This window comes from Equus asinus, chromosome 22 (assembly GCF_041296235.1).
Source record: "Equus asinus isolate D_3611 breed Donkey chromosome 22, EquAss-T2T_v2, whole genome shotgun sequence".
Lineage (NCBI taxonomy): Eukaryota > Metazoa > Chordata > Mammalia > Perissodactyla > Equidae > Equus > Equus asinus.
In genome coordinates this window covers 51049025-51166784 of record NC_091811.1, presented here as the reverse complement: position 1 = coordinate 51166784, position 117760 = coordinate 51049025, and the positions used below count along the sequence as shown (strand labels likewise).

At 53.1% G+C, this 117760-nt stretch overlaps 7 protein-coding genes across 25 annotated transcripts; 6 read left to right on the top strand and 1 right to left on the bottom strand.

Moving 5' to 3' along the window:
* Positions 1-1818: 1818 nt before the first annotated feature.
* LMBR1L (limb development membrane protein 1 like) lies at positions 1819-13307 on the top strand. Of its 8 annotated transcripts, none has more exons than XM_044756024.2 (17): positions 1819-2068; positions 4660-4744; positions 5823-5856; positions 6902-7041; positions 7136-7239; positions 7931-8057; positions 8586-8654; positions 8792-8856; positions 9204-9276; positions 9368-9451; positions 9548-9624; positions 10188-10265; positions 10414-10487; positions 10720-10810; positions 10910-10976; positions 12356-12517; positions 12718-13307. In XM_044756024.2, the coding sequence occupies exons 1-17, from the start codon at positions 1997-1999 to the stop codon at positions 12783-12785; spliced, it is 1470 nt and encodes a 489-aa protein (XP_044611959.1). In that variant the 5' UTR covers positions 1819-1996; the 3' UTR covers positions 12786-13307. The 8 variants fall into 8 exon arrangements, with proteins under 8 accessions (XP_044611959.1, XP_070350314.1, XP_044611958.1 ...); XM_070494213.1 differs by having other exon boundaries at positions 8807-8856; positions 12718-13306; XM_044756023.2 differs by having other exon boundaries at positions 8807-8856; positions 9530-9624; positions 12718-13306.
* A 1764-nt stretch (positions 13308-15071) lies between these two features.
* DHH (desert hedgehog signaling molecule) lies at positions 15072-19933 on the top strand. Its single transcript, XM_014850015.3, has 3 exons — positions 15072-15646; positions 18329-18590; positions 18872-19933. Exons 1-3 carry the CDS (start codon positions 15344-15346, stop codon positions 19495-19497), a joined length of 1191 nt encoding a protein of 396 aa, XP_014705501.1. The 5' UTR covers positions 15072-15343; the 3' UTR covers positions 19498-19933.
* A 12367-nt stretch (positions 19934-32300) lies between these two features.
* RHEBL1 (RHEB like 1) lies at positions 32301-35524 on the top strand. 2 transcript variants are annotated; one of them, XM_014850130.3, is made up of 8 exons: positions 32301-32594; positions 33191-33262; positions 33610-33677; positions 33952-34034; positions 34123-34179; positions 34383-34430; positions 34770-34851; positions 35010-35524. In XM_014850130.3, exons 1-8 carry the CDS (start codon positions 32543-32545, stop codon positions 35097-35099), a joined length of 552 nt encoding a protein of 183 aa, XP_014705616.1. In that variant the 5' UTR covers positions 32301-32542; the 3' UTR covers positions 35100-35524. The 2 variants fall into 2 exon arrangements, with proteins under 2 accessions (XP_014705616.1, XP_014705614.1); XM_014850128.3 differs by lacking the exon at positions 32301-32594 and adding an exon at positions 32680-32786.
* A 663-nt stretch (positions 35525-36187) lies between these two features.
* Positions 36188-78437, top strand: KMT2D (lysine methyltransferase 2D). 9 transcript variants are annotated; one of them, XM_044756001.2, is made up of 56 exons: positions 36188-39903; positions 44129-44214; positions 44474-44600; positions 44767-44990; positions 45108-45217; positions 45392-45554; positions 45874-46039; positions 46140-46254; positions 46374-46531; positions 46736-46881; positions 47020-48585; positions 48680-49785; positions 50238-50348; positions 50701-50811; positions 51437-51541; positions 52290-52471; positions 52905-53069; positions 53165-53274; positions 53370-53417; positions 54083-54304; positions 54534-54653; positions 54741-54854; positions 55070-55200; positions 55285-55432; positions 55633-55698; positions 55877-55987; positions 56187-56363; positions 56430-56514; positions 56755-56996; positions 57099-57172; positions 57382-57432; positions 57557-59368; positions 59474-59656; positions 59734-59870; positions 60101-61980; positions 63380-63503; positions 63629-63713; positions 63819-63897; positions 63996-64228; positions 64329-67139; positions 67278-67418; positions 67542-67709; positions 67868-68027; positions 68691-68766; positions 68936-69111; positions 69211-69341; positions 70020-70152; positions 70231-70358; positions 70496-71636; positions 72509-72645; positions 72737-72867; positions 73364-73411; positions 74548-74833; positions 75076-75149; positions 75278-75386; positions 75547-78437. In XM_044756001.2, exons 2-56 carry the CDS (start codon positions 44166-44168, stop codon positions 75637-75639), a joined length of 16779 nt encoding a protein of 5592 aa, XP_044611936.2. In that variant the 5' UTR covers positions 36188-39903; positions 44129-44165; the 3' UTR covers positions 75640-78437. The 9 variants fall into 9 exon arrangements, with proteins under 9 accessions (XP_044611936.2, XP_044611937.2, XP_044611944.2 ...); XM_044756002.2 differs by having other exon boundaries at positions 50238-50351; positions 54741-54845; XM_044756009.2 differs by having other exon boundaries at positions 50238-50351; positions 56187-56324; positions 56776-56996.
* A 133-nt stretch (positions 78438-78570) lies between these two features.
* PRKAG1 (protein kinase AMP-activated non-catalytic subunit gamma 1) lies at positions 78571-90759 on the top strand. Of its 3 annotated transcripts, XM_014850018.3 has the most exons (13): positions 78602-78688; positions 82517-82565; positions 83396-83533; positions 87602-87711; positions 87911-87992; positions 88092-88150; positions 88272-88317; positions 88418-88472; positions 88896-89022; positions 89128-89293; positions 89452-89489; positions 89758-89904; positions 90044-90759. In XM_014850018.3, exons 4-13 carry the CDS (start codon positions 87640-87642, stop codon positions 90146-90148), a joined length of 897 nt encoding a protein of 298 aa, XP_014705504.1. In that variant the 5' UTR covers positions 78602-78688; positions 82517-82565; positions 83396-83533; positions 87602-87639; the 3' UTR covers positions 90149-90759. The 3 variants fall into 3 exon arrangements, with proteins under 3 accessions (XP_014705502.1, XP_044611949.1, XP_014705504.1); XM_014850016.3 differs by lacking the exon at positions 83396-83533 and having other exon boundaries at positions 78571-78688; XM_044756014.2 differs by lacking the exon at positions 83396-83533 and having other exon boundaries at positions 78599-78688; positions 87559-87711.
* Positions 90760-93978: 3219 nt separating this feature from the next.
* On the top strand, positions 93979-98075 carry DDN (dendrin). The gene is made up of 2 exons (XM_014850020.3): positions 93979-94200; positions 94591-98075. The coding sequence occupies exons 1-2, from the start codon at positions 93992-93994 to the stop codon at positions 96497-96499; spliced, it is 2118 nt and encodes a 705-aa protein (XP_014705506.2). The 5' UTR covers positions 93979-93991; the 3' UTR covers positions 96500-98075.
* Positions 98076-107385: 9310 nt separating this feature from the next.
* Positions 107386-112020, bottom strand: WNT1 (Wnt family member 1). The gene is made up of 4 exons (XM_014850131.3): positions 111330-112020; positions 110321-110574; positions 109321-109586; positions 107386-108801 (listed from the first exon to the last, which is right to left on the bottom strand). The coding sequence occupies exons 1-4, from the start codon at positions 111431-111433 to the stop codon at positions 108313-108315; spliced, it is 1113 nt and encodes a 370-aa protein (XP_014705617.3). The 5' UTR covers positions 111434-112020; the 3' UTR covers positions 107386-108312.
* Positions 112021-117760: the final 5740 nt, after the last annotated feature.

Here is a 117760-nt window from a genome sequence, read left to right as displayed (position 1 = left end):
TTGAGGGGTTCTGAGCAGGGACAAGATCCAATTTGTGTTTTAATAAGATCATTAAAGCACATAGGTTTGAAACAAAGATCGGAGAAGAAGAGTTAAGCACCAGGGTCACTTCTCCCTGACAAGCTGTAAGCTCCTCCAGGGCAGGGCCTTGATCCATTCATGTTAATTCCTCAAACACACTCGATAGGCCCAAGCCACTTCCCTGCGCTCTCTTTCCCTTCCTTGCAGCAGAGCCAAAGACCCAGCCAGCTATCTTCTCTTCTTTGTAACTGTCTCTACATACTCTCCCCATTAGAGTTCTGTTCACTCCACGCCTGGTTGCTAAGTGAGAAATCAGCTCTTCAGGTTCTCTCATTATATGTTGCTATCACCAAAGACAGGTGTATATATGTATATATACATATATACATATACATAATGTATAAATACAAGTATATGTTTTTATTTCCTAAGGTTCTACTGCAAATTGCTGGGGAAACAGAAAAGAGTTAAAATAACTTGCCCCAAGAAGTTGTAAGGGTACAGAATTCAGTTGTTAATTCTGGCCTGTGATTCTTGCTCAGATAGTAACTGGATGTAGTTTAGGCCTTTCTTCATTTTAAATTTTACTTTTCCCTTTTCTCCCCAAAGCCCCCTGGTACATAGATGTGTATATATATATATATATATATATATATATATGTATGCCTTTTTTTTCTAGTCGTGGGTCCTTGTAGTTGTGGCATGTGGGATGCCACCTCAGCATGGCTTGATGAGCAGTGCCATGTCCGCACCAGGATCCGAACCAGCGAAACACTGGGCTGCCAAAGGGGAGCGCAGGCACTTAACCACTTGGCCACTGGGCCGGTCCAGTTGAGGCCTTTAGAATTGGGCTCTTATTCTTCAGTGGGGCTTTGCAAAACTCAGCCCTTCTTTTGAGTTTCTCTGTACTGGTCCCTCCAATTTAAAGGAAGGATTCAGCTTCACTAAGGTGGGGCTCCCCAAACAGTACATATACATACCAAGGTCACAGGAAGGTAACTTGCTTCCCTTAATTGTGTGACCTTGGGCATGTGACAACTTCTCACCATTTTCTAATCTCTAAAAGGCTAATCAGAACACCTTCCCTGAAGGGTTATTGCGATGTTAAAATGAGATAAAGTCTATAAAGTGAGTGGCAAATAGTAGGTGGTCAGCTTGTTACCAGGTCTTACTTAATATCAGCCCTGATATTGGTTCCCCTACCGTGAACCCAGCATATATGAGTTAAAGCTAAAGGCATACATTCCCACTTCCCTGGTTCTTTAATTTTAACCCATACATAAAACACTTTCAGAAAATGCTGCTTCGGGCCTGGGGTTACTGGGCAGCGGTACCGTTCAGAACCCCCATGGTGCTCTCGCATCCTCCCTGCCTGCCCTAGTCCAAGTGGCTAATTTAACCACCGTCAAACTAAAATCTTAGTCGCTACTAAAACGCACGAGTCGTCGCTCCTCTACTGCTGGAGGTGAGGGAGACAGTTGCTTAGTTTTAGAAAGAGTACCGGTAGGCCCCAAAGATCCCGCCTCCTTCCACAAGGCGAGCCTATCAGCGCTCTTCTAGCGATGAGCGGCAGCTCTCTAGGAGCCAATGAGTCCAGCTCTCTGGAAGGAACCCGCCCATCCCTTGTGCCGTCACTCGGTCTCTGGCAAGATAGACCCAGGGCCCGCGCTTCCTCGCTGCGAGCCTGGCGGCGGGTGTTTGGATTGAAACAGGACTGAGGCCCGACCTTAAAGGGGCGGGAGCAGGGGGGGGGGGGTGGGGCTGGGTCCTTTAAAACAAGGCGCGCTGGTGCCTGCCCCTTTAAGGGCGGAGCGTCCGACGACTGAATCTGAGCCCCATATTACCCCGAGTTTCCGTCGCAGGCGGCGAGGAGAAGATCCTTGGCCGGGTCCGGGTGCTTGGCGGCGGCGGCTTCTTCCCCGCTCGTCCTCCCCGGGCCCGGAGACACCCCCGCCTCAGTCATGCTGAGCAGAGTATGGAAGCAGCTGACTACGAAGTGCTATCCGTGCGTGAGCAGCTGTTCCACGAGAGGGTCCGCGAGTGCATTGTGAGTGCGGGACCCGGGCAGGAAGGGTAGGACCTTGGGGGGAGAAGCCCCGGCGTCGCGAGAGAGGGAGAAGTTCGGGTCGGAGTGCGACCGCCTGGGCTCAGAGCGCCGTCAGACCCTGCTCGGACCAGGGGCGAGCGAAGAGGGGGCCCGGCCCGACAGAAGGACTGGTGCCCCGGCGGGCGAACCCCTAGACCGGATCAGCTGGGTAGCTGCGCGATAAACAAAGCCGGTCGGTTTCCGTTCCTCCCCTCCACACGCCCCTCCCCCCGCCCTCCCCCCGGTCCCCCACCCCGCCGGTGTTCTGGGCGTGAGTCCTCGTGTGTCTGAGAGTCTGGTGAGCCTGCCGATCTTAGTCGGATAGCCCCAGAGGGCTGGGTTTGATTGGTGGGGGGCTTTATTCGCATTTACCCCGCAAGCCCAACTGATGCTTGATGAAGGGGAGATAACGGGGAACTTTGGTGGGTCTTCCACTTTGGAAGAAAGGACTCTTGCTGGGGTGGATTCTACTGTGTAAGGATGCAGAACTAAGGTTTCCCCTTCTACTCCCCTTTCCCCCTCCCACTTCCCTCTCCCATTGGTGTTTGTTAGAAACTGAGGTTCCTAGCTTCCCAGCCATTCAGGGATTTCCTCAGTGAGCTGTTCCCCCCGTGCTCCAGAGGGCACCTGGCTGCCTTCCTGACTCCCTCACTGCCCCTAGAGCAACACTTAACCTGCCACACAGCAATGGACTCCTCACTCCTGGGCCGGGGACACCCGGTGGAGCCTAGGGAGTTACATCTTCCTCAAGCCTGCTTTGAACTCTCAACTCTCATCTTTCTCCTCTGTCTCCTCCCCCCGAGCTCCCCAGGGTAACCCTAACCTGCAAATACTAAATGGAAAGGAAAAGAGAAAGATTTGGAAAAATAGAAGTATTAATGAAGGGGGACCCACTGATGGGGTCATCCATTTTTCTCAGGCTCTAGTCAGCCCTGGGCAGCCTCAGACTGGAGGAGGAGTAAAGTGAACGTGACATAACTAGGTCTGCCCTCGTCTGTGAGGACTGAAAAGAGGGAGCATAGCAGTCCATGTGTAGAACTCCAGATGTGCTCTCAGGAAGCCTGCCTTGTGTGTTCCTTACTGGATAATCCCATGTGGTGGGGTTGGGCATATGGTGGCGGCATGCCCATGCCTTGAGACAGTGTAGGGCCCGAGGCCCACATTCCTAGAGAACAGGGAGGGATGAGACCTTGGACAGAGAAGCAGCCTCCTGGATGTCTCCCCCATCCTTTAGTCCCGTTAGCTGAGGACATCAGTGCTGGCCAAGGGCAGCCTGAAGACTTCTGGTGCCTCCCCCACCTGGCTCCCATCCCCCGCTCTAGAGAATGACTTAGCCTCTGCTGGAACTGCGTGGAACTCCAGCCTGACCTTTTGAGCCCTCCTGCTTTCCTGACTATTACGCAAGCCCAGGGCAGAGCACTAGGCTGTGAAAATCCTGCAGTTACAATCTCAGTAGCTCATTCTACTCTGCTTCCCTAATGTCAAAAGCTACGACTTTGTCCTGGACCCATTGCTTTCTGGGGTATCTATAACTTCTTCCTTCCGTGTATAGATAGCTGCGTGCAGATTCCCTGTTTGGTCGGCTCCTCTTGGAGACTGGAGGGCCCATGAGACTGATCCTGCCTTCTTGGCCTACTTCAAACGCAATAACATCTCTTCTCAGGACTCTCTGGCCCTGGTTGTGGAGCCTAGCTGACTGGTGGCTCCTCCCCTAAGCAATAGTAGCTTACTTGGGGTAGGTAGGGATGAATGCATGTACAGAGGAACCTGGCCAAGTCCCACTGTAACTGTGGACTAGAGGTCCAATCACTCAAGGGCACCGGACAGGCCCTGAGAGGCCTGACCCTGGAATTGGAAGTCACTTGAGGTAGGGACCAGGGATTGACAGCTTTTAAAGGGGCTTATGCTGGCTCTAGAAATTTGTAGCTATTGGGCCCCAACTAAGGCTTACTCTTAGGGGCAGAGGATTAAATGAGGCTCTGATTTGGCCCAGAGTGGACCTGATCTTTCAGGGTCCCTGAATAAAGACAGGCTAGAAGTTCTGACTTGGCATAGAAATGTGATTCCTACTGATTCTCTCCTGGAGCTTGAGGCAAGGTGGCATTGGGGGCAGGGGAGTGGAGGGAGGGGGAGTGGAGTGCCGGGACCATGCAGACATCCTCCTCTTCCCCTCAAATCTGTTTTCCTTTCCAACAATGTGCCAAGAGTGAATTCCCTCTGGTTCCGTGGCGCATTTCAGGTGTGTATGTGTCTCTAGGCGTTTTCTCTGACCATTTACTACCCAGGGTTTGACTGAAGCCATTTTCTCCCAGGAAAAGCCCCTTAGATTTGGACAGGGTGCTGTTTCCTCAGGTGCACAGGACAGCCCCTGTCTGGTGCTTCTTAGAGGCCCCTGAGGCCCTGACCAGAAGGAGGTACTAGGGAGAAAGATGGAACCCCTGGAAGTGTGGAGCCTTGTTCTGGGGAAACGACCCCGTGGAATTAGAGGCCCCCGGGGCTATGGAATGTGCTGGGGATTAGAGCTTCTCATCCCAGCTCACACTCTGCCACAGATCTCAACACTTCTGTTTGCGACACTCTACATCCTCTGCCACATCGCCCTGACCCGCTTCAAGAAGCCCACTGAGTTCACCACAGGTACCTGTGCCTTGCCTCCCTCCTGCCTTCCCTTTGCCAGCGTTCCCGTTGCCATGGGGCCAGCCTCAGGAGAATGGGCCTGTGGTGCCTTCTGGGAAAGGAGAGGTGGCTGTTCTGGAGACTTTGCCTCTTCCTCCCAACCTGCAGAGGCAGGGACAAGGTGGTCTAGTGGAAAGTCTAGAAGGAAGTATCTAATAAATGGAACTAATAAAGCCTCTGGGCAAGTCATGTAACTTTTCTGACCCTCAGTTTCATCCTCTATGAATGGGCCTAATAGTCTCTGCTTAGTCCATTATCACTGTGTGGACCGAAGGAGATGGTTAATGTGAAAACCCTCTGTGAACCTAAAGTACGCAACTGCAGGGTGCATATTATCACAGGCACAAGCTCTGCCATCTCCTCTCCTACTGCTACACACCCAGGACCAGTGACCTCCCTGACCACTGGGCCCTAGGGCCTGGTGCTAGTGGCCTTTCTCTTTATAGAGGGCCTAGTGTGCTCAGACTGGAGCTGTCCTTCCTGTAGGCATTGTGTGGTTGGGGGGAAGGGGGCAGGGGGCGGACACACTTGCCCCAGTTCCTGGCCCCAGCCTGTACAGATCATCTTGTCCTGGCTCTAGCCTTTCTTCCCCTCCAGATGGTTTCATAAGCCCCCACCCAAGAATCCTCAGTGTGATTCCCCTGGGGATTTTCTCTCTCCCCCCCAACCCTCATTTCCCTTCACTACACCTAGCCACTGATGTAACCAACCTCACAAACCAGTTGTTTCTTGTAATTTCAGCTTATAAAGAGGAAGCTGTAATGGGAGAGATCATGGGGAGGGAGGGAAGTGGGGAATTTCTGGCTTATACTCTTCCCACCTGGGACCACTGACCTTTAAGCTGCCACATTGGCCAGAGAACAGGTTGTGGGGTTCATCGTGTGAGCTCTCCAAGAGCCTCCTGTCCAGCTCTGCCTCTGTGGCCAGGCTCTTCTTTCAGGGGACAGGAAGGGGGTTAGGAGGGCACACTGCAACACAGATGGCTCCCAGAGCTGCCCGCTGATGTCCTGCCTCTTCCCCATGCCTCTTTCTCTTGTAGTGGATGATGAAGATGCCACAGTCAACAAGATTGTGTAAGTGTCACTGCCTGAGCAGCTGGTACCAGTAGCCTTTAGAAGCTGGGATCTAGTGAGGCCCATGGAACTGAAGGGAGAGTGGGGTTTTCACACAGTGAAGAGAGAGTTTCTGCTCCCACCTGATTTCTGGTTTCTTCCGGCTTTACCTCACCCTGGGGACATTTGGAGAAGCTGCTGTTCCTGTCTCCCTGGTTAGGCCAGGAGCTTCTGGGAGCCTCACAGTCCTGTTGGCTGGGGCCTGAGTCACCGGAAATGGCTCCAGCTTGGCTTCACTTCCCAGTGGCTATTGGGGAGGGAGTGGGGCGGGATGCAGACGGATGGAAACAGAGCAGGGGATGGGGAAGGTGGAACCCCCGAGGGTGAGGCATGCTTGATTCTGACAGGATGACCCTTGCTCCAGGCTGCTATTATTCACTAGCACGTATAGAGAAAAACATAGAGATGACCTTTCTGGGTCAACAGATTAGAAGAAGGCAACCCTTCCCCCTTGATGGACCACCTAGATCAAAATGTCCCTTCTTGTCAGCTGTTGCAGCCCAGGACACAGGCCTTGGCTATGAAGCTGGATTTCTGCTCCTTTTCCCCACTTTGTCGTAGTGCCTTCATGCAGGGCATAGCCACATGGGGTGACCCTGTTCTTATCCGGGCTGAAGAAGGCAGGCTCAGAAATCCACATCCCTGAGCAGAGAAGAGAAGCCAGGCCCCATAGCTTGGCTTCATGCCCGGCATACCCTACAGGCATGTGCAGGAAGATCACATTCCTGGGGACAGTCTGGGCAAATGACATGGCAGGTGACCAGGTTCCTGTGAATGCCTGAGGTGTGCCCATCCCATGTGCCCAGGCTTCCCTGGAGGTAAGGGCTAGGGCAGGGGGTGGGGCAGTGAGTAGAGCCCCAACTGGACCGCTCTTTCCCTGGATCTGTCACTGCTACAGCTGGTTCCAGGAGAAGCCACAGGTGCCTATAGGGACGAATGGGGCTTCTTGGGCATAGAGTAGTGAGTATCTGACCTAAGCAAGGGCACTGTCGCCTCCTCTGCCCAGGCTCGAACTGTGCACCTTTACCCTGGCGGTTGCCCTGGGTGCTGTCCTGCTCCTGCCATTCTCCATCATCAGCAATGAGGTGCTGCTCTCTCTGCCTCGAAACTACTACATCCAGTGGCTCAACGGCTCCCTCATCCATGGTGCGTGGCTCCTGGTTGCAGCTTGGGGTGGGGATAGGGAGCAGGTAGGTCAGTCCCCTTACTGACCACCTCTGCTTTTTCTTTTTTGCTCTAGGCCTCTGGAACCTTGTTTTTCTCTTTTCTAACTTATCCCTCATCTTCCTCATGCCCTTTGCATACTTCTTCACTGAGTCTGAAGGCTTTGCTGGCTCCAGAAAGGTGAGTGGGAGATGTGTCAATTGATCCAGGCGGGAACCAGATTTCTACTCAAATGCTTCACCTGAAGAGATTTCAATGAACAGACTATTTGCAGAGGTATAGTCAGAATTAAGGGGACCAACAAGGAGTTTGAGGTGCTAGCAACAGCAAGAAGTCATTACCACATCTAAGCCCATGGGAGTGAAGGGAAGAAATCATTTCTGGAACCCACTGATAGTTGAAGCTGGGGAGGTGCAGCCACCAAGCAGAGGAGCTGTTGTCTTAGTGTTGCAGCCACTGCCGAAACCAAGGTGCCAAAGGTGGGAGGACACACAGAAAAAATACCCTGACCTCTCTCTCTTCCTACCTTCCACTCTCCTGCTGGTCCTTCCCATTGGGCAAGCTGAACAGGAAGCCAGAAAGCAAAGAGCTTATGTGATGCAGACCTCGGGGGTCAACCTCCCAGAGCAGGGTGGGGACTGAATCTGGGGAGGGAGTTGCAAATGAAGAATATCCAGTATAGGGAATGGCCCCAGATTATAGGGTAGGAGGACAGAGTGACTTAGAATAAGAGGGAAATGCCCTCCCCTGTCTGCTGAATCCAAAGCTCTTTAGTTCCCCCAGCCAGGCTGCCATCTCTGATGTCTCCTTCCTTCCCCATGTTGCCCTGGTGCTGACCCCTCCCCGCTCCACCTCTTGCCTCCTCCTGTAGGGTGTCCTGGGCCGAGTCTACGAGACGGTGGTAATGTTGATGCTTCTCACTCTGCTGGTGCTGGGCATAGTGTGGGTGGCATCAGCCATTGTGGACAACAACAAGGCCAGCAGGGAGTCACTCTATGGTGAGAGGGCCAGCTTCCTCCTCACCCTCCAGCTGAGTGGCTCTTCAGTTGGCTAATGTCCCCCTGCCTGGAACAACAGTATCCCTCTAAGGTGGAGAAGGTTGGGACCCTCTCCCTTAGACTGAAGTTTCAAACTGATGGACTTCAGGGCAAATCCAACCTGCAGAAGTGTTCCGTGGGGCCCATGCATTGATTAAAATATATGTATATGAGTCAGTTGTTGACATGTTAAAGTTGAGAGGTTAATATCCATATTTGCTTAACAAGTTTGAGGATCCAGCCACACTAGTCCCTGGTGACTGAGGCCAAGTAGCGGCTGTGCCTTTTCAGTAGGGCTTAGGATCTCCAGTTTTCTGTAGTCCCTGCCACTCCATCTTCTGCTGAGGCAGTTGAGCTTTCCTCATTTGCATTATTTGCCTAACCCCTGTAGGCTTCAGTGTAGTGTCCTTCCCTAGTCTCTGAGGCCTGTGAGCCCTCCCTAAGCAGGAAGAGGGAGACGAGCTGATGTACATCTTTTTTGACCCTTAGACTTCTGGGAGTACTACCTCCCCTACCTCTACTCCTGCATCTCCTTCCTCGGAGTCCTGCTGCTCCTGGGTGAGTGTTCGGGTCTGAGGGGATGGATAAGGTCCTTGGGCCAGAGCGACCAGGGTGGAAGGAGAGAGAATAGAGGAGTGGGTAGGGGAAGTGGTGGAGAGAAGGGTCTGGCAGGTGACTGGCTCCTGTCCCCACAGTTTGTACTCCACTAGGTCTCGCCCGCATGTTCTCGGTCACTGGGAAGCTGCTGGTCAAGCCCCGGGTATGTAGTGCTCCTTGCCCTTTGATCCTGCGGGGCAAGCTTCCTGCAAAGCGGGAGCCATACAATGAAGCAATCCCATGGTTGTGTATTGCACACCTTGCAGAGGGCCACAGCTTTTGTTGGCTCCTGTATCCTTCACCCCCATCATCTGGAGCTGGTCACCAGACATGCAAAGCAGAACACAAGGCAGTTGGGAGGGACTGGATGAAGTCGTTGGCCACAGGGTGGTGAATGAGGGTTAGGGGAAGGAATGGGACCCTGGAGCCCTGGGATGAGCAGGGTTTTCCTGGGGTCCTTGGAATCCGGGAGCCTCTGTCAGTTGGTCCCTCCTTCTCCCCTACCCTCAGCTGCTGGAAGACCTGGAGGAGCAGCTGTACTGCTCAGCCTTTGAGGAGGCAGCCTTGACCCGCAGGATTTGCAGTGAGTTGTGGTCCTTCCCAGCAGGGATGGTGGGCGTGGCTTGGGCCGGGGCTGCAGGACTTGGGGGCAGCACCATCCTCTCTGCCCTCAGATCCCACCTCCTGCTGGCTGCCTTTGGACATGGAGCTGGTTCACAGACAGGTCCTGGCTCTGCAGACACAGAGGGTCCTGCTCGGTATGTGGGATGGTAGTGATCGGGATACCTGGGCTTCCCCAAGGGAAGTAGCCCCTCATTCCAGGCCCTTGCTGACAGCTTCCCATCCCTGCACAGAGAAGCGGCGGAAGGCTTCCGCCTGGCAGCGGAACCTGGGCTACCCCCTGGCCATGCTGTTCTTGCTGGTACTGACGGTAGGTATTCCAGCCTTGGTGGGTTGGGGAGCAGTAGGCCCTTGAATACTTTAGGCTTTCTCAGGGAAAAGGGAGGAGATGCAGGGACCTGGTTGTCATCAATAATAATAGTTACCTCTCACTGAGTGCCTACTTTGTGTCCTGCCTTGTGCTGAGCACATCAATTCCCATTTTGTGGATGAAGAAACAGAGAAGTTAAGGAGTTTGCCCAAGCCCACACAGGGCCACTGAGTAGTTATGCAAGTTTGCTCTGGGATGAAAATAAGGATCGAAATCCAGTCCATCCCCCCACTTGCCACATCCTGGACTTGGGAATAAATCTTATTAGTCTGGAGGAAGGGGCACATTTTTCTGTTCAGCCTTTTTGCAGTCCTTCCACTTGGGAAGTTACATCTTATAATGCCCTCAGAGGTGTTCTCTTGCTAGCAACAGCCTTGAGGACATCCCACACAGCTAATTGGAAACTGAAAATGTTGGACCAGGGTGTCTGCTCCTACTTTTCAACTCAGGATACTGCTGTGGGCTGGGGCAGGGATGGGAGTTTGTGACCTTGCCTTACACAGGGCCTGTCTGTACTCATTGTGGCCATCCACATCCTGGAGCTGCTCATTGATGAGGCTGCCATGCCCCGGGGCATGCAGGTATTGGGTTGGCATCCCACCATGTGTTTTGGGGGGGCCTAGGAAAGGCTGGGATGAGGGGGCAGAAGCTGAAGCCAGAGGGAAGGTTGAGTGCTGGGTGGTACTGATGGTTGGAAGTACTCCACAGTGACACCACTCCATCTCTCAGGGTACCTCTCTGGGCCAGGTCTCCTTCTCCAAGCTGGGCTCCTTTGGTGCTGTCATTCAGGTTGTACTCATCTTGTATCCTTCTGGAAATCCATCATTGCCTCTGTTTGCTGAATCTGTCTCCTCTGGGACTCTGGGCAGAGCTACAGTGAGGGTGATGGGGAAGGGGGCAAGTCTTCACCAACCTGGGGTTCAGAAAGCAGGAAAAGACTTGATTTGAAAGGAGGGCTAGGGGAGAGGTCTGTTCCCTTTGAGATGAGGCATTAATCCTTGGGAGCTGGCCAGTTCTTCCCTAACCCAGTAGCAGTTACCTGATGGTCTCATCGGTTGTGGGATTCTACAGCTCTCCACTCTTCCGGGGCCTGTGGCCCAGATGGCACGACACAGCCATGACGCAGGTAGCTGGGCGAGGGTAGAGGAAGCCCCCCTGGGAACATGCATGGGTACTAGGTGCTGGAGCTCCTGCCCTCACCTCCCCTTTCCTTACTCCCACCCAGATAATTGGGAACTGTGTCTGCCTCCTGGTCCTGAGCTCAGCACTTCCTGTCTTCTCTCGAACTCTAGGTAAGTAGCAAAAGGAGGTAAGGGAATTGGCTTTTTTTGAGTACCTACTGGTGCTAAGCAGGTACTTTATATATATGCTCTCTCTAATTCAAACAACAAACCTATGAGGAGGTATTATCCGCATTATACAGAAGGAGAAACTGAGGCTCTGTAAACTGCCTATGCTGAGCTTCAGAGTAGTAGAGTAGTGTTGCTTCAAAGCTCATACCTTTCCCATTTGCTTCCTCCCACACCCTCCCCCATTTACGTCCATTTTTTGGTGGAGAAGCACCACTTTTCCCCAAATCTTCTGGGGTGGATCATTTAATAAACATTCTCATTTTAAAGATAAAAAACAGAAAAGCCAATTGATTTACCCAGAATTATACAGCTAGTTTGGGGCAAGGCCAAGTCAGGCTGGAACCCTTGTCTCCTGAACCCTAGTCCATTGCTTTCCCCACACACTGGGGTGTCAAATAATATGCTCAGGGCTTCTCCCATTTTTAGAGCTATAATCTAGAATTACCTGGTAAAAATGTTCGAAAGTGTATCTAGTTCACCCGAAGGTAGTATGGGAGTGGCATAAGTACCTGCCACCCCCACATCATCATCCATATATTATAAATGATTTAGTATTTACATCAGTTCTATTTGGTTCTTAAGTTCATGCTCTCTCTGCTATACCATCTGTATTTATGCCATGGAGATTTAGTAGGAAGATTTAGACTTGTGGGCCCATCAGTTAGTTTGTTTAGATTGGATGCAAGTAGGAGTATTTTGTTTTAAAGTGGGGGGTGGCCCCAGATTTTTGATTTATGGTGATAATATTAAGGGCTCACTGAGCGTTAGAATGGTGCCTGGCACTTATAGTGCTTTATGTGTATTGTCTTATTTAATTCTCACAGTCCCATTATTTTCTTTACTTTATAGTTGAGGAAACTGAGGCACAGGTGTTGAAGGAATTTGCCCCAGATCACACAGTTAGTGAGGGGTGGAGTTTGGAACCAAAGCAGCTCAGAGTCCGAGCTCTTAGCCTCCACACTGCCCTGTCTACTAAAAAAACGCTTGATGAACAGGTTGCAGGTTCCTGATCCAGGAACAAGTAGCAGGTTCAGGGAGCTCCTCGGGGCACCTGCAGCCTGAGCAAAGGCCACATTGGAGGAGAAGATGCCAAACTCTGGAAGGGAAATTGAAGGAAGCCTAGCTGCTGATGCTTTTCTTCAACAGGACTGAACTGCCCCTGAGACAGAGCTTGGGAGGTAGGAATAATTAATGCATAGGAGAGGCCAACTGATCAGTTGCAGTGTTGAGATGTAGCCACCAGGAGGCAGCAGAAAGCTGGGCTGTGGGTCAGGGAGGGGCTGGGGAGCCCACCTCCCATCCCGGCCTTTGTATTTCAGGGCTCACTCGCTTTGACCTGCTGGGTGACTTTGGACGCTTCAACTGGCTGGGCAATTTCTACATCGTGTTCCTCTACAATGCAGCCTTCGCGGGCCTCACCACTCTATGTCTGGTGAAGACCTTCACCGCAGCTGTGCGGGCAGAACTGATCCGGGCCTTTGGTGAGAGGGGGTGGGGGCACAGGCTGGTGGGGTGGTTGTGAGGTGGAGCCCTCTGGAACAGTGGTCATCCCGGCAGGGGAGAGGGCATGTTCTCTGCTTTGTTTGTGATGTACCTCATCCACCCTGTCTATGGCTTGGTTGTCTTATCCCTGAAGACTGGACCTATGCCTCACTTTTGACTGCCCCCTACTCTTCTCCAGGGCTGGACAGACTGCCATTGCCTGTCTCCGGTTTCCCCCGGGCATCTAGGAAGACCCAGCACCAGTGACCTCCAGCTGGGTGTGGGAGGGAGAAAACTGGACACTGCCATCTGCTGCCCAGGCCTGGAGGGGTGGGTGGACCTCAGGACCTGGAATCTGAGAGGGTGGGTGGCAGAGGGGAGCTGAGCCGTCTGCACTGTCGCATAATCTGAGCCAGAGTTTGGGACCAGGCCCCCCCCCGCTTTTCCAGATTTAACCATGGGCCCCAGTGTGGGGTGGGGCTGCGTGACTGGGTCTGGCTCCTGGTCCCAAACGTGTTTACACATCAATCTGCCTCACTGCTGTTTCGGGCCATGCCCGTAGCCATGTTTACATGATTTGATGTGCAATAGGGTGGGGTGGGGACAGGGGAGGGACTGGGCCGGGGTGGACTTGGGAGGTGGATTGTCTCCCTTGCCTCTGGCCCAGCAGAACCTAAGCACTGTGCTGTCCTAGAGGGGTTTTGGACTACCAGAGAGATGAGGGCATAGGGAGGAAGAGGCCACAACTATCAGCAATAAAGTTGATCCAGGGTTTGCTTTGGTTTTTTAAAGAGTCTTTGTGTCTGTTTGAACAGCCTTGCTCCCTGCAGTCCTAAGTCTACCAACTGAGAGAAACGGGTCCTGCACACCATCCTTTGCCTGCCCTCCATCTACATTCTTACTGGCCTTTGGGGACTTGGGTCTGGTGTTAGGCCACACGATTAGGCAGTGGGAAGCTCCTCCTCCCTTAGCCTTGTGTAAAGCTGGTTGGTCCCCTGACTCTTCCTTGTGCCCATGGCCTTGTTCTGTGCCTTAGTCCTTGGGGGCAGGTGGGCATGGGTGTAGGAATGGGATAGCCTCTCCCTACACACATACACCTCCCTCACTTGACTCTTGGATGTAGAGTAAAAGAAGTGGCGGCCTGACAAGGTTTTTTGATCCCCAGCTCAGAGAAGAACCTAACTCCATCTTTCCAGCTCTCGGTGCCCTGAATGCTATGCGCGCCTCGCTGCTATGTTGGGGGCAGGGGCAAAGTTTCTGCTCAGGGTCATGCAGGTCGTATGTTGCACAACTTCAGGGGCACCATTCACCTCATAGTCACTGTGTATGTAGTTACTATGACTATTTTCTTACAAATGGCAGTCGGGTGTCTTTTGTGGAAGGGGTGCTTTTTTCTAATGTGCACAAAGTTGCTGTGAGTGCTAGCCATAGAGCTGAGTGAGGGGTGAGTATAGAATACAAAAAAAGTGTAGATGCCACCAATACTTGCTGAGCACTCTACTATAGGCCAGGCGCTTAGTTAGCTATAGGGCTACGTGATAAACAAGTTTGTGCTTAAGAATTGTTTTGTCTAGTAAAGGTTGCAGATAATTCTAATATTGTACCACAATGGATGGCAGTTAATTACTGGTTCTCAAGGAAACACAGAGATGGGCAGTTGTCAGGACATCAGGGAAGGCTTCTGAGAAAAAGTGATTTCTAAATGATAGTAGATTGGTGGGTGAAGTGTTGCAGGCTCAAAGCCTCTGAGATGAGACCTGAGTGGCCAGAGGCAGAGCCCCAGGGGGTCCAGAGAGGAAGAAGGCTAGAGAGATGCCTAGATGGAAGGTCAACAGAAGCAGTTATTAGCCTGTTAGAGACTACAAATGTAAGTACCCATTGCCCTCCACCAGCTTCCAATTGACAAGTTATTCGTTTGAAAAGAAGCAGCTGTTGGGGTTTGGCCAGGACAAGAGAGGAGACAAAAGTTTGAAGTCCTCAACTAGACTATAACTATGGAGCTCTGTTCCTGATTCTGAGGAAGCTCCCAGCAGAAGGCTGCAAAGCTACCAGGGAAAATGGTCCTCTGGTGCCCACCCCTTCCAGTCCTGGTTACTGCTGGTGAGGAAAGATGGAAGTAGGGGAGGTTTGGGGAGGACCACAGAGAAAGGGAGGTTCTGGTTGGTTATATGCCCAAAGGGCTTGGCTGGCCTTGGACAGAAGCTAGAACCCATACCTCCTGGATGATAGCAGAGCACATGGCCTGCCAGGGTAGGCTTTGGGAGAGCAAAGATCCAATTCAAGTATCAGAGGAGGATGGTTTGGTGCCAAGCTTAGGCTTGGAGATGGAAGGATGCTTTATCCAGGCAGCCAACGACTGTAACGCTACTAGAATTTCCTAGGCAGGTCCCTGCCTGTTTTCCAGGATGGGACAGTTAATTGCTTCAGTCACGAAATGGACCAGCAGTGACGGACTGGAGCCCCCGCCCTGGTGGGAGGGGGCGGGACGGTCCTGGGAGAAGGGCGGGGGGCGGGGCCAGGGGCCACTTAAGGCGGAGCCTGGGCGTTCTGGCAGCGCTGGAGCCAGGCAGCAGAGCCAAGCTGGGCTGGCACTCACCCACGACCCCCCTTCCCTGCTATGATGCCCCGTCACTAGCAGGTTCCAGACCCCCCGGGGGCATGTAGGCAGAGCTGGCGGCAGCCAGGTGCGCAGAGCCACAAGCGCTCTAGGGCACTCTGGGGGCAGCTCTGCCTGCTGCGCTCTCTGGTGCCTGGGGAAATGCCCAACTGACGGGCGAACTGGTGAGGACAAGAACGTTCCCTTTTGGCCCGAGTCTGCTGCATCCATGGCGCTGCCAGCCAGTCTGGTGCCCCTGTGCTGCTTGGCACTTCTGGCGCTGCCGGCCCAGAGCTGCGGTCCGGGCCGGGGGCCGGTTGGCCGGCGCCGCTACGTGCGCAAGCAGCTGGTGCCGCTGCTCTACAAGCAATTTGTCCCCAGCGTGCCTGAGCGGACCCTGGGCGCCAGTGGGCCAGCCGAAGGGAGGGTGGCAAGGGGCTCCGAGCGCTTCCGGGACCTGGTGCCCAACTACAACCCCGACATCATCTTCAAGGATGAGGAGAACAGTGGAGCAGACCGCCTGATGACCGAGGTAAGGAGGGCCTCTCCTCACCTGCGCCAGGGCACTGTCAACTCCTCTGCTCTCCTATAGCAGCCCGGGAGGGTGAGCTGGGCTTCATCTATTGAGACCTCAGTCCGAAAGACCTTCCCCCAACAGAAAAAAACCCTGCTGACTGAACTGAGTGATCAGGAGGGATCCCAACGAGGAGAGGCTGGGATGGCGAGGGGGAGGAGGGACTAGTGAGAGTGAAGCTGGGAGAGACAGTGAGGGCGGGGAAAGGAGGATGGCGGCAGGCGAGACGGGAAATGGCTGAGGCGTGGACCGGGGGTCAGCTACCAAGCCAGGCAGGAAGGGCTGGGGTGAGCTGGGGGCCAGGAGCTAGCTAGGCAGCAGACAGAAAGCTCTACCCTTAGCCTGTCTCCTGACCCGATTGTGGAAAAGCTCTGTGGGCCAAAGAGACAGAAGGGGGCTGGCAAAGGGGTGGCCAAGGGTCAGGTCACCAGGCCATCTCCCTGAGGAGGAGCTGAGCAGGAATTGTCTTTGGCATGGGGGAGGCATCCTAGAACCAGGGCAAGGCTTTTCTAGAATCTAAACGATTGTCTTGGGGTGAAGAGCAGTTTTCAGTGGGAAAACTAGATGGGCACACCTGAGAATCAAAGGGCTCCTGCATCCCTCAAGCTCAGCTTAGCTCAGGGGCTTTCCTTGGAATTAAAGAATTAAAATGAATTCAACTACCATGCATTGAGCATCTACTGCAGACTAGAACCTAACCAACCTAGGATGAAGTGAGCAATGACTTGGGAGAGAAGGACCACCTCTCAAATGTCAGTGATCTCAAATGTCAGAACTGGAAAGAAACTTGAAAGTCACATTCTTCCATCCTCCTCCACCTCCCTCATCCCCCATTTTACATTGAGAGCTGGTCCCAGGAGGAAAAGTGATTTAATCAAATTCTTAAAACTAATTAGTGGCATAGTTGGGACTAGAATTCAGGACTCCTGATTCTAAGTCTTATACACTTTCCATTACACCACCTAATTGTGTATGGAGTGGGGAGGTGGGGGGAGAGGGAGGGGTACGGATTTCCTCTGATTAATTGCCATAGTTTTCCAGGTTATTTTGTTAGGAAAACCTGTCCAGGGGAGAAAGAATTCCTTCTTGCTCCCGCCCTGAAGCCTTCCTCCTGCCCAGAGATTGGGGATACTCCTTCCCTCCTGGGTCATGGAATATGGTGGCCCTTCCCTCTGGCTGCCACCTGCAGCAAAGAGGGCAAAACAAGGGACAGGCCCAGGAAGGGTTCTGACAGGCCTGGGAACCCCCTCGGCCTGCTTATCTCCCACACCCTGGCTGCAAAAGGCCTCCATTGACTTGGCTCTGCACTGGGCTGCTGCCCCCGCAGGTCAAGGCCTCAGGGCCTCCTTAGGGGACAAAACGACAAAAAGTTGGAAGGAGTTACCACTTTTCCTGTCCCCCCCCGCCCCCCCCCCAACCCTGCGGAGGTGTAGAAGACTCAGGAAGAAGGTTAGGGGGAAAGTGTCTCTCTGGCAGTTAGGAGAAAACCAAGTCCGAGGTGAGAGGTCAGAGGGGGAGAAGAAAAGGAAGTTGCCCACTCTGCGCCTCCTCCCGCCATGTCCATGCTATGGTGCGCGCCAAGGTCTCCGGCTCCCAGACTGGAGCGGCCGAGATAACCTTGGTCTCACTCCCCCGGGTGCAGGCTTCCAGCCGCTGCTGCTTTTCCTCCTCTCCACTCCCACCCTGCAGGGGGCCCCCCAGATCCGCGCAAAGGCAGCTCCCGTTATTCTCAGGTGCTTCTCCCACGCCTTTCTGGACCGCATCTGGAAGAGAGAGGGAGAGATGGGGGCTCTCAGGGGTAGCAGAACCTTAGCAGGATCTGGGAAAGCTGGCCGCTCTGGGGGAGGGGACCCGGCAGGCCGGAGCAGGGATTGGGGGCGCGGCTTTCTGCCCTTTCCTCTTTCTGCGCCGGGGCGGCTGAAAAGCGCCTTTGTGGATGGAGCTGCTGAGTCCGCTTCTCCCGGCGCGTCCCCGGCCTCGGCCCGGGATTCTCGCTCGGTTAAGTCATCCCGGAGAATGGCCATTGTACTTCGCGCAGCCCCCGCCACCCCAACCCTTTTCCAGCAGCCTTGATCCCTCACGGCTCCGCTTGGGCACCTCTGTGGGGGGCACTCGCTCCACGAAGGGGTTAATGCGAGGGGCCAAAAGGAGGAGGAGGAAGGAAGGAAGGAAGCGATGCCCGGTGCCAGGGAAGGCAACGAAACAAAAGATGAATCAGGCGGAGGGAGGCAGCCGGGGTTTGGGGCGGGGGCCAGGCTCAAACAGGGGCTCCTCTCCGGGAGCCAGGCTGCTCAACCCCTCCCTGACCAAGCTTCCACCCGCCCTCTCCCAGGTTAAGCTGAGGTCCCAGAAAGAATAGGGGTGAGGGGCGGGCATTAAAAGTAGGGAAAGAGCTAGATATAGGCGTCCCCTCTCAATCTCAGAGGTGACCCCACAGTTTTCCAACGATGCTCTGGAAAGGGAGCGCACATTGGCGGCGACACCTATTCAGATTCTCACTTCTCCAGGACACTCAAAAGCTGGGAGGGAGTGGAGTGGGGCGGGGAAAACAGAGGAATTGACCCTTCCAGTCCAGGTCCCTTTTGCCCCCATGGTGGTGGTGGCTGTAGTGAGGAGACCTACTCCTTTATTCCCCACCAGCGTTGTAAGGAGCGGGTGAACGCGCTAGCCATTGCCGTGATGAACATGTGGCCCGGAGTGCGCCTGCGGGTGACCGAAGGCTGGGATGAGGACGGCCACCATGCTCAGGACTCACTCCACTACGAGGGCCGTGCCTTGGACATCACCACGTCCGACCGCGACCGCAATAAGTATGGGTTGCTGGCGCGCCTGGCAGTGGAAGCCGGTTTCGACTGGGTCTACTACGAGTCCCGCAACCACGTCCACGTGTCGGTCAAAGCCGGTACAGTAGGGGGTGGGTGGTGAGGTCCGCCCAAAGGGGGCTCTCTCTGGGAAACTGAGGCTGCACTGCCCTGTTGCGACTCTAGGGGAGACCAAGAGGGCGTTAGTGTTGGAATCCACCCTTCCATTCCTGCCCAGGTCGGGGCCAGATCGCGGGTCATTGCATGTTGTCCCCGGACTGGTGAGGTCTGCGCTGGGCTTGACCCACATCTTTGAGAATCTGTACCAACATTCTGGAACCGCTGGTCTTCATGCAATCCTCTCTGTGCTTGTTCCCTGCAGATAACTCACTGGCGGTCAGGGCAGGCGGCTGCTTTCCGGGAAATGCCACAGTGCGCCTGCGGAGCGGCGAGCGGAAGGGGCTGAGGGAACTGCATCGCGGGGACTGGGTGCTGGCGGCAGACGCGACGGGCCGGGTGGTGCCCACGCCGGTGCTGCTCTTTCTGGACCGGGACTTGCAGCGCCGGGCCTCCTTCGTGGCTGTGGAGACCGAGCGGCCCCCGCGCAAGCTGTTGCTCACGCCCTGGCACCTGGTGTTCGCCGCTCGCGGGCCGGCGCCGGCGCCAGGCGATTTTGCACCGGTGTTCGCGCGCCGGCTGCGCGCGGGGGACTCAGTGCTGGCGCCCGGCGGGGACGCCCTTCGGCCGGCGCGTGTGGCTCGCGTGGCGCGGGAGGAAGCCGTGGGGGTGTTCGCGCCGCTCACAGCGCACGGGACGCTGCTGGTCAACGACGTCCTGGCCTCTTGCTACGCGGTTCTGGAGAGTCATCAGTGGGCACACCGCGCGTTTGCTCCTTTGCGCCTGCTGCACGCGCTGGGGGCGCTGCTTCCCGGCGGGGCCGTCCAGCCGACTGGCATGCATTGGTACTCTCGGTTCCTCTATCGCTTGGCGGAGGAGTTGCTGGGCTGAGCACTCCAGGCATAGAAACCTCGAGGCGCCCGCCGAAAAGGGGCGTGCGGGCTGAGATCTGGGGATGTGGGCAGCAACCGGTGCTGATTGGGAGGGAGGGAAGAATGGGGAGAAAAATGGAGGCGATACGGGACTGCCTGGTTTAGGGGTAACCTCCAACCGTAAAGAGATGATACCGGGTCTTAGGTAGGTGGAGGAGATGGTGGTTACTCCTTGACGGGGACTATTTCGCCTCTTCTGCCCCGGTGCCTCAGCCCCACCTGATTATTTTATTTTATTTTCTATTTATAAATTGTAATATAATGATCTGCTTGCCCAGCCTGGCAAGATGAGGGGCTAGGGCTTGGAGTTAACACTGTCTGACACAGCCAGCCAATGTGACGTCCGACATTCCCACAGGGGGGTAATAAAGGGAAGGCTTCCAGGAGCTTATTGGAAAATATCTCTATTTAGAGCGTGATTCACCTCTGGAAGTGGGGAGGAAGGGGACCAACCTGGTGTCAATCCCTTACTTCCGACTCCTCCCTTCTTCCCCAGCAGGTGTTCCTGCTCTTCTTCCTCCCCACTGAGGGGGCATCCCAATCAATCAGCAACAGAGACCAGAAGAGTCAGTCGTGCCCTTTTCTGGGCTCCTAGTCCCTTCTCCCACCCAGAGAGGACCAGCATTCTGTCCCCACGGTTGCATATGACTGTTGGAGGGTCCAGGGTTGTCGAACAAGGGAGAGGGCCCTTGTGGGTCCTTTCTATGTTCATAGCGACTCCAGCAGGGACTCAGGCCATTGTGGGTACTGAATGCAAAGAATTCTGACCCCCTGACCATTAGCCTGCAGTCCTGAGCCCTTTCTCAAGGTCATGAATCAGCCTAGCCCACATCCTACCCTTGTGTCAGGGTCTGGATGGGGCCGATGTTTTTTTTCTGGGATGTCACTGGACTCACTGATGACCAGTGGGAATCTCTAGCTAATTCATAACTGATAGTCCCCACACACTCTTGGTCAAGAGAAAGAACCCTGACAGAGGGCTGGAACCTATCCCTCCTGAAGGATTGCTCACAGAGACTGGCTTCAGCCCTGTTATATTGGGGGAAAATAGGCTCTCCAAGCAAGGGCATGTAGGAAGTAAAACCAGAGCCCCTTCCTGGTCACCAGTCCTGGTTGTTGTTTCTACTGGCTTACTCTGCCTCCCCTTCTCCCCTCTCCCACTATCCCTGGTCCTGCTTCCCTGGCCTGAGTGTTTTTGGAAGCTTTGGGTTCCAACGCAGCAGACACCTGGAATCCAGGCAGGCAGGCACCCCTCAATTAGGAATGGAAGCTCTGGGGAAGTTGGGCTGCACTGGAAGGGGAGTGTCTAGGGCCTGGGGGGTGGTGGGGGTTGGTGGTACCTGCCCTTCCCTGTAGCCGCTGCGCTCTCCCAATGCAGGGTCTCTGCTATGCACTGCCCTCTGGTGGCCTTCAGGATCAGTTCCCTTCCAAACCAAAGGAAAGAGAACTATATATACTAAATGGATGATGGGTGGACTGGAGCAAAGGAGCCTTCTCCTAGGAGCGGAGAGATGGTGGGTGGGGCTTGTTAAACTACCAGGGCTGAGCCACAGGTGTCCAGGGCTGGCAAGGAGCCACCTGCCTCTCATTGGGAAAGCTCTTGCAAACCACCCACTTTTGCATTCCTGTGGCTCCTAGAAGCTGGAGGCATATAGCCTGTCACAGTCCAGACTTCCTCATGAATTCAAGTTGCCCCCTCATCTCCCTCACCCTTGTAACCCTTGAGTTCAGTGTCTGGAGGTGAAAGCATACTTAGGATTCCAGGTAGTGCTTGATAAAGGCAACATTTGGAAGCGGGCTAAGTTTACCTTTAGTGTCCTTCCACCCATCATTTCCCTCAGTCCTCACCTGGTGCCTGTTGCTACCTTCCTGTACCTACCTTCCCCTTTCCCCACTCTCAGAAACACAGTCCAACCTGTGGACCTTTCCTACTTTCTTTTTAAACCTGCCTTTGTCTCTCTTTATCATATCCTGATGCCCTCCTGTCATGTCATTCCAGGTGATAACTAATCTGATAAACTAATTAGTCTTCCTATGTTGATGGACTCCATTTTTTTTTTTTTTTTTACTCCCCTTCCCAGGTAATGCATATGTCTTAAAGCCCTGCTAAAAATAAGGCCTTAGACCACAAAACCATAAGGTGCTGATGCCTAGCACCTTAATAAGTTAGGCAGGAAGATATTTGGGGACAAGGAGAACTAATTGTTTTCCCTTAAACTATATATATCCTATAGACTACTTCCCAGGCCTGAGACTCACCTTTCACCCCTCACTTCCATCTCTCATTATCCTTGTCTCTTTGAGGCCCTCCCAGTTCCCTAAAAAAATCTATCACCTGCCCTCGAGCAGCAAAGAGCAGCATCTCCATGAAGCTGGCCAGGAGGGATATTCACTTGGCCATACAACATCTCTAATTGCAGCACCTCTTCACATCAACAAAATAGGCAGTGGGGGTTAGGGAAAGTGCATGGCTTGGCAGTCAGGCAGACCTGGAGATAATGATACCTCCCCGACAGGATTGTTGACAAGATCAGTGTATGTCCCCAGTGTGGAAGAGGCACTCTGTAAATGCCATCTATGCTCTGCGCCCATTTCTCACTGCCTTTCCTGCTTTCTGCTGTCTGTCTGTTTCTCTCCTCATCACTCCACTAGAAGCACTATCAATGGTTCCTAAACTTTTGGGTTATTTTGTCCCCCCTATAATCGTTTGATTCGGTAACACTCCTATCTTTAGTAGGTGCTGTGTGACAGACTTGGTTTTGTTTTAGAACTAAAGTATGAGAGTAATTTTGTTTTGAGAATTTTCAAAGCATTTTGTGATAATCCCGGCAAGACCACTCTGCATACTGGGAAACCAGAGTTGAGAATCACTGCTTCAAGGCTCAGGTGACCTTTTTATGGCTAGAATCCAGACCTCCCCTGGCTCCTTTCTTCAAGCAGGATTTACTGAAATCTACAGTGTAGCACTGCATAGGACACTGAAAAACACACAAAAGATAAAGAAACAGTTTCTTCCCGCGAGGAATAAACATAAAGGTATAAGAATGTTAACTACCAAAGCAACATTGTTACTTAATCAAGATGAATTTTATGGGCAAAAAATGTCATATTAGTACAAAGAAGGCCTTGTGGAGAAAGTAGGGCCTGAATGGGATGTTGAAGCATGTGTAGGTGGAGGAGACCAGAAAGGGCATGCAGGCAGAAGTAACAACACCAGCAAGGACTTGGAATCTGGGATGTGCAGGCTGGTTAGAGTGGGAGATTGGGAAGTGCAACTATACGTAGCTAATGTTTCCTGAGAACGTACTACCTGCCAGGCTCTATTCTAGCACTTTACAAGCATTCTCATTTAATCCTCACAATAACCCTATGAGATTGTATTACAGATGAGGAAACTGAGGCAAAGAGAGCTTTAAGTCACTTGCCCAAGTTACTACAGCCAGTAAGTGGTGGAACTGGAGCAGAAATAACAAGAAGTAAGACTGCCTTGATGGATGGGGCCACATCCTATGTGTTTTTGATTCTTCCCTGTTCCCTTCATTGAGTCACGAATAAGTCCTAGCTTTCTGACAGTTATTTCTCTCTCATTTTCGTTGGCTCTTCTTCCTCCTGCCCAGATGGCTGGCTTCCCTAACTAAAGTTACCTAGCCCCCAGTTAAGGAACTATATATATTGGTGCAGATTTCTGGCAGGAATCCACAGCAGGCTGGTATACCAACACAGCGTAAGACTCAGCTGTTTTTGGATTAGGGGAGAGGGGAAATTGAGCTTCATTATGGACTGAATGTATGTGTCCGTCCAAAATTCATACGTTGAAGCTTTAATGCTTATGCGGCTGTATTTAGAGATAGGGCCTCTAAGAAAGTAATTAAGGTCCAGTGAGGCCATAAGAGTAGGGCCCTGATCTGATAGGATTAGTGTCCTTATAAGAAGAGAACCCAGAGAGCTTGCTTTCTCTCTCTTCACATGCACCAAGGAAAAGCCACGCAAAGACATGGTGAGAAGGCAGCCGTCTGCAGGCTGGGAAGAGAGCTCTCACCGCAAACCAAATCGGCTGGAACCTCCATCTTGGACTTTTCTGGTCTCCAAAACTGTGAGGAAATAAATGTTTGATGTCTAAACCAGTCTCTGGTACTTTGTTCTGGCAGCCATAGCACACTAAGACAAGCTTCCAGAAATGTTTAAATTCAGAAGAGGCCAGTGCTAAGATGGGGTCTTCACTTAGTGAAAATAACCAACTCTGCCTGAAATATGAGGATTTCTGACCTAGAGCCTTGACCTGTTTCTCCCTGACTGTGCTCTTGTGGTCTCTGCTATATCAGAGGAAATTTTCTTCTCTGGTTATGAGACTGAGGCAGGTGTCTATGCGAAGGAGGCTACGACTGGTCAGGGTAGTTCCCTGTGGAGGATTTTATGGTCAGTTAGCACATTCAAACCCTCCTCCCCTGTTACTGTCTCCAGATGTGACTTGGTTGATGTATACAAATGAATGCTTCCCGTGAGGTGTTACTGAGTGCCTACTATGTGCTAAATATTGTCCTGTGCCATGGGGATAGGACAATGAAGTCAGGCATGGCTCTTACAGTTCATCTGGAAAGACAGGCATAAACAGAAGGTTGTAGAGTGTGGTGAAAGAGATGAGATGTGACATTTAAGCTGAGACCTGAAAGATGAGTAAGAGTGGTTCAAGCAGAGGGAATAGCGTGTGCAAAGGCCTGGAGTTGGGAAGCAAGAGTAAGATGAATCAGAGGAGCATGGACAAGTTCAGTATAGTGAGAGGGAGATGTGAGTCACTTTAAAGATTTTCGATTTTCTCCTAAAGATGAAAAACAATTGTAGGATTTGAAGCAGGCGAGGGGAAAAAATCAAACCTGCATTTTAAAAAGGAAGTTGGCAATTGGATGGTCTTCCCGGGTCACCTTTATCCCTAAGAAGGTTGGTCCTCATCTGAGCACAGTTCTGATCCTGATCACAAGGAGGAAATGTCCCCAGCCCCACATAGAGCTTTTTATGGGAGCAGAGGGTGGGGGAGCAGTGTAGGGAAATTGGAGCCGTACAGGGCAGGACAGGAACAGAATTGGAGATGGCACCTCCAGCCCTGGCTCTGCTTCTTTCTGAAACTTAAACCCAAACCATCTCTCAACTTCTCTCCTTGGGACCACGCAACCTAAGAACACAGTTGTCTGATTTCAAACCACATGGTGTCCAAACAGAAGTCCTTGGAACTGGAGACTGGTTTTTTTTTGTGCTATTTTCTTTTGCTTTCCAGCGAGTCTTTCAGCAGAGCGTTGGCTTAGCTTGGAGCTGATGGCCCTAAGCTGAAGCAGAGCTGCCACCCTGAGAGCCAGGTCTGGGCTGAACATTGCAGCTGCCCAGGGAACAGCTGGTTAAGCCCTCAGCAGCTGCAGCAGCTGGGACTCCACCCAACATTTGAGCTGGGATTAATCCCGTTTCCTCCACACACATCCCTTCCTTGTTCTAGTCCCTGGCTAGTCTACAGTATCTCGTAGAATGTTTGAGACTAGATTTCGTGAATCGCCCCCTGAACAAAGCTGGAGGCAAAGTCACCCACCTTCTTCCCTCTCCGAGGCAGCTGACCCAGAGCACCTTAGGATAACCACAGGAAGGAGGGTGTGGGTCTCTCTCACACACAGCCTCCTTTCCCTCATTCTCTCTATCCTTTGATAAACTGACTAGGATGGATTATTTTTTGAAATGTCTGATTTTCAATAATTGTTAGAATTGTGCAAACGTGAAAGGGCTTCTTTGGTCGGGAGAGGAGGCGGATTTCCTTTATCTTTGAGAGACTCCATACCAAGGCCTGGAAACTTGGTGGGAGTGTTGCAGGAGGATCAAGCATCCTACTAGTGGTTGTCACTTTTAAAATGTGATTGCTTCCCACTTAACTGGGGTTCTACAGTTCAGAACAATAGGGCTGTATATTCTATTTGGTGCTTATGCACCAGCTGTGTGACCTTGAGGAAATCACTTTGTAAGAGATGCCAGAGGCTACAATGAACTGCTACCAAGAGCATGGAAATAAGGAGGTGCTCTGAGATTTAAACAAGGCAAATTAACACACAAAGGGTCAAGGCAGTTCCTCCCAGGGACCAGAGACTTGACTCCCTCCAACAAATATTTATTAAGCCCCTGCAAGTGCAAATAGGCATTGTACTAGGCTAAGGATTTCTGACGTTTTTCTAGAGGAACAAGTAGTGATTTTAATAGATTAAATTAATTTAATTAGCTTTCAGCTTGGAGGAGTGGCCTGATCAAATTTGGGTTTTAAAAAGATCACTCTAGTTGCTGAGTGGAGCAGGTCCAGGGAGAAGAGCAAGCAAAAAGGACAATGCAGAGTGCAGATGAGAGATGATGTTGGCTGAGATAAAGAGGTGGCAAAGGAGACTGGAAGAAAGGACAGTTTCAGGAAATATTTATATTTGTGGGATTGATAGGACTTGGTGGTTGATTGGAGGAAGGAAGGAGTGAGGAGTAAGTAGAGGAGAAAAAGAATTCTCTCAACTTTATCTACCGATATTGACATATCTAAAATGAAAGAGAAAGAGTAGTTGATCAGCCAGTATCAATCATTAATCCAAAAGGAAGGTAGCAAACGGGCAACTTGGTCAATCAGAATTGTTACTGTGTGCCCAGAATGGTCTTCGGAAGGGATATGCCAAATATGGTCACGGGTGGGGCAGGGATGGTTCTTCAGACCTCTGTTTGATCTGGCTGAAATACCCCACAGAGATAGTCCTCTCCTTTTATACTAATTTGCTACTCATCAGGCAACAATCTGGTACCTCAATACAAGGCAAGTGAGTACCCTAGGTAGAGGATGCAGGCATCCTTGGTGCTGGAAAGGGAAAGCAATGGGATACATTGGCATGTGGGACCCAGATCAGGCTCTCATGAATTATTGCGAGGCTTCCCTAGCACATAAGCATTTCGACGTGTCCTGAGCAAGTCCAGTTCCCAAGTCGGCTAGACTGTGTGCTCCTCTTAGGATCATCTTTCTCAGTAACCATGGAGGGGGCCAGACCATTTGCCTTCCTCTGGGCATAACCTCTCTGGCCAAACTTGTGAATTCACCTTCAAACTAATAATTATTATGATGGCTTCAATTTAATGGGAGTACCAACTCTTTTTTAATAGAGTGATAAGGATATCATATACATTATCTCATTTACTTCTCACAACACTTGTGCAAAAATGAGTATTTGATTCCAGAAGGATTTAAGCAGCTTACTAGGAGAGCTGGGGACCTGGGTTCCGAGGCTATGCAGCCAGAAACAACGCCTCAAATCACAGAACTGAGCCAGTGGGGGCACTGTGGCAACTGCCACTAAACACTAGACACTGCAATTTGCAGACCAATGCTTTGACATTGGCTGCTGGAAGCCAGTGCTGACACCACTGCCGCTGTCTAACCTGAACTCGATCTTTCTGCAGGCAGCCAGAAAGAATGACAAACATCCATGACCTTGTTATTCTGAGGCTCAGAGTGGTTAAGCAACGTGCCTGAGATCACACAGTATATAAGCAAGGATTTGAAACCAGGTCTGGTTGACTGCAAAGTCCATGTTCTTTTCACTGTGTTTTGCTGCTGTGATGCACTTCACTTCTCTGGGCTGCAATTTCCCAGCCTGTGGTAGGGAAAAATTGTGCTACGTCAGTAGTTCTCAAAGTGGTTCCCCAGACCTGCAACCTCAGTATCTCCTGGAAACTTCTTCAGAATGCATTCTTGGGTCCTACCCAGACCTATTCAATCAAAAACTGCGGTGTAGGGCCCATCAATCTTTGCATTAACAGACCCTCCAGGTGACTCTGATGTATGCTCGAGTTTGGCAACAGCTCTACCAGATGATCATCAGGGTCCTCCAGCTCTAACAGGTTATGATTCAATTATTTTGTAAGTTGCTGGTTGTGGTCCCTCGATTGAGCAAGGTCCCCTGAGAAGAGCTAAGTACTTCCCATTTTCCTGAAATGGGTTGGTGCTTATCACACTCCAAGCTAGCAGAAGTCAAGAGTAGGTGTAGGGGGCCTGCCCGGTGGCCAGGTAGTTACGTGTTCCACTTCAACAGCCCAGGGTTTTGCCCATTCGAATCCTGGGCGCGGACATGGCACTGCTCATCAGCCCATGCTGAGGCAGCATCCCACATGCCACAACTAGAAGGACCCACAACAAAGAATATACAACTATGTACTGGGGGCTTTGGGGAGAAAAAGGAAAAAAATAAAATCTTTAAAAAAAAAATTCCTGTTCTTCTCATGTCCTCTAATTGGATAAATGGAATTGCCATCTTCCTTTACTCCATCCCCTTTAACCAGGTCATCACCTGTATCTGTAGTGCCCTGTGTATGAGTCCTCACCACCCTCTCTGTCACTACTCTCCTGGGTACTGGCTTCCTAATAGGGCTTCCTGCTTCCAGCCCCAACCTCTCCCTATACACCATCTGCCATGGGGCCCCCAGTGTGATCCTTACAAAGCATGGCTCTCCTCAGGGTACTACCTTCCTCTCAATACCCCCACCGAGGAAACAGCTTATTACAGTGCATCCCAAACTTTGTACTGTTTTCATGACTAGGTCTGTAGTCCCTTTCCATCCATATAATTTTTCAACATTTTTCTCTAATTCTACTGGCTTTTCTGAGTACCAACTTTAGCCTCTTCTAAGCAAGAATATTTGTGAAGTCATAGTTTTGGCATTTTGGCTATTGCTTTTCCTACCACCCATTAAAGATTACATAACAAAAACTTTTTTTAAGTTTGTGTATTACCTAAATCATCTTACATATTACTAGTGGTATATTTTGAGAACTCTGGGGTGCTGAATAAAGGTCAAATTCTTCTAATTCTTCTTCTTCTTCTTTTTGTTTTTGGTGAGGAAGATTGGCCCTGAGCAAACATCTGTTGCCAATCTTCCTCTATTTTGTATGTGGGACACCACCAGAGCATGGCTGGATGAGCAATATGTAGGTCTGTGCCTGGGATCTGAACCCACAAACCTTGGGCCAAAGAGGAGTGCAGGAACTTAACCACCCATCTTCTCTTTTGCCTTCCTTTACTATAGAATGTAGAAAAGAAAATGCTAATATCTAGGCTCCCTTGCAGCTAGAGATGGCCATGTGATACAGTCTTGCTCAAGGAGATATAGGTGAAAATATGCTGTGAGGTCTCTTCCTGTATAAAAAGAAAGAAACCGCAAGAGGAGAAAGCCTTTTTTTTTGCTGAGGAAGATTCACCCTGAGCTAACATCCCTGCCAATCTTCCTCTATTTTTTAGTATGTGGGCCACCAGCACAGCATGACCATTAACAGAGCAGTGTAGGTCCACACATGGGAACTGAACTTAGGCAACTGAAGCAGAGTATGCTGAACTTAACCACCAGGTCACCAGGCCTGGCCCTGAGAAAGCCTTTTGTCTTAGCCCTTTTGTTATCTTCCTGATAGAAAACAAGATAATCTGAGGGTAATTTACTAAAGAGACTATTTATGAAGGTGTGGGCAGGGTATAGGGAAACGACAAGGGGTAGAGCAGTACCCCAAGGTAAGTATCAGAGGGGCTGTTACCACCATAGGCCTGAAGGGTGAGGAGAGAGAACTACTGAAAACAGGACAAGAGAGCTGTGTGTATGGGAAGGAATGCCTTGAGAGGTGTGGTGACCTTCAGTGGGGACACAGACATGCTCCTCCCTCCATCTGGTCTTCTGTGAATGCTTCCCTTTGGCTGAACCCCACTGGGATCCAGAGGGCAAGGTCTGCCTCCTGGACACAAATCTAAGTGGAAAAAAGTGGAGAGTTAATCTGGAAAGACAAACAGCCTAAAAGGCATCTCTTATTATCTTTTGTTTTTGGTGGTGGTGGTGAGGAAGATTAGCCCTGAGCTAACATTCATTGCCAATCTTCCTCTTTTTTTGCTTGAGGAAGATTAGCCCTGAGCTAACGTTTGTGCCAGTCTTCCTCTATTTTGTATGTGGGTCGCCACCTAGATATGGCTGATGAGTGGTATAGGTCCTTGTCCAGCATCCAAAACGGCAAACCCGGGCTGCTGAAGAGGAGTGCACTGAACTTAGCCACTATGCCACAGGGCCAGCCCCTATCCATTACTTTTTAAGGTGATGGATTTTTTTTTTTTTTTTTTTAGATTTTTAAAAATTTTTTTCCCCTTTTTCTCCCCAAAGCCCCCCAGTACAGCGTTGTATATTCTTCGTTGTGGGTCCTTCTAGTTGTGGCATGTGGGACGCTGCCTCAGCGTGGCCTGATGAGCAGTGCCACGTCCGCGCCCAGGATTCGAACCAACGAAACACTGGGCTGCCTGCAGCGGAGCACGCGAACTTAACCACTCGGCCACGGGGCCAGCCCCAAGGTGATGGATATTTAATAAACAAATATCTTGGTCCTGAGATGCACAGGTCTTATAGATTGGCTCACTAAACAATGCCCGAGGCATCTCTTATTTATCTTTATATCCCTAGTGTGCAACACATAGAAAGAGTGCCTAGCACATAGTAGAAGATGAATAAATTTTGATTGAATTTAATTGAATCAAGTTCTTTGTTCTATCCTGCAGTGCAACTTCCGTGCGCTACCTGTATGACTAAGTCTGTTTCCATATCTGTAAGACAAGGACGATGAGAGCTACCCATCATTCAAGGCTCAGGCACAAATGTCACCTCCTCAGGTTTTCGAAGATATCATATAAAAAAAGAGTAGTACCACACTCCAAGTTACATGCTAGCCCATTAAGATCTTGTGCTTTTTTCCCCTCCATTGCAGTTATTACTTTTTTATTGTAACTTATTTATTATTTACCTGCAGATTGTTGGTCTTCTCTCAAAAGAATATTTGCTCCTTCTGGGCAAAGACCTTCTCTATGTTGCTTGCTGCTCTGTTCCCAGCACTTAGAAGGGTGCCTGGGACATGATGGTTGTTTGAAAAATATTTGTTGACGAATGAATGAGCAATACCAATTATCAACCTTAGAGCTGGTGTGAATTTTCGACGAGATAACAATGATGTGCATCTGTCACAAAGTAGAACTCTATAAATCTAGGCGTTTTCTTTCCTCTTTTCCCCTCCCTCACTTCCTACACCCAGTCCTTCAGCAAGTCAGCTTGACCTCAGCCTCAAAACATATCCAGGGGGGCCAGCCCTGTGGCCGAGTGGTTAAGTTTGTGCACTCTGCTTCGGTGGCCCAGGGTTTCGCCAGTTCAAATCCTGGGCGCAGACATGGCACCACTCAACAAGCCATGCTGAGGTGGCATCACACACGCCACAACTAGAAGGACCCACAGCTAAAAAATACACAACTATGTACCGGGGGGCTTTGGGAGAAAAAGGAAAAAAAAAACAAAACATATCCTGAATTCTCTACTTCATTCATCTCTACTGCTCTAGTCAAGCCATCCTCACCTCTCACTTGGACTACAAGTAACAGTCTTCCAGCTGATCTCCCCGCTTTCCGTCTTGCTCCTGTCCCCTCAACCACAATCCATTCTCCACAGCCAGGGAGATCTGTTGGAAACATAGTTCAGATCATATTATGCCCCAACTTAAACATTGCTAACAGCTTTCTTGGTACTTAGAATTAGCCCAAACTCCTTTACATGGCCTGGCCCCTGCCATCTTCTCAGACTTCATCTATTTTAGGCTAACTGGACTTTTCTTCTTTCTCTCTCTCTTCTGGAATTTAACAAAATTTATTTCCATCTTAGCATCATAGCACTAACGGAATCTTCTGCTAGCTGGCTCCTTATTGTCATTCAGACCTTAGTTTAAATGGGGCTTCCTTTGACAGAAAGTATCACTAATCTAAAATCGTTCTTTCTTTTTTTTTTAAAGACTTTATTTTTTCCCTTTTCCTCCCCAAAGCCCCCCAGTACATAGTTGTATATTCTTTGTTGTGGGTCCTTCTAGTTGTGGCATGTGGGACGCTACCTCAGCGTGGTCTGATGAGCAGTGCCATGTCCACGCCCAGGATTCGAACCAACGAAACACTGGGCCGCTTGCAGCAGAGCGCGTGAACTTAACCACTCGGCCACAGGGCCAGCCCCTAAAATCGCTATTTCTTATCACACAGTCTTTTATAGCATTTAATATTATCTAGTATTTCCTTGTTTATATGTTTTGTCTCTTCCCACTAAGTTTTAAGTTTCTTGAGTGCAGAGACCTTGTCTGTCCCATTCATCGTTCTATCCCCAAAGCTAGAGCAACGCCTGCAATATGTAGTGTATGCTTAATAAATATTTCTTGAATAAACGAATGAGTTGATTATGATGATGATGACAATGAAACCTCAGACGATCTGGCCCCAAATTCTAACAGTTTTCCCAAGAAGAAGAATTGCAGTTCCGAAGTTGGATCCTGGAAGACTGAAAATCTGACAATAAAAGATCTGAGGCTGAAGGCTGGGGCATGCACAGGGAATATATTGGAACTTTGGCCTTCCCCCCCCCCCCATCCAAGGACCCCAGAGACGTTGCAAAACGGAGGCCTAGAGTCAGAAATTCCAGCCCAGCCAGAACCAGTATTTTCCGTCCAGACTCTTCGCAGCCACTTCTGCTAGATTGCAAATACGCCAACACCTCTAGGACCCCGGGTTCCTTTCTGTTTCTTTATGAATGAACCGGCTCTAGTCTACGCATGCGCAACTGCTGGTTCTCCCGCTCCACGTGAGGCCCACCCTTCCCTCCTGCTGGCAGCCCCGCCCTTATCCTTTCTAATTGACCAATGGCGAGCGGCCTGGAGGGCGGAGCCCGGAGCGGCGCGGCACTGTAGTTCCCCCGGCGGCCGGCTCCCTCGCGTTAGTCTTGCTGTGTTATGATCACGTGGCCAGCTCCGGGCGCGGCGCTTGTTTTGGTTTCCCTCTGGCTTGCCCCTGGCAGCTTAGGGGTGAGAGACTTTTCTGTGCCGGTTTGCGCGCCTGCCTACACTCTGACCTCCTCTTCTTAGGGTTCTCTCAGCCCGCAGTTTTGCAAGCCCCTCGGGGCCGGCTCCTGCCATGCCGCTAGTTCGTTACAGGAAGGTGGTCATCCTCGGATACCGCTCTGTAGGTGAGTCTCCGCCTCGGGGAGAGCACAGACGCACCGCTGCTTTGTGGCCAGAGGAGGCGCACTCCCGCGGGAATGCGACCCAGGGAGGAATGGAGGCAGCGTTAGAACGGGGGTGTAGAGCGAGGATGGAGGATGGAGGAGGAAAGGCTGGGGTGGTGGTAGTCTGTGGAGAGCTGCAGGAAGCCGGAGCATGTAAGGGTTAATGTGGGTTTGGCTGCAGGAACATCAGAGTGGTCCCCAGCGTTACTCTGGGGGGTGGGGGTGGGGTCAGGATTTGATGACGGGGGCGCGGTCTGTGTGGGTGTCCCGGTGCGGGGCCGACTTGATGCTAGATAATTCCGGATCTTCCCAGGGGTAGGATAGGGAAAGGCGGCGGGAAAGTCTTCCTGCGGCGCTGCTGAATGCATCCGGTGGCCAAGGTGCACAGACCCAGCGCGAAAAGAGGGTGAGGGAGGCCAAGGGAAAGCATTGCATGGGGCACTCACAGACTAGGGTGCTAATTTGGGGTCCGCTTTAGTCCTGGGCCACAGCCCGAAAGGACAGAGGATGTGAATACGGATGGTTGATTTGGATACAACTACCACTGCTTCCCACAGGGAAGACATCTTTGGCACATCAGTTTGTGGAGGGCGAGTTCCTGGAAGGCTATGATCCTACGGTGGAGAATAGTGAGTAGAATTCTACCCTAGGGTGGGACAGGGAGGGTTTGGGTGCCCGACCAACTCCATAATTTGGGATTTTCCTGGTGCCAAGGAGCTGATTTAATTAGACATTAAGTCTAATGTCTTCTCTAGCAATCCTGTTCAATGAGTGGAGGTAGAGTGTGGACTTTGCAAGATACTGAGTCCAGGATGGTGTAGATGTACACAATCAGAACCCTAACATTGTCTCTCCAGTTTCCTGGAGAGCTGCCTGGACCTGGTCCATCTCTGTCACCCCCAGGGTTAAGAAAGTATGGGGCATACATTGCTAGCCCTACAAGGCACCTCACAGTCAAGTTTTCTTTTCTTTTCAGCCTACAGCAAGATAGTGACTCTTGGCAAAGATGAGTTTCACCTACACCTGGTGGACACAGCAGGGCAGGTACTAGTTTGGGGTAGGGTATCTAAATTTGGCAGTTCAGTCCTGGGAGATGAAGTCTGGTAGCCTCTGTGGCTTATCTATAAAGTAGTATTAAAAGAAAAGCATTTTAGCAGCTAGTAGTGTGCAGCTCATTGGAGCTACCCTATAAATACTTGTTGAATAGAAGTGACTGGAGTAGGCAGTGCCCCCAGGGAGGGTCCCCAGGATGCAGCCCACCACCCTTTGCCATCTGAGTGTTGTGGATCTTGGTACCGATGTTTCTATTTCTTGTCAGGATGAGTACAGCATTCTGCCCTATTCATTCATCATTGGGGTCCATGGTTATGTGCTTGTGTATTCTGTCACTTCTTTGCACAGGTAAGTGACCAAGGTTGTGAGTGGGGACTTGGGAGGATCTGAGGGCTGTTCCAGAATAAGGTTATAGCTCTATTTCTTGTATTTAAAGCTTCCAAGTCATTGAGAGTCTGTACCAAAAGCTACATGAAGGCCATGGGAAAACCCGGTAAGTGGCCCTAGGGGATAGAGACATAGTGTGGACATGAGGGGATGGGAGAGGGCAGAGGGGAGTATGAGTCCAAGTTAGAGAGGAGGCTGAGACATAGATCCTGTCTAGTCTGATGGGGAGTTTTCCAGCCCTGATGTGAAGGAGGTTGGGGTCCATGGGAAATGGGAGAGGATTGTGTAGTAACTGCTGTTTCCTCACAGGCTGCCAGTGGTGCTAGTGGGGAACAAGGCAGATCTCTCTCCATACAGGTATGGAAATCTCTGCAGCTCAAGGTGAAGGAAAGTGAGCCAGACTAGGAATCAGTCAGGCTCTAGTCCTGGCCCTGCCACTGATTTGAACAAGTTCATTGCTTCTCTTTCTACCATGAAGGTTAAGACAATATAACCTTTCTATTGCAAAAGTTATAATTTCATATTTTAAGCCTCAGTCGTAGGCTCCTTTGTTTTCCTATATTTTCTCCTCCCCCACCCCTCCTCCCAAACCTTGGAAGTGAGATGGGTCACAGGAAGTCTAGATCCTATAAAGATTTTGCAGAGATCATGGAGACATTGCTATCCTCCATCTTCACATCCCAAATTTGCTTCTAGGGAGGTCCAGGCAGATGAAGGGAAGAAACTGGCAGAGTCCTGGGGTGCGACATTTATGGAGTCATCTGCCCGAGAGAATCAGGTGCTGGGCCTGAAGATTAGGAAGGTGGTGGGGGTAGCAGTGTTTTTCTTATGGCACTGCTTAGTGGTGGGGATGGTGAGGGAGTTGGGTATTTGCCTTAGAGCTGGGTGGTATTGGCAGTGAACTAACTTTTTGCCCTGAATCCCTATCCCTTGCAGCTGACTCAAGGCATATTCACCAAAGTCATCCAGGAGATTGCCCGGGTGGAGAATTCCTACGGGCAAGAGCGTCGCTGCCAGCTCATGTGAACCCTCGGGCGTGGGGTAGCTGCCTTGATTCTGCCCCTGGCACTTGCCAGGCTCCAGTGGGGGCAGGCCCTCAGGACTTCACTGGTACGGTGGCCAGCTGTGTCCCTGGCCCTCTGGGCACACAGTGTGGTACCCTCATATTTGCACACTTTCCCCAGGCTCCAGTGGCCTGGTTGTCAATGTTTACAAAGGGGCAAGGATGTCTCATGGGCACTGGCCTCTAGTCCTCTGTTTTTGCTAAATGAGTTGTTATAACTTGCAGAGTTGGGATATGAGTCCTGGGAATTGCTTATTTGGGACCCAGTCTCCTATGTTGGTTTTGGGTATTGACTGGGTGAAGGTTGCTGGGGACTCCTGAAGTGGAGCTGGCTCCCTGGGGTGACCATGTATATATGCAAATAAACTGAGAAATCTTTTTGTCCTTGACTTCTGTGTATCTGGGGAGAGCTCAGGGCCAATATCTCCTTTTCCAAGGAGTGATGACTATGGTCTTTGGTGGAGAATCAGAGCTAATTCTTTGTTCCTACTTCGTTCTTCTTCCTTACTCCCCACCCATTCAGGACCATTACCCTGAGACTTACTACTTGTCTTTCCCACCTTTCTTTTCCACTGGGTTCTCCCTATTCAAGTACCAGTTGGCTGCCACTCCCATCCAGGTTTATAGGCTCTCCAGATCCCCTTAACTACAGAAACACCACCCTCTAGTGGCCAGCTGCCACATGCTGACCTAGCTTCCCTCCTGGGGCCTTGGCATTTGCTGGAACTCAGAGAGAGGGTAGGATTTGGGGAGGAGGCAGGGGGAGCCCTCATTCCTAATGATGTAAGAATTGGGAAGGAAGGTAGAGGCAAGGACTAAAGTGTTGTGAAGATTTTGGCTTTCTAAGAGAGTTGAGTAGAGTGAGAAATAATGCTCCTGGTGTGTATCAATCCCCCCACCCCCTCAGGTCCCTAGTGTCTTTCATGAAAATGGATGTTCTTTGCTCTTTTTATGCCTTTGGTCACTTTTTCATATCTTCCACACCTTTGGAGTCATGCTACTCTTTTTTTTTTTTTTTTTTTAAAGATTTTATTTTTTTCCTTTTTCTCCCCAAAGCCCCCCGGTACATAGTTGTATATTCTTCGTTGTGGGTCCTTCTAGTTGTGGCATGTGGGACGCTGCCTCAGCGTGGTCTGATGAGCAGTGCCATGTTCGTGCCCAGGATTCGAACCAACAAAACACTGGGCCACCTGCAGCGGAGCGCATGAACTTAACCACTCGGCCATGGGGCCAGCCCCTCATGCTACTCTTTTTAAGTGTCAAAGGCTACTGCCTCTGCCCTTTCTTATTGACCCACCACCTCAGTGGGAGGATGGATATTTCAGCTAGGAAGGTTTGGTCCTATCTGCCCCTACTTTTCCTGCTGCCTCCACAGCCCTAGGGGCAAACTGGGCTAATACCTCCCCCAAGGACTTAAAAGGGTTACATGAATGATATCCTTCACAGGGAGGGCACAGACTTCTGCCAACTGGGGGAACCTGAGGTACCCTGTCAATGCACTTAGTTGGGGAGGATGGGACAAAATTTGGTGTGATTTTTAGCTATGACCTTGTTAATGCCTGACTCCAGGCTGGTTAGGCTTACAATTGAGGATGACGGTTTGTCAGGCTAGTTTTCAAAAGTCCTGCCACCTGCTTTTGCATCTCTGATCCAGAATCTAAAAAGAAATAAGAGCTGCTGGAAGGAGCATACTCCAAGAGCAATCTTAGTGGCTTAGGAGTCTCTTGATGGTTGTCACTACTTTCTCTCCTTATGTTAAAATTAGGTCCTTTTGCACATCTGACCTGGAATGCTCATTACAGGTAACTACCCTCCTGCTGCCATTTCTGTGAGGTCTGGGATAGACTCACAAATGTCTCAGGTTTTCTAGAAGTATATCAAGCAATCTCAAGGCCTGATAGCAGTAGAGAATAGTGGTTAATGGCTGGGTTGGAATAGTTAACTCTTCCACTTAGCTGTGTGGCCTTGGGCAATCACTTAACTTCTCTGTGCCTCAGTTTCTCACTTTGAAGTATAGTTAAAACTTCATATGGTTGAGGTGAAAATTAAATTGAGGTGATATATGACATGCTCCGCACAGTTCCTCATACATAATAAACCCTTAAGAAATCGTGGCTATCATGTTATTGGAGGTCATTCTAGTGAGGGTCTGCTTCCCTGCCTCTGGATATAGACAGCAGGGGGGGATCCTTCCATTTTCCAACTTCTGTCTCTTGGTTTACTCATGTCACTATAGCTAGGACAGGTGTGGGGTCACTGCTGGACTTCTTTGCTGAAATAGACCTGAATGGTCAGTGCAGGGTACATGATGTCGTGTGGCCAGCACAGAGCACACCTAGTCCCGATCCCTCCTACGACCCTGGCCAGTAGGGATTTAGGTCTCCTGCACTGTCCAATATGGAAGCCACAAGTCACATGCGGCTATTTAAGTTTGAGTATTAAAATTAAATAAAAAGTTCCTCAGTTGCACCATCTACTTTTCAAAGTGCTCAATAGCTGCATGTGGCTAAGTTATATTAGATAGCGTGGATATAGTGCATTTCCATCACTGCAGAAAGTTCCATTGAACAGCACTGTAAACCTTTTCCCACAAAACCAGCCCTACGCCTGATCTTGCCTGCCTTTCTCCACATCTTCCTTAAATCCTAGGAAAAACATGGCCATTGGTTTGAATCATAGCTCAAGTTCTCACCACATGTGGTTTCTTGGGCAAGTTTACCTATTTTAGCCTCAATCTCGTCATCTGTAACACAGACATAATTCCATGTAATTCACACTCAGGGCGAGGAATAACTAAGAATATATAAAGTATCTAGCACATGGTTAATTTGTCTCCTCCTGTCCATCCCTGGGTACAGCTAATGCAGAAAAGACATTCCAATCCCCTCTCATCCAGACTTGACGGGGGTGGGGGGTGTCTGCAAGCAGTGTTTTGGGATCTTGTCTAGGGTAACAGTATTCCGACCAGGTAGCAGTACATCCCCTCTGTTTACTAAAAAGGGACACAGGCCCTGAAGATCCGGAGAAAAAGACTGGGGTTAGGGAGGCAAACTCTACATTTATGTTATGTTGGGGAAGGTGTGTGTGGTGATTGTGGGGGCACTGACAGTCTTCTTTGGGGTTTGAGAACCAGAAGGAACGACCAGGGGCTCGTCCCGCTTTCCTTTGGGCCCCCGAACGTGGCGAGAACCCACCCTTTGCAGCGCCAGGCGCCGTGCCTCACTTTCTCCATTTGCGGACTCCAGTTCCCAGGATGCAGAGCAGCGGCCAATCTCCTGGCTCTTCTTCCATCCCCCTCCCGGGAAAGACTGCCCCTGGCCAAGGCAAGGGGGCAGCTGGAGTTTCAGGGGCCGATAACTCCCAGGGAACAGAATTAGAAAGTGGCCGAAGTCCTAGTTTCACAAGCCGGGCGGTCAAGAAGGCAGTTGCAGGGTCGGGGCAAAGAGGAAGGGGGCTTCATTCCCACGTGTCTGCACGGCGGCCGGCCCGGCGCAGTCAGGGTTAATCCCCGGCGGAGGGATCCCGCAGCGTGTGCGTAGAACTGCAGAGTCACAGCCTTTCCTCCGAGAGGGCCGTCTCCCTCCGCCGCTCCGCTCCAACACAAAATAGGGCCGCGTCTTCTCCTTTCTCCCCTTCTCGAGTGGGGTTCCCCAGGCAAAAGGCCCCCCCAGGATCTCGCGCCGGAGGCTTCCTGAATCTTCACGACCGCTGCCGAGATCTCGGGCCAGGAAATAGCCCCTTCGCAGGAACCACCCTACCGGCCGAACAGGAGGCGGAGGGGGGGAGGCGGAGCGGCGCCGCGCTGCACTACTTTCCTCTCCGGTTGCAAATGGCTGCCTCGTTCCCCACTTTCCGCTCAGTTTCCTGACCCCCCGGCGCCGGGAGCCGGGGTTGAGCCATGCACCTCTAGGCCCCCCGCGATCACAGCCAGTCGGGGGTCGAGGGGGTGCCGCCGATCAGAGCCGGCCAGGCCGGGGGCGGGGCAGCTCCCGAGGCCAGAGGGGAAGGGAGGCGAGCGCAGGGCCTGGAGCGGCCGGAGGGGAGCGGGCAGAGGACTCGCACCGCCCGCCCCTTCCTCTTCCTCGCCCACCTACCCTCCTCCCTTCCCCGGGGGGGAGCAGAAGGTGGGGGGCTCGAAGCCGCCGAGGGCGAGCGCTCGGGGTCGAGGAGCCCGGCGCTGGGTGTGTGTCAGGTTCAGCCCCGCGGCCCCGCCGGCTCCGCGTCGCCGTAGCTCGCGCGGCCCCGGGGCGCCGGCCCGGGCGGGGAGAGGGGCTCGGCGCTCCTGCGAGGGTCTCACGTTCCATCCGGGCCCGGCGCAGGGCGGCGCGGCATTCCTTCCGGGCTGCTGGGGAGGCGCCTCGACGTTCCATCTGGAGAGCCTCGACGTTCCGCCCGAGCCCAGCGCGGGCGGCCGGGGCGCTGGCCCTGCCCTAGGACTGAGAGGCCGCCCGGCGACGCGGATGCGGAGCCTGCTCGCCCAAGATCAAAGCCACCGGTGCTCTCTTTGTGTCCGCTCGGGATTCGCCGCCCTGGGGCTGTCCATGGAAACCTAAACTGCTGGAACTCGAGGCAGAGAACCCCTCTTCGGCTTCTTGCTTTTTTTGGGGAGGGAGGGTGGCCTCTCCGACCTGGATTTACCGTTCTTGGCCCCCGTAAGCCCCCCCGTGCGGGGGGCGGCTGTGATCGCTCTGGCGGTTGGAGGTCGGGGAGCGGCCCGGGCTCTGGCCATGTTCTCGGATGAGGATTTCTGGATCGCCCTGTGAAGAGGTGAGTGAAGTCCGCCCGGCCAGGGCCCAGAAAGGGTTGGACTGGGGGCATAGCCAGATGGACTATCTTGGCCGGAGCTGGCCTTTAGGTTGGAGAAAGGGGTGCCAGAGCTGAGGAGGGTTCCTTTGGCAGGGTCTGTCAAGGCAGCCTGAGCCAGTCGCTAGGGCAGAAGTGAGGCCTGGTGTCTTGGGGTGTGCCTCTTTAAAGACTAGGGGTTCATGGAACCACGGGAGTTTGGGAACCTGGCCAGATTGCCTCTCTGCCTGTTTATTTTTGTGTTGGGGGGAGCTCTACTAAACTAGGACCCAGGCCCTGATGCCAGCACCAATCCCAATCGGTTGCTTCTCCCTCAGGGTTCCTTGTGGGCCTTGAGAACAGAGCAACTTGGGAGGGGGGGTAGGGTGCCACTGCCAGGTCAGACTTACTGCCAGGTTGGACTTTAAGGTTGTTTTTGCCTGTCCGGACACCCAGAGCGGTCCTTGGGAGACTCAGGGAGCCCTAGATCCTTCGCCAGGCCTTATTTCACTGTGCAAAGAGGAGAGTGTGTGGAAACAGACTAGTATGATGAAGGAGGTGGCTGGGGCAAGAAGGAGGCGGGGCTGGGGGCAGCTCTGGCCTTGCTGTTCAACTTTAAACTACCCCTGCCTGGCAAAGTGACCCCAGCGAGGCCTAGTGCTGTCTTAGCCTGCTTTGCCGCCTCTCCTCTCGGGATGGACATAATCTCTAGGGGGATTATAGAGGAGGCCGTTGAGATTTGCTCCCTGCGAATGTGGGCTGCAAAAAAATGGCTTTTGTCTCCTGCTTTCTCTGGGCCTGGTGTGGAGAGCTGCTTGCCCATAAGTCCCTGGCCAATCCTGCAGCCCCTCCCAGACCTCTCCTGCCCTTTTTGATCAGGGAATTTTAACCAGCCATCTGATCCTGTCCCAAACCTGCAGAAAAGGGTGGCCTGCACCTCTTTGGAACAGAAATGACATGATAAGAGCTGTTTCTACGGAAGCAGGGTTTCCAGCCCTGGCAGAGGTGTTGGGGAGAAGGGATGTGTATGTGAGTGCTCGAGGGGTGCAGCATGAGCCTCATGCCTCTGGGCCCTCGGCTGGGACAGCCCCTCTCACAGCTGTCATGCTGCCCAGCAGGGATTTGGCTGGTGTGTTTTGCTCCCTGAGTCTAGCCTCTCTACATAGGCTAGATCTCTTTGAACCTGGTTTTGGAAAGGAGAAAATAGGGATTCTTGCCTTGGAAGATTTCTGGGTGGTAACCCGAGGTGAGAAGTGGCACAGGGGTGGTAGAGTGAGGCTAGCTGTCACCCATGCTCTCTGCCCTTGCCTCCTATGGAGTGCCCCTCCTGTTGTCTGTCCCTAAAGAACTTCCTTAGAAGGAATCTCTCCTAGTTAGCTCTGGCTGACCCCAGGATGACCCAGGGACAGTCTGGAGGGTCTACAGGGCCAGTGTTGTCATTTGGATTCTTCCTGGAGGGCCAACCCAAAATGGGGGTGGGGAGAGGTGTGGTTTGATTCTTAGACTGGGAACCAGGAAGTCCTAAATTCTACAGAAGAGCTGTTCACTCAAGGGCCTGCTTCAGCCTTTCACCTCTCCAAGCCTCCATTACCCCTTTAAATGGAGTTAAAGCTATTGGTCTGGGATGGAGGCAGGGAGGAGAGTGGATTGAGATGAATCCCTGCCTTCCTGCTGTTTTGGGCCTCTTAGGCCTAGGACTAAGGGGAGCCAGCACAGTTTTACTCCCTAGATCTGTACTTCTCTGGGATCTGTAGTTCCTAGTGGAAGCCTGGCCAGGCATTAGCTCAGTTCAGATCCAGGGAAAAAACCCTTGGTTTATCTGTGTGTGTGTTTTGGCTGTGAGTGATGGGACAGGGGAGCCTGTGGTCTTCATTTATTTAGCTCTGTTCAGGGGCCTGACAACTGGGATTCAGCAAGGGGCACAGGTGCTAGACTGCAGGGGTAGGGAAATGGGGCTCAGGCTTCTTGGAGGGTCCCCTAAATTCTTTTTGGTACAGTTTGGAAGACACTCTACTCTTTGTTTCTTGATCTCTCATCTTCCATGGCTCCATGAATGAGGCTCTGGCTTTGGAGGATGTTGGTACTCTATTTCCCAGGGCTGGGTGAAGGTGGTGTCTATATCTCCCCAAGCAGTGCCAGCATTACCAGCTTGAGAGGGCTGCGCTCGGGGGAGGGCAGAGGAATTTGTCCCTCTGGCCTTGTGTGAGGCAGGCCTCCTCCACCCACTGTATTATCACTGTTGCTTTTTATTTCTTGCTGTTTGTGACTCCTTTAGCCTCAGCTTTCAGAACAGAGCCGGTGGAGGATCTTTAGGGGCATGTAGGGGTAAGGTACAGTAAGATGCACACATTTAGGCAACTTTGAAGCCTTCAAGGTGTGGTCAGGCCTTGAATGACTGAGTAGGAAGAAGGGCCTGGCTGGTGCCCTGACCAACCCCTACTTCCCATAGGTGGCTTCTAAGGGCCCCTTTAAGTTCCAGAGCCCCTTTTCTGTGGGCCAGCCAGATGACCACCATGGTTTCCTTTCAGGTGTGGTTGTGTGGTAGGTTTGGGAAAGAGATGATCCAGGAATGGAGGTAACAGGTATTACATGATACTTCACTTTCCCAATCTAGTAGATTCTGATAGTATGAGGGGGAAGAAAGTAAAATAAAATTTCCTTTCCTGTGACATGTCACGGGAGGCACATTGCCAGTCTCTGGAAATGGAATGTGAGCTCAGGGAAAGAAGACTGATATTGTGGTTCTTAGGTAATTGATTTACTGACCCTGGGCACTTTTGAGGGTTCCCCCTGTCTCATCTGCCCCAGTCACTCAACTCCAAGTGGCTGACTGGAGGAGTATTTGGTTTGGGAAGAGGGGCTTGTCTTTACTAAGGTTGGTGTGGTCCCTCTGATAAACAAGAGGAGTGGAAAAGGTGAGAAATAAATTTCTCTAACTTTTATTTAGAGTTCTGTTTTAGGGGTTCCCCCTGCCTTCTCTAGGAACACTGTACTTGCTTTCTCTGCTTAAGCCTCTACCCTTTCCACTAAGAGCTACTGGCACCTATCCCCTTCTCCCTTCTTCTGTGGGATCCCTTTCTTCTTCCTCACCTCTGTAATTCTTCTTATTCTTTACTTCTCTCTTTTTTGTACTATGCTTACTAGTTCCCTCTGAGGTTTAGGAAAGTATGCCCGAAGGTGTAGGTCTCAATCCTCTTAGGTATAACTTTAGTGTGTTTCATTTGGATCTGGTATAGGCAGGAGTATCTTAGAAGAGGGGACCGTTACCCCCACCCCCATAGTGTGTGGAAACCCTGCTTGACGGAAGAGGAAGGAAGCTACTCTGCTCTGCTGTGTCCTGCCCCGTTTAGAACTCCTCCAAGTGGCAGTGTGCTTCCTGAGACTACAACTCCCAGCATGCCTAGCCTCAGGCCTGGCTACACATGCTCAGTAACTCTTAAGGCCCACTTCTGTTAACTACTAGGGACACTGGAGGAGGAAGGGCAGTTGGCGTTGCTAAGGGCAACGACCTGAGGCCTTCAGGCTGGGTGAGATCCTGAGCTCAGCCACACCAGGGGCCAGGGGGTGGGCTGAGCTGGATTTGGATGGGGAATGGGTAGAAATTGGGGAGTTTCTTCTGTTCTGATTGGGCTGTCCTGGTTGAAACCAGTGGAGGTCGGGGAGATCATCCATAGCTGGGCTTTAGTTCCAGTGACATATTCTACATCCTGCAAGATCCCAGACCCTGTCTCTGGGAGAGGGATTTTGGCTGGACTCAGAGGGGTTATGACTACCCCTGGGTTGGCACTGACAGACCTCTAGGATGGTGACTTGAGACCTAAGGAAAAAGGCCAGGGGATAGTGCCCAGCAGAAGCCAAGAACTCAGACATGAGGCAAAGGGTGGTACTAGATGTAGATTGGATGTGCTTCTAGTTGGATGCTATTGCCCTGGGAAGTCTTAGGCAGGAGGTGGGAAGTGGGAAAGGGGAGTGGATCCGCTGAGAAACTAGAGTGGGAGAAGAGGGTATGTGTTTATCTGGGGAGGAAGTAGGAGTGGGATAAGGGTTAGGGAGAAAGACTTTCCTTGTCATTATTACAAGAGTTTGTAGGTATGGCTTTCCTTTGAATTCTGTATAGTTTAGATACCATTAGCTGCCTTGCTTCTAGGATTCTGGAAAAGTGCTTAGTGGGTCTTTCTAGACATATAGATATCTCTTTTGACTCTGAAAGGTCTCCCCGAGAGGGCCCTGCCCAGTCGGAGAGAGGGATGGACAGCCAGAAGCCGCCTGGTGAGGATAAAGATTCAGAACCGGCAGGTGAGTAGGGCAAATTCTGGGTTTACTGGCAGCTTTCCGCCCTTCCCAGGCAACCTTAGATTTCTGGTCCTAGCACAAGGACAGTAGATAAATCTGTCTAACAGACAGGTAATTGAGGCACTTTGTTCTTTGGGACAAAAGTAGAAATGCCATCACTGTGATCCACCAAGGGTTTTGGATAATCTCATGGGTCTGATGAGTGGACTAGTATTAAATAGAGGATGATGGCTGATATGTGCTTTTCTGTCTGCTCATTCAGCTGATGGACCTGCAGCCTCCGAGGAATCAGGCGCCACTGAGCCAGACCTTCCCAACCCACATGTGGGGGAGGTCTCTGTGCCCAGTTCTGGGGGTCCCAGGGTTCAGGAGCCTCTCCAGGACTGCAGGTAACTAGTTTGGGGAAATGAGGATTTGATTTGAGAGTCTGAAGCTTTCAAAGAAGAAGATTTAGGAAAATGAGTGCTTGGGAAGCATAGGTGTGCCAAATCATGGGGTTATTGGGGTGCCTGTGGGCAGGGGCCCGGCATGGTGCTGATGCCTGTGTGTCCACAGTGGGGGTCCGCCGCGGCGCTGTGCTCTCTGTAACTGCGGGGAGCCCAGTCTACACGGGCAACGGGAGCTACGGCGCTTTGAGTTGCCATTTGACTGGCCCCGGTGTCCAGTGGTGTCCCCTGGGGGGAACCCAGGGCCCAGTGAGGCAGCGCTGCCCAGTGAGGACCTATCACAGATTGGTTTCCCTGAGGGTCTGACACCTGCCCACCTAGGAGAACCTGGAGGTGAGTGAAGGGAAGTAGGGTAACTGACTTGGGCAGGAAAGAGGGTAGGGGCTGGGCAGTCCTGATCACCTTTTTTGTTAACTGTATCATTTCTGTTTACCTCTTTCACCTATAAAGGGTCCTGCTGGGCTCACCATTGGTGTGCTGCATGGTCGGCAGGCGTATGGGGGCAGGAGGGCCCAGAATTATGTGGTGTGGACAAGGCCATCTTCTCAGGGATCTCACAGGTGGGGCTGGGGACGGGATTGCCTAGGCAGAGGCAGGGTGGGTAGGACTGGTGGGCCTCTGAGAGTCAAGGTAGAATTAGAAGGGCAGTGGGTGTACTAGGGCAGAGCTAGGCGCCTGCCCTATTGCTTTGGAGAGAGCTGGCTGGCACTGAGGCCTTGTCTCCACCTTGGCAGCGCTGCTCCCACTGCACCAGGCTCGGTGCCTCCATCCCTTGCCGCTCGCCCGGATGTCCACGGCTTTACCACTTCCCCTGTGCGACTGCCAGCGGTTCCTTCTTATCCATGAAAACACTGCAGCTGCTATGCCCGGAGCACAGTGAGGGGGCCGCACATCTGGGTGAGAAGTCCTGCTCTTTGGACATAGGGCAAATGAGGGGCCAAGTGTGCTTGGGGATTTTGTGCTCTGCAGAGCACTCATCGCGGTCTATAATCTTAGACTGTCAGTCTGCCCCACTAAAGTGGTGTGAAGTTTGTGAGTTTACAGTGGTGTCTGCAGTGCCTAGAACAGTGCCTGGCATATATTAGGCAGACACTTAGTAACAATTTGTTATTTATTCATTCTGTGTCCATAGAATGCCTTTTAGGCAGACAGCACTGTGCTGAGTCCTGCAAAGAATCCATAGCTGACCTCTGTTCTCTGTCCCTTCCCACTGCAGAGGAGGCTCGTTGTGCAGTATGTGAGGGGCCCGGGGAATTGTGTGACCTGTTCTTCTGTACCAGCTGTGGGCATCACTATCATGGGGCCTGCCTGGACACTGCTCTGACTGCCCGCAAGCGTGCTGGCTGGCAGTGCCCTGAATGCAAAGTGTGCCAAGCCTGCAGGTAAGATTGAGAGGGCAGGAGGGCAGCCTTAGGCGAAGCACAGGTTAGGGTTGAAAATGAGGGCAGGGAGGACCCTGTTATGTGCCCTGTGCTCCTGCAGGAAACCTGGGAATGACTCTAAGATGCTGGTCTGTGAGACTTGTGACAAAGGATACCATACCTTTTGCCTAAAACCACCTATGGAGGAACTGCCTGCTCACTCTTGGAAGTGTAAGGTGAGTGTCCTGATTCCGCCTCCTACAACATCCCGAGTTTCTCTGTTGTGATGAGTCCTGTGCTCTCCTTCAGTCGGCTGTCTGACCAATGCCTGTTTTTGTGTACTCCTTCCCTCTAGGCATGCCGTGTATGCCGGGCTTGTGGGGCAAGCTCAGCAGAGCTGAATCCCAACTCTGAGTGGTTTGAGAACTACTCACTCTGTCATCGCTGTCACAGAGCCCAGGGAGGACAGCCTATCAGTTCTGTTGCTGAGCAGCATCCTCCTGTCTGTAGCAGGTAAATGGTGTGGACTGGAAGAGATTGGGGTGGGGGATGGGAATACTGAGATTGGCAGGGGCCATGTTAAAGCAAGTTGACTCTGAGAGGAGAGCCCTAAAGGGGGCAGTACAGTCCAAAGCATTCATGCCTTGCCCTGGTGTGTTCTCTGGGAGTTGATAGCTGATGAGAGCCACAGTGCCTGCTCCCCTGTACCCTCTGCAGATTCTTACCCCCAGAGCCTGGCGATACCCCCACTGATGAGCCCGATGCTCTGTATGTTGCATGCCACGGGCAGCCAAAGGGTGGGCACGTGACCTCTATGCAACCCAAGGAACCGGGGCCCCTGCAATGTGAAGCCAAACCACTAGGTGAGTAGGGTTTGAGGGTCCCTGGAAGTAATCCCCTTCTATTCGGTGGCAAGGGACGGTTTCTGCTTTGCCCCACTCCCTGTATTTTCTGTGGAGCAGAGCTGAGCTAGGTAGGAGCATAGTGTTCTCTGTCTGCAGGGAGAGCAGGGGCCCAACTTGAGCCCCAGTTGGAGGCCCCCCTAAATGAGGAGATGCCACTGCTGCCTCCACCTGAGGAGTCGCCCCTGTCCCCACCACCTGAGGAATCACCCACATCCCCGCCGCCTGAGGCATCGCGTCTGTCCCCACCACCTGAGGAATCACCCCTCTCTCCGCCACCTGAGGAGTCTCCTCTGTCTCCCCCACCTGAGTCGTCACCTTTTTCTCCACTGGAGGAGTCACCCTTCTCTCCACCACAGGAGTCACCCCCTTCTCCCCCACTTGAGACACCCCTGTCCCCACCGCCTGAAACATCACCCCTGTCCCCACCACTTGAAGAGTCTCCCCTGTCCCCGCCTCCTGAGGAATTGCCCACTTCCCCTCCACCTGAAGCATCTCGCTTGTCTCCACCACCGGAGGAATCGCCTATGTCCCCTCCGCCTGAAGAGTCACCCATGTCTCCACCACCTGAAGCATCTCGTCTCTTCCCACCATTTGAAGAATCACCCCTGTCCCCTCCACCAGAGGAGTCTCCCCTCTCCCCACCACCTGAGGCATCGCGCTTGTCCCCACCACCTGAGGACTCACCCATGTCCCCACCGCCTGAAGACTCACCTATGTCCCCCCCGCCTGAGGTATCTCGCCTGTTGCCCTTGCCTGAGTTGTCACGCCTCTCCCCACCGCCTGAGGAATCTCCCCTGTCCCCACCACCTGAAGAGTCTCCCACGTCCCCTCCACCTGAGGCTTCACGCCTATCCCCACCACCTGAAGACTCACCCACGTCTCCGCCTCCTGAAGACTCACCTGCTTCCCCGCCACCTGAGGACTTGCTCGTGTCCCTACCGCTGGAGGAGTCACCCCTGTCACCACTGTCTGAGGAACCTCAACTCTGCCCCCGACCTGAGGAGCTGCGCCTGTCTCCTGGGTCTGAGGGGCGACATCTGTCCCCTGCATCTGAGGGGCCACGTCTGTCCCCTCGGCCTGAGGAGCCACGTCTGTCCCCTCGGCCTGAGGAGCCATGTCTGTCTCCCCGGCCTGAGGAGCCGTGCCTGTCCCCTGCACCTGAGGAGCCGCATCTGTCCCCTCAGCCTGAGGAGCTGCATCTGTCCCCCCAACCTGAGGAACCACCCCTGTCCCCCCAGCCTGAGGAGCTGCATCCGTCCCCGCAGCCTGAGGAGCCACCCCTGTCACCTCGGCCTGAGGAGCTGCATCTGTCCCCCCATCCTGAGGAGCTGCATCTGTCCCCCCATCCTGAGGACCTACATCTGTCCCCCGATCCTGAGGAGCTGCGTCTGTCCCCCCGGCCTGAGGAAACACACCTGTCCCCCCAGCCTGAGGAACCGTGCCTGTCCCCTCGACCTGAAGAGCACCCTGAGCAGCCAGGCCTATGCCCTGCACCTGAGGAATTGCCCTTGTTCCTCCCACCTGGGGAGCCACCCTTGTCCCCCTTGCTTGGAGAGCCGGCCCTGTCTGAGCCTGGGGAACCACCTCTGTCCCCTCTGCCTGAGGAGCTGCCGTTGTCCCCATCTGGGGAGCCATCCTTGTCACCTCAGCTGATGCCACCAGGTAAGGGGATGTTGGTACCCCTTTACTCTGGGACAGTCTTAACTCTTTATGGCACATCTAATCTAAGAGCCTCCCTTTTTCTGTTTCCCTCCAGATCCTCTTCCTCCTCCGCTCTCACCTATTATCACAGCTGTGGCCCCGCCAGCCCTGTCTCCTTTGGGGGAGTTAGAGTACCCCTTTGGTGCCAAAGGGGACAGTGACCCTGAGTCGCCATTGGCTGCTCCCATCCTAGAGACACCCATCAGCCCTCCACCAGAAGCTAACTGCACTGACCCTGAGCCTGTACCCCCTATGATCCTTCCCCCATCTCCAGGCTCCCCAATGGGACTGGCCTCTCCCGTCCTGATGGAGCCCCTTCCCCCTCAGTGTTCTCCACTCCTCCAGGATTCCCTGCCTCCCCAAAACTCCCTGCCTTCCCAGTGTTCTCCTGCTCTGCCACTGTCCCTTCCTTCCCCATTGAGTCCCATGGAGAAGGCAGTAGAGGTCCCAGAGGAGGCTGAGCCACATGAGATGGAGACTGAGAAAGTCCCAGAACCTGAGTGCCCAGCCTTAGAGCCCAGCCCTACTAGTCCTCTCTCCTCCCCCATGGGGAACCTTTCCTGCCCTGCACCCAGCCCTGCCCCAGCTCTGGATGACTTTTCTGGCCTGGGGGAAGACATAGCCCCTCTGGATGGGACTGACACTCCTGGTTCACAGCCAGAGGCTGGGCAGACCCCTGGCAGTTTGGCTAGTGAACTTAAGGGTTCCCCTGTGCTCCTGGACCCCGAGGAGCTGGCCCCTGTGACTCCTATGGAGGTCTACGGCCCAGAATGCAAGCAGGCAGGACAGGGCTCACCCTGTGAAGAGCAAGAGGAGCCACGTGCACCAGTGGCCCCTATCCCACCCACTCTCATCAAATCCGACATCGTTAATGAGATCTCCAATCTGAGCCAGGGTGATGCCAGTGCCAGTTTTCCTGGCTCAGAGCCCCTGCTGGGCTCTCCTGACCCCGAGGGGGGTGGCTCCTTGTCCATGGAGCTGGGGGTATCTACAGATGTCAGTCCAGCCCGAGATGAGGGCTCCCTTCGGCTCTGTACCGACTCGCTGCCGGAGACTGATGACTCGCTCTTGTGTGATGCTGGGACAGCTATCGGTGGAGGCAAAGCTGAGGGGGACAAGGGGAGGCGGCGCAGCTCCCCAGCTCGTTCCCGCATCAAACAGGTGAGGGGCTATCCAGCCACTGGATGTGATCAACGTCCTGTCACTGTCAGAGGTATAGTCCAGTGTCACTGATACCTTCCCACTTGGCTTACTGAATCTTAGACTCTCAGAGTCCATCGTCTTGTTTTATTAAGGAGAATACCGATATATAGAGGGGGAGGTGACTTGCCTAGGTTCATGGTTACTCAGTAATAGAACTGGGACTAGAAACTCAGATCTCTCTCAAGCCAGTATTTTTCTCATTGCACCACATTAGCCATTCTTCTTGGGAGAGGGGGAATGGTTTGGGCCAGAGCTACCGTTGTGTTGCTGTCTAAGAGCTTGGCTTTCCCTTGTCCTGACTGGGACTCCTGCGTGCTCTGTCCATTCGTCTCCTCTCTTCCCTCCAAGCCTGTGGACCCAACACACTAGCACTTGACCTGCTCCCATAATCGTCCCCTTCCCTCACTCAGGGTCGCAGCAGTAGTTTCCCGGGAAGACGCCGGCCACGTGGAGGAGCCCATGGAGGACGTGGGAGAGGACGGGCCCGGCTAAAATCAACTACTTCTTCTGTTGAGACTCTGGTAGTAAGGAGAGGCCTCCCATCCCCCAAACTGCTTCAACTGGCCCCTTCTGGATTAAACACCCTTTAAATCCTGCCAGTCCCCTGCACGCTCACTTACTTGCCTGCTAGCCTAGGGCCTGTCCAGCTGTGTCTGCTCCTTCTGTCCACTTGGCCCCCAGGCTTCTCTGAAATCTCTGCTGTTGGGCTGAGGCCCAGTTTGGGAGCTGGGGTGTGCTTCTGCTTCTTAGTCCTGGCTCCTGGCCTTCATCTTAGCCAGGGGTTCGTGCCTCCTTCCCCCAACACTAAAGAGGAAAATGGCTTAGTGGGGGCAGATTTAGCTGCCTCACTTTCCACAACTCTCTGCCTATAAGGTTGCTGATATCGATAGCTCTCCCAGCAAGGAAGAAGAAGACGATGATGACGACACCATGCAAAATACTGTGGTTCTCTTCTCCAACACAGACAAGTTTGTCCTAATGCAGGTACCACACTTGAGCGATGTAGTCCCATCTTCAGCAGTGAGACCTGGCAGACAGAACATTGGGTGTGTGTGTTTTGGTGGGAGGGTAAATGGGGAAAACCAAGGACCTGCTTCTGGGGGTACTCAGCTAATGAGAAAAGAGATGGTGAATGGGAATCTCGTTGTTCATTTATTTGTCCATCTATTAAACTTCTCTTGAATGTCTCCTCTGAGCTTGGCACTGAGGTAGGAGCAAGAGGTATCACAGTGGAAAAGGCAGAAAGGGTCTCCACCATGTTGAAGCTTATAGTCTAGGGAACTTACGTATGTTCTCACCTGAATAATCTCAAAGCTGATAGAATTCTGTCACATGTGTTACTTGTTCATCCTGACCCATCTTTACTCATCTTCCTTCCCCTACTCCTTAGCTTTACCCATGTCAGGCTGTATCAATTCAGATTACCTGATCAGACGAGCAAGGCATGCTAGGAAGGAACAGGGTCCCGTGATGGCTTACATTGTCCTGATGCTGTGGAAGGGCTTTTGGTTCCCTGACTCCCTCTAAGATTAATGGGGTAGTCAGTTGCTGGGACTGAGTAGGATGAGGAGACCAGGTTGGACATTTGGGTTCCTGTGTGTTTCCCCAGGACATGTGTGTGGTATGTGGCAGCTTTGGCCGGGGGGCAGAGGGCCACCTCCTTGCCTGTTCCCAGTGCTCTCAGTGCTATCATCCTTACTGTGTCAACAGCAAGGTGAGTTCAGGATCCAGGAGGCCTGGGCTGGGGAATGGGGTCGGTTACTTCTTATCCTAGGCCCCTGTCCTGGCCACACCTCTTAAAGTGGCCATTGGCCATAGAAGTCATTCATCAATCACCAGTGGTTATCAAACTCAACTTGAAGAAGAGTACTTTGGAAATTGTGGTGGTGGTCTTTGTAAGTTTCTTTGTGGTAGACTATGATTTACTGGTATAATTCAATCTATCGTATAAACTGTGAAAACTTTACTGGTGGAAAACATGATATGGTCTGGAGATAAAATGTAAAATCAAAATCCCAGCGGATATCTGCAAAGAGGAAGCAGTGTTTTTGATCCAAGCGTCATCAGTCATTTTGGGGTTTTCATTAATGCAATTTAGAACTTGTCCACTGACAACATTCTTTAACTTGCAGCAGTAACAGGTTCTAAATGTTCAGGAAAAATTGGGGGAATTAACAGCCTAATTCTCTGCACAATCTTTTTGGGGACTTGGCTAGTGAAAGATCATAATGAGGCAGTGGCCGGGTGAGGCTGTTCTCTAATCAGCAGAGATCTCTGGGAGCCTAAGTTTAGAGCCACCATTTTTGGGGTGAAGGTGCTCTGCATAGCCTCCCTGTGCTCAAATGGAGGTCTGGCCTGTGCACTGGAGTTCTCCAGCCCCACCCATCTAAGTCCCACCCTCCCCAAGGGGTCTACCCTCCCCTCTGCCTCACACCCTGAGGAATTGCCATCTTCTGCACCAGATCACCAAGGTGATGCTGCTAAAGGGCTGGCGTTGTGTGGAGTGCATCGTGTGTGAGGTGTGTGGCCAGGCCTCAGACCCCTCACGCCTGCTGCTCTGTGATGACTGTGACATTAGCTACCACACGTACTGCCTGGACCCCCCACTGCTCACCGTGCCCAAGGGCGGCTGGAAGTGCAAGTGGTAAGGAGACCCAGGGGGCCAGCCCAATGGTGCAGCGGTTAGGTTCGCATTTTCCGCTTGAGCGGCCCGGGGTTTGCTGGTTCGAATCCCGGGCGTGGACCTACGCACTGCTTGTCAAGCCATGCTATGGCAGGTGTCCCACATGTAAAGTAGAGGAAGATGGGCATGGATGTTAGCTCAGGCCCAGTCTTCCTCAGCAAAAAGAGGAGGTTTGACGGCAGATGTTAGCTCAGGGCTAATCTTCCTCCAAAAAAAAGGAGACCCAGGATCTTCTGAGGGGCCTGGGCCTGAGATGCTAGAGTGGATGTGATGTTGAATACCTAACAGAGGCTGGGTTTAGAAGGCCAGGCTAGTTGCTTGGTTCTCAATGAGGGCACCTCTGGGTGCCTCGGGTAGGTTAGGTGCTGAGGGTCTGTCTTTCTGCCCCCACCAGGTGTGTGTCTTGTATGCAATGTGGGGCCGCCTCCCCTGGCTTCCACTGTGAATGGCAGAATAGTTATACACATTGTGGGCCCTGTGCCAGCCTGGTGACCTGCCCTATCTGTCATGCCCCATATGTGGAGGAGGACCTGCTAATCCAGTGCCGCCACTGTGAACGGTGAGGATGCCCCTTTCTCCTTATATAGGCCCCCTCTTCCCTGTTCTTAGCCTTGCATGGTCTGGGTTTATCTCCTCCTGTCTTCCTTCTCCCAGGTGGATGCATGCTGGCTGCGAGAGCCTTTTCACAGAGGATGATGTGGAGCAGGCGGCTGATGAGGGCTTTGACTGTGTCTCCTGCCAGCCGTATGTGGTCAAGCCCGCTGGTGAGTACCAGATGCTACGGAGTGGGAGGAGGAGTCAGGGTGCCTTGCTTTGGGACAGGGCCTCAAGCTGCCTTGGTTTGTCTTTCTCTTCTCAGCGCCTGTTGCGCCTCCAGAGTTGGTGCCTATGAAGGTGAAAGAGCCAGGTGAGTCACAGCAATTCTGAATGCCAAGGCCAGAGGAGACCTTAGACACCATCTAGTCTGGCTCCAGCCTCCCATCTTCATCTCCTTATTTTCAGAGGAGGAAACTAACCCCCAGGGTGGTTGAGTGGCCTGCCCAAGATCACCCGGTAGGTTGGTGGTGAAGTTATGACTGGAACCAAGGCCTCCAGTTTCCCAGGCTGAGTTCCTTCCATCAGGCAACGTGGCCTTTGTACTGCCAGAATCTCATCTCCAGAGAGCTAGAACACAGCTCTTTCTCCTCAGAGAAGGGGGCTGGGGCCATCTCCTCCTCCATCATGATGAGGGCACTGTTTCTGGCATCTTGGGCAGTGTGTGCTGGCATCCAGCAAGTAGGGGCCCTCCTAGCCACAGACAGCTAGAGAATATATTTGGTGAACCTAGGGTTAATCGTGAGCAGAGTTAGGCTTCTGCAGTAGCAGAAACCCCCTGGGTCACTGATAGAGAACTTGGGCCTCAGCTAGCGCCCATGGTTAGCCTGTCCTCTCCAGCCTTCAGACGCCGGTCTGGACTTTGGCCTCTCTCTCTCTCACTGCTTTTGTCCCAGCTAGGGACCTAGGCCAAAACTTGGAGTTCGGGCTTCCCTGGGGCCTCCATCCAGGGGTCACATGCTCATCCCCTTTGTGCAGAGCCCCAGTACTTTCGCTTCGAGGGTGTGTGGCTGACAGAAACTGGCATGGCTGTGCTGCGTAACCTGACCATGTCACCCCTGCACAAGCGGCGCCAGCGGCGAGGACGGCTTGGCCTCCCAGGCGAGGCAGGGTTAGAGGGTTCCGAGCCCTCAGATGCCCTTGGCCCTGATGACAAGAAGGATGGGGACCTGGACACTGATGAGCTGCTCAAGGGTGAAGGTCAGGCTAGGGAATCTCAGGGAGTGCCAAAGTAGTGGGAGCCACCTGTAAGAGTTGGTTGTTGGGTGGGGGCGTCATTGCCACTCCCAGTCTCCCTTAAGCCACTGTTGGTCTTGTCCAAATGGCTCTGTGGCAAGGCATTTAACTCTCTGTTCTTGGGGGCAGGATGACAAGGTTAAAAGGGTCCATGCTTCTGATTTGCCTCCATCTCCTCTGTTGCCATACACAGGTGCTGTAGAACACATGGAATGTGAAATTAAACTGGAGGGCCCCATCAGCCCTGATGGGGAGCCTGGTAAAGAGGAGACTGAAGAAAGCAAAAAACGCAAACGCAAACCCTATCGGCCTGGTGAGGCCCTGGGATGGGGAGGTGGGTGGTAAGGGGCAGCTCACCATTCCCTAGCGGCTTCTCAGCCTCAGCTCTGCCTCCTCGTAGGCATCGGTGGTTTCATGGTGCGACAACGGAAATCCCACACTCGTGTGAAAAAGGGGCCTGCTGCACAGGCGGAGGTGTTGAGTGGGGATGGGCAGCCCGACGAGGGTGAGACGGGTGAGGGCTCCAGTGGGGCCTGGGAGAAGGTGGGGATCACAGGACCTATGGAGCACTGCCAGTGAGGCGTGGGGGAGGCTCACTCAAAGGGCCAAGAGGGTGGTGGGCCCAACTGGTGTTGGGGGAGAGAATAGGCAGAAGGTGTCCCCAGGCTGAGTTGGGAGCAGCATGCCCATTGTCTCCAGAGAGGCTGACACCTGCCATTCTGTCCTCAGTGATGCCTGCCGACCTGCCTGCAGAGGGCTCCGTGGACCAGAGCTTAGCTGATGGGGATGAGAAGAAGAAGCAGCAGCGGCGAGGGCGCAAGAAGAGCAAACTGGAGGACATGTTCCCTGCTTACCTGCAGGTGGGTCTGAGTCTCAGAGGTGTGAGGGGGGTGTCTGCCCTGCAGGGCATGCAGAAGCCTATATCTCCCTGACTTCTTCCATAGGAAGCCTTCTTTGGGAAGGAGCTGCTGGACCTGAGCCGGAAGGCCCTTTTTGCAGTTGGGGTGGGCCGGCCAAGCTTTGCACTAGGAACCCCAAAAGCCAAGGGGGATGGAGGCTCAGATAGGAAGGAGCTCCCCACTTCACAGAAAGGTCAGTGGTGTGAGGGTGAGGTGGTCTGAGGGGATCCAGCTTCCTTCTGTGCTTAGGAGCTGGCAAGGGAATTTGGTGTGGAATGGGCTGGTCTCCAGGAGTTGGGGGTGGGCCAAGGGCCCTGGCCTGTGGAGCTGGGGACCCATTCTGGGCATCAAGTATAGGGCATCTCTGATTGGAGTGGGGACTATTCCTTGTAGGAGATGATGGTCCAGATGTTGCAGATGAAGAATCTCGTGGCCCCGAGGGCAAGGCTGACACACCAGGTGAGGGCTGCTGAGAAGACTGTGTCCTATCGTGCTTTTGTGTCTGTCAACCTGTTCTGCTCCTGAGCACCATCAGGATTGGAGGCTGGAAACTGTTCCATGCCTTCTGTGGCTCAGGGTGGCCAGTGTTGTGCCTCCATACTGGCCTTGGCTGATGGCTTTCTCCTGGTAATTGCAGGACCTGAGGATGGGGGCGTAAAGGCATCCCCAGTGCCTAGTGACCCCGAGAAGCCAGGCACCCCAGGTGAAGGGATGCTTAGCTCTGACTTAGACAGGATTCCCACAGAAGGTGAGGCTGTGACCCGCACTCGTTGTGTGTAAGGGTCCTCTGTGGGAGAAGGAGAAGGTCCTACCTGTGGGACTTTCATCTGTATGGCTTCTTTGGTGGGGTGTCCTGGGCACCTTCCCTGACTATGACCATTTATAGATCTGTGATGTCCCCTGAACTCTGGTCTTCCTGAGCAGCATCCTTTGTCAATCCCCCACAGAACTGCCCAAGATGGAATCCAAGGATGTGCAACAGCTCTTCAAGGACGTTCTGGGTTCCGAACGAGAGCAGCATCTGGGCTGTGGAACCCCTGGCCTAGATGGCAGCCGTACACCGTTGCAGAGGCCCTTTCTTCAAGGTGATTTGGCTGAGAGTGGTTCGAAGACTGTGTGGACAGGTATGGCTGAGCTTGCCCCCAGGATGGGCCACGTGCTCCCTTTCTCTGATCCTGTGTTTCTTGTAGGTGGACTCTCTTTGGGCAGTCTCCCCTCCAGCAGCCCAATGGACTCCTACCCGGGCCTCTGCCAGTCCCCATTCCTGGATTCTAGGTTGGTATCGATGCTTAATCTCTGTGGGCAGTCCCTGTTGTTCCTTCCCTCCACCTGGGGCCATGCTGAGGGAGGGAACCTTGGACTCCTGGGTGCTGCTGTAGCAACACTTCCCTCTGCTCCTTCGTTAGTGGCCCTTATCTGTTGGGGCAGGGCAGTGGCCTAGGGGTTCTTGGCAGTTTTGTCTGGGGTGAGGATTGGCATCCCTGCCCCCTGTGACTCTCTGCCCCTGCGCCCCAGGGAGCGCGGGGGCTTCTTTAGCCCAGAACCCGGTGAGCCAGACAGCCCCTGGACAGGCTCAGGGGGCACCACGCCCTCCACCCCTACCACCCCTACCACGGAGGGTGAGGGCGACGGGCTCTCCTATAACCAGCGGAGCCTTCAGCGCTGGGAGAAGGACGAGGAGTTGGGCCAGCTCTCCACCATCTCACCTGTGCTCTATGCCAATATGAACTTTCCCAATCTCAAGCAAGATTACCCAGGTACTTGAGGGACAAGGGCAAGGGACACACCCTGGTAACATGGCCCATGGGTGCAGGGGTTATGTGCCAGGTCTCCTCTAATGCAATCCCTCTGCCCTCCAGACTGGTCTAGCCGTTGCAAACAAATCATGAAGCTCTGGAGAAAAGTTCCAGCTGCTGACAAAGCCCCCTACCTGGTGAGACAGAGAGCTTGGGTCAGCGTGGGAACAGAGAGAGGGGGGTGTCTTTGGGAAATTCACCTCAGTTCTTTCCATTCCCCACTCCCAAAGCAAATGGGCCAGAAGGGATCAGCTTCTGGGTAGGGAGTGTGAGCAACATGATGAGGGCTGGGGAGCTGGGCCTGAGCCTAAGCCCTGGGCCTAAGGCTGTGTCCTGTATCCCTCAGCAAAAGGCCAAAGATAACCGAGCGGCTCACCGCATCAACAAGGTGCAGAAGGTGAGTGGGGCTGGGCCAGGCCACACCATCCAAGTCCTGTAATGGGCCCCCTTTGAGGGTGAGGGGATGGAAGAAGGCCTGTTCACAGCAGCCTGACTGCTCTGTGCCTGGTCTCCCCTTGTAGCAGGCTGAGAGTCAGATCAACAAGCAGACCAAGGTGGGCGACATGGCCCGCAAGACTGACCGACCGGCCCTGCATCTCCGCATTCCTCCCCAGCCAGGGGCCCTGGGCAGCCCACCCCCTGCTGCTGCCCCCACCATTTTCATTGGCAGCCCCACAACCCCCGCCGGCTTGTCTACCTCTGCGGATGGGTTCCTGAAGCCACCGGCGGGCACGGTGCCCGGCCCCGACTCGCCTGGTGAGCTCTTCCTCAAGCTCCCACCCCAGGTGCCCGCCCAAGTGCCTTCGCAGGACCCCTTTGGACTGGCCCCCACCTACGCTCTGGATCCCCGCTTCCCCACGGCACCACCCACCTATCCTCCCTATCCTAGTCCGACCGGGGCCCCTGCACAGCCCTCAACGCTGGGCGCTTCATCTCGTCCTGGGACTGGCCAGCCAGGGGAATTCCACACTACCCCACCTGGCACCCCCCGACACCAGCCCTCCACACCTGATCCCTTCCTCAAACCCCGCTGCCCCTCACTGGACAACCTAGCTGTGCCTGAGAGCCCAGGGGTAGGGGGAGGCAAGGCTTCCGAGCCCCTACTGTCACCCCCGCCTTTTGGGGAAACTCGGAAGGCTCTAGAGGTGAAGAAGGAAGAACTTGGGGCATCCTCTCCTAGCTATGGGCCCCCAAACCTGGGCTTTGTAGACTCACCCTCCTCAGGCCCCCACCTGGGTGGCCTGGAGTTAAAGGCACCTGATGTCTTCAAAGCCCCCCTGACCCCTCGGGCATCTCAGGTAGAGCCCCAGAGCCCGGGCTTGGGCTTAAGGCCCCAGGAGCCACCCCCTGCCCAGGCTTTGGCCCCTTCTCCCCCCAGCCATTCAGACATCTTTCGCCCTGGCCCCTACCCTGACCCCTATGCTCAGCCCCCATTGACCCCTCGGCCCCAACCCCCACCCCCTGAGAGCTGCTGTGCCCTGCCCCCTCGCTCACTGCCCTCTGACCCTTTCTCCCGAGTGCCTGCCAGTCCCCAGTCCCAGTCCAGCTCCCAGTCCCCGTTGACACCCCGTCCTCTCTCTGCTGAGGCTTTCTGCCCATCCCCCGTTACCCCACGCTTCCAGTCCCCTGACCCTTATTCTCGCCCCCCATCACGCCCTCAGTCCCGTGACCCATTTGCCCCATTGCATAAACCACCCCGACCCCAGCCCCCTGAAGTTGCCTTCAAGGCTGGGCCTCTAGCCCACACCCCGCTGGGGGCTGGGGGCTTCCCAGCAGCCCTGCCCTCAGGGCCAGCAGGTGAGCTCCATGCCAAGGTTCCAGGTGGGCAGCCCCCCAATTTTGCCCGGTCCCCTGGGACAGGTGCATTTGTGGGCACCCCCTCGTCCATGCGTTTCACTTTCCCTCAGGCAGTAGGAGAACCTTCCTTAAAGCCCCCTGTCCCTCAGCCTGGCCTCCCTCCACCCCATGGGATCAACAGCCATTTTGGGCCCGGCCCTACCTTGGGCAAGCCTCAAAGCACAAACTTCACAGTAGCCACAGGGAACTTCCACCCATCGGGCAGCCCCCTGGGACCCAGCACTGGGTCCACAGGAGAGGGCTATGGGCTGTCCCCGCTACGCCCACCATCAGTCCTGCCACCATCTGCACCCGATGGATCCCTCCCCTACCTGTCCCATGGAGCCTCACAGCGGGCAGGCATCACCTCTCCAGTCGATAAGCGAGAAGACCCAGGGGCTGGAATGGGCAGCTCTTTGGCGGCACCAGAGCTTCCAGGTACCCAGGACCCAGGCATGTCCAGCCTCAGCCAGACAGAGCTGGAGAAGCAGCGGCAGGTGGGTTGACATCCTGTAGCTGAGCCCCCAGATCTCCTCTGTCCCTATGCCAGTCCTAGGATTGGAGTAGAATGGACTTACTCAGCTTCTCTCTTCTCTGCACAGCGCCAGCGACTACGGGAGCTACTGATTCGGCAGCAGATGCAGCGCAACACTCTGCGGCAGGAGAAGGAAACAGCTGCAGCAGCTGCAGGAGCAGTGGGGACTCCGGGTAGCTGGGGTGCTGAACCTAGCAGTCCTGCCTTTGAGCAGCTTAGTCGAGGCCAGACCCCCTTCACTGGGACCCAGGTAGGAAGAGTGGCAAGAGGTGGTGGGTCCAGGACACTGAAGCTGGCCCCACCTTCATCTAACCGTATCTCTCATAGGACAAGAACAGCCTTGTGGGGCTGCCCCCAGGCAAGCTGGGTGGCCCCATCTTGGGGCCAGGGGCTTTCCCCAGCGATGACCGACTGTCCCGGCCACCTCCACCAGCCACCCCTTCTTCTATGGATGTGAACAGCCGGTGAGGCTCCAGGGCGTTCCCTGGGGGTAAACCAAGGGAACAGATTTTACTACCGTTGTGTACTGCCTCTGATTTTCCCATCTCTCTAATTCTTCTCCAGTATCACTTACTTTTCTTCTCCATTCCTTCCCCTCAGCACATTAACTGCATCCTTCCCCAATGCCCTAAGACCATGTTCTAGCTCTTCTTCATCTTGATTTCATCTTACTGACTACTGCCTATTCTTTCAGGCAACTGGTGGGAGGCTCCCAAGCTTTCTATCAGCGAGCACCCTATCCTGGGTCCCTGCCCTTACAGCAGCAGCAGCAGCAACAACTGTGGCAGCAGCAGCAGCAACAGCAACAGGCAACGGCAGCAACCTCCATGCGACTATCCATGTCTGCTCGCTTTCCATCAGCTCCTGGGCCTGAACTTGGCCGCCAAGCCCTAGGTTCCCCCTTGGCGGGAATTCCCACCCGCCTGCCTGGCCCTGGTGAGCCACTGCCTGGTCCAGCTGGTCCTGCCCAGTTCATTGAGTTGCGGCACAATGTACAGAAAGGACTAGGGCCTGGGGGCGCTCCGTTTCCTGGTCAGGGCCCCCCTCAGAGACCCCGTTTTTACCCTGTAAATGAGGACTCCCACCGACTGCCTCCTGAAGGACTTCGAGGCCTAGCAGTATCAGGCCTTCCGCCACAGAAACCCTCAGCCCCGCCGGCCCCTGAACTGAACAACAGCCTCCATCCAACACCCCACACGAAGGTTCCCACCCTGCCCCCTGGCTTGGAGCTGGTCACCCGGCCCCCCTCGAGCTCTGAGCTTGGCCGCCCTCCTCCTTTGGCCCTGGAAGCTGGGAAGTTACCCTGTGAGGATCCTGAGCTGGATGATGACTTTGATGCCCACAAGGCCCTAGAGGATGACGAGGAGCTTGCTCACTTGGGCCTGGGTGTGGATGTGGCCAAGGGAGATGATGAGCTGGGCACCCTGGAAAACCTGGAGACCAACGACCCCCACCTGGATGACTTGCTGAATGGGGATGAGTTTGACCTACTGGCCTATACTGATCCTGAGTTGGACACTGGGGACAAGAAAGATATTTTCAATGAGCACTTGAGGCTGGTGGAGTCAGCCAATGAAAAGGCTGAGCGGGAGGCCCTGTTGCGGGGGGTGGAGCCAGGACCCCTGGGCCCAGAGGAGCGCCCTCCTCCAGCTGCTGATGCCTCTGAGACCCGTCTGGCATCCGTGCTCCCTGAGGTGAAGCCCAAGGTGGAGGAGGGTGGGCGCCACCCTTCCCCATGCCAGTTCACCATTACCACCCCCAAAGTAGAGCCAGCGCCTGCCACCCCTTCCTTAGGCCTGGGGCTGAAGCCAGGACAAAGTGTGATGGGCAGCCGGGACACCCGAATGGGCACAGGACCCTTTTCTAGCAGTGGGCACACAACTGAGAAAGGCCCCTTTGGCGCCACAGGAGGACCACCATCTCACCTGTTGACCCCCAGCCCACTAAGTGGCCCAGGAGGGTCCTCCTTGCTGGAAAAGTTTGAGCTAGAGAGTGGGACCCTGACCTTGCCTGGTGGACATGCAGCATCTGGGGATGAGCTGGACAAGATGGAGAGCTCACTGGTAGCTAGTGAGTTACCCCTGCTTATCGAGGACCTGTTGGAGCATGAGAAGAAGGAGCTGCAGAAGAAGCAGCAGCTTTCAGCACAGCTGCAGCCTGCCCAGCAGCAGCAGCAGCAGCAGCAGCAGCATTCCCTACTGGCCACACCAGGCCCTACCCAGGCCATGTCTTTGCCACACGAGGGCTCTTCTCCTAGTTTGGCTGCACCCCAACAGCAGCTTGCCCTGGGACTTGGAGGTTCCCGACAGCCGGGCTTGGCCCAACCGCTGATGCCTACCCAGCCACCAGCTCATGCACTCCAGCAGCGCCTGGCCCCATCCATGACCATGGTGTCCAACCAAGGGCATATGCTAAGTGGGCAGCATGGGGGACAGGCAGGCTTGGTGCCCCAGCAGAGCCCACAGCCAGTGCTGACACAGAAGCCCATGAGTACCATGCCACCTTCCATGTGCATGAAACCCCAGCAGCTGGCAATGCAACAGCAGCTGGCTAACAGCTTTTTTCCGGATACAGGTAACCTCAGCAAGGGGCACTGGCTTAGTTATGTCAGGGTGATCACTGTTAACCACATGGGCGCTGAAGCTACAGACCTAAGATAATGCCTAGTTAAGGGACGTGGGACACAAAGAACTTTGCCTAAATACCATACTAGTGGTGCAGGCAGAGCATTATAGCTATTAAGAAGGGAGAAACAGTGCCTGGCATATAGCAGTCATTCAGATGTTTGAATGAGTGAATGGAATGAATGCATGAAGCCTGATCAGCAAAAGCTTTGTAGTTGTGGTAAGACCAGAAGTTTAGGACTTGGAGGGAAGTGGTGCAAGAAAAAGCAATCAGGTAGGTGAAAAGACTTGAGTGAGACTGTAGTGGCAGGAAAGCTGGGGGTTATATTTGGAGACAATGAGTGAAGTGGTTAGGCTGGGGTAGGCTGTGTGTGGAGGGAAGTGAGTGGGCACTACCAAAATTGTGGAGAGGTAAGAAGGGGGTCCAGACTGAGGAAAACCTCAAATTATAATAGCATTTATTGAGTGCTCTTTGCCAAGTGGTGTGCTGAGCGCTTTACATTCCTTGTCTAATTTAATCACAAGAAACACATTAAATGGGTACTAATTATTATCTCTGATTATAGAAAAGGAAACTGAGGCATGGAGGTTAAGCAGCTTTCTCAAGATCCCATAACTAACAGAGCTAGAGTTTGAACCCTGGCCTTCTAATCGTGTTAACAGTTTTACTGCCTCAAAATACCAGGAGAGGGAGTTTACTTAGTCTTTTAAAAATGAGGAGTCAGTTAAGTTTTCTGAGCAGTTGGAGAAATATACGATGTACAGGATTTTAGGAAGATTTAAGTTTTTGGTGGTTGCTTATTTCTTCTGTTCTACCCAGGATCCTGGACAGGCAGGAGAGTGGGCTGTATGTGATGTATGTTATGCCCAAAACAGCTCTGGCATCTAGGGCTTTGGCACATTGCCCATGTCTTGGGTTCTTGGCCTGTATCAGTTGCCCTAAGAACACTACTTTTGAACGCTTTCTAGGTTATAAAGTGTCCTCGTATTCTTGTCACATTTGCTCCTCTGAATAGCTCCAGGAGGTAGGCAAAGTAGGGATAATGATCTCCATCAAATAGAGGAGTAAACTGAGGCTCAGAGAGGTAAAATGACATTGACACATTAGCTCAACAAATCTTTACTGAGGACCTTTTCCTAGCAATGTGCGAGTAAAAACAGGTCCATGTGTCCTGTGAGTAACAGCTGAGCCACCCAGACTACCTGGTTCCTAGTCTAGTGGTCTTTCCACCATGTCATTGCCATGTTCTGCTTGACTTGGTGTGGAGGTCAAATTGTTGGAAGGAAAGGCAGGCATGGAATGAAGCATTGACCCAAATGCCCAGCTCAGTTGGCTCTTTCCTCTCCAGACCTGGACAAGTTTGCTGCAGAAGATATCATTGATCCCATTGCAAAGGCCAAGATGGTGGCTTTGAAAGGCATCAAGAAGGTGATGGCTCAGGGAAGCATTGGAGTGGCACCTGGTATGAATAGGTAAGACTTGTGGGGTGAGCAGGATGGCCCTTTCCTTTCTCATTCCTTCTCCCTACATGTCCTGCCCCTTTGCCTTTCACCTTTCCCCATCACCAACACATCCTGTTTCCTTTGGTGGCCTCCAGGCAGCAAGTGTCCCTGCTAGCCCAGAGGCTCTCAGGGGGGCCCGGCAGTGATCTGCAGAACCACGTGGCAGCTGGGAGTGGCCAGGTAATTGGTCAGGTGGAAGTAGGAACTTGTGTCCTATGCCATCAGGCCACCCTTTGTAGGGCCTGGTATAGAACAGTGACCTTCTAGCAGTCTCTCTCATCACAGGAGCGGAGTGCCGGTGACCCCTCCCAGCCTCGTCCCAATCCACCCACTTTTGCCCAGGGAGTGATCAGTGAGTATAGGGGTGAGGAGGAGTATGCAAGGAAGTGGCTTAGGGCGTGTGGAGGAAGAGGGATTGGGATCACCATTTCACAGGTCCTGACATCTCGCTTCCTTTCCCAGATGAGGCTGACCAGCGGCAGTATGAGGAGTGGCTGTTCCATACCCAACAGCTCTTACAGATGCAGCTGAAGGTGCTAGAGGAGCAGATTGGTGTGCACCGCAAGTCGCGGAAGGCTCTGTGTGCCAAGCAGCGTACTGCCAAAAAGGCAGGCCGTGAGTTCCCAGAGGCTGATGCTGAGAAGCTTAAGCTGGTTACGGAGCAGCAGAGCAAGATCCAGAAGCAGCTGGATCAGGTGGGGAAAGCACACTTCAGCCCAGCAAACAGGAGCCTGGGAAGAGGGATGGCATGGGTGGGCAGGCTCCAGGCTAACCTTCCCAACCCTCCCCTCTTAGGTCCGGAAGCAGCAGAAGGAGCACACTAATCTCATGGCAGAATACCGGAATAAGCAGCAGCAGCAGCAGCAGCAACAACAGCAGCAGCAACACTCAGCCGTGCTGGCCCTTAGCCCTTCCCAGAGTCCCCGGCTACTCACAAAGCTCCCTGGTCAGCTGCTCCCTGGCCATGGGCTGCAGCCACCCCAGGGGCCACCTGGTGGGCAAGCTGGAGGTCTTCGCCTGCCCCCTGGGGGCATGGCACTACCTGGACAGCCTGGTGGCCCCTTCCTCAACACGACCCTGGCTCAACAGCAACAACAGCAACATTCTGGTGGGGCTGGGGCCCTGGCTGGCCCCTCAGGGGGCTTTTTCCCTGGCAACCTTGCTCTTCGAGGCCTAGGACCTGATTCAAGGCTTTTACAGGAAAGACAGCTGCAGCTACAGCAGCAACGCATGCAATTGGCCCAGAAACTGCAACAACAGCAGCAGCAGCAGCAGCAGCAGCAGCACCTCCTAGGACAAGTGGCAATCCAGCAGCAACAGCAGCAGGGCCCAGGGGTACAAGCAAACCCAGCTCTGGGCCCCAAGCCCCAGGGGCTTCTGCCTCCCAGCAGCCATCAGGGCCTCTTGGTCCAGCAGCTGTCCCCCCAACCACCCCAGGGGCCCCAGGGCATGCTGGGCCCTGCCCAGGTGGCAGTGTTGCAGCAGCAGCAACAGCAGCAGCAACAGCAGCACCACCCTGGAGTTTTGGGTCCCCAGGGCCCGCACAGACAGGTGCTTCTGAACCAGTCTCGGGTGCTGAGTTCCCCCCAGCTGGCACAGCAGGGTCAGGGCCTTACAGGACACAGGCTGGTCACAGCCCAGCAGCAGCAGCAACAGCACCAACAGCAGGGATCCGTGGCAGGGCTTTCCCATCTTCAGCAGGGTCTCATGCCACACAGTGGGCAGCCCAAACTGAGCGCTCAGCCCATGGGCTCCTTACAGCAACAACAGCTTCAGCAACAGCAGCTACAGCAGCAGCAGCAACAGCTACAGCAGCAGCAGCAACAGCTACAACAGCAGCAGCAGCAGCAGCAGCAACAACTTCAACAGCAACAGCAGCTACAACAGCAGCAGCAGCAGCAGCAGCAGTTTCAACAGCAGCAACAGCAGCAGCAGCAGCAGCAGTTTCAACAGCAGCAGCAGCAGCAGATGGGCCTCTTGAACCAGAGCCGAACTTTACTTTCTCCGCAGCAGCAGCAGCAGCAGCAGCAGCAGCAGCAGCAGCAGCAGCAGGTGACGCTTGGTCCTGGCATGCCAGCCAAGCCTCTGCAACACTTTTCTAGCCCCGGAGCCCTGGGCCCAACCCTCCTTCTCGCGGGCAAGGAACAAAGCATTGTAGAGACAGCTCTTCCTCCAGAGGCCACTGAGGGGCCCTCCACACATCAGGGAGGGCCGTTAGCAGTAGCGACTGTTCCTGAGTCCGTGGCCACTGAACCAGGGGAGGTAAAGCCCTCACTCTCTGGGGACGCGCCACTCCTGCTTGTCCAACCCCAGGCCCAGCCTCAGCCCAACTCTGTGCAGCTGCAGCCACCTCTGAGGCTCCCAGGACAACAGCAGCAGCAAGTTAACTTGCTCCACACAGCAGGTGCAGGAAGCCATGGGCAGCCAACCAGCGGATCATCTTCTGAGGCCTCACCTCTGCCCCACCTGCTGGCCCAATCCTCTGTTTCTTTAGGGGAGCAGCCTGGGCCCATGACCCAGAACCTTCCGGGCTCTCAACAGCCCCTTGGATTAGAGCGGCCCATGCAAAATAATGCAGGGTCACAGCCTGCCAAACCAGGATCTGCCCCGCAGTCTGGGCAGGGCCTGCCTGGGACTGGACTCATGCCTACAGTGGGTCAGCTTCGAGCACAGCTCCAAGGAGTCCTCGCCAAAAACCCACAGCTGCGGCACCTGAGTCCTCAGCAGCAGCAGCAGCTACAGGCACTGCTCATGCAGCGGCAGCTGCAGCAGAGTCAGGCAGTACGCCAGACCCCACCCTACCAGGACCCTGGGACCCAGCCCTCTCCCCTCCAGGGCCTCCTAGGCCGCCAGCCCCACCTTGGGGGCTTCCCTGGATCCCAGACAGGCCCCCTCCAGGAGCTAGGAGCAGGGCTTCGACCTCAGGGCGCACCTCGGCTCCCCACCCCACAAGGAGCCTTATCCACAGGACCAGTCCTTGGCCCTGTCCATCCCACACCTACACCATCCAGCCCCCAAGAGCCAAAGAGACCTTCCTCACAATTACCTTCTCCCAGCTCCCAGCTCCCCTCTGAAGCCCAGCTCACCCCCATCCAGCCAGGGACCCCAAAACCCCAGGGGCCACCCTTGGAACTGCCTCCTGGGAAGGTCTCACCTGCTTCTGCCCAGCTTGCGGATGCCTTCTTCGGCAAGGGGGTAGGACCTTGGGACCCCCCAGACAGCCTTGCAGAAGCCCACAAGCCAGAGCAGAGCAGCCTGGTACCTGGCCATCTGGAGCAGGTGAATGGGCAGGTGGCACCCGAACCACCCCATCTCAGCATCAAGCAGGAACCTCGGGAAGAGCCATGCGCCTTGGGAACGCAGGCAGTGAAGAGGGAGGCCAATGGGGAGCCAATAGGGGCACCAGGTACCAGCAACCACCTCCTGCTGGCAGGCCCCCGCTCAGAGGCCGGGCATCTGCTCTTGCAGAAGCTTCTACGGGCAAAGAATGTGCAACTCAGCACTGGGCAGGGGCCTGAGGGGCTGCGAGCTGAGATCAACGGGCACATTGACAGCAAGCTGGCTGGGCTGGAGCAGAAACTACAGGGTACTACCAGCAACAAGGAGGTGAGTACTCTAGCTAGAGTGGAGAGGTCAGAGTGAGGAGGCCTGGAGCCTGGGGGCAGAGTGAGCAGATCTGGGTCAAACAAGAGGTGAGGGCTCCAAGGAGGACAGCAGCCTTCACTGTGGGTTTATCTGGCTTAGGATACAGCAGCCAGGAAGCCTTTGACACCGAAGCCCAAGCGGGTACAGAAGGCAAGCGACAGGTTGGTGAGCTCCCGAAAGAAGCTGCGGAAGGAGGACGGGGTCAGGGCCAGCGAGGCCTTGCTGAAACAGCTGAAACAGGTGACCCCCAGGAGCCAGTCCCCGGGTCCCGTCCCAGGATAGGGGGCACCCTGGCCCCCAGCTGTGCAGTGGTGGAGATGTACGTGCTGCAGCTTTCCAACCTTGTCATCTTGCCCCTCCTAGGAGCTGTCCCTGCTGCCCCTAACAGAGCCTACCATCACCGCCAATTTCAGCCTCTTTGCTCCTTTTGGCAGTGGCTGCCCGATCAATGGGCAGTGCCAGCTGAGGGGGGCCTTTGGAAGTGGGGCGCTGCCCACTGGCCCTGACTATTATTCCCAGCTGCTTACCAAGGTCAGAAAAATGGTGATACCTTTCGGGGATGATGAGATTCTTGGGGAGGTGGAGGTGGGAGTGGAAGACTTGAGGAAATTGCTGATGTAGTGTGGGGCCAGGAGATTATGTCAGTCTCCCTATGCCGTCTTGCACACAACACCCCACCCCACCCCCAGAATAACCTGAGTAACCCGCCGACACCACCCTCGTCGCTGCCCCCCACCCCACCCCCATCGGTGCAGCAGAAGATGGTAAATGGTGTCACTGCATCTGAAGAGCTGGGGGAGCACCCCAAGGATGCTGCCTCTGCCCGGGACACTGAAGGCACACTGAGGGGTAAGTCAGGGGCAGAGGGGCTTCTCCCCTAGCAGGACTTGGTGGCTAGGGTCCAAGCCAGTTAGTGTGCCTTGACACACAGTTTAAGCTGTGAGTGGGTTGCATATTACTCTGTGTGCATACACAACAGGAAGGGAGGGTATGAGATAGGAAGGTCCTCTTCAGGACTCCTTTGCTGGAGGCAAGGATGGGCTTCTGGAGTCTAGAGAAAAGGCGACAGGAGGGGGATGGCAGGGAGAGGGTTAATGGAGCTTTCGTTTGTAAGGAACAGCCTAGCTTTAGTGGGTATGGAACCACAGTCAGATCTGGATTTGGATCCTGACTCCTGCATTCGTTTAGTTGTGTTACTGCAGCTAGGTAACTTGATTGACTTGTGTGAGCCTCAATTTCCTCACTGTAAAATGGGTATTATAATACTGGTCTCATGGAGTTGTTAAAAGATTATAAACAAAGAGTGAACCTAGATCCCAGGGCCTGGCACATAAGAAAGGCTCACTAGATGCAGCTTGTCTAACCCAGACTGGTAAATGGGTGGATGGGTAGACACTGGTCACAATAACTAAGCTAGAGCTTGTACTAGTCAGGCCTGGAATATAGAGGAGAAAGCACCATCAGCTCCGGTGAACCTCAGCCTGACTTTTCTTCTCCTTACCTACCCCTCAGATGCTTCAGAGGTGAAGAGTCTAGACCTGCTGGCCGCCTTGCCTACACCCCCTCACAATCAGACTGAGGATGTCAGGTGGGAGTGGGGCCGGAAATGGAGATAAGGAATGGGAGTGGGGGGCAGGTTGCCTCATTTTTCCTTTGGCCAATAGCAGATTTCAAGTAAGGATAGGACATCTAGTCTCTATATTTGGGAGGAGGCGTCTGTAGGGGTGTAACAACAAATATCTACTTTTGGGTTACAGGATGGAGAGTGACGAGGACAGTGATTCTCCTGACAGCATTGTGCCGGCTTCATCTCCTGAGAGCATCCTAGGGGAGGAGGCTCCTCGTTTCCCTCAGCTGGGCTCAGGCCGGTGGGAGCAGGACGACCGGGCTCTCTCCCCTGTCATCCCCATCATTCCTCGGGCCAGCATCCCAGGTAAAGGCTGCTCTGGGCATGGGCCAGGCCAGGCTGGGTTGTCTGAGGCTGGGGGAGAGAGGCAGTTGGAGCTTACACAGGTCCCTCTTTCTCATTCAGTCTTCCCAGATACCAAACCTTATGGGTCCCTGGACCTGGAGGCCCCTGGGAAGCTGCCTGCCACAACTTGGGAAAAGGGCAAAGGAAGCGAGGTGTCAGTCATGCTGACGGTCTCTGCTGCTGCAGCCAAGGTGTGTCCTGGGGGTGACTTGGAGGCCAAGGGGATACTGATCAGAGGGCAGTCCCTAGAGCTTGTCTGGATAAATTCGACCATTCAAAACTATGTACTAAGGACCCACTGTGTGTGAAAGCCTGGGTGAGAGTGTGGGATTAGGGTAAATGAAGCATGAGGGGTCCCTGACCTCAAGGAGCTCATAGTCCAGTGGTCAAGACACAAGTCAACAAATAAGGAGAATGTGTGTAATGTGACCAGTGCAGCAAGACAGCATGTCTCCAGTCACATTGGTGGCACTCTGTTCTTTTGAAAATGTTAACAGGGTTTTGTGGTCAAAGAAAATTGGAAATCCCAATTAAAACAACAAAACAGGTTTCTTTACTGCCAGACTCCTCAGCTCCTTTAATTGGCTAATGTGGATCATGAGTCTCCAAGTTGTGGATATAGTGTGCATCATTTCCAAAACTTAGTTGACACAGGTCCCTTTTGGTGGAGCTCCTGTTAATGCCCACAGCAGTTTGGGAAAGGCTACTGTAAGGAGGTGTGTGAAAGGAGCTGGATGGCGCAGGGGCAGGACTGACCGGCTGCTTGGGGAGTGTGTGCTGGGTGTCCTTGTCCCCACCAAGCTGGTGGTAGTGCTTACTCTGCACACTCTGCCAACACGGCTCTCCCATCCCCTTCCCTGCCCTGGCAGAACCTCAATGGTGTGATGGTGGCAGTTGCAGAGCTGCTAAGCATGAAGATCCCCAACAACTACGAGGTGCTGCTCCCAGAGAGCCCAGCCAGGGCAGGCATTGAGCCTAAGAAGGGGGAAGCTGAGGGCCCTGGTGAGTGTGGCAGGAAAACTCCTTGGGACCTACAGGGAATGATTCTGGTGGGAGGCCCTGACCCCTTCCTTCCTGCAGGCGGGAAAGACAAGGGTCTGGGCGGCAAGAGTCCAGAAGCTGGCCCTGATTGGCTGAAGCAATTTGATGCTGTGTTGCCTGGCTATACCCTCAAGAGCCAGCTAGACATCTTGAGCCTCCTGAAACAGGTGGGTCTTGGGGAGGAAAAGGGATGGGTACCTGGCTAGGGCAAAGAAGGCAGAGAATGGAATCTGGGTGCGACGAGGGAGGGAGCTACTTAAGTAAGGAGCTGGCACTAACATACAGGGTGCACGCCCTCCCGTAGGAGAGCCCTGCCCCAGAGCCACCTACCCAACACAGCTACACCTACAATGTCTCCAATCTGGATGTGCGACAGCTCTCAGCCCCGCCTCCTGAAGAACCCTCCCCACCCCCATCCCCCTTGGCACCCTCTCCTGCTAGCCCTGCTACTGAACCCCTAGTTGAACTTCCGGCTGAACCCTCAGCTGAGCCACCAGTTCCCTCGCCTCTGCCACTGGCTTCATCCCCTGAATCAGCCCGGCCCAAGCCCCGAGCCCGGCCCTCTGAAGAGGGTGAAGATTCCCGGACCCCTCGCCTCAAGAAGTGGAAGGGGGTGCGTTGGAAGCGGCTGCGGCTGCTGCTGACGATCCAGAAGGGCAGTGGGCGGCAGGAGGATGAGCGGGAAGTGGCAGAGTTTATGGAACAGCTTGGCACAGCCCTGCGACCCGACAAGGTGCCTCGAGACATGCGGCGCTGCTGCTTCTGTCATGAGGAGGGTGATGGGGCCACTGATGGGCCCGCCCGCCTGCTGAACCTGGACCTGGACCTGTGGGTGCATCTCAACTGTGCCCTGTGGTCCACGGAAGTATATGAGACGCAGGGTGGGGCGCTGATGAATGTGGAGGTTGCTCTGCACCGAGGACTGCTAACCAAGTGCTCCCTGTGCCAGCGCACTGGTGCCACCAGCAGCTGTAATCGCATGCGTTGTCCCAACGTCTACCATTTTGCCTGCGCCATCCGCGCCAAGTGCATGTTCTTCAAGGACAAGACCATGCTCTGTCCAATGCATAAGATCAAGGGGCCCTGTGAGCAGGAGCTGAGCTCTTTTGCTGTCTTCCGGCGGGTCTACATTGAGCGGGATGAGGTGAAGCAAATCGCCAGCATCATCCAGCGGGGAGAGCGGCTACACATGTTCCGTGTTGGAGGCCTTGTGTTCCATGCCATTGGACAGCTGCTCCCCCACCAGATGGCTGATTTCCACAGTGCCACTGCCCTCTATCCCGTGGGCTACGAGGCTACGCGCATCTACTGGAGTCTCCGCACCAACAACCGCCGCTGCTGCTACCGCTGCTCCATTGGCGAGAACAACGGGCGGCCGGAATTCGTCATCAAAGTCATCGAGCAGGGCCTGGAGGACCTGGTCTTCACTGATGCCTCTCCCCAGGGTGAGCACTGGGCCCTTGAAATGATAATATGGATTTGGGCAAGTTTCTCCCAGAATCACATTTATGATGTCAAGAAGAGATCTTCAGGGTCCCTGTGAGTGACCTTTCCCCAACCGCAGTCAGGCAGAGGTCTCTTAAGATGCCCAGAGAACATGTTTTAGCCTCTCTCAGTCATCTTACATTCTCTTGTAATTGCAGAGATTCTGCTTGTCTAACTTCACGTGTTCCAGCTCCCTTTCCTAGCCTCAGTTCTGAGACCCTGTCGGCTGGCTCGTCCAATCCAATTCTAACCTCGAGTTCCTTATGGTTGCGTTCCCCTGGACAAAATTCTTTTGATCTTAGTTTTAGTGTTAATGATAAAAATAACAGTAAGAGCAGTTACTTTTTAGTGAGCGTGTACTGTGTGCCACAGACAGCTAAGTGACTGATAGAGGTCATTTTGTTCATGCAACCCGATGAGGTAAGTACTATTATATTGGGTTTGTATGTGAAGAAACTGAGTCTTAGAGAGATTTAAGTATTTGGCTTATGGTCCCCATGACCAGTACTAGAACCCAAATCCAATCTTCCCAACTCCAAAGCATGCCTGTTGTTCTGGCTCTCAGCAAGGCCCGTGGCCTGTGCTGGGTCTTCTAGGCCCTGGGGTCATGTTTCTGTGTCCCAAGGCTCTCTGATGCCCCTCCAGGGTGGGAAGCCTCCTGGCTTGTTGAGGGAGACAGACTGGGAGGCCAAGAGAAAGTCTTGAAGAACCACACGCCCTCACAACGGGGAGATGTGCACACTATAGAAAACAGCCTGGGTCCGGGTCGAGGTTAGGACTGAGATCAGTGAGCAAAAGTTCCCTCTGAGGGCTGCTCTCTTTCCTTGCTTAGCTGTGTGGAATCGCATCATTGAGCCTGTGGCTGCCATGAGAAAAGAGGCCGACATGCTGCGGCTCTTCCCCGAGTACCTGAAAGGCGAGGAGCTCTTTGGGCTGACAGTGCATGCCGTGCTGCGCATAGCTGAATCAGTAAGGAAGGGGCTGGGGCAGGGGGGCACTGGGAACAAGGGTCCTGCCCCAGAAGTGCTCAGGCTAAGATGAGCACGACCTGTGCCCACAGCTGCCTGGAGTGGAAAGCTGTCAAAACTATTTATTCCGCTATGGACGCCACCCCCTGATGGAGCTGCCACTCATGATCAACCCCACTGGTTGTGCCCGATCAGAGCCTAAAATCCTCACACACTACAAACGGTGAGCTTGTGGGGCTGGGGCCAAGGGGTGTGGGTGTGGGTGTTGGTAGGGATTCTCTGGCCAATTATGAGGGTTTGGGGTTACAGATCAGTTCCCTTGAAGAGACTGGGGGTTCCCTGTAAGCCTCCTGATTAGAGGGTGCGCAATTATCACTAGGGTCTCCCTTTCCTCCTCCCCTAATCTGCTCAGTTATCCTGGGGTGACCTGGGGTCTAGGACAGACTTATCTTGGGCACCTTAGAAATGGCTGCTGGGGAGGTTCTGGGTAGACAGCAGTGAAATTTTATGAAATGTGTAAGGGACACAGTCACCTCCTTCCTCTCCTGTTTTGCTTTCAGAGGGCCTATGATTGTCCCAAACCTCAGACACCCCATGAGTGCTAGGGTCACCTTCCCTTCCCCTGGCTGAGTTGGTATCAAAAATAAATAATTAGAAATATGATAGAAAAATAATAAAACCTTACATTTGTATAGCACTTTATACTTTTTTTTTCAAAGCGTTTTCACATCCATTATCTCATTTGATCCTCACAACAACCTTATGAGGTAGGTAGGGCAGGTGGTATGACCCCCGTTTTACAGCTGAGAAAACTGAGACCCAGAAAGGTTAAGTGACTAGACAAAGGTCACACAGCTGGGACCAGAACCTTACCTCTTGACTTGTGGTTCACTGTTCTTTCTGTGTATCACGGTAGCCTGATTTTGGTCCCTGGGTAGAGGGAGGCAGAATGCACGGTAGCAGGGCCTTCTTGAAGGCCTTCGGTTGCTCCTTGGGCTGTCGTAGAATGTCAGACTCTACCCTCGTCAGCCCTAGTCCTCGATGCTCTACAACAGTGGTTTTCAAACTATGAGTGTTCCAAAAGCCCTGGAACCCATAAACTGCGTGGGCAGAGCTTGGCCCTCCCCATGTATGGCCCCCCCTTCCCCAAATTGGGGAAAACCAATTTGAACCAGAAAAGTTCCATTTTCATCTAGTTTATGTATTGGAGTTCCACCAAGATTTTGTTAAAGAAGAAAAAAGATTTCTGCTAAATAAAAAAGAATCAAAAATGTTTGAAAACCACTGCTCTGGGATGGGCAAGAACTTGGCTGGTGCCCTAGGGTGGTGAAAGGCTTCCTGCCAGGCAGCAGTCATTCCCCTGCACTGAGCCACCTGCACGGAGCCCAACGTTACATCAGAGAAGGGGACAGTCTGGAGAAAGGAAAAGATACCACCTTTTGGCTGAATTCAGAGCCAGTTTTAATTCAGATCCAGCCCAGGTTCAGGGCTTCCAGTATGAGCAAGAGGTAGGACTCAGACATTTGAGCAAACCATGAGCTTAAATTCCAGGCCTGGACTGCTTGGGGAAGACCTCCCAGAGGAGCATGGCCTGGAGGATGGTTTGGCAGGAGGGTGGTAGAAGGTGGGGAGATGGGAGAGTGGGCTCAGTGTAGGGGAATTGGTGCCACCCCCTCCCTCCACCCCTCACCCCCCATCCTGGGCTCTCTGTGCCACCCAGGGTGTCAGAAGGGTCCCCGTAGCTAGTTGCTGCCTCACCAAAGCCAAGGCCCAGATGCCTCCACTCCATTCCTAAGGCAGCACACGTCCCTAACTGGTGTGTTGCAAATCCCAGGGAGGAGGCGGGTGGCGTGTGCTTGATCTAAGGGAGAACTCTCTTGTCATGGACTGTATCGCCTCCCAGGCCCCACACCCTGAACAGCACCAGCATGTCCAAGGCATATCAGAGCACCTTCACAGGAGAGACCAACACCCCGTACAGCAAGCAGTTTGTGCACTCCAAGTCATCTCAGTACCGGCGGCTGCGCACTGAGTGGAAGAACAATGTGTACCTGGCTCGCTCCCGTATCCAGGGCCTGGGGCTTTATGCAGCCAAGGACCTAGAAAAGCACACAATGGTCATCGAGTACATTGGCACCATCATTCGCAACGAGGTGGCCAACCGGCGGGAGAAAATCTATGAGGAGCAGGTATGGGCTGGCAGAGGGGCCATCATGGTGCATGGTCCATGCTTAGCCAAGGAACAAGGGGCAGGACTGAGGCCAGAGGAGCAGGTGGAAAGCTGTGGGAGGAGGAGAAGAGAGGTGGGAAAAAGGAAGAATGAGAAATGAAGATAAGCCCACTGCCTAAGTCCACCACCTGATCCCACCACCACCACTGCTGCCGTTTTCTGATATTCTTGCCCCTCCTTCTGCAACCTCTGCCTTTCTAGAATCGAGGCATCTACATGTTCCGAATAAACAATGAACATGTGATTGATGCTACGTTGACCGGAGGCCCTGCCAGGTGAGAGAAGAATGAAGAAGGAGGGATTTAGGGGTTCCTGAGGGTGACATTCTGGGGGTGGGCTAACAAGGAACCAGAATCATCCCAACTCAGTTGCCTGGCATCCCTGACTCTGTCCTGCTTCCTAGGTACATTAACCATTCCTGTGCCCCTAACTGTGTGGCAGAAGTTGTGACGTTCGACAAGGAGGATAAAATCATCATCATCTCTAGCCGGCGAATCCCCAAAGGAGAGGAGGTGAGAGGAAGCATCCTGAGTGAGTGACAAAGCAGCTCCCTCTTCTCTGCCATTCCTCAGGAGCCCAATTCCAAGGCCACTGCCCTTAGATCAGATCTTCTCTGCCCTCCCCCACTGCCTCCGAGGGGCTGGCATTGATTCTGCCCTCTTCTCTTTCCAGCTGACCTATGACTATCAGTTTGACTTTGAGGACGATCAGCACAAGATCCCCTGCCACTGTGGAGCCTGGAATTGTCGGAAATGGATGAACTAAGAAGCTTTGTGGCTACCAGGCAGGGGAGTCCCCCCACCCCCAATCTCTTCCCTGAAAGGGTTGAGGGGGAAGAGAGGTAGCAGCCAGAGCCAGGACCCAGGGCTGGGGCTGCCGGCTGACCGGAGCCCCTGGAGCAGGAGGCTGGGGCAGAGGGCCCTAGGCCAAGCCCACCCTGGGCACCAGGGACAACCCTCTTCCCCGCCACCGGCCCCCAGGCTGGCATCTCTGCCCCCAGCTCCAGGAGGGGCCAGACAGAAGCAGCCATTGGGCATCTCAGGTTTGAGGGGGATATGGGCCGGGAACTACCCAGAAGCATCTGGGAGGCAGCAGGGAGGGGGGAGGAGGATGTGTGGCCGGGCCTCACAGCCCTGCTGCTCCCACCGACCTCTCCGGCCCAACTCAAGGCTGCAAAGAGACTTGACTAAGCTTGACAATCCCAAAGGCCGGGTCCCACACCTGGCCCTGCCTGCCGGGTCCTGCCCCCACCCTCACCCCCATCCCTTTCCCTCTCAATCTGTCTCTGTCTCCCTCTTCTCCTCTGTGTTTCTGTCTCTCTATGGGTTGTGTTTCCTTGTTTTCCACTCTGACAAATGCAACATGAACGGGAAAGAGGCGCCCAGCTGCCCAGGAGGGCACGCCAGGCAAGCCGGGCAAGGAGACCCCACACCCACACCTACCTCATTTAAGTGTTGGATTTTTTGCTGTTTTGAAATGTGAGACCCTCTCCAAGCCCCCTACTGCCCCAACCCTCTCCCCCACCTCACTGCCCTCTTCTGAGTGGGTGGAAGGGGGGTAGGAGGAGGAAGAAAAAACAACAACAAAAAATCCATCTTTGTTTTTAATTATGGGCATGGGATGGTGGTTGAGGCTAATGATGATGAAGATTGGGGATGACTGGCCCCTAGTTGCTCTAGGACTTCCTTCTCCATCTGGACATGGGGGCAGGAGGGGTGTGCTAAACCTAGGACCAGGATATCTCCCTCCTGTTTTCCCAACCCCATCATGAGCCCATTTGCCCTCCAGCCCCTGGATGGGGTGGGTGGGTGGTAGGGTGAGGGCTATCCCTGAGTGGCATGCCCATACCCAGTGAGGCAGGGTGTGGCCCGGAGCTCCCACTTTCCCTCAGTCACCAAACTGCTGCTGGTCTGGTGGGAAGGGGTGGTGATGTGGGGGTGGGGGAGCTTAGTGTCAGCGCGGGGAGGGTGGGGGGTATTTATCTATTTATACATGGGATTGTACATAGTCTTGTGGGGCATGGGGGAGCCGGCTGGAGGTGAGAACCCTCCCCTCTCCCCCCACCCCCGGGGAGAGCAAATGTAAAACTACTAATTTTTGTGCTTTATATATTCTATATAAATATATCTATTTTCTTTTTACAAAACCAGTTTATAAATGGTAGGGGGGTGTGGGGCGGACACATGGAGCTCCCCTTGTGGGGGGGCCCCTCCATTACCCAACCTACCGCCCTTTTCCTCACCCCCTCCTCCCCACCCCCTGGCTGTGACTGCTGTAAGGTGGGGGTATAGAGGCTGGGCGAGTCCCACCCCCTGTTGTATAGTTGGACTATGTTATAACGCACAAAAGTGAGCTGGCCCCAGGGGGAGCCAGAGGGTGATGGGGTCCCTGCCTCCCTTTCCTTCCCCTTTCTGCCCAAGCTTGTGCTGCAGTTGAACCTCTTCCTGGGGGTAGGGGTAGGTCAGGGGGTGGGTGAGGCCCCAGACCCCTCTCTGGTAGGGAGCCATGGGGATGAAGATGAAGCTTATATGCAGTTCTCTCCTAGGGGCTGTGGGCAAAGGGCATTTTGTAATTAATATTTTCAAGAATCAAATGTCTGGAGTGTAGGGATGGGCTTGGTGACAGTGGATGGGCAGGCCTGCTGGAGGGGGAGCACGGTCGCTGTTGTGATTTTAGGTTTGTTTTGTTTTGTTTTTGAATTTGGGGGGTTGCGGATTGATGGGGGTAGGGAGTTTTTTTTTTTTTTTTAAGCTGCTTCCTCAACTGTTTCAAGCTGCAAATGTTTAAGAGAATAACATCCCCTCACCCCCACAGAAACCACTGTAATTAAATCAGACAGTGGGGAGACTGGGCTGCTGCCCCCAAAGCCATTGGATGTTCCTTTTCCAAGAGCAAAAGGCCTAGGCTACAGGGAGGGAGAGATTGGCTCCTGTGAGTCAGGCTCTGGTTGGGGCTTGGGCCCTGGGATTGGGAAAAGGGGATGGGGCAGACTTTGTAAGCATATGCTAGGTATCCGATAGTCCTGTAGAATTTAGTGAAGAAACCTTATACAGTTTTTAATTTTTATATAAACTAACTCAGACCCAAGCTACAGGTTGGAATTTTGGTTGTTGGTTTTTTTAAGTACCCCGCCTGTATAATTGCATCAGAATTCCCTCCTCTCCCCTTCCCCCCGTGTTTGTATTTTGGGTTGGTTTACACTTGCACATATTCAATTTTCAGTTTTTCCCCTTTACGGTCTTCTCCCTTCACCTCCAGGACCCTCCCCCTTTTTAAAAAATAAATCGCTGACAAGTGTGAATCCCGTGAAGACTTTATTTTGTGTTGTGTGTATCCTGTACAGCAAGGTTGGTCCTTCGTAACAACGGATGAAATGATTCCCTTTTTTAAAGCGCCCTCTCTCCCTCCTCCCCCAGCGCCCCTGTCCTTGGCATGTTTTGTATCAGCGATCATTCTGAACTGTACATAATTTATGTTGCAAGAGGCAAAGGGCAAGTTTTGGATTTTGCTTCTTCCAAGTTTGTTTTTAAACGACAAATAAAAAAACAACATTTTAAATACAAGCGGCTCCGTCCCGTCAGCCTCGCCGTCAGCGGGATCCTTGAGGGTCCGAGAGGACCCAGGGGAGGGCGGTTACCGAGGTCAGGCCGCGCGGGAAGGGTGAGCTGCCGGCCGCCCTTGGCTTGCGTCTGTTCTGACGTAAGCGGAAGTGGCGTCGCGGTGCCGGAAGTGGGGTGGAACCTCCCACTCCCCGCCCCTCCGGCGAGCTTCCTAAAGGGCACGAACCCAGCCGGCGCTTCTCGCAATGGAGACGGTGAGGAGGGCGGCGGGGGGCGCTGTGGAGCCCGAGACCCCCGTTAGGGGACGGGGAAGCCTGGGCAGGGGCCGGCGCTGGTACCCAGTAAACGGGAAGCCGGGTGTCTGTCCTATCCCGTGACCCTGCCCCTCCGCTCCTTCGCCGGGCGCATCTCCTAGGACTGGGCCGCGCCCGCGCCTGCCTTCCGTCCGCGGCACTCTTAGCCCGAGCGGGCAGTGACTTCGAGCTCCTCCGAAACCCGCGCACACCCTGGCCATCTCCGGCCGCCTTTCCTCTTAGCACCTCAAGCCCTTCAGAGGTTGCCTGAGAGAGCAGGGTTGTGATCCAGCTTTCCTGGGTGAGGCAGGGGGCTTCCGAGGGAGCCCCGCTTGCATGTAGCGCCTGCTCCCCGGTTGTCTGATTGTGATCCCTACAATCTGTGGCCGGAGGGACATCTGAAAGACTTTTATACTGCATTGAGGTGTCCAGCGAGGTCACATACCCTTAATAAGACTGAAAACTGAGGTTTTCCTGAAGGAGGGAATCTTTCAATTTTAGAGGCCGCTGTGTCCCTGGAGAAGTTTAGGTCATGCACTGCTCTGCGATTCTAAGCAGGCGTGTTGGCATAACTCGTTCTTGGCCCGCAATTATTGACCGGTTGTGGCAGGTTTCTGTCATCCTCCTAGAGATGCTGCCAGTTGCCTGCTACGTGTTTGGACCCACCTTGCTCTCAGGAGCCTTTTCTTAGCATTCTGGAACTCTTCCCATTCACTTCCCTCTCTAAGAGTTTTTAACCATGTACGCTTTTGCCGACAGAGTAACTCTTCCTGTCTTGATTTTTATCATCTGTTACTGTAGTTGTATAAGGGCTACAGGTTCACCTTTCCTTGGATCAGTCACATGCCCAGAGTAATTCCTTTACGGCACCTTTTCCCTCCCTGCAGAGATGCCTTGTCCCTCAGGATATAAAGAAGAAAACAGACCAAAGTGGTGAAGTGATTTGCAATTGGTCACCCAGGCAAGGGAGTCACTTCTTACAGATTAAGAGAATTTTGAGCAAGAACAAGAGGTCTGATTCCTTTAAATTCAAAATAATATATTAATTTTTACTTATAAATCTATCAGGGTTTACAAAGCATTTTTATATAGATTTTCTAATTAGACCTCATACTTTATGTACTGAATTAGGTTCTTGGGAAAGAAATTGTTTTAAAAAGAAGAAAAAAGAAAACCTCTGCTTTGAAAATACTCAGCTTAACTGGTGTGGGGGTGAGCGCAAGCCAGTGACAGCTGTTCTTTAAGGTAGACTGTAGTAAATGTTATCATCAAGATGCAAACAAAGGACTGTGGAAGCATGGGGGAGGGAGAAATTACTGTGAACCTGGGTGATGGCATTGCAGGTTGAGAGAACAGTGTGAGCAAGGGCACAGATATTGGGGTATGTAGAGGTTAATTGGGGGTGAGCCAGTGCTTGATGTTGCTGGAGCTTTGGATTTTGGTCATAGTGGGAGAAAAGACTGGAAAAGTAGGCTGAGGTCGGGTTGAAGGTATTGCATACCACACTAAGTTAGAACTTTGTTTTGTAATAAGGGGACCCATGGAAAATTTACGAGCAAGGTAGTGAGTGTGCTTTAGGAATGTTCTTAACAGTTTTCTGTAAATGGATGGAGCTACTTCAGAAAGTAGTGAGTTCCTGGTTGCTGGAGATCAGTCTCTTCCAAACCTGAGATGCTTGGCGAGAGAAGGTGGTGACAGCATGAAAGATGAATGGAAGAGGAAACAGATTTAGGGCGGGGAGACCAGTTTAGAGAATGTTGCAGAAGTGAGAGGTAAAAGCCTGAGTTAAAGCTGTGAACGTGGAAGGGAGAGAGACAGATTTGAGGCATTTCTAACTCACCAGCTTAGCTGGTAGATGTTAAGGACAAGTTTAGGTCATGCCCTGCTCTGCAATTCTAAACAGACACATTGGCATAGTCCATTCTTGGAGGATTCAAGACTGCAATTCTCGGCCCCTGGGAACACAGCAATGCAAAAAACAAAGATGGGACCCACAGTGAGAATAATAGGATTGGATGGACAGATGCTGTTGTGTTTTGTATTGAAGCATTTGAGGAGTCTCTGTGACATCTGTGCTTGTTTAGCAAACAATTGGAAATGTGAATCAGGAAATTGAAAGAAATTGTGAGTTTATGTGTCAGATCTAGCCTGTGTCTCTGTAATAATATTTTGTACTTAGGTAGTACAATGGTACTTTCTCAGGTCCCCTATGTTACTAAAAGTAGAGAGGAGTGGACATAATTACCCCACTCCTCTGTAGAGAAAGATAAAGGCATATTCAGTTGTGTCTGACTCTTACATAGGTATCCGAATCTATATCCAGCTGTACATCTCTTTTCTCTCCTTGTGACTTAGTCTTAGGTCTCTGTTCATATCAGTGTGCATTATTATCATTATCAATTTGAGAATTAAAAAATAAAACAATTGAGAATTATTTGCAAAACCACATGCTAGGCGTATGGAGGATACAAAGAAATGTAAAATAGTTTCAGACTTCCAGGAATGTATAATCTGTTTGGATAGAGAATGAACAAAGTAACTGTAGCACAGTGTAGTATGTAAGTATCATGTGATGGGTACAATAATTTCTACAGAAGTAACAGTTTCCGTGTCTTTGTATAGATCTTTGTGAGACTGTGTTATACCATGTGTGTTTCTTTATAGCTGAACAGCCGTCTCTCCCACTTATAAGTGATGAGGCTGTTGTTCCGAAAGTCTTGCCAAAATGCCAGGCCAAGCTGATAGTCTTATGCAGCCCAGAGAGAAGAGACAGAGATTATCCCTCTTCCCCCCTGCCCCCACCCTGGCCTGCTAGGAGAGAGAAGTTTAGGGCTATCCTGCCAACTTGACCCTGTTTACCAGCCAGCCTCCCAGATTCAAGCCAAGGCCTTTAACTTCACGTTACTACAGCAGCTTTGGAGGTGAAATATGATTTTAAGTTAGTTTGGGGATATTACTCAGAGCAAATGGAGCCAAAACTGTTGATTCCAATGGATGAAAATTATCACGATTCCTCCTGACTTCCTAGATAACGATGAAATTTCCAAATGTTCCCACTTGAGGGAGCACAGAGATGGTTCTGAAGTTTTCTCTGTATTCAAAGCACTCTCTAATCTCAGACTGTCGAGGCAAGGAAACTTGGAAAACCAGCACCCTCTGGGCTGTAGTAGCCTTTGACTCACAAGGGGGCTGAGAGGACCCAGGTCCCCAGTTTCAGAACATTTGTGCTCCTTATCCAGCCCTCAGTCATTCAAGCTTTGACTCTCTCTGACAGTCAGCTGCTGGGATCCTCCCCAGATGTGGCCCTCTCTCGGTGGTAAGGGCTGTGTCAGTGATTCTGTTGCCTACAACTATGCTTGGTGAGTGTTTGCAGGAAAGCAGTGTGTCCGTCTGGCTTCCATGTTTTTATAAAGTAGATCTGTGAGAATCTTGTGGGGCCAGCCCTAAACTCAGATTTCCTAGTCTCAGCTTCTAAGACCTAATGTTTCGTTAGGCAGTGTAGTATATAAAGACATGAGCTTTGGAACCACACAGATCTGTGTTCAAATCCCTATTTCACCCCTTACCAGACATATGACCTTGGGCAGGTTGCTTAATATTTCTTGAACCTAGTTTCCTAATCTGTGAAAGTAAGGCTAATAATAGTATTTACTTCAGTGTTGTTATGAAGATTAAATGAGATCTTATTTCTAAAAGGCCTTCCAGTCCTTTCAAGGAAGTCATTTGTTGCTAGGCTCACATGGATGGAACCTAAGATAGGCTGAATCTTTGTTTCTCTTGTCTCTCCAGGCCACTTCTTCAGATGGCCACCCAGCTCTGGAAAATGAGCATCATCAAGGTAAGTTTACTGAAAAAAGGAAACTGGTATGAAAGCAATAGTGCAATCCTAACTTGTCTTCAGCAATGTTTTTTAATCTCTCCTTGGGTCCCCCTGGGAGAATCAAAGCTGGGCCAGATAATATGCCAAACCACACAAATCAGGAACAATAACGTAGCAAGATCACCTAGGAATAAATCTTTGATAGGGTGATGAGCATAATTAATATCTTCAATTATTGAATCACTTGAGAGAAGCTTTCGAGGTCCAGGGAAAGCTTCCATAGGCAACTCTCAACTGGCTAACCATGTTCTAGAAGTCTCTAGTATTATCTGAGTTCCCCAGAAACAATGCCACTAGGATTTTATCATCCAATGAGTTCACTAAAACTGCTGAGCGTACACAAGAAATTATAGAAAGGCCTTGAAAGCCCTTGGAACTAATCTAGAAATAGAGGCACTAAAGTCCAAAATCCAGAGCACAGGCGAAGGCAATTCCAGCACCTTCCCAAATACCTTGTTAAAATGGAATGGCCCAACCCTAGGCCATCTAGACAGGAGCAGAACTTATAGGCATCTGTGGTAAAGGATTTGCCTAGGAACACTTCTAGGTCTTCCTAGAACATGTTTATGGCATTAGGAGTACACACTTTCTCAGAGGATTGAAATATGAGCTGAGATCCTAGGACATATTATTAAGGGTCTGTGAGTTCTCCATAAGAATTTTTAAGTGTTCTGTTTTCGTTTTGTTGGTATCCAAAAAAGTTAATATAGTCATATTTTGAATTATCTGGATGACTTCCTAATTGACTACTGCCACGTGATAACAATGCTTATTTTATTGTTTTTGAGTACATTTGCTTTAGTGCCAACCAAGGCAGGGGTCAAAAATTCAAATTGTCTACGTGGATTAAGCAGTGACGTGGGCTGCGTATGACTGCAACAACCTGTAGATCTCATCGCATCTAAAAAGAGGCAGCAACTATCCAGGTCTGGTCAATTGTTACTATTCAAGAATTCAGGACCTAGTTTTGTTGGATCTGATTTTGAAAAGAAACTGAGAATTTGGATTTTTATGTAAATCTCCAGGTTTTTAAAATTTGGCAACTAATTTAAATTATTTTTTAAATACTTGGAAAGCCAAATCAAATATGTTTGTAGGTGTAGCCTAAAGTGATAGTATTTAACTATAAATGTAGCATGGTGTCAAAAGACTCGCTCTTGGGAGTCTGTTTTCAAATTTGAAAAACAATGGTGGGCTTCCAATTAAAGATGGTGTATCAAATACATGCATCTACTTTCATTCCTTCACAAAAAGCCACTAAAAACACTATAAAAGAATTTGTTTTAAAAGGTACAAACCCACCAGAACAGGGAGAACAAGAGAGGAGACAACAACAATGAAATTTTGGAAGCTGGAAAGCAGACTGAAGAGTGGTAAATGGCTTAGCCAACCTGAGAAAACTGAATTATAAACTAGCAGTAGGGAAAGCCAAGGAGCATTGAAGGCCTAAGAAGCACTCAGATCCCAAGACTCCCTACCCCACTGAGTACAGCTGGGCAATGCCCCCCCATCTTTGTCAAAGACTAGAGGTCTGGAGAGGGGCTCAGGCCCAGTTGAGGGCTGAGGTACTGGGCTAAAAACAGGAGCAAGAGTGAACTATACTGGATGTGGAGACCTCAGTCCTTTTCCTCATTCAATTTCCAGAAGGCTGACAGAAAAGACTTCACCCTCCAAGCACAAAATAAATCCTCTCCAGAATCCTCTTGAGGGGAAAGCCCAAAAACTATACGTATTGAGTGCTCCCCATCTAAATGGCTCACAGTCAACAAGGCTCATTTACACACTTAGAGCTTCCAGTCAGCTTTAAAGACACCACTCTTAAAATATGGTTTGAATGCTCCTTTAAACCAAGGATTACCCCCTAACATGAAGAAAGCTGATCCACACTGCCCCCACAACATGAAAAGAAGCAAACAGAGAAAAACCAACAGAGGGGAAAAGTCAGTGTATAGAGAAGAAAACTTCAGAAGTTAACATTAATATGTACTCAGATAAAAGGACATATTTCTACCATGGAACAAGTACAGGATACAATTTTTTTTTTAAAAGGAATTTTCAGAAAACAAAAAGGAGCTCTTAGAAATTAAAAATATAATAGCAAAATTTTAAAACCAATTAGGAGATTTGGAAAATCAAGTTGAGGAAATCTCCCAGAAAATAGAATTAAAAATCAAGGAAGTGAAAAAAAAAATCAAAGAAGTGGAAAATAGGAGAGAGAAAGTATTTTTAAAACAACAACAACAGGGGCCGGCCCCATGGTGGAGTGGTTAAGTTTGGCGCACTGCTTCTGGGGCCCAGGGTTTTCCCAGTTCGAATCCTGGGTGCGGACATGGCACTGCTCATCAAGCCGTGCTGAGGTGGCGTCCCACATGCCACAACTAGGAGAAGGACCCACAACTGAAAATACACAACTGTGTACTGGGGGATTTTGGGGAGAAAAAGGAAAAAATAAAATCTTTAAACACAACAACAACAACAAAAACCCACCAAAAAACAAGAGAAAAACAAAAACCTTAAAGGGTCAGTCTATGAAATCCTATATGTAAATAATAAGAATTACAGAAAGAGAATAATGACAACACAGAGGGAAGGAAACAGTCGAGGAAATAATTCAAGAACATTTCCTGGAACTGAAGGACATTAGTTTTCATATTGAAATGACTCATTGAATATTCAGCACAGTGGATGAAATTGACCCACCCGAAGCACAATCATCAGATTTCAGAACACTGGAAACAAAGAGAAGATCCTGAGTTTCCAGAGAGAAAAAAACAAGTCACATACAAAGAATCAGAATTGCCTCTGACTCTCAACAACTCCAGAAGCTGGAAGGAAATGGAGCAATGCCTTCAAAATTCTGCAGGAAAAGAAATTCCAACCTAGAATCTATATCCTGTCAAATTGTAAATCAAAGATAAAGGCAAAATAAAGATATCTGCGTGCTGCAAGGTCTCCAAAAATTGACATCCCATGCACCCTTTCTCAGGAAGCTACTGGAAGGTGTGCTCCACCAAAACAAGGGAGTAGTCAAAAAAGATGAAAACATGAGATACGGGATACAGGAGTGCCAATACAGGAGAGACGGGAAAGGGGTTCCTTGGATGGTGATGAAGGAAGATCTTAAGATGACAGCAGTGCACAGCGGGCAAACCAGCCCAGATTTGAGCAGGTCAGAAGGCTCCGGAGAGACTTCTTTGGGTAGTTTGAATTGATAGACTATCTAATGCTTCTGAACTTCTTGAAAGGAGACTTTAACAATTGGTAAAGAGTTTGAAGGTTGAATCAGTTATAAGTACCATACAGAGAAAGTTAAGCAAACAAAAAGACAAGAGAATTATTAACTCCAAGGAAAACAAAGAAAAAAATCAGAGTTTATTATTTGGTTTAGCTCTAATGAATCTTCAGTCAAAATTATTTAAATACTAATGTAACCAACATTACAGTTTAATTTTGAGAAGAATGGGGGGATGGGAGGTGCATGTTAGTATGGGGTCCTGGTAGGAAAGAGAACTAAAAATTCTCATCTTCCTTGGATGATAATAGATAATTCCTAAAAGTGAAAAAAAAAGTAACAATATAAGCATGTTGTTTACAGACAAAAAATAAATAACCAAAATAATCAGCTAAAAGAAGTCTGATTCTGGGGAGAGGTAGTATAGGGAGGTGGGTGCCAGGGACTGCAGTTTTCTTAAAATCTTTAGAACTATTTGACTCTTTAAACTGTGTACCTTTGGTAAAAAATTAAAAACAAACAACTGGCATAGGATTTAAGAGCATGAACTTTGGAATCAGGTAGATCTGTGTTTGAGTCTTTCTTGTCACTTACTAATGACCTGAGCTTGAGCAATTTATTTCACTGCTTTCCAACTGAAAAATGAGGACAATATTTGCCTTATAGAGTTGTTGTAAGGATTAGATGATGTAATATTTTTAAGTACACATACCATAGTATGTAGCACATTCAGGCTATTACTTTGGGATTGCAAGCAATTAAAATCAGAGGAATGAACAGGTAAACACAGCCAGGGTCTCCCATTTATCTGGAGTCGGTAGGATGATTTCTAATTCACAGGGTCATCCCAAGAAGGATGCTCCAGGTGTTTCGGGCCAGGATGATTGAGCACTGGGTTCCAACTTAGTGTTGATGTGAAATGGCCCAATTTGGACCATGCCTTTCTCATCTGTGGGTCTTAAAATTCAAGTAAGCTGCTTAAAATTCTTCTAAGGAGCTTAATTACATTTTAATTGAGAAGAGAGAACAAATGAAAATGTGCTAAATATATGAAAGGGAAAACTTCAGTTAAAGATGAGAGAAAAACTTTAAGACTAGAACAGATTAATGAAAGATTGCCTTTCTGTTTTAGTCAGCCATCTCTGTCTTTTTTTTTTTTTCTGGTAAGGAAGATTGACCCTGAGCTAACATCTGTTGCCAATCTTCCTCTATTTTATGTGGGATGCTGCCACAGCGTAGCTTGACGAGTGGTGCTAGGTTGGCACCAGGGATCTGAACCTGTGAACCTACCTGGAGATGGGGGTTGAATGAAATGGTTTCTAAGGGGTTTATCCAGGTTTTGTGGGAACAATAGGAACAAAAGAGATAGAATAGGGGGCCTTATAAAAAATCATGCTCTGGGGCTGGCCAGGTGGCGTAGTATTTAAGTTTGTGTGCTCTGCCTTGGCGGCCCGGGATTCGTGGGTTTGGATCCTGGGCATGGACCTACACACTGCTCATCAAGTCATGCTATGGCGGTGACCCACATACAAAATAGAGGAAGATTGGCATGGATGTTAGCTCAGGGCAAATCTTCCTCAAGCAAAAAGAGGAAGATTGGCAACAGATGTTAGCTCAGGGTGAATCTTCCTCACCAAAAAAAATTAAAAAATAAAATCATGCTCTAAATATTTGAGCAGCTACAGTACAGTTTTATTTTCTGCTCCTTTTGATTGTGAGTTCTTGGATGGAAGGAAGCTACTAACTATCACACCCTATGCAGAGACCCCAGAATCCAACAATAGCGTGTATACTTCCTTCATGAAGTCTCATCGCTGCTATGACCTGATTCCCACAAGCTCCAAATTGGTTGTATTTGATACTTCCCTGCAGGTGGGTGAACTCCTCTTTTCCCTTTCCCCTTCCTTGGAGCCTCTGGTTCAATACCTCTCATCCTATCATCCCAAGGGTAAATATCCTTGTCCTTCTATGGGGTTAGTCTCATGTTTTCCCCAACATACCCAACCCCTGTTCTTTTAAAGTCCTGCCCCCTGTGAATTTCCCTTTGTGATTATTACTCTTTTGGTTACAGGTGAAGAAAGCTTTCTTTGCTTTGGTGACTAATGGTGTACGAGCTGCCCCTTTGTGGGACAGTAAGAAGCAAAGTTTTGTGGGTAAGCAAAAATTTCTAGAACACTGTATTATTGGCATCCTGTGCTGGGCAGGGAAAGAAGCTTTTAAGCAGTGCTGAGGGCTCTTGTCTTGGCCTCCAGGTATGCTGACCATCACTGATTTCATCAACATCTTGCACCGCTACTATAAGTCAGCCTTGGTAAGGAACCTTAGCCTGACGCTCCAAGTCCCTCATTCTCATTTCCTTTCTTCCAAGCAAACCACAAGGGGTTAATGAAGCAGGGAGATCAACTCTCAAGTTCTCTTGCTTCTGCTTCCAGGTACAGATCTATGAGCTGGAAGAACACAAGATAGAAACTTGGAGAGGTGTGTAGAGAATTGGGGGTTGTAAAAGGATAAAGGGATAGAGAGTTTCCTGGGAAATGGTTTTCCATGGTGATATTTTGAACCTCCCTTTTCCCTTCAGAGGTGTATCTACAGGACTCTTTTAAACCACTTGTCTGCATTTCTCCTAATGCCAGGTGAGTTCCAGCTACCCATTTGTCCAGAAAGGGAAGAGCCTTGCCATCAGCATAGCTAAAACCCTAGACACCCAGAGATCCAGGGGCAGAAGAGAGAACAGACACTCCTCCCAAACCCAAACAAACGCATACTCTCTCTCTCCCTCTCTCTCTCTCTCTCCCTCTCTCTCTCTCTCTCTCTCCCTCTCTCCCTCTCTCCCTCTCTCCCCCTCCCTCCCTCTCTCCCTCTCTCCCTCTCTCCCTCTCTCCCTCTCACTCACTCACTCACTCACTCCTCTCTCACTCTCTTCAGGCCTGGTCTGAACACTGCTCCCGTCCCCCAACCACCAGTTTTCCCTGTTTATAAACATACCGTAAGGAGCTATCTAACCACCCTCAGGCCCAGCACTGCGGAACTTATCATTATTCCCCACCTTCCCACAGCTTGTTTGATGCTGTCTCTTCATTAATTCGAAACAAGATCCACAGGCTGCCAGTTATTGACCCGGAATCAGGCAACACCTTGTATATCCTCACCCACAAGCGTATCCTCAAGTTCCTCAAATTGTTTGTAAGTGCTCCTCAGCCCAGTTTTTACTTCTTATATACTGGGTTGGAGGGATATCCAGTGGTGGTTTAGAGGGCCTTGAAATTCAGGCTGATGGTTCTTCCTCAGATCACTGAATTCCCCAAGCCCGAGTTCATGTCCAAGTCTCTGGAAGAGCTACAGATTGGCACCTATGCCAACATTGCTATGGTCCGCACTACCACCCCCGTCTACGTGGCTCTGGGCATCTTTGTACAGCATCGAGTCTCGGCCCTGCCAGTGGTGGATGAAAAAGGTGAGAGATTGGGCAGAAGGAGAGGGAAGACTCCAGGGAAGCCAGGGTGGCTCTGGGGAAATCCGCTGCCCTCTCAGCACAGCCCGGAGGGTAATTCTGTGGGCACAGGGAGCCTTGGATGCCAGATCCTCCTTGCTGAGCTGCCTCTGTCCCCCTAGGGCGTGTGGTGGACATCTACTCCAAGTTTGATGTTATCGTGAGTGATTGTGGAGGGGCTGGGAGGTAGGGAAAGGGGCGGGGTATTGAATGTGGAGAGGGAGAAGAAGAGAGTCTCTTCTGGGACCTACGGGTTTTAGAAGCTTCCAAGCTTTCAAATCCTATTTGAAAAGCAATTGAATGAGCTGGGTGGGGCTTGTGGGCATGGCTGACATCTGCCCTAAATCCCACTTGTGAGGTTGGGTGTGCTCAGAGTTTGGGGACTGGCTCCTTTGCTTCCCTGCAAGCACCTTCCTCTCTCTCCCCAGAATCTGGCGGCAGAAAAGACCTACAACAACCTAGATGTGTCTGTGACCAAAGCTCTGCAACATCGATCACATTACTTTGAGGGTGTCCTCAAGTGCTACCTGCATGAGACTCTGGAGACCATAATCAACAGGCTGGTGGAAGCAGAGGTAGGGAGGCCACTGATCCAAGAGGGGCTGAGGGGAGCAGCCTTGAGACTGGGGTTTGGCAAGGAGGGTAGGACTGAAGGGCTCCCCGTAACGGAGGCTGACACTAAACATCGCTTTCTCCCTTGTTGCTCCATGCCAGGTTCACCGACTTGTAGTGGTGGATGAGAATGATGTGGTCAAGGGAATTGTCTCACTGTCTGACATCCTGCAGGCCCTGGTGCTCACAGGTGGAGAGAAGCTCTGAGCTTGGGGGAAGGGCTCAGGCAGCACTGGGGGGTGTGCCCCACTCACTGCCTGCCCAAAGCTCTGGGAACCACAGATGAAACACTGAGAGAATTGTGACTCTGTTCCCTGCTCCGGAGCCCCCTACCCTTCTACCTGGGAGCTGGGGAAGGTGTGAGGGGAGGAAGGAGAATGGATTTTTAGCTGTCCTTATCCTCACACATACACTTGAGGAAAACGTTCAGCCTAGCCCATCCTAGCCCCGTCCTCTTAGACGTAGCCCCCTTTCTGGGTGAACTGTAGGCACTGTGCTCCTCAGGCAAATTCTGATCTCTAAGAGATCCCCAGACCTCACCCAGCCTTTGCCATATCTCTGCCCCTGACTCCACCCTAGATAATAGCACAACAGAACTCTTCATAAAGATATTTTTATTCATCCTGTTTCATGCTGTATGAGGGGCCAAGTCCATTTAGTGACATTTCTTCCCATAATGGGAGCGGGGAGGAGGGCCTTTGGGTCCCTGTGCTATATGCATATGAAGGGAGAAGGGGGTTAGGTAGAGGAGGAGGGCAGAGTGGTTAGCTGAGGTTATTGCTTTTCATGGCAAACCTAATTAAAATGACAGGAACCTCTTTGTGGTATTGCAGTGTTTGATTTTTATAGTTGGTAGATGCTATTGCTTCAACCATCCTAGTTCATATGGCTTTTTCAACTCATCATTAATAATGACAGTACTAATAATAATAGCACACACACACATATATAAAACTGTGTACCAGGCACCATTCTCAGTGCTTTACGTATATTAATTCAGTTAATCCTCAGAACAACAGTAGATACTATTCTAGTTTTGCAGATTTAAAAAAACTGAGGCGGCGCCGGCCCGGTGGTGCAGCAGTTAAGTTCGCACGTTCCACTTTGACGGCCTGGGGTTCGCCGGTTGGGATCCTGGGTGCGGACATGGCACCGCTTGGCAAGCCATGCTGTGGCGTGCATCCCACATATAAAGTAGAGGAAGATGGGCACGGATGTTAGCTCAGGGCCAGTCTTCCTCAGCAAAAAGAGGAGGATTGGCAGCAGCAGTTAGCTCAGAGCTAATCTTCCTCAAAAAAAAGAAATAAAATAATAAAATTATGAAAAAACCCCCTGAGGCATAGAGAGGCTAAGTAACTAGCCCAAGGCCACACGGCTGGTAAAAACATAGAGCCGGGATTTGAACCCAAACAGTCTGGTTCCAGAGTTCATCTTTTTACCGTACACTAGACTTAACCACCTTTCTCATTCTCCCCACCCAATTCCCTGCAGTCCTCATTACCTCACTTTCCCCTCTGCCTGGACCATAGCTGGGACCCAAGGAAAATCCAAGAACAGTGTTAGGTCTCCAGAAATTAGACAGACTGAGGGTCTCCTTCAGGCAGAGAGATCTGCCACCACCAACTTTTCTTAGTAAAAGTTGGACTCTGGAGTTTGTTCAGCTGGCACTGTCTCTGAATCTACAAATCTTTTGCCTTTCTTCCAAGCTGAGAATGAGCTGGGGCATGGGGGAGCAGCAGGACCATGGTCACCCCCTCACACCCTTTCCCTTTGCTGAAACCATGTGGGCCAAAACAGTAGTTGGCAGCACACACCGTAAGGACTGCTAGACTGACTGGTATGAGCCAAATTCTGGGCACCGCCTCACCACCGCCTGGCAGGTATGATACCATTTCCTGTCCAGGACCTGACGCACTTTAAGAGTAACTCCTTGCCCCTCCCAGCGCTAACCTAAGAACTCCGATGAACCCAGCTGTACTGTACTTGTTCCTCCAAACCAGGCTTTCTGATGGAACAGGGAAAGGCAGCAAGGCACTCATCAGAGCTCAGCTCTCAGTGCTGCATCATGGCCTTGGAGAAGCCCCTGCTTATGCAGTCACCTCATCACAGCTCTCACAGCACATTCCCAGACTTGAGGGAGGGAGGCTTCCAAGTTATTAGAATGAGGGTATGTTTATGTGTGTGTGGGTGGCTGCGTGGTGGAAGGGACAGATGTCTCCTTATGTCACATTCCATCATGAAGGAGGGTTTGTCTAGGGAGGAGGCAAGGGCTTTAAAAAGCCCTAGGACTCTAGTGCGACCTGGGTGGATGGAAGCACCTTCAAGCAGAGAGCCATCAGCGCAGCTGGTAGGTGTATGGATTCAAGGGGGGTCAAGTAGATGGGATAGGGGATGTTTGGGTTCTTTAGGATGGCCTATGTTAGGGAGCAGGAGGCCTGGGTTTTGTTGTTCTGGTTCTCAGTAAGTCAGTCTTCCCCACGACAACCCTCCTGGCCCCATCCCCTTAAAAGGAAAGGTCTGTACCCAAAGGGCTGCATGTACTTTCGTGAGAAACAAATTAGGATCTCTTGCTTCTCTCATTTCCCCCTAAAACCTACCCAGTCAGTCTCAGAGTCTGAGGATGGAGCAGAAGACATGGGACAAAATTTGGGAGCCTCATAGCCTTCTAATCTTATTTATTCCTCTCAGGAGAGGCAGATTATCCCTTCTTCCTCAGAAACCATCACCATACACACTCCTTCCCCCACCTCCCCACACCCCTCCCCTCCACTGGAGCTGCTGCCATGGTTGCCAGGCATGGTTGCTAAGTCTCTGCATGGAAGGGTTGGCGTGGGCTGTGCTGCCACTAACATTACCATGGTGAATCAGGGGACACCTGGTATAGGCGTAGGGGGAGGGATCATGTGGATGTAAGCAGCAACCCCCTACCCAGGACAGAATGAGCCTAAAAGGTGAGCATCTGGAACACCACTTCAGGTGGGGGCTGAGTGAGCTAGGCATTGTGATAGTGGTGATGGGCAGCTCTACACTGGGAACTAGGGGCCACTTTTATCATTTCAGTTGCTAGGGGATTGGTTTTACCAAGGGAGCACACCATTCCTCCTCCATCCCCTCTGAAAGAGTGTAAGTGCATAGCAGAGCTGTGTGGGCACAAAACAAATGACCCCAAAATCCTGGCTTCTGGACTGGGGGGAAGAGCCTGCTTCGGGGAGAGTGCTCCACGGGTGCTCAAGGACAAACATCTTAGAATGCGAGTGTGGAGCAGCTCCCATGGCCAAGACAGGATCCTGTGCCCTGCTGTACTGGCAGCCCTGGGCTGCAACACTGAGAGGGTAAGAAGTTAAGGGTGTGAGGGTCACCCTTGTTGAGGTCGAGGGAGGCAGCTCTCTCCCAGAGTCACACAAAAGCTGCGTGAAAGCCACCACCTCCTCCCACCACGCATGGAAGCTGGTTACTCATCTCCTCTCTGCGCCCGAACCCACTGCTGCTAAAAATAGCCCCCCATGCCTGGGCCAGCCCCTCCTGCACCCCAACCCCTGGAAACCAGCAGAGAGTGGCAGGCAGAGACCTTGAGTTCCATTCTCATCACCTCCCTGTCGGGGAAACTGAAGTCCAGGCCGGGAAGTCAGGGGCAGAGCCCTGGTGGTCAGGCACCCTGACAAGCAAGAGAGTGAAGGGTTAAAACGGCAAGAAGATTGAAGAAATTAGGACGGGGGCGGAGGCACTGTCAGCTTGGCAAGAATATGAAGTCCCCTGCCCACTCGTGCAGGTCCCGTCAGGCTTGGGGTACAAGAGCAGTGGGAAGGGGCGCCCAATCCCGGGCCCCAGGGGGCGGCCGTGCACATGGGGGAGGTAGCAGCGCCGAGCCGTCCGCCCCGTGTCACATGCGCGCGCGCACACACACACACAGACAGGCACACACGTGTGCCCGGGTATATATAGTCCCCAGTCGCTGGGCCCGCCGCTCTGCAGTGGGCGCCGGCTCCCTGGGCTGGGAGGGGGCTCTCGGGGCGGGTGGGAGGGTGGGGGGCCGGGGTGGGGTGGGGCAGGATGCTGGATGGCCAGCTATTCTCCGAGGGGCCCGACAGCCCCGGGGAGCTCCAGGATGAAGAGTCTGGCAGCTGCCTCTGGGTGCAGAAATCCAAGCTGCTGGTGATCGAAGTGAAGACTATTTCCTGTCATTATAGCCGCCTCGCCCCTCCTCGACAGCTCATGGACTTCCACGCCAGCCACTGGGCCCGCGGGCCCCAGAGCCGCACGTGAGTGAAGGAGGGGTGAGAGGAAGAGAGTGGTGGGGCGGGGAGTGGGGTCCAGACCTCCCCGCAGGCACCAGCCAGCACTGCTGGTCCTTCTCTTTCCCAGCTCCCTGCCCCCAAATCCCGAGGTCTGGGGCCTGATTCATCCCACGTTGTTTTGGGGGGACAGGAGAGGGCGTGAGAAAGGGCAGGAGGTGAGATGGGGCTGACTCTGTTAAAGTGTGCATGGAGAGATGGTGAGGAGTCCCGCTTCGACTTGAGCCCTATCACACGCACACGTGCACACACCCCTCCACATGGCTGCCCCAAGTGGTCTCCAGTGCTCCCAGCTCCCCGTACCTCGGCTCCCTTCCCCCACAAACTGCTCACCTGGGTTCCCGCTCATTGTCCCAGGTGTGGGCCGCGCCCGGGATCCCCTGAGCCGCCGCCCCGCCGACCCTGGGCCTCCAGGGTGCTGCAGGAGGCGACCAACTGGCGGGCGGGGCCCCCGGCCGAGGTCCGAGCCCGGGAACAAGAGAAAAGGAAAGCAGCATCGCAGGAGCGGGAGGCCAAGGAGACCGAGCGAAAAAGGCGCAAGGCTGGTGGGGCCCGAAGGAGCCCCCCAGGTCGGCCCCGCCTGGAGCCTCGGAACGCCCCTCGGGTGGCCCAGCTGGCAGGGGTCCCAGCTCCCTCACGGCCCGAGCGCCTGGGGCTGGTGGGGCGACCGCCCCGTCCATTCGCGCAGCTGCAGAGCGACCCAGGGGCGGCGTGGGCGAGGCCCTGGGGAGGTCGGCGGCCAGGGCCACCCAGCTACGAGGCTCACCTGCTGCTGAGAGGAGCTGCTGGGACAGCCCCGCGACGCCGCTGGGACCGGCCACCACCCTATGTGGCTCCACCTTCTTACGAAGGCCCCCACAGGACCTTGGGGGCTAAGAGAGGCCCTGAGCCCTCCCGGGCGCCGGCCTCTTCAGCCCCTGCTCCCACTCCGGCCAGGACAGAGGGAGGGTGCACAAAGAAGAAGCTGGATCCTCGGATCTACCGGGACGTCCTTGGGGCTTGGGGTCTCCGACAGGGGCGGGGTCTCTTGGGGGGCTCCCCAGGCTGTAGAACAGCCAGGCCAAAGCTGGAGTCCGGCAAGGGGGCCGCGGAGAAAAGCCTGGGGCTGGCTGCTGCTGGCGTGAACAGTGGTAGCGACGGCCATCCCCAAGCCAAAGCTGCTGGGAGCCCAGGCACGGAGACAGCTCCTGCGGGGTCTGCAACTACGACTCCCAGCCCCCCGCGTCCCGCTCCCAGGTCGAGGGCCCATCTCAACGGCTCCGGGGAAGGGAAAGAAGGTAGAGAACACAGCTGGCTCCGCAAATGCTGGATTCCCTCCCTTAAAAAGCAGCTGCCCCGACATAGCCAGACCCTCCCCAGGCCCTGGGCTCCAGGAGGCACGGGATGGAGAGAGTCCCTGGGTCATAGAGAAGGGGCTGGACCCGAGACCTTGGAGGGTCGGCGGGCGACCCGCCGCGCCCACACCCTGCCCCGCAGTTCCCGCGGCCCTACTCCTGGAGAAGGCGTCTTTGTCATTGACGCCACCTGCGTGGTGATACGGTCTCAGTATGTTCCGACCCCTCGTACCCAGCATGTGCAGCTTTTGTCCTCAGGGGTGCCGCGCGTTATGGGGGATGCCCCCAGCCAAGCGAAGCCCAAAAAGGAGGAGGGCGAAGGAGCCGCGCTCTTTCCCTCCTCTTGCCAAAAGCTACTAACGAGCAGCCGCCTTTCACACCAGCCCGGTGAGGGGCGCGAGTTCGAAGCTGAGGGCGGGAAGCCCGCAGACTCCTCATTGGAAGAGCGCGCCTCCCGCATCTTGGGGCTTCCGGTGGGCGAGGTAAACCTGCAGGACGCCCGCACACAGCCAGGTAACCCAGAGCACTCAGCCTTAGGCCCAGCGGCTTCGGGAGGCGCGGGCAGTGCCGAGGCCTCGGAGGAAGCGGCGGTGGTCCCGCGGCGCGCGGGCCGGGGCTGGGCGCGGACCCCGGGGCCCTACGCCGGGGCCCTGCGGGAAGCGGTGTCCCGCATCCGCCGCCACACCGCCCCGGACTCGGACTCGGACGAAGCTGCGGAGCTCAGCGTCCATAGCGGCTCTTCTGATGGAAGCGACACAGAAGCCTCGGGCGCCCCCTGGCGGAATGAGCGGCCCCGGCCCCGGGAAGGTGGCAAGACAGAGCTGAGCGACAGTATGGGAGAGCTTCTAGACGTCACCAGCCAAACCAGGGAGGCCCTCTTCAGGGCGAGGGACACTAAGGGGACCCCACATGGAAATAGGGAGCGGCAGTGAGAGGCTCTTTCTTGTATTTGTTTTCCCCAACCCATCCATCTTCGGGGCCACTGGTCCCCTTTCTTCCTCACAGACTTCCTTGTACCCCTTACCCACACCCGTTCCCATGCTCGAAATAGAAGCCGCCCAAATGAAAGGAAAGGGAGCATATGCCGATTCATGATTTTTTTTTTTTCAGGAGAGGTGAGGGTGAGCAGTAGACTTTAATGTGGGCTCCATTCAGGGCACTAGAGTAAGGTCTTCAGCAGGACCTGATGTATGAGGTGTGCAGCTCAGCAGAGAGGCCTAGCCAGCATCAGGCAGGGGGGCAGGGGTGGTATAGTCATAGGAGGGCAACTTCAGGGCAGGGCCTCTGGGCAGGAGGGAGAAAGGGATGGAGAGGCTTCTGACTGAGGTGACCAGGTGGCCGAGAGGCCCTTGGCAGAAGAGGAAGGGGTCCAGAAGCAACCAGCAAAGCAGAAAGAGGGCTCACTTTGGTGTCACAAGTCTTGGGTTCCAATCCCAACTCTGACGCTAATTTGCTGGGTGACCTTAGGCAAGTCCCTTCCCCTCTCCAGGCCTCTTATGATGTAAAGTGTGGGAGTTCTAAGGTCCATCCCTGCCACTTTGGAGGCTTTGATCTCATCCTCCCTTCCACAAGCCAAGAAAGAGTTAGGAATAAGTGAACAGAGTCTGAGTGTCCCTGGTGGCTTCATTATCACCTGCACTCATTCTCAATTCCAGACTGTCCAGGGTTGCACAAGAGCCGAGTAAGTGGACAAGGGCTCCTATCCCAGTCTCTCAGGTTTAGGTGAGGGCTCCCCAAGGCAGGGCAGGATGGTGGCCTTGTCACTGTCCCTGGCCTGTGGCGATCCGAGCTGGGGAGGGAAGGCAGCCAATGAATCAGCTTGGGACGTCTTTAGGCCTTCCCCTTTTTCTCCTCCTCAATGTTCCTTAGCGATGCTCTGAATCGTTACCACGATCTCCCATCCAGGTGGTATCACCCATCTGAAAGAACCCTGAGAATTTCTTGCATCTCTGCTTCTTCCAGAAACCAGCCAGGGAAGGAAAAGGGAGGCTGGTCCCCAAGAACCTGCGGGTGTGGAGTGTGATACTCGCTACAGCCACTACGGGGCGCGCGCAGGTCGCGGATTTCCCCGGGAGCTAGTCCCCGAGTTCCTTCCACTTCGGCCCTGCTGGTGAATCAATTGATCCCTAGTTACTGCGCGCCGGTCCCCCGCCTTGCCGCCTCCAGCCGTGCGAGGTCGGGAGCAGGCCTGTGGCCTTCTAGACCTCCGGAGCGCGCCGAGCCCCTCTTTGTACTCATCCACGCCGACCAGCTTGGCACCCAGACTCTAAAGTCTTTTTTCTCTCCAATCTTGGACACCTCCTCTGTCCCTATTTACTAGCCATGTGAACTTGGCCAAATCACTTCACCTCCCTGAGCCTCAGTTTCCTCATCCATCAAACGGGGGTTTATAAACACCTACCTCGCAGGGTTGTTGTGAGGATTTAATGCGGTAATGTATGTAAAGCGCCTTGCACAGTGCCCGGCACACAGTAGGCGCTCAATAAATCTAAGCTTCCCTTTGTCCAACCTTGGCATCTTTTGCTTTCACCAACCCATTCCCTCCTGCGTCCCTCCCCCAGGGGTCTTCTGCCCCTTCCCGATCGGTGGAGGGGGACTCCTTCCTTTGATGGAAACTCCCAGCCCACCCCTCTCCCCCAGTCCGGACTCTCCCTTCCTTGCCCCCCACCCCACCCCCGCTGGCTCTTCCCACTGCCCCGGCGCACTCCCCCACCCCCCATTCCGGGCAAGGGCTGAGTCAGCCTGGGTAAATTTAGCCGCCGACTCGGCGGGCGCGGGGGCTTCGCCCAGACTCAGTCGCGGAGTCCGGCCCGGCCCTTGGCCCCGCCTCTGCCCCCACCCCCACCGAGTCCCGCCAACTCCGGCTCCGGCTCAGCGTTCAGATCCCCAGCCCCGCTCTCAAACCACTTATGATTTTGGTCTCCAATTATCTCGACGTCACTCTCCACCCGCACCCGGAGAGACTGGCCAGGACAGGGAGGGGGCAGGGCGGCCGAAGAGGCCCCTGGACTGGACCCTAAGCCGGGCAGCCTGCCTTGGTTCACTGGAGAGGGTTGGTTCTCTCTGGGCTTCTGAACTTGAGGAGAGAGCATGGCTCAGAGTCACCCAGGAAGGTCCATCCCAGAATCTGCCTGGAGCCCACACTGTCAGGTTTCAAGTTAGCTCCCGCTGGAGGAGGTAAAGGAAGTGGGGGTCACCTTGGGCAGAGATGAAAGTTTCCTGAAGTCTGTCTCCTTTCCACCTACAATTCTAACTACTACCCATTCTAACTATGGAGCCTTTACCCAGCACCTGAGAGGAGCCAGGCACCAGGCTGGGCTCCAGGAAAGAGATGAGATAGGTCTGCCTGACGATGGGGTGAAGATGAAAATATATCAAATAATGATAGTATTGAGCAGTGAGTGGTAAGTACCGTAAAGAGTCAAACAGGGGAGATTGCATGTTTTTCATGAGATCAGGAAAGGCTCCACGGAGGAGGTGGGCATCTGAAACAGAATTCGGGGAAAGGGGTTCCAAGCAGAGGCAACAGCAAAAAAAGAGGCATGGATATGGTGAAACAGGGTTGTGTTTAGTAAATTACCAGATGGTCTGGTTTGACTGGAGGTGAGGGTACATTCAGAGGAGTTGTAGAAGATAAAGGCAGGCCAGGTTAGGGTGAGCCTGGGCCAGCTGAAGAGTGTGTGCCTTGGGCCTCTGGGCTTGAGACAAGGATGGACTTCAGGCTTGGAGGAAGATTGAGGAAGGCCAGGGCAGCGTGAGAGCACCTGCCTGGGTTTTCCTACAGTCCAGGAGCTCCAGGGTTCTGGGGCTGGTAGAAGAGGTTAGCTGCCTGGGATAGGAGGGGCTGGCCTGGTGGAGATGGATTCCGTCAGGCTGCCTGAGCCTCTTTGAGGCTGAACACACAGGAGGCCAGTTTCTAAGAGCTCACCCACACTGCTACCACTGTCAGAGAAGTAGGGTAGTGTGTTTAGAATGTGGACTCTGGTGCCTGGCAGCCTGGGTTAAATCTTGCCTCTACCTCATACTAGCGGTGTGACCTTGGGCAAGTTACTCAACCTTTCTGTGCCTTGGTGTCCTAAGTTATAAAATGGGGTTGTTAATAGTGCTTTCTTCATAGGCTTGTTGGGAGGATTAAATTATTCACTATGTAAAGCACTTAGTACAACGCCTGGCATATAGAAAGTATTAAGTTCTGATTATTATTTCTCTCTAGAGCAATTTCATTCGTGTTGGGGGTGTAGGGAACAGGAGGATGGGGAAGCGAGAAGTAGAAGTAGGGGAGGAGGAGGATCAGGCAGCAGAGGCCAAGTCGAGGGGAGAGGGGAGCCCTGAGATGGAGACAAACAGCTCCTTGAATGGGTGAGTGGTGTACTGGGAGCCCTTGAGTGGTTAGGGTGTCTATGTGACACACCTCCTTCCCCAGGACTTCCTCCATCTTTCTCTAAGGGTGGAGTCAGCACCAGCTGCTGAAGATCTGGGGAGAAAGGGAGAGAGAGAAGAGGAGCAGCAAGCGCAGGTCTGGGGGCCAGCCCTTGGGGAGCCATATCTCTGACTGGCCCTGCAGGGCCCTGTGGGTGGGAGGCTGGAGGCTCCCTGCTGCGAAAATGACTTCTAAATCTGGCTGTGTCTGCCAGCTGGCCAACCTCGAGGCGGAGGCCGCAACCACCCCCCACCTTGGGACAGCCTCGCAGGTCAGGAACAAGGGACAGCAGACACAGGAGGGCGTGGTCAGGTTGGGCAGCAGCCTTCAGGTTAGCACAGGACCCTACTGCCCTCCCAACAGCCAGGTTCTTCCCAGGGAAGCCCTTTTCTGTCCCGAATGGGGCTCAGTTAATATGGCTTTAGAGGAACTAAGAGCCCCCTCCCCTTTCAGACTCTCAGGAGAGCCCTGGGACTTCCCTAGATCAGCCACAAATGGGTAAAAGAAACAAAGAACCAGGCCATGACTCTGGGAACTTAGGGGATTCAGGGTCAGGAGTGTGTGCCTGTGTGTGAGGAGGAGAGGAGCAGGAAAGATGGCTGAACGTGAGTATACAGGGAGTGTGCAAAGTGTGCCTATGGGGAAAAGAGTCAGCATTTGCTCAGTTATTCACTTGTCCACTCTCCCATTAAACATGCATGCTAGGTCCTAGGGACACAAAAGAGACACAGACATGGTTCCTGTCTTCAGGGAGTTCAGCATGTAGGGTGTATGTGGAATAGGGCAAGGGATGCAGAAAAGGAAACCCACAGTTGTTACAGTGCAGACAGTACAACATAATATATGTTAATAAAGGCATTCCTGAGGGTCCGGGGGAGCATGAAGGAAAGAGCAGCTCCCAGACTGTGAATTCTGGGGAGTGAGGTTATGCCCAGGCCTCCGGGAGACAAGTCACTGAGGGTGCATATATTAGTGGAGGAAGGCTCAGCCTGGATACTGTCCCAACTTCTGCATGTCCTGGCATGGAATGGGCTCCCTCCTTTGAATCCCTGGTGGCCCATAGCCTTTTCTGAATCCTTTTAGAGAAGAGTTGCTTCATCCATCCATGCATCCATGCATGCATCTATTTATCTATACAGCCCACCCATTCATTTATCCACCTGCCCACTTATCCATCTATGCATTCTTCCATTTATTTATCCATCCATTCATCTATTCTCTTCATGAGGGCATATAATATGCCTAGTTCAGTGCTGCAAGGGATGCCAAGATGAACAAAACACAGTTCCCATGTCCTCAGGAAGCTAGAAGCCTAGTAGGAGGATGAGTGACATACACAGATAACCACGCATGGGACAGCCAGTATGTGCTGTTAGTGAAAGCTCTGCCAAGAAGGTGCTTCAGGAGGCAAGGTCACTTTTCCAAGGTAAATTAGAAGAGCTTCATGCAGGCAGGGACATTTGAGATGGGTTTCAACAGGGGGAGATGGGGAAGAGGTGCTTTCCAGGGTATGGGCAAAGGTAGAGAGGTGGGAAAGCACCCAGCTTTCACCAGGAACAGAGGCACTGGGGAATCAGAGGTGCAGAGGGATGGGATCCTGGAATGATGCGTAGGAGGCAAACCATGAAGTGTCTCTGGGAAGCAAGGATAAAACATTTGAGCTTTAGTGAGAGGAATTTAGGGAGAGGTAAGGGGCAGAGAGTTTTTGGGCCGCAAATGTCCCAATTGCCTCCTCAACACCTACAGCGTTGTTTTCTCTGATGCTTGTCTATGACCTTTGTTGATCCTGTTACCTTGTGGAATCCGCTGCTGGACCATGAGCTAATCAAGGGTAGTGACTTTGAGTTAGCTCTGTATCCCCTGCAAGCTTGGAGTGGAGCAAGCTCTCAACAAGTGCTGGCAGAAGGAAGGACCAAATGATAAAACTGTGCCACTGGAATACTGGCACAGCAATTCAGCATCAGATATATTGGAAGAGGGGTGGCTGCTGCCTTGGTGTGACCTCCTGGGGTCTTTCCAGGAGCGCTTCCCAGAGGCACCACAAGGTGGCGCTGTTCTAACTGTAGCTCTCAGTTCTGTCAAGGTCCTTCACGTTTGCAGCTGGTGAAGTGTCCATCCAAGAGCCATCCAGGGACTGTCTAGATTTCCTTCCAGGAAGTCCTGAGACAGAATTAAAAGCCTGAGTGCAGCTATGGAAGAGAAGAGCCAATAGACCCCCAACCCCAACGCAAGTACAGGCCTCATCTATCCATCCATTCATTTGACAATACCTACTATGTGCCATGTACAATGTTAGGCTTTTGGAAAAACAACAGTGACCAAGACACAGTCCCGGCCCTTAAGGAGGTCACCGTCTAGTCCTGACCAAATCTTCCTTTGCTAAATTTCTCTCTGTTTTACGCACACACACACATGCATGCACGCACGCACACACATTCCTCGGAGCCAATCCCCTTGACCTGGGAAGTCATCTCTGTGTGAAATCTACTCTTAGGCACTGCTTGCCCCTCCAGATCCAAGTTTCTCCCTAAGGTTGCTGCATGGCCACATTAGTTTGACCCCTGGATGCTGTGATCCCTGGATGCTCCTTCCTGGGATGGCTCCCCTTGCCCTTCTCCTGAGCTCCCTGATGAGCCCTTTTCTATTCTCTCTCCCATCAGATCCACAGCTAGTATGCCAGCCCTGGTAGCTTTAGGGAACTCCTCAGAGTACACTTGGTAGGGGTTGGGGCCTCCCAATGCTCTGGAGCTCTGGAGGCAACAGGGACATGAGGGTGGATCCATAGAAGGGCCCTGTGAGACCCTGGAACCACCAATCCAGAGATGAGGAGTTGGGGAGTCCAGAAAACCAAAGATCTCAGAAACATGCCCCTCTGTGGCCTGAGGACTCTGCCGGCCAAGACTGTCCCCCAATAGACTGCCTTCTTCTCTCACCTGCTTTTGGGGGGAACGGGCCTCTCCTAGCTGGAACTCCATAGTGGTGGCTGTGGGAGACACTGGTTGGGAGTTGAAGCATTGTGGGACATTGTCAACGTTCCCAACATGCTCCAGGGCCCAACTTAGTCCCTGGTGGGTTTGGGAGAGGAGAGGAGGGAGGGTTGGTGCTGAGAGTGGGAGCCAGGCCCATCGAGGTCCCAGGAGTGAATGCCGCATTGTTGGCCAGGCCAGAGTCACAGATAATTACCTCAATTAGTGACAATGGGAGAGTAATAAATACAGGCTTAGTGTCTCCTACCCCACCAGGGCTCCGAAGATTAATCCAGGCTGACGGGCGGGCCCTGAAAGGCGTGATGGACAATTCATTAAACTCCCCAAATGCCGCACAACCTGGGCGTGAAGGCTGAGTTAGCCCCCTGGGGGCTGCGCCTTTGTCCCGATTGTATGTCTCCGCCACAGCAGAGCCGGGCAGCCCCCAGAGAGCGGGGAGGTGAGTGGGGCTCCCCGAGCCGGGCCAGGCGGCGGGGGGATTAGGCCTCAGTCCGGCCCTGGTTGCCCTGGCACACCAGCCCGGCCGGGCTGGAATGTCCGTGGGGGGGAGTGGGCCGAGCGGAGGGGCGGGGCCGACAAGGTGGGGTAAGGGGGGCACACAAAACCAGGGGCAGGAGGAGTTAATTAGACGCCAGCCGAGGAGGGCGAGGGGCCACAATAGGGCTGAGGGGCCGCCAGGGACGGCCCCTTCACTTCCGAGGATTAATAGGGAAGAGGGAGAAGGGAGGGGTTCAGCCCTGGGGGAGGAGAGCTGGAAGCTTCCCAGGGTGGTACTGCCCCCTCTTACACAGTTTGGCACCTACTTGGCAAGTGGCTGGGAGGCAGGAGGCTCTGGCAGCCTGGGCAGGTGACCCTAGCATCCCAGAGAATGCCTCTTTCTTCCTTGCATGGCGCCTACATTGGGAGGATGGTTGGGCCAGGAGGAGAGGAAAGACCTTCTCATTTATCAGGGAAGTGGTGGAAGCATGGAGGTTTAGGGGCCCTGGTCTCAAGCCCCCGCCTGCAACCTATTCTGAGGCAGAAGCAGGAGCCTGAAGCTTTACCCTTCCTGATTAGGCTGCCAGGTTAAAGCCAAGAAATCCATAGCAGGGGTTGGAGCAGGTGTGAATGCATGGGGGTAGAGGCTACCACGTGTGTCTGTGCACATACGTGTGCCTACTCTGGTATATGCAGGTGTGCTTATGCACAGGGCCTCAGTAAATGCCTGTTGAATGAATAAATGAATGAACTTCAGTTTTGCTGACAGTAAATGGGGGTGAAGAAGAGAAGTGGGACTGGACTGCACCATGACACAGAGTGAGTGGCCTTGGGCCCTTTCATTCTGAGCTCCCAGCCATGGCCCAGGAATGATGGGGACCCCACCTCTGAGCAGATGAGCAAGTGTCCAGGAAAAATGAAGTAGCAGTGGTTCCTTCCCTTTGAAAAGGGCCAAAAATGCAGCAGCCTCTTGGAAGCCCCACTTCCTCCTGGGCCCCAGGGAACAGGGCAGCCCTGGCTCCTCCCCAGGAGCCACCCCACCCTATCCCCTCCCAGGGGATGACAAGGGAGCGAGTTGGCGGCAGTTCCCTGGGCATATTTATAACCTGCTGCTCGCTCACCAGCGTCTGCTTTTAGCCCAGACGGGGGAGGGGGCAGGGGGGTGGTCTGTCTCATGCTGGGCGCCCCGGCTGGGTGTGGAAAGAGTGAGTAAGGGTGAGTGGTGGGCAGCTCTGTATGGATATTCCTGCTCACACCACAGCCAAACAGCTTATTTTCTCCTCATTTTGTTATTTTTCTCCCTCTGGGCTGGAGAGGAGGACTGAGCCAGCCTGAGGTGGGGGGGGGGGGGTTTGCTAGACCCTGGGGTATTTGCAGCCCCACTGACGGGGTTTTTCCAGGGTGCATGTGGCAGCGTGTGTGTGGTGCCAGCTTGCTGACCCCCCGGGGACTATGCAGGTCTGCGTCTCAGTCCTCTCAGCTTTTCCGCTCCCCCCAGGATATTTCAGGACTAGTGCCTCCCTCACTCTCTGAGGCCAACCGTGTGTCCGGGGTCCCTGGCAGCCTCAGATCCCCCTGGGTATGTGGCACCTGGCACCTGAAGATCCAAGATGGATGGGAGAATAGCCTGGGTGGACAGAGCCGAGCTGGGGCATCAGGCCTGTTCCTGAGAGCACTATAGCATGCTCCTATGGTGACCCCCTGGCCTGCTCTGGGCCCTGAGACCTCAGTGAGGCCTCTCTCCAGGAACAGCTGCTTTTCTCCCGAGGATCGATCTGTCCTCACCTGCGAGAAGATGGCACGGACAATCACAACAAGAAAACAATTTGCTCCTATGTAGTGCTTTGCAGTTCCTACAGCACTTCTGCTTGCTTTTTCTGTTTTATTAGTACATACCCCTGCTTTGAAGCTCAGCCCCTTGAAGCGAAAGGCCTCCATGTGGAGGACTTGGGGATGGGAGTCTGTCCTTAAACCTCATGCATGTGCAGAGGGTGTTAGACTTCACCAAGTGCATTACACTCCCCCCATTATCCTGACAATATCTATTGATGTGTGTGATTCCCTGGCCAGATTGTAAACCCCTCCACGCAGGCAGGATGGCTCGCACTTCACTGTATCCCCAGCATTTACACATGCCTGGCACAGAAGAGGTGTCAGCAAGTGTTCAAATGACCTGAGCTTTCATGGACATAATCTTCTCTGAACCTCATTACCTTCCTGAAGGAGATTAAGTACCTACAGCCATCCCTGACTAACAGACAAGGCAACTGAGGCTGAGAAAGCAAGAGATTTGTGTCTAGTTAGGGCCAGAATGGGATTCCTTGCTTTCCTTTGCTTTTCCTCCAGCTCCTATGTGTCAGCTCAGCCCAGAGGCCCCAGCTTCCAGGCTTGAAAGCAGATGTAGATTCCAGTTCTTGGAGTTAGGACTTACAGGTCACAGTGGTTGGGGATAGCTGTCAAGCCTTCGACTCTCCACTCTGCTGCTTCTCCCCAACTCTGGGCATTGTCCAGCAAGGGCCCAAGTCCCCTCTCTTGCCTCTGGCAGCCCATTAACTTCTTGCTTTGGGAGCTGGGGGATCTAATAGTTGATTGGATTATAGATGGGCATTCTCTGCAGGAGGTTCTTTATTGGAAACCCAAGGCCTGTCAGGTGCCTCCTACCCCAGATCGATAAGGTTTCTATTCCTTCCCCTCGGCTGCCCATCAGAGCAGCTAGCTTGGCAGATGGAGAGAAAGGGAAAGGGATATCCTTGCAGGGTTGAGCAGCTCCTGGCTCCACTCCCCTACCCCCACACATATCCCAAAGGCCATCAGGGGTCAGAGTTCACACATCCAGGGAGATGTGGGAGGCAGCCACAACAGCAAAAGAGTCCTGGGGAGAGGCGAAATTCTCCAGTCGGCTAGGATCAGTTGTTGCCCTTGGGGGGTGGGGTGCTTCATAGCTCCCCCTGCCCTTCAGGTGTCCCCTGGGGGGAAGTGTTAGGATTAGGGATAGGCATTAGAGCTTAGCAAGGGGTTAGTGTTTGTCTGAAGTTCGGGTTAAGGCTAAGGTTAGATCTAGACCCAGGGAGGGGAGAGGATTAGAGTTAGAGACAGGTTTAGGGCTGTGGGTAGGAAGAGTACTCCTGAGGCTCTGGGGAATGCCCACACAGACGTATCAGTGGTGATAGTAACAGAATTCCCACTTGGGTTCTTTGTGAGAATGGCTAGCTTAATGCTTTGGTTATGGACTGCACTTGGTTTCCTTTTGGTTCCACTGGTTTAAGCCTGGCTGTGTTTGAATTGTAGCCCTCCTGCTCCTTTCTTCTCCCCCACCGTCATCTCTGAGCTTCTAGGTCCAGGATGACTTGGGTCCTAATAAGCTTTTCCTTGTCTGGGCAGCAGGGAGTGCTTTCCCCACTGCCCAATGCCCTGACCACAGAGGGAGCGGATACGCTTCAGGGACCAACAGCTCTACGCTGGGACCAGCAGCACCCTTTCTGCGTTTCTCTTTCTCCTTTGGTTTCTTTTGAGAACACAGTCACGGCTATCATTCAACTGTAGCTATCTTCACAACTCTTGTCAATAGGAAAGGCGGGCTCAGAGTTTGTTTAATCCCCATTCAGCAAGGGAAGAAACTGAGGCAGCTGTGTACTTGCCCAAGATCACACAGCCAGCTGATGTTCAAATAGGAAGAAGAACCTTGCAGAGTCTTTTGGCTCCTGACCAGGTTCTTCTGGAGACCCGGATACCCAGTGGCTTCATTAGGGTCATCTCAGGTTCAGAATCTCAGGGTCCTCTTGCAAGGCCAGGAAACCAGTTCCCCAACAATATGCCCTATTTGTTTAAGAGAGGTAAGCAATGGTGTGTTCTGGATTCAAGGAAAAGCCACCAAGTCATTGATAAAAATAGAGATTTTATTCTGCAGAGGAAGATACTACATTGGTGGGGGCGAGGAGCCATTAATAGCCACAGGGGAAGGAAATACTGATTCCGGTAGGCAAAAGGCATCTTTGAGAAACTGGGGAGAAGGGGATCAGAAAAGGCTAGGAGTCAAAAGGAGAGAAGAATGGAGAGGGATTGGGTTGGGGTGGAAGTGGTCTCTGCAAACCAGGCTGGAACCCAGCACAATAAATAGTTTTATTTACAACAACCAAACCCGTGGCTTTGTATCCACGTTTCAGTGCAAATTATTTACACACTGCTGAGGAGGAAGGACAGGAAGGGGTAGGAGGAGGCCGAGGGAGGCAGACTCACAGCTGTTCAATGGCTCCATGACAGAGGCTGGGAGAATGGGGGTATTTCTGCTGGGTCCCCCAACCTCATTTCCCCCTCATTTTCCACATCACCACAGCTGCCCTTTCGCCCCGGAACCTCCCGCTTCAGATATGTGGGTGGGGGTGGGGAGAAAGGTCCTGATGCCCAGGTATGTGTTCAGGGTCTGCACCCTTGGCAGGAGAATGGGAAGGGGCATGTGAGGACCTGGAGAAAACAGAGGATAAAGGGGAGGGAGAGAGGCACGGAGGTCGCTGGCGTGCTGGAGGAGGCAGAGGAACACCGTCAGGCGCTGGGGGAGGGGACGAATCCTTCTCTCACCTCCTGGCCAAGCAGGGGGCAGTGCAATGGGGTCTCCCGCGGAGAGGGAGGGAGGTAGGTCGGGGCAGGTCCATGAGGATGGCAAGAACATCCTTGCCGCCCCAGGTAAGTGGTTTCAGGAGTCCCCAGGTAGGAGGAGGTGGGAAAAATGATCGGATACGTAGGAATCGCGGGGAGTGTGGCTGGAGGAACTGGGTGGGTGCGTATCGGGGTCTTAGGTGCCAACGAATCCGCTTGGGAGGTGGGCTTGAGAAGAATGCTCCTGGGGGCGAGTCCGCGCTGCGCGTCACAGACACTCGTGCAGTACCCGCGTGTGCGTGCAGTTGCGGCAGCTGACGTGGCAGCACCAGTGGAAGGTGCAGTTGCAGCGCTCGGTGACGCGCTGTGTGCGCGTGCGGTGGCCCCGGCCGCAGCAGAGCAGCTCGCAGCCGTCCAGCGCGGGCGACGAACTGTTGCAGGCACGCCCCGCCGTGCCCGCTGTACCCAGGCGTCCGCTGTATGTGCAGAAGTTGGGCGACTTCTCGAAGTAGACGAGGTCGTGGGGGGAGGGCGGCTTGTGCGCGGGGTCTTCCGGCTCCAGGCGCAGCAGTTCCGCCCGCGAGGCGCGGTTGCTCCCACGGTTGCCGTAAAGGACACGCGAGGCGCCGTCGAAGCGGTCGCGCAGCACGTCGCCCACGGCGCGCAGCGTGGGCAGCCGCATCCAGCACGTGCGCACCGTGCACGAGCCGGACATCCCGTGGCACTTGCACTCCTGGCGCATCTCGGAGAACACGGTCTAGCGGAAGGGGAAGAAAGGGTATCCCAGGACACTTTCAGAGTCAGAGCCCTCATCCCAGATGCTGCCCCCTCCCTGACGCCGCTGGGACCTCAGCAAAGGCCCAGGAGTAGCCGAGCCCAAGGAAAGAGGCGCGAAATGTCCCGCAGAGATTTGGACACCAGGCGGCCCAACTCTGCTCCGCGCCAGAGAGTCTGTCTCGGGCTCTCAGCATTATTTTTTGAATCTGTACAGTGGAGGGGCAGTAGGCAATGCATTCTGTGGGTCGCATGACTTCTGACCTGTTCGGTTCTACCTTCCCTGAGCCCAGGCATCCCTTTGCCCCCGTCTACTCTCTCTTCCATTCTCTGGCTTCCTTCCAAGCCTCTCGCTCCCTCAGGACGCCCTTTCCTGGTCCTTACCCTAACCCCTGGCCTTATCACGGACCGTTACTTCCCAATGCCGAGGTTAGCCCCTGCGCCGGGACTCGGAGATCCCTGCCACTCCAATTCGGGTGCGGAGTCCCTCAAGCCCGCTCACCGTGCGGCCCGCCTCGTTGTTGTGAAGGTTCATGAGGAACCGCAGGTCCCGCCCCTTCTCCCCGGAGTCCACAAACTCCCGGCCGAAGAGGCGGCCGAAGTCGATGTTGTCGCTGCAGCCCCCCCAGTGCCAATCGGGGCCCCCGGGGCCGCGCCGCCGATAGTCGCACGTGCAGGACTCGATGGAGCCCTCCGAGCAGGAGCGCGCCACCGAATGGGTAACCCCGGCCGAGGTGATGGCGAAGATAAATGCTGTTTCCCGACAACCTGTGGGGGAAGAGAGCGGGGGGATCAGCCAGGGGGCACACGGGGTGCGCCCAGCACAGTCAGTGGAGGGCTTGGGACCCTTGAGTCCCACGCCCCGACTCCACCCTTAGAGTTCTGAGAGCCAGGCAGCCGGCTGTGGTGGGAAGCTGATCTCCTAGAGAAAGCACGTGCGTGGGCACGGAACCACGTCCACGCTTGTAATCATGCATTACTGAGACGCAGGGCGCATTTTGGGTCCTCAGTAGACGTGGGGCAGCTGCAGAGAGAAAAACCGAAAAGAGGGGAGCATAAGAACTCCGCACCGCCGGCACCTCTCCGCAGCTCAAACTTTCGGCCCGTCTCAGCGATGCAAGCCTTGCTGGGCTGGAGGCAAGACACCCCCGCCACCACCACCACACACACACACACACACACACACACACGCCAGCGGCTTCTCAGGCACCTTTGAGAGGGCCTGGGGAAAACGGTGGCCAGCGAGCGTCCACGACTCAGAACTCGCTTTCTCTGAGGCAGTGGCTCAGAAAAATTAAGCTTCTTGCCCGAGGTGCAAGGCTTCAAAGCGCTTGGTAGAACAAATTTGCCTGAGAGCTGACGCTAGGCATGAAACTCGGTGGGTTGATATGTGACCCTGCAGGCGCCCGCCCGGGACATCTTCCCTGCACTCGCCTGTCCATGCCCTAGAAGTGACCCCGCGTTTCCCTGGTCCCGGAAGCGTCGCCTTCCTGGGTACCCACCTCGGTTGACGATCTTGCCGAAGAGGTGGGGCCCCGAAGCCGTGGGGCAGTTCCAGCGGCGGTTCCGGAATTGCCACTTGCACTCTCTGACAGCGCTCTGCAGCCCCCCGCTCACGCTGTGCAGGATCCCCGGGTTCTGGCGGATCAGCCGCCGCTGTTTGCGGCTCAACAGCTGCAGACTGGGCTCGAGCACCAGTTGCAGACTCTTGGAGTCGGTCAGCAGGTTCGTGGAAGAGGCTACGTTCACGATGCCCCTGGAGAGACGCATGATAGGAGCTCAGGCTCTAGGAAGGGGACCTGCACCCTAACCAAAAAGGTCGTGCCCACCCTGTCCTTTTCCTGGGGCTGGGGCTATTTGCCCCGCGAGAGAGCGAGAGAGCGGCAGGAGATCAATAATAAGGTAATGACTCGGCGCTCCCGGGCTCACTAGTAATTTGAAAGGACTGGGTGTCCAGACTTTTGTGTGCCCAGGAGTCCTAGGGCTGCTTGGGGCCCTGGGTCCTGGGACTGGACATGGGAGGCATGGGGAACCCGGAGACTAGATGTCCACCTTGGCTCTCAGAGCCTGCTTCCAGGTAGCCTGGGTGAAGAAATCCTAGCCTGCAGTCCATGCCCACCCAAGATATGAAATGCTTAGGAATCCCATCCTCTTCTTGCTTCCTTTCGGAGGGCATTCCCGGCCCTTCGCTTCCCCAGGCAGGTAAACCTTTGGTGTGGCTACCACCGTGAGGCTGAGTTTGGGGCTCAAGGAAGAAGGGCAGTGCTAGATGGGAGTGGGCTCCCTGCCTGGAGTATCCTGGGCTGCTCAGCCGGACCATTCACCCCACTTCAGCAGAGCTGGATTCTCTGGAGCAGCTGCGCTCCAGAGCGCCCCTCGGTGTCTAGGAGGAAAGTCAGAGCGCTGGAGGGAGCCTGCCTGTAGACACATCCCAGAGCGTGGGAGCTGGATGGGGCTGGCCCCTGGCTTTGCGCCCCGAGACAAGTGGCGACCCCACACTAGCTCACTTACCACCATCGGCCACTGCTGTTGGCGGCCAGGGCTGCAGGCAGAGCGGCCAGCGCCAGCAACAGCGTAGCAGAAACCCAGCCGGGCAGCAGTGCCCAGTGCCCCATGGCCTGCCCGGCCTTGCCCGCTCTGTGCTGCAGTTGGGGCGGCTTTGGCTGCTGCCCGCGACGGTGGGACGCGACGCGGCGGTGGCGGCAGTGGCGAGAGCTCGCAGTCTGGCTCTAACAGCCCTGGGGGCGGGCGGCGGGCAGCATGGCTCGCGGTCCCAGCTGGTGGGCTGAGGCAGCCACGGCGGGCGGCACCGCCTCTTATAGTTGTGGCGCTGGCTGAAGTGACGATAGGAGGCTGCCCCGCCGGGCCACACTGTGGCACCAGGGCGCACCGGTCAGGGGCGCAGACAATGGGCAGCGAGCGGGGCCGTGGCTCCCGCCCGTCTGAGCCGAGAGCTGACGGGCTGGCCGTCGGGGCTCACCCCCGCCCCCTGCCCGGTGGCTCCCGCCTCCGGGCCTGCACTGGCCGCGGACCCCTCCCCTTGGGACGCCCTCCCACGCGCGCCTGCCTCACTCCTCTTCGCGTCTGGAGCCCGACGGGGACCAGCGTCCGCCAGGGGGCGCGGCAACAATGTGCTACTGGGAGAGTCCTCTGAAACCCAACTGCTTCGTCGCTCGCCGTGGGGCTGTCCCCTCGACGTCACCCCGGGCCCCACCGTCGTCCCCTCTCTCACTCATCCTGAGTGGAGGAAGGAAAGCTGTGGTTCTAGGCGGCGACTCCGGGGAGACGCCTTCTCGTTTAGGAACTCCCGACGGCTGAATAGGGAAAGAAAAGGGGAAGACTGGAGGTGGGGGTGGGGCTGTGGTCAGAGAAATCCGGGGGGGTGGATTGGGGGTAAGCTGACCAAACACAGCCCAGTCAGGGGGAGAAACCTGAGGAAGCAGCTCTTCCTGCTGTGGGCTAGAAGGAGCTCACAAGTGGCTCTGTGTGTGTGTAAGTGGGACAGTGCAAATGTAGTGCATGTGAGAGTGTGCGTGTGTCCTGAGGGTAACACTCGTGTATGTACTCGTGTGCAGAAACTTCATGTTTTGAGTAGGGATGTTAGGAACCTTTCCAAAGAATCTTAGAATTTAGCTCAGGTCAGAAGAGATCACTGAGTCATCTTGTCACAGCCACCACCTGGAGCAGAGCATCATCTCCTATGTGTCAGGAAGGAGGTGGCAGTCACTGTCAGGAGAGACCCAGAAGGTTGACTGACAGAGAGTGTCTGGGATTGTGTGTGGAGGTGGGTGGATGGGTGGATGAGTGGATGAGTGTGTGTGTGGGGAGATTAAATATGCATATATGTGTCAGTCTCACCCGATGTACCTTATGTCATCCTATGGTGTGTCACCCCGTGGCATGTGTCAACCTGTGCATGTCACTGGGGGAGGGGGCTGAGATGGCAACCAAGTTGGTATCAAGATGGATGAGGCCTGGAGTGACTGAGTCTCTGAGGACTAGGCTCAGAAAGGAAGGGCAGTGGAGTAGATGTCAAGCGTGTGTATGGTGGAGGAGGGCTTGGAAGAGAAGGGCTGCTGGCTAAACTGAACCCAAAACAGGGAACTTGTGCCTCCATGTATCTGCTTCTTTTTGGATTTTTCTGCCAAGTTTCTGTCTTCCCCCCAAACTCTGGTTCTCTCCACTTGCCACACGCTGGGATGCCCAGAGTGCCTGCAACTATCTCCTTTGTTGTACACTTTTCTCTTCCCTCCCAGAGACTCTAACTCAGCTTCAAGGCCACCTTGGCCTCCTATTGAAGAAGTGGCTGCTGTTCCCCAGATGGGGCATAGGGGGCACTGACAGCCTGGTTATCATGCCCCACCACCACACACAGATGGCCCATGTCTAAGGACGGAGCATCTCCTCCTTTACATCTTTCCTCCCTCCCCATTTTACAGAGGAAAAATTAGACGATGCGGTTGTCCAAGGTCCACACAGCTCATAAGTGAATAAATGGTAGAGCCAGGTTAAAACGCAGACTGTTCTGGGGCCGGCTCCGACGCCGAATGGGTAAGTTTGCATGCTCTGCTTCGGTGGCCCAGGGTTTCACCGGTTCGAATCCTGGGCACGGACATGGCACCACTCATCAGGCCATGCTGAGGCGGCATCTCACATGTGCCACAACTGGAAGGACCCACAACTAAAGATACACAACTATGTACGGGGTGGGGGGGGGGGAGCGCTTTGGGAGAAAAAGGAAAACTAAAACCTTTAAAAAAAACCCAGAAACCACCCAGACTGTTTTGATTCAAAGCCCATGCACTTTCCACCTGACCAGCTGCTTGTGAGTGTGTAGCGACATCAGACTGGGGCCCCTTCTCAAAGCTGACAGGTAAATAAAAATGATCTTTAGGATCTTCCTGACACCCTTTTGGGTCCTCTCTTTTTCATCTCCCCTACCTTTAGGATGCCTTCTCACTGAGTAATGTACAGGCCTGATCCTAAAGAGTTCCAAGTCCCAGAAATGACCAGGGCTTCCCTCCAAGGCAGGGAAATCACTCTAAGGAGTAAATGTCTAACTTTAATTAATCCTCTGGGGCACTTGCATTTTAAATGAGATGCGTATTAACCCAAATGAAGCCTGATGGAGGTTATTTTGGAGGGGAATGTCCTTCCCAGACCCTTTGCCCAGGGCAGCGTACCTGGCCCCTCCAAGGATTTGACCCTGAGGGATGAGGTATACTGGCCCAGCATCCTCCATGGGTCCAAAAGCAAATAGTCTCTGCAGAGGGCACCCAGCACAGATGGCTCAAGTCAAGATGTAGTGTACTATGGGCAACTTGTCCTTTGTCCCTTAGGAGTTTCTCCCCACTGGGTCCTGGGTCGAGTCTCCTGGCCTGGTGGATTGGTAAAACCTGGTGGAGGTAGGAGGTGGACTGGAAGACAGGGAAACCTTGTCCATGGCCAGTGGTGACAAGCAGAGGTGGGAAGAGAGGAAAGAAGGAGCCAGTATCCTTTGTTCTACCATTCCACTCACTAGGAGTGGTGGGGAAGAGCCAGAGGGCTCTAGGTCTGGGTCACACTATGTATGACCTGGCCCAAATTTCTATTTAGATCAAATTATCACTGTGTCAATTGTCCTCTCTTTCTTTTCTGCGTCATCAATTTACCTCTCTGCTGGATCATACCCATCAGCACATAAGTATGCTGTCATATCGCCCATCAAAAAAACCCAAAATCTTCATTTGATTCCACATTACCACTCAAGATTGCCCTATTTCTCTGCTCTTTTACTGCAAAACTCAAAAAGGTTGCTTTAATCACTAGCACCAGTTTCTTTTCTTTATTCTCTCTTTCCACTCTGATCACACCTTTGAACCCACTACACCGCCTTATCGAAATCACTCACGACCTCCGTGTTGCTCTATAGTCAAATTTCAGGTCTCATCTAATCAACCTTTCAGGAACAGCGGACACAGTTGAACACTTTCTCCTTGAAATACTTTCTCAGTTGGTTTTCTGAAACACTATTCCTGCCTTCCTGGCTGCTTGCCTTCTCAGTCTCCTTATGTGGTTCCACCTTGTATACCCAATTCCTAAACACTGGACTGCACCCCCCTTCAGTCTGGAGCTTCTTCTCAGTCTATACTCACTCCTTTGGTGAACTATCCAGTCTCAGGCTCCCAAATTTTGTCTCTGGCTCTGGAATCTGGACTTACACATCTAACACTTGAATAAGTATCTTGAAATATACATATCCAAGACTGAACTCCTGATCCTTCCCTTGCTCTGACCCGCTCTTTCTTCAGTCATTACTGTCTCAGTAAGTGGCAACTCCATCCTTTCAGTTGCTCAGGAAAAGAATCTTAGACCCATGCTTGACTCATCTGTTTCTTATACTCTACATCAAATCAATCAACAAGTCCTGTCTTCCTCTCTTCAACATATATGTAGAATCTGATCCATTCTTACACTAGGACATTGGTTGGAGCCACCATCATCACATCTATATTTTTGCCTCCTGACAGATCTCCCTTCTTCTAGCCTTACCTGCCCCCCCCCCCCCATAGTCTATTTTCCACACAGCAGCTAGAGCCATTCTTTCTAAACAGAAGTCAGGTCATTTCCTTCTCCACTCAGAATTTTCCAATGATTCCCCATCTCACTCAAAGGAAAAGGCAAAATCTTTACGTGGCCTACAAGGCTCTATATAATCCTACCCTGCTCCTTCTTTGACTTCTGACTCATTGCCTACCACTCTCTCCCCTGTGGGTTCCTCCCTCCAGCCACACTGGTCTTCTTGCTAATCAAGCAAGCTCCTGTCTCAGGATCTTTGCACCTGCTTTTCTGTCTTCTGGAATGCCCTTCCTCAGATGTCTCCATGGGTTTGTTCCCTCACTTCCTTTTCCCTCCCCTTATATAAGATAGGATTCCACCCTATCTCCTTTGCCCTGCTTTATTTTTCTCTATATCGCTTTTGACCATGGATAACTTTAAAGGCTTGAAGCAGAAAATCAGTAGCAAACCGCCCCCCTGGAATAGGAATAAGGGAGAGAGATGTCGGAGGGGAAAGGGATTTTACCTTGATATTGGGGTCTGGGGAGGAAGCAGGGGCCAAGGTTGAGAGTTTGTGGACAGAGGAGCCTACCTTCCTTTGAAGCACCAGCAGGTAGCACTGCCTTCTTGGGCTGGCAAGGCATCAGCCTTTGGTAGAGGAGGGGGCAAAGTTCTGTCTAGGGTAATCCCACAGGCTTGTTGGGGCCAATTGCTGAATGTGGGGGTTTCCTGAGAGTCCAGCGCAGTCAGGCTATGGGCCCTTTGGTGCCTCCGGGTGGTGGCCCATGGTGCTGCAGCAGACGGCGTGCGAGGCAGAGGGTGGGCAGCGCAGCTGAGCTCACCGCCCGCGCGGGCGCATCCATCCCTCCCGGGCCTATAATTTGGGTTCCCCAGGCCTGGCCGCCCCTATCAGCGGCTCAGCAATAGATGAGTCACACGGGACCCCGGGCCAAGGCAAACACGGGGCGGGGGGGGGGGGGGAGTGGGGGAGAAGGAGGAGGAGGTTCCCGAAGCTGCACTCAGCTTTAGCCACCGCCTCTGTTGCTTGATCCCCCAATCTCCAGGGGCCCCAGTCTTTTATTTGACCCCCGCCCTCCAGGGCCCCAGTGTGCTTCCTAGATTGCTCTCACTACACCCTCCATCCCCATGATGGGAAGACAGCTCTCCACTCATCTCATCCAGGGGAAGGGGGACTAGCTTGCCCCGACTCCCTCCCAGAGGTAATGACAGCCCCTCACTTTCCCCTCCTGTCATGGCCCCAACCCTTGTCAAGGTCTCTCTGGTTCCCGCCCCTCCCCTTCCATGGAGCTGGCCGCGTGCTTGGGGTATTAGGCAATGGGTGTGTACCCACAGCCCTCTCCAGGCCCCGCCTGCCCCACCACCCTCCAGCCGCCTGCGGGTCAGTGCTCAGGCCAGCCGGTCGGGCCGAGGGCACTGGGGGCCAACTCAGGCCACCCAGTCTGCCTGCCTGTGGCCTGTCTCAGAGCTGGGCTTCTGCAGGGAGAGGGAACAAGAGTATGGGTTCTTGGATTTGGGACAGGCCAGCTTGGGGAGCCCTGGAGTCACTAAGAAGTTGGAATCTATGGTAGTAGTTCTGACCCTGGCCCTTCCTTGGCACCTGACTATGCTGCAGCCTGACAAGGGTAGAATCAGAAGAAACAATCCCAAACCTTAGGGGACCTGGAGACACATGGAGAAATACAACGTCCAAGAGGTGCCCATGGGAGAAGAAAGGCATAGGAAACCTCATCCCCCTCCTCCAAGGAGCTGGGTGGAGTCTCAGGGTGACATGCAGGGAGAAGGACAAGGACACTGGCAAAGATCACTGAACCCAGGTGTAAGGACAAAAGCTACTGAGATGGGGCTCGCAGATTCTGGTGGCCTCAAAAGCCACACATGGTTTGGTTCTTGACCCCGAAACAAGAAAGAGGGGCAACAGCTCTAGGGTTCTTTCTCCTCCACATCCCCCTCCCCCAGAGGTGGGAAAGCAGAGAAAAGCAACCCTCCGTGGTCACAGCTGTCCCGTGTCTGGAACCATGGCATTTTCACCTCCCAGCTCAAGGCCTGGCACATAAAGGTGTTCAATGAATAGCCCAACAGATGAAAGCTGCTGATCTCTCTCAGACCACTCTGCCCCCTAGACAGCAGTGCTCCCTGCAGCACGGGGCAGGACCTGCAGCAACATAGACCAGAGGCTGGCTGCCCAGCAGAGCTGCATGGCCACCACCAAGGAAGGGATGACTGTGGCTGTGGGTTTCAGCCCGTGGCTCTGCTTCCCTGGGGGGCCTGTCTCTGAGTCAACGTGCCAGCCTTGGGCACTCAGGGCCAGCCGTGCCTTGGGCTGCGGTCTGGCAGGGGCGGGGGGCGGCTGGGAAGCCTGGGGCCCCTCTCTGGCAAAAATAGCC

Excerpts from the sequence above, each read along its gene's own strand:
- LMBR1L (XM_044756022.2), top strand. The coding sequence starts at position 1,997 with ATGGAAGCAGCTGACTACGAAGTGCTATCCGTGCGTGAGCAGCTGTTC. Across the intron at positions 7,240-7,930 it reads GCTTTGCTGGCTCCAGAAAG|GGTGTCCTGGGCCGAGTCTA; the intron begins GTGAGTGGGAGA and ends CTCCTCCTGTAG. Across the intron at positions 9,452-9,529 it reads GACACAGAGGGTCCTGCTCG|CTTCCCATCCCTGCACAGAG; the intron begins GTATGTGGGATG and ends CCTTGCTGACAG.
- PRKAG1 (XM_044756014.2), top strand. The coding sequence starts at position 82,530 with ATGGCCACCCAGCTCTGGAAAATGAGCATCATCAAG. Across the intron at positions 87,993-88,091 it reads TAAGAAGCAAAGTTTTGTGG|GTATGCTGACCATCACTGAT; the intron begins GTAAGCAAAAAT and ends CTTGGCCTCCAG. Across the intron at positions 88,473-88,895 it reads TGCATTTCTCCTAATGCCAG|CTTGTTTGATGCTGTCTCTT; the intron begins GTGAGTTCCAGC and ends ACCTTCCCACAG.
- KMT2D (XM_044756001.2), top strand. The coding sequence starts at position 44,166 with ATGGACAGCCAGAAGCCGCCTGGTGAGGATAAAGATTCAGAACCGGCA. Across the intron at positions 56,364-56,429 it reads TTCGAAGACTGTGTGGACAG|GTGGACTCTCTTTGGGCAGT; the intron begins GTATGGCTGAGC and ends TGTTTCTTGTAG. Across the intron at positions 68,028-68,690 it reads CACTGAAGGCACACTGAGGG|ATGCTTCAGAGGTGAAGAGT; the intron begins GTAAGTCAGGGG and ends CCTACCCCTCAG.
- WNT1 (XM_014850131.3), bottom strand. The coding sequence starts at position 111,433 with ATGGGGCACTGGGCACTGCTGCCCGGCTGGGTTTCTGCTACGCTGTTG. Across the intron at positions 109,587-110,320 it reads CGGCAAGATCGTCAACCGAG|GTTGTCGGGAAACAGCATTT; the intron begins GTGGGTACCCAG and ends CTTCCCCCACAG. Across the intron at positions 108,802-109,320 it reads ACAACGAGGCGGGCCGCACG|ACCGTGTTCTCCGAGATGCG; the intron begins GTGAGCGGGCTT and ends CCCTTCCGCTAG.
- RHEBL1 (XM_014850128.3), top strand. The coding sequence starts at position 32,684 with ATGGAGGCAGCGTTAGAACGGGGGTGTAGAGCGAGGATGGAGGATGGA. Across the intron at positions 33,263-33,609 it reads TGATCCTACGGTGGAGAATA|CCTACAGCAAGATAGTGACT; the intron begins GTGAGTAGAATT and ends TTTTCTTTTCAG. Across the intron at positions 34,035-34,122 it reads TCTGTCACTTCTTTGCACAG|CTTCCAAGTCATTGAGAGTC; the intron begins GTAAGTGACCAA and ends TTGTATTTAAAG.
- DDN (XM_014850020.3), top strand. The coding sequence starts at position 93,992 with ATGCTGGATGGCCAGCTATTCTCCGAGGGGCCCGACAGCCCCGGGGAG. Across the intron at positions 94,201-94,590 it reads CGCGGGCCCCAGAGCCGCAC|GTGTGGGCCGCGCCCGGGAT; the intron begins GTGAGTGAAGGA and ends TCATTGTCCCAG.
- DHH (XM_014850015.3), top strand. The coding sequence starts at position 15,344 with ATGGCGCTGCCAGCCAGTCTGGTGCCCCTGTGCTGCTTGGCACTTCTG. Across the intron at positions 15,647-18,328 it reads CAGACCGCCTGATGACCGAG|CGTTGTAAGGAGCGGGTGAA; the intron begins GTAAGGAGGGCC and ends ATTCCCCACCAG. Across the intron at positions 18,591-18,871 it reads CCACGTGTCGGTCAAAGCCG|ATAACTCACTGGCGGTCAGG; the intron begins GTACAGTAGGGG and ends TGTTCCCTGCAG.